We start from the raw sequence: 144,179 nt of genomic DNA on the forward strand, positions 1-144,179 counted from the left end.
AGCTCCAGTGAAAAATTAAGGAAGACCTAAATAACTGGGGAGATATTCTATGTTTATGGATAGATAAATTCAATATTATCAAGGTATCAGTTCTTCCAACTTTATCTATAAATTCAGTGAAATCTTAATCAAAATTCCAACAACTTGTTTTTGGATTATCACAAACTGATCCTAAAGTCCATATGGAAGCAAAAAGCCAGGATACTTAACAGAACACTGAAAAAGAATTAAATTGGCAGACTTACACTATTAGAGTTCAAGATTAACTGTAAAGCTACTGTAACCAAGACAGTGTAGTATAGAAAAAAAAAGTAGACAAATAGATAAATAGAACAGAAGAGAGCAATTCAATAGAGGTGGGATAGTCTTTCTAATAAATGGTTGTGGTATAATTGGACATCGAAAAATGAATCTAAACATGTACAAAAAAATGAATCTAGACACAAGGCTTATACTTTTCCCAAAATTTATGTTAAAATGGATCATAGACCTAAATGCTATACTATACAACTTGTAAAATATAACATTGAAGAAAAACTAGGTGATCGGTTTATCATTGACTTTTTAGGTAAAATATCAAAAACATAATCCATGAAAGCAAAAATTGATAAACTGAGTTTCCTCAAAGTTAAGAACTCCTGCTTTCTGAAAAGCAATGCTAAGAGAATAAAAGACAAATACGCTAGAAGAAAATATTTGCAAAATACACATCTGATAATTGGAATTATACCCAAAATATACAAAGAGCTCTTAAACCTCAATAATAGAAAAAGCAATCCAATTACAAAATGGACAAAAGATCTAAATAGACACCACCAAAGAAGTTATGCAAATGATAAATGGGTGTATTAAAAGATATTCAAAATTATAAGTCATTAGGGAATTGCAAAATAAAACAACAGTGAGATACCAGTGTACATTTTTATAAATGGCTAAGTTCCAGATCATTCATCATCAAATTTGTGCAATGATGTAGAACAACAGGAATTCTGACTTGGTGCTCATGGGAATGAAAAATGGTATAACCACTTTGGGAGACAACCTGTCAGTCTTTTACAAAGTTAAATGTAAGCTTACCATACAAGACAGCAATTGTGCTCCTAGGTATTTACCACAATGAGATGAAAACTCATGTTCATACAACAGCTCCCACATGATAGGGTATAGCAGTATATATACTTATTATATAAGTATATACTTATTTATAAGTACCAGAAAAACAAAATATTTTTAATGGATGGATGGATAAACAAACATACATCTATAGATGAATAAAACTATTTAGAATACTATAATGGTGGATACATAATATTATGTATTTGTCAAAACCCATAAAACTATACAACACAAGAAGTGAATTTAATTCTAACTATGGACTTCAGTTAACAATATATCAATGTTGGTTCATCAGTTGTATTAAATATACCACATTAATGCAAAATGTTAATAATGGGAGAAACCATGTATGTGGAATGGGGAGAGAAAGAATAGAATATGGGAACTCTGTATGGTTCAGTTTCCCTGCAAACTTAAAGCTGCTCTAAAAGTAAAATGTATTAATAAAAAATAGTAATGTATGCACAGAGAATATATGTATTCATTATAAAAAGTTAAAGAATAGAAAAGGTTCTTTGGACCTGTAGTCCTACTTTTAATTATCGAAATGTTCTTGTATTTCCTTGTAGAACATTATCTATTCACTAACATAAGCACATGTGCATGTTTTTATATACATTTATATATGTGTGTATCTATAACTTTTATTTTTACAATTTGACAGTGGTTTTATTGATAATATAACTTGGAAATCTTTGCATCAGCACATAGAGGCTATCATAGTTTTTAAAAAAATTGAGTAACATTTGTCCTATGTTGATGAATATTTTTTCATTGTTGTCATTTTCTTTTTTTCCATTGTAAGCAATTTTCTATAAGAATCTTTGTCCAGATCTTTTGACATGCTTTTGTTAGTGTATCCACAGAAGATTCCTGGCTGTGGAATTGTTTGGTCAAAGGGCATGTGCATTTTAAATTTCAATAGGCATTACCAAATTCCTCTCTACATTTTTGTGGCAATTTATGACATCTACTTCCCCAAATCCATTTTCACCTATCTAATAGGTGAAAATTGGTATCTTATTTAATTTTTATATAATAATTAATTTATTAAATAATCATAGAAGTTTATTTTACAATTTTTAAAATTTGAGTATAGGGGACGCACAATGTTTCATTAGTTTCAAGTCAAGTGTACAACATAGTGAATCAACTTCTTTATACTTTATACTATGATCACTACAATTGTAGCTACTGTCTGTCACTGTATAATGCTATTACAGTATCAATGACTATATTCCCTATGCTGTGCCTTTTATCCTAGTGACTTATTCATTTCATAGCTGAAAGCCTGTATCTCCCACTCTCCTTCACCCATTTTGTCCATTCCCCCCACACTCTTTCCCTGTGTCAACCATCAGTTTGTTCTTCGTGATTTTTAGGTCTGATTCTGCATTCTATGTTAAAATTCATTTCTTTTGTTTTTTTGATTCCACATATGAGTGAAATCATAATTGTCTTTCTCAGTCTTACTGATTTCACTTAGCATAATACCCTCTAGCTCCATCCATGCAAATGGCATGGTCTTATTTCCATTTGTATTTATGTAATTATAAGTTAGATTGACTATTGTTTCAGATTTATTAAATTTTTGTACTTTTTTTGGTAAAGAATCATTTTATTTTTAAAAAGATTTTATTTTTATTTATCCATAAGAGACACAGAGATTGAGAGAGAGAGAGAGAGAGGCAGAGGGAGAAGCAGGCTCCATGCAGGGAGACCAACGTGGGACTCCATCCGGAGTCTCCCAGGATCACATCCTGGGCTGAAGGCAGCGCTAAACCGCAGAGCTACCCAGGCCACCCAAGAATCATTTTATATTTTACTTTAGAAGCTTGTGGAGTTAGACTCCTTCATTGTTTTTTAAATAGTTTCTTGACTCTTTCAATACCTTTTTTCCAGATGAACTTGACAATAATAGGCACATTAAAACACAGTTTTTCCTATTACTAACATTTTGCACTAATGTGGAATATTTGTTACAGTTGATTAATAATTAGAATATTACTGAGTATTGTATTTACAAAATAATTTAAAGAACAGTAATATCTTTATATATTGTCTTTCCTTTCATAAATGTAGTGTCAGTTCTCACTTGATTCTGTTCTTAGAAGATTTTGAAAATTCTCTCAATTTAAGTCATGTGTATAACACACATATGTTAATCTTATTTCTAGAAATATTATCTCTCATGGTCTTTTAAATAGTAACAATTCAATTCTGTGAAAATATGCCTTGAGATAATCTAAGGAACATACTTAAAAGTTTTTTTAACTTAAAATTTTTTTTAACTTCCTATCAGTAATTATTTTCGTAGGAACTGTTCAGAAGATTGTGTTAAGTTAATGGCAATCCTAAAAACTCTTCATGATTAAGTTAACCTAAAACTATTAATATGCAGTGAAAATTTACCACTATTCTATTCTTTCCCCACACCCTTATAATATCCAAAAACATTTGAACTTTTAGCCTTTCCTTATGAGATATAATTTACGAAGTCATGTTTATAGAAGTAACTGGCTTCTCTATAATTCCAGGTTTGACTGTTATCATAGATATTACCTAAAGAAGGAGGATCAATTTCTGGATCAGATGGGATGAGGTAAGGTGGGGCTTGAGGATAAGGTATTTGAGTAGGAACATAAATTTAAAAAAAGAACAAAAATTTTAAAAATTTAAAGGACTTACTTTATCCAAAATTGATTGGTTTCTGTATTTTGGGGGCAAACAAACAAATGAAAATCGTGACAAAAATTATGAAGGTGGAGAAAACCATATCTGGGGGCATCACAATGCCAGATTTCAGGTTGTACTACAAAGCTGTGGTCATCACGACAGTGTGGTACTGGCACAAAAACAGACACATAGATCAATGGAACAGAATAGAGACCCAGAAGTGGACCCTGAACTTTATGGTCAACTAATATTCGACAAAGGAGGAAAGACTATCCACTGGAAGAAAGACAGTCTCTTCAATAAATGGTGCTGGGAAAATTGGACATCCACATGCAGAAGAATGAAACTAGACCACTAGTTTGCACCATACACAAAGATAAACTCAAAATGGATGAAAGATCTAAATGTGAGACAAAATTCCATCAAAATCCTAGAGGAGAACACAGGCAACACCCTTTTTGAACTCGGCCACAGTAACTTCTTGCAAGATACATCCACGAAGGCAAAAAAAACAAAAGCAAAAATGAACTATTGGGACTTCATCAAGATAAGAAGCTTTTGCACAGCAAAGGATACAGTCAACAAAACTAAAAGACAACCTACAGAATGGGAGAAGATATTTGCAAATGACACATCAGATAAAGGGCTAGTTTCCAAGATCTATAAAGAACTTATTAAACTCAACACCAAAGAAACAAACAATCCAATCATGAAATGGGCAAAAGACATGAACAGAAATCTCACAGAGGAAGACATAGACATGCATATGAGAAAATGCTCTGCATCACTTGCCATCAGGGAAATACAAATCAAAACCACAATGAGATACCACCTCACACCAGTGAGAATGGGGAAAATTAACAAGGCAGGAAACCACAAATGTTGGAGAGGATGCGGAAAAAAGGGAACCCTCTTACACTGTTGGTGGGAATGTGAACTGGTGCAGCCACTCTGGAAAACTGTGTGGAGGTTCCTCAAACAGTTAAAAATAGACCTGCCCTACGACCCAGCAATTGCACTGTTGGGGATTTACCCCAAAGATACAGATGCAATGAAACGCCAGGACACCTGCACCCTGATGTTTATAGCAGCAATGGCAACAATAGCCAAACTGTGGAAGGAGCCTCGGTGTCCATCGAAAGATGAATGGATAAAGAAGATGTGGTCTATGTATACAATGGAATATTCCTCAGCCATTAGAAATGACAAATACCCACCATTTGCTTCAACGTGGATGGAACTGGAGGGTATTATGCTGAGTGAAGTAAGTCAGTCGGAGAAGGACAAACATTATATGTTCTCATTCATGTGGGGAATATAAATAATAGTGAAAGGGAATATAAGGGAAGGGAGAAGAAATGTGTGGGAAATATCAGAAAGGGAGACAGAACGTAAAGACTGCTAACTCTGGGAAACGAACTAGGGGTGGTAGAAGGGGAGGAGGTCGGGGGGTGGGAGTGAATGGGTGATGGGCACTGGGGGTTATTCTGTATGTTGGTAAATTGAACACCAATAAAAAATAAATAAAAAAATTTATGAAGGTGGGCATGAGAACTAACATTGTGTACCTTTCTGTGCTGCAACTAACATATACATCAGATTAGCAGCATTTGTTATTTTACAGATCAGAAAACATAAGCCCAAGAATGCTAGAATCAATTTCCCAAGGTGAAAATTGCAGATTAGTGATTAAGCCTGAGAGCTTGAATTTAGGGTGACACCCAACTCTAAAGCCCACGCTTTTCGTAAGACCATTGTGCCACTAGGAAACCAGTATCTACAAGTGGGAAGAATATTAGGTAAAGGACTGCAGGTAATAAACCATAATAACAAATAAAACATGAATAATATGCCCAAATAAAATGTAAAATAACATGACATCTTTTCTATTATATCCTATAGGCAATTATGCAAAGCATATCACATTCCATGGTACAAATAGTGTAAGCACCACTGCTTCTACATTATATACAAGCCCAATCATGCTGGCTCCCTAGGCCATGTACTGCATGTTCTTTTTTTTTTTTTTTCTGTGAAAGGTTTTTATTAGCAAGGTAATTAAAAAACTTAATTTCTGTTTATAAAATAAGGACTCAATATTGGTCATTTAGTAGGTTCTACCCACTTCCCTTTCCTATTCCTCTTCCACTCATTTTTCTTTGTTCCAGGCACTATAACCTTCCCATGTACACACTTATACATTTGTGAGTCTGTAAAGATTAACTTCTAGAAAATAAGGAATAGAGAAATTTAGAATTGAGAAGGCCCATAGAGGTGATCTGGACCGACCATTTTTCATAATGCCTAGGAGATATGGAGCCAAGAGCAAAGGCTGAAATTGCACACAGAACTGACCTTAGGAAGACTTCTCTACAGATACCGTGACTTTTCCTGCTGACAATTCCTAGTGCATGACTTAACTGCGATGCCTCAAGAAATTAAATCTACAGCCTCTGATCTTATCCTTGCAGAGTGTGTTCTAAGTATTCCCTCAGCTTTGCATTCCTGGTTCCCAAACTAAACTCAACTGCAGGTGCATCTGATTAGATCCTAGCTTTAACCCAGCAACATAGCTTCAAAGGTTTGAGCAAGCAGGTATCTGATGTCTTTGGTGGAGGAAAAAATATCAAACATTCACTGCATTTGTCAAGGTCCCTATTACAAAAGGGCTCCCTAAACTGAACGCATCATTCCAGATGGCTTATGACCAATGCAGTATGCAATGCAATTAACAACCTTCATCTGGATAAAATACATGATGATATTAAAGCACATACTAAGATTATGTGAACATTTTTCAGATCCACATCAAAGTTTTGGTTCATGATTAAGCTTGCAGTTAACTATAACCCTAAAACTTGTTCACCTTTCACTGCTGTTTAGCCATGTGTTCTCCATCTTATATTTGTGTTTCAGTTTTTTTAAACCCAAACACGGAAATTTATTTAGCCCTGTTAAATTTCACTTTGTTAATTTTGGGTCATCTTTCCAACTTTTGGCAGTCCTCTTGAATACTGCTTCTGTCATTCAATACAGTAACTATCATTCCACACCTTTGTGTTATACACAAATTGGATAAATATGCTTTTAATGTTCATCCAAATCTCTGATAAAAAATGTTGAAAAGAGTAGAAAACATTGTAGAATACCACAGAATATTTTCATCGAGGGTGGCATCTAACCATTGATTAATATGTTACGCCATATTGACTAAACTGAGTTTATGTAGAATTACATTAAACACATGTTTATTCTTTAGCTTACATGATGATGATGATGATGATGATGATAATGGTGAAAAGAAATAGATGAAAAGTCCAAAGGAAAAACTTTTATAGTGTGAGCATTATACAGAAAGTGAGATGTGATTAAGAATTAAGGATAGGGATCCCTGGGTGGCGCAGCGGTTTAGCGCCTGCCTTTGGCCCAGGGCGCGATCCTAGAGACCCGGGATCGAGTCCCACGTCGGGCTCCCGGTGCATGGAGCCTGTTTCTCCCTCTGCCTATGTCTCTGCCTCTCTCTCTCTCTCTCTCTCTCTCTGTGTGTGACTATCATAAATAAATAAAAATTTTTAAAAAATTATAAAAAGAATTAAGGATAAAACATTCTTCAATGGGTGGATCCATAGATTCCTCCAAAAAGTAAAATTAAAGAAATTCAGATCACTATCACTTGTATATTAAAGATCAATCTTAACATTGCATGCCTTTAAATCCCAGAGTATATTAGAGCAGGGGCCAGCAACAGTCTCTGTGAAAGACCAAAAAATAAATATTTTAGACTTTGTAAGTCCTACAATCTCCACTGCAATGATGTTACTTTGCCCTTGTAGCACAAAGTCAGCCATAGACAACACATAAATTGGCATGACTAAAAAATAAAAATTTATAAATAAAATTATTTATATAAATTATAAATTTTATTTATAAAAACAGCCAGATTTGGTCCATCTATATATAAGATGGTTTTTCTAAGGGCAGTAAGTAGACATGTGCATTTGTACTTGGATGAATATATTAGAATCTTACCAATCATAAGATATATTTCTTATTTTAGAAATTTAGTGCAGTGGGTCCTCAAGAGTAAAAATTTTCCTATTCCCTTTTGAACTTCAGTACCTAAGTATATATTTATACTTGGTAGTTGCTTCATAATTATTTTTTTCTAAGATCATGAATAAAAACCATTAAGGGTTCTGTTAAATCCCAGATTCATTATTTTTATGATCAACTAATCATAATACTTATAGGCATTAATGTGCTATTGAAAATGGAGTCAGCATTCATAGGGGTGGTGGTTGAAAGATCTTTCAAGAATTATGGACTTATTACCTCAAATGCTAAGAGTCTGCTGGCAGACAGCCCTCCACTGAATCCTTTCTGAAGATTACTTAGGTGAAAGAGAACCACCTCTCTAAAGACCATGCCTCCTTTCCATCATGCTCTGTATCCAGTGATTGGTCAGCATGGAAGTAGAAGGCCTAGCCCTTCATCCTAACAAAGGACAACCCTGAAAGTAATCTCAGCTTTACAGTTCCTAGCTGTGACTTTTATTGAGATTACATTTCAGCTAATCTCTCTTCTCAATCTTTCTTCTTCCCTTCCTCAAGTGTTGATCCCAGACTACTCCTTAATAACCCTTCTGTACTCTAATCTCTATCACAGAATCTGCTTTCTAATTAATGCAACTCGAAACATTAAGAATAATATATTTTTCTCTAATTATGGCAACAATAGTCATATTAATGATATCCATTCAAGTTGATCTTCAGCTGATCTTATACATGGCCTAACCTATGAGATATGGTATTGAGTGCTGGTCCACTTTTTAGAAGTCCATGTGCTCTTGGTCTTTCCAAATTAATGAAGCTCACCTATGACAGTAGATCTTAAATAACCATACCAATTGCTTACCACTTATATCACTTCATGGTTCTGAAATTCTCATAATTACTAGAGCAGGCACTGTCTGCTTACTGGCACAGAGAGGCACTAAAACCTTGCCCTTACAGTCTTGAAAGTTTTAAATCTCCACCAGAAAAGACAATAAATGAATCTTCAACAAGTTTATGCTTTCAAAAGAGGCTTTGTGGAACACTGTTAAATATAATAAGTGAATATAAGATCACATTCATAGGCCACATGAATTTAAAACTCAGTATTAGAGATGAGGAAAATGAAAAGGAAACTAATGCTTCCTTAAAAATGGGAAGTGCCCAGCAGACGGTGAGGAAAGCTCAGAGGAGGTAGCTAACAGTGTGGTATATGATGATCTTGGAAGAAGTCAATGAACTGCATTTAAAGAAAATGCCGATTTTTTTTCAAATTACTTTCTCCCAAATAATCTCAAAGTCATACATAAAATTCCTGTAGGCATGGTTGAAATAAAGAGAGAGGATAAAAAGGAGAGAATAAAGAGAAGGGAAAAGAATTAACTTTTATTGAGCATTTTCTGTTTTCTATTGCTAGTGATCCTGTAAAATGTTTTACTTTTGTTGATTGTTTAATCATTAAATCTCTGCAAAGTAAATTTGGCTGATAACCATCTTATAGTAAGGCAATTGAAGTTCAGAGAGGTTAAATATGTAGAGACATACACTATTCAATAGCGGACTGAGAATCTAATCTAATTTATTCTGACCGTAAACTCTTTTTTATTCTTTATACTACCTTGAAAACATACATAAAACCTGCAGATTGGCCTAACAGGGCAGTGACTTTTATACTTTGTTTTAATTGCAACCAAGCTAAGATGCTTTATCATATTTTCTTCAGAGGAAGAAACTGATAAACCAAGTTCTAAATATCTTCAAAGCTTGCACTGGTAACGATGTGTTATTTGCATGTGGACTAGGATAGCTGTGAATATTCTGAACTCTGTCCAAGGAAGGTTTATTGGCCTCCACCAATTTATACCATTTACATTTTGGAACGAGAATACCTCCCATAATTATGGTATTTCTAGAAAAATAGTGAAATACATTCTTCAGAATTAGAAATTTCTAAACTTCAAGTGTTTTGTATTTTTGATACTTCTTTCCTAAATGTTGTTGCTGTATTCAAACAGATACTGTCATTACAACATGGAAGTATGAATAGAATGTGGATTGAGAAAGGAGAGGGTTGGGAAGAGAATTGGTAATGAGGCCGTGCCAAATGTATATAAACAGATATTAAATTGGAAGTTTCAGTTTAGGCACTAGATGCAATCAAGGCTGATTTCTGAAAACAGGTTATGAAAGACTAATCAAAAACTGTTAACACACCTTAAAAACTTCATACACATTAAGACAGTTGAAGAATGGAGAGGCTGGTGAAGAGTTTTCTTTAGAGAGAACTGTGTTTTGAATACTACTCTCTAAATTTGTAAAGTGAAAGGTAATTCCCCATTTCATGTTATGACAAAAGAGAGGGCTTTTAGTGTTACCACTCAGGGAGATTCCTGGGTCTCCTGAAGCTACCTGATGCCTGCCAGGAAAATCTAATGCAGAGAAGCCCTCCCAGTCACTTGATAGCAGTGTTTGGAATGTGCTTACGATGTTGTGATTGGACTGTGCTTTGAGAGTTTGTACAGGTGAAGAATGCTTGAGTGCTTCCTGAGGACCAGATGCAGTGCATAATTATAGGCCATCTTAGAGCTTGTCCAATAGGGCCACCTAGAGGGGAAGCTGAAGGTGGCTGAATGAGTTCTGAGAGGTTGAGTTTCATTATGGATCAAATGGTCAAGAAGCCTGTTGTTGAGATCACCAGTGATGGGCAGGAGTCTTTGTAGGACCCATGAAAGTGTGTCATGAGAGAAGAGATCTGTTTTAAATATTCTTCAGGTCATGCCTCAATCCCAGCCCAGAATGGGTCTGAAATAGCAGTTAGGAGTGGGAAAATGTACAAAAAGGGAATGGAACAAGAAGCCAATTACAGTTCCCAATCCCCAACCCTTCTGTTGCATACAACTAGGTAGCAGGAAGGCGTAATTGAGAGAAGGCAAAGAAGTCTTAGGTTTGCATGGAGATTGAGTGTGGATTAATGTGTTCTGATATTCACACTACTGAATTTGTACTGTTCAAAGGTATAAAAGTGACTACACAACTATAGGACGACCTAGGTTTTCATCAAAGGTGGCCACCATGGAAGAAACTTTCAAAGATCACTGGAAACAAAAAATAAAGATGTTTTAAAATGAATCTTCATTTGTCAGTGTATCAGGTACATATATTTATATGATAAAGATAATTCCAGTGATCTCAGAAGATGGAGTTTGGTAGAAAAGTTGATAGGACGAGAAATTAGTTAAGTAGAGGATCATGAATGTCAGGCTAAGGCAGCTGGACTTTATTATATAGAAACTGGGAAATCATTGAATATTGGTGCATAATAGGTAACATGGTTATTTTAACAAGTGACATTATTTTTAGTGGTGGCATGTACTGATTCCAGTTGGAAGATTGGTAATGCAAGAGGCAGTAAAAATCTCTGGAACTGTTAAGTACATGAGTAAATAGAAGTAGCCTTTTATTTGTTTAAATCAACAACAATAATATTTGATGAGGTTTAAGTATGCATGAAATTAAAATATATGACAATAATAACACAAAAGAAATAAAGCACTGAAATATTGTAAGTGTTTAATTTTGCTCTGAAAAATATTTACAGTAAAAATTAAGAGAGACTTTAATAATTCCAAGATATGTGTTGAAATCTCTAGAGTAACTAGAAAGTTTTAAAAATTCAATAATGTACTAAAACCTAATAAAGAAGGTATTGGAAGAATAAAAATATTATTTATTCTACAAGAAGGCAGGAAAAGAGATAAAAAGGAAATACAAGCAATGAGGAAAATAGAAAGTAAATATTGAAATGCATGTTCAAGCTCATATACATCAGTAATTACATTAAATATAAATGGACTAAACACTTCAATTAAAACAAATATTTTTCTGTTGGGAATAAAAAACATACCTTGCTGCTTTTAAGAATCATGCAATAAATATACAGACATAAAAACATGTATAATAAAATAAATAAACAAGAGACAATTGGTGTAGCTCTTCTGATAACAGATTAAACAGAGTTTAAGGGCAGAAACAGTATCAGAATTAAAAAGCATCATTATATCATAATAAATGAGACCACAAGAGGAAGATATACGAATTCTCTATTAGTATGCACCTAAAAAATATTTTAAAAAATGAACAGAGGCAAAAGGAGAAAGAGACAAATTTGAAACTATAGTTGAAAAATTTAACACATTGCTATTAGAAACCAGTAAAATAAGCTTTTTAGAAATCAATAAGGCTATCTATAGACAATTTTAACATGGCTAACAAAATTTCCCTAGTTGAAGTATATACAACATTGCATTCAAGAGTTGCCAAAAACACATTTTTAAAATATGCATGTGGATCATTTACCAACCTCTGGAGCAAACTTAAACAAAATTCAAAGAGTAGAATTTAAGCACAATATATTCTCTGACTATAGTGGAATTAAACTACAAAGCAACTACAAAAATGTAATTAGGAAATGTCAGTGAGGGTGACAGAACATGAGAGACTCCTAACTCTGGGAAACGAACAAGGGGTAGTGGAAAGGGAGGTGGGCGGGGTCTTAAAGTGACTGGGTGACAGGCACTAAGGGGGGCACTTGAAGGGATGAGCACTGGGTGATATATGTTGACAAATTGAACTCCAATAAAAAAAAGAAAATTCATCAGTGTTTTAAAATTAAATATAAAACATTAGCAACACATAAGACAAATAAGAAACCACATTGGAAATTAGAAAACAATTTGAACTCTTGATAATGAAAATATGACATATCAAATGTGTGAGGTATAGCAAAATTTGTAATTAGAACAGCAGTTCCCACTTGGGGGATATTTTTTCCCCTAGGGAACCTATGATAATGTCTGTAGATAGTTTCGGTTGTCACAACTGAAGTATGGAGGTGTTAGGGCTCCCAGCAGGCAGAGGCTAAGGTTATTTCTAAACATACTCCAATATACAAGGCAGTACTCCACAAGAAAGAATTACCAATAGTGCCATGGTTGTGCAGTCCTAGATTAGAGAGAAATCCATTGCCCTAAGTGTAAATATTAGAAAAAAATGAATATCAATTATCTAATTATACATCTGAAAAAGCAAGGAAAAAATAATACATTATAACCAAAGAAACTAGGAAAACAAAATTGAAAAAGGTAAGAGCAAAAATTAATGAAGTAGAAAATTAACCTATTATTAAGAGAAGCAATACAACCGAAATGTTATTGAGAAGAATAATAAAATAGACACACCTTTAGCAATAGTAATCAAGAAAAAAAGAAGGCACAAATGACTGATACTAGGAATAAAAAATGGGACTTCATTTTCACACCTTCAGGTACTAAGAAGATTATGAGACTATTATAAACAACGTTACATCAATAAATTTGAAAATTAAAATAAAATCGATAACTTGAAAACGACAACTTACCATACTGACATCAGAAGCAAAAAATATGAATAGACCTGTATGTGCCAAATAAATCAAATGTAGTTCAAATTTTCTTTCTTTCCTAGAGATTAAAAAAGGGAGAAATTTTCTAGTATGTTTTACTGAGGTAGCAAAACACTGATACCATAATCTGACATGGGCACTATATATCTCCCCCAACCCCACCCACACTCATACAAAATTACAGTGTGAATCTCTCTAGAACATACATACACATAAAATATTATGAAATATTAACAAATATAATTCAGTATTCTAGAAAAGGAAATCACAACCAATCAGGGTTTACTCTAAAAATGTAAGGTTAATCTAACATATTAAAAATTAATTACTTTATGTAGCAAACCATATTAACAGTAAAGGGAGAATAACAATATGAGCCCCACTTAAAAAAGATCAGAAGCAGCATTTGATAAAATCCAACACCCATTTGTGATTTTAAGAAAAGCTCTAAGAAAACTAGATTTAACTTCCTTAATGAGGTAAAGGGTATCCACAGAAACATGCAGCAAGCATTTTGCTTTATGATAAATTATTTAAATTTCAACTCTGATATTGGGAATGAGGCAAGGATATTTATTAAAATTATATCTATCCAATACATTTGCTAAAGGTCTTTCCAAGTATTATAATGGCAAGAAAAGAAGTTAAAATTTAAAGGAAGATAAAGATTATATTTATAGATAATTGAAAAAATACAGATAAGATACAAATATTAGAAATAATAATTGCATTTTGCATGGTCACTTCCTTCAAGGTGGGTATAAATAAGAAATTATAATTATTTTACTGTATACTATTATAATATACTTGAAAATAAGATTTTGTAAGTAATACTATTTAGATTAAAAATATCAATTCCTAGGAATAAATATAAGAAAAGATATATAAAACCTCCATACAGTAATAGTACAGTAAGCTGTACTATTGAAAGGAATTTTAAAAGACTTAATAAAGGAAGGAATTGTCCATTTGCACTGTTTGTGAGACTGAATTCTAATTAGTTGACTCTCACCAAAATGATTGATAAGGTCAATGAACATTCACTCAAACATCAATAGGATATTTCATGGAAATAGACCATCTGATTTCAAATTTTATATGGAAATGCAAAAGACCAAGAATAAAAAAGATAATATTAAGAAGAGTAAAATTGGTGGCATTTCAATAACTGATATAATTATTTGTGATAAAGTTAGTAAAATTAAACAATGTGGTATTAGTATAAGGATGGTCAAATAAATCAAATAGAGAAACTCAAAAATTATTTATACATAGAGAATCCTCTGACTTTTTCCTTGAGGCAACTACAAAGCAGTATGTAAAGAATAATCTTCAAAATAAGTGGCCTGGGTCAATTCGATGTCTATATGGAATTTTAAAAATGAACCTTTCTCCCAGTGTCACATAATACACGACTATCAAATTTAGATGAAGCATGGGCCTGTAATTAAAAGTAGAGTGACTAAAATTAAAAGAAGATATCAAAGGACAATATCCCTGTGGTCTTGGGGTACCCCAATTTATCTTTTACTGGACATCAGGTGCACTAAACATAACAGAAGAATTGGGTGAGTTGGACTAATTAAAAATTGGATCTCTTATTTATCAAAAATTACCAGTTAAAGATTGAAAAGAGAGGAGATGATATTCACTATGTATGTGTCCAACAAAGAATTCATATCCAGAATATAAAAGGATTTCTACAAGTCAATAAGAGAAATACTTAAAACTATGCAAATGATTTGCATAGTCATTTCATAAATATCCAAATGACTGATAAACATACAAAGTTTCTCAATCTCATTATATATTTGGGATATGCAAATTAAAAGTGAAGTGCAGTGTTATAATAAACCTTCCAGCGTTGCTCCCTAATTTTTTTTTAATATTACAAAGGATCTTCAAGGACAGAGACTAAATGAAACTCATACATTGTTGGTGAGACTGTAAATGAAACTGGCAATATCTTTTAAGCTGAACTTTTACGTACGCTGTGACCCAGTGATTTAATCACTAGATATACATTTACTAGAAATACATACAAATGTACATCAAAGAAATATACATGTTCAATAATGTTCCCAAAGTGAAGTTTGTAATATGCAATACCTAAAAGCCCTTTGAATCTGACTTAACAGGAGTACTTATACTCCTGTTAAAAATCACGTTTAATTACTCAGTGAAATTCAATATGACAGTGAAAGAAAAATCTACATAAAAGAACAGGAATAATTCTCATAATCCTAATTTTGAGTGAAAGAAGACAAAAATAACAGAAATTTCATAATTCTGTCTCTATAAAACTAAAAATAAGCAAAACAAATCTTTGCCGATACGGCCTGGAGCAGAGTTTGCTCACTAGATGGTCAGGGGGTTGGTCTGGAGTTGGTCATGTTGAAAACAACTGGTCTGTAGATTGCGTTGACAAACTTTTTCTATAAATCGTCACATACTGAAATTTCACAGCTTTATGCACCATACAGTCTCTGTTGTGACTACTCAACACTGTTGTTGTAAGGATGAGGGCAGCCATGGACAGTATGTAAGCAAATGTGACTGTGTTCCAGTAACACTTTACTTACAAATATAGGAGACAGGTAGGCCATGTCTTTCCCAAGGCCCCCAGTGCTCTGATGCTTGCAGTAGATAGAAGATCACTGTACTTTTCACTCAGTGTTGCTCCCTGCAGATCATTTTATCCATGACTTTCTGCTATTTTATAAGCTTTGGCTTACACCAGTAGTAGTTTCAGACATTCCTTAAATTTAAGGTTCCATTTTATTGTTCTATTTTAAATTTCAGTTCATTGTGTAGTTTGGCAATATAAAAACAGAATCTGTGCAACTAAATTTGCATAACATGAATTCTAAAGAAAGAATTGAAAATAAATCTAATCTCGCATTAAAGAGAATCATCATTTCCTACTTAATTGTTGCAAATGTGATCTACAATACCAAAAAAAGTGCACTTCACTGTTTATAGACTTACTGCTAATAAACATAAGCCCTCTATTCCCAATCCTTCCATCTGTATTGTGAACATGGATCAAGTACAGAATTACCTAGAGAAATTAAAATAAAATAGAAGAACTTTGGGTCATGGCAATATCATACTTCCTTGCCCCAAGAGAAGGTAAGGAATGACTTCTTAAATTTAGATTGGCTAAGGTGGGAATTCACTCCAACTTTTATACTCCTATGATCCTTTGGCACAAGATTTTTAACATTGTATTAACTTTATCTCTAGAGTTAAAAAAATAAATCCCAAAGGTTAATTATAAGCAGAGTTGTCCTTGGTAGGAAATATCTTTCATTCCAGTCATGAAGAAAGTGCACAATAGTGTAATAAAGCTGTTTGGGAAACAGATAATGGTCAGGTGCTTTTCCCTATACTCTTGGGAGAGAATATGACTCTCTGTTGGAAAGCAGGCGTGGGAGCTAAGATGCCTCTTCCCCCTCATCTTACCATGACTGCTTAGTATGCTCCTGTGAAATTAATTTAACCTTTTCCATCTAAGGTGATGAGTTTGCAAGAGCACTGCCTTTTACTCAGAGGTTCCAAGAGGCATTATTAACTCTTTTTTTTTAAAGGAGTTCTTTGTGCATCTTTTTTTTTAAAGCATCTTTAAAAAAAAATGTCTATGTGATTTTTCTTCCCTCTCAAGGTTTTGATTGGCCTTTCCAAGTATTAAGTAGAAAAAAATATACAGTTTTCATTTCATGAAATATTTATTCTGTGCCACAATGAGAAAATGAACAACTGAATAATAGTTAATTTTGAGGCTAGATGGATTTTCTTTTGGCTGCAAATGATTGCTCTTTATGGGTTCACAGTTTCTAGGGAATTTGGCTGCAGTTTAAGTTTTGTTTCTTGAAACTATTCATATAGTCTTGATGTACACATGTGTGAAACATTATAAGAAGACTTCTCCTTTTGGGATTGGGAACAAAGAAAAATTATGAGGACACTAGATAAGGAAACTGGGGGCTCCCACTGGTGAGGTCTGAACTGTGTAACCAACCTATTCTGTTTTTCAGGCATCTGGGCATTTTTAGGAGACCTCTCATCCTTACTGACCCAACACAACCATTCCTAATTTAATTATAGCTCCAAGAGTCACGTCTATAAATGGAAAAAATTTGAATACAGATACCAATTTATATACCATATCTGATAGTTCCCTAAACCCAGAGACTGGTTGTGGTTCTCTTATTGATGTTTGAAAAATAGTAAATTTGGAGCATTTCTCTTTTATCCAACTTAGTTTTGTAAAAAACCACTCAAAATATATGACAAATATTAGGAAATGGAGGCAGAGGTTAAGTATTCTCAGCATTCTAAGAAAAAGAGCTATATAAATGCAAAGCATTCATATTATCATTATGGAAGCACATTTCCTCCTTAACCTCCATTTCCATGCCAACAAATATTCTTCAAAAGGCTCATTTTATCTTTGACCATTTTACATGCAGACCTTGGCAGTCACCTAGTAAAACCCTTGGTGCTGTGCCTACTGCTTGCAAATATTTCATTATGAATCAAGCCTTTCAGTTGGTAAACACAGAAAATTAAGCATGAAATAAACCAACACTCCAAACCAAGAAATAGCTAAAGCAAAAGTGAAAAATCTTAGGCCAGACCTCACAAACCAAATAAGGGTTTAAATCCCCTGTTCCATAATAAAACCCAATTTAGTGGAAAGGGGCAGCCTAGTTTTAATTCAAACATGATCATTTATTTAAAACACATAATATCCCTAGAACTATGAAGAGAAAGGCAGTAGAGAAAGAGACAATTTTACTTTTATTCTCACTCAAATATAAAGAATACTTACCAGATAATTCATACCCAGCTATTTACAGTTAGCCTATTTGTAAGATTTGACTATAAGATATGATGTTCCATTAGTTGGTACAGCATAGGGAACTTAGAGATTCATATAGCTACTTGGTCTTAATTCTCATAGTAAATTAGAGAGTTCCTTTATACCTCTTCAAGACATATTAAATAAATGAGTTGACATGTCACTGAGATTATTAACATAACCTCTTCAGAAATAGGTTAACTTTTTAAATGATTCTGAAGGACTAGTTATAAGCAAATTTTGAGGGTGGAAGGCAATACTCTATTAACTTAAATGAAAAAATAAAAACATCAGCAAAAATAGACTAGCTTTTATACATATTTTCTTTAATTTTCAATAATTGCTGTATTTAAGGTGATATTTAGCTCTAAGCAGTTGATTATTTTAATCTAGCTCTTCATTTTTGTTCTTGAGTTCTGTAACTCATTCTCAAACATTCTGTCAAGTATCATCATTTTAAGATTAATATATATTAAGTCCAAAGGAAGTTTATTTAATTTATATTATGACAAAAAATATGGAACTGATGCATATTTTACAGTATTATTTTTTGTTGGGAAAAATTGTAAGTTTAAGATGGAGTTATAGAATAAAAATGTTATCATTACCTCATTCACTCATTCATCACATATTTAACACTTACCATATATGGGAAATATACTACAAACATTCCCTGTGTTCAGAAGCTTTGACTAGTGCCTATGGAAAATCATTCAATTCTCTTTTCTTTTTTAAAAGATTCATTTGTTTGAGAGAGAGCACAAATGAGCAAGGAAAGGAGTAGAGGGAAAGAATCTCAAGCAGACTCCTTGATGAGAGTGGAGCCCGACGAAGGGCTCAATCCCATGACCCATGAGATTATGACCTGAGCCAAAACCAAGAGTTGGGTACTCAACTGACTGAGCCACCCCAGCACCCCTCAATTCTTTTTTATAAGTATTATAGGAAGAGATGATTCTCTAGTGTTCATTGGTCTGAGACTGAATCTGTATAATTCATCTCAGAAATTTTTTACCAAAATGATCTTGTTGGGCTTGATGTTTCAAAAAGGGAGCACTTTTGGGGTGCCTGGGTGGCTCAATATGTTAAGCATGCAACTCTTGGTTTCTACTCAGGTCATGATCTCAGAGGCCTGAGATCCAGCCAGCTTCAAGCTCTGTGCTCAGCAAGGAGTCTGCTTGGGATTCTCTCTCTCCCTCTCTCACTCTCTTCCTCTGCACCTCCTCGTGCTTGTGAGTGCTCTCTCGCTCTCTCCCTCCCTCTCAAATTAATTAATTAATTAATTAATTAAATCTTAAAAAGAAAAAAGAAAAGGGGCACTTTCTATTCTTGTTTCCATGTGTTGTGTGTGTGTGTGTGTGGGGTGTATATGTGTGACACCCTGGCAGCTTATACACCTGTATCTGAGATGTTCTGACTCCCTTATCTGATCTTATACTTACAGTTAGTTTTTTTTTTTTTTTTTTACTAGAAGCAGCAAAATGTGATAATTAACATAGAATTCTTAACACATACTACCGTGGCTTAATTGACTCTTGTTTTCTATGAGTATTTTATATATATCAAAGACTATAGCGTTACAAGCAAATTGCTTGCATTCTGAAATGAAAAGCCAGCTAAATATAAAGGAAGCCAAAACATCTAAGTATGCATTCATGCCAGGGTAACCATATAATTTAATCTATCTGAAGGTGTTAGGGAGTGAAAAAAGATACTTATGATAATTATGTCAGGAAAAGGTTAAGTAGGACCTTGGCAAACTGGAATATGTCGTTATCTCTCATATTACATATATGTTGAGCTTTATAAAGTCACATATATATGTAGGTATAGAAGTGATGTGCTGCATAGTAAAATCCAATTGCTTTGAATAGGACAGCATTTCAGTTTAGTGAGTATGCTGAGAAATTATTTAAAAGTAAATGTTATTGTTAACATATACATGTACTATTAATGTCTTTGAGGATTAAGGAGTACATTTTGCACAATATGAGGTCATTTATAACAACTATTAAAGTCTAGGCAAGTGAAGATAATTTTTTAAACTGGTTAAATGAATAGAACTATTTGCCTCATGCCTCCTCTGTAGCTGCTATTGCTGATGTGCATATGAAAAGCTATATCCACCTTCTTTTGGAAGTTGGCATCTTTACTGAGCACTCCAGCCTCTACTGCCATAACACCTGTGATTTTTTCCCTTGGTTTAGGCAGCATCATAATAGAGGCCAGGTAAAATTAATAGTGCCATTTTAATTCTTAGCCTAGCCAAGCATATTTTGACAGTTATAAAGAAAATATTTGTATAAGTCTCCTTCAGGATTAAACTTTAAGTTAACCTTAAATTGAGTATACTTGAAGAGAACGGATTTGCACTGTTAATTGCGGGAAGTCACGTACTAGCACTCAAACCTTATAGGGAATACTTAAATATTTAAATATTCTTTCTTTATAGCCATTCTAAGATCTTCAAAAAGTCAGAATATATATTATACATACATATATGTAATATTTCCTAGTTTTCTGTTGTATGCATGAAGAGAATTTTCACTCATAATTTTAAAGGTTCAAAATATTTCATATCCTGGGATCTCCCAACGTGATAGTCTTCAAACTTCACAGCAAACTCAAGAAAATGGATCCTTCTATTACTAATGATGCATTTCTCCGATTTTTAACTGAAAAAGCTTTCCTTGAGCATACGTGTCACAGACCCCCATGTTTGGTACAGTTTCCTTTAGTTTATATTATTACTTTGTAAAATTACTTTAAAATGCTACCTTTATAAATTATCTTGTTGACAGCATTTGAAGATTCAGGACCAAAAGTATTGTACGCCTGATTTGTACATTGAGTGGGGAAAGTAGATGATAGAATCCCATTACAGGAAAACAAGTAAACTGGATTGTCACTTTAAGAGATTTCTTATGGAGGATTTATTCTTTAGCTTGTTATGATTTCTTTTTTATAGAAGCAGCTGTACTTGTTATCACAGTCTGCCACATCATCAGTCATCTAGCTACTGCAGAGAATTCCCCTCGGCAGAACAGGACATTCATGAGTTTATATTACTGCCATAAATTCTTTGGCTGTAAGTTTTTATACAAATAATCCCATGTCTCTTGTATACATTGCACCAATTGGTTAATAACATGATCTCTACCAGGGGATTTCTGGAATGTTCTATCTGTTAAGAATAATGGCCAGAGTACATTTTTACATACACTAAAAATATTCTAAATGAGATTGGGCAATCTGAGGACATCTATATGATGAGAAGATGTTTTTCCTTCATTTTCCAGTTTAGCCCGGCGAGCTTTCTTTTAGCTAAAAGACATGAAAACAAGTATTTACAAAAGGGGTATGATAAGGTTAGTTATGTTTTAAAAAAAATATATGGAGTATCTTTTCAAATGAGAGTGAGGAGTTCCTGGCTGTGAAACTCTTTTTGCAGTTTGTGCATCACTTTTCAGAATTGAGGAATCTCCATAAAGAAGCCCAGCATTTTCATCATGCCAACCACTAAGTAGTTGCCAGATTTTCTGCCCATTGACAAATTCTCCTCACAATAAAAGTGAAAAGAATGCTTAAGCACACCAGTTGGTCCATTGACTAATTTCTAATGGTACTGATACAATTTCCTTTTACCTCCTTTTCTTTCCTTACAAATATATTAATAAGATCTCAGATATTTCCCACAACTCTGAAAGATGAAAATATCATTCCCTGGGTCTTCTTTCATCAGTGACACCATCTCCCATGTTTTTGTGACTCCATTTCTGGTTGTAGTAAACCATTGACCGAGTCTCCGATTTAGTGATGGAAGTTAGTATTATCTGAAGAACCAATGGAAGTTTTTCAAAAGGGAACACAGATACAACATGAAATACCTCAATTTAGACTTGGGGAAGAGATTGAGATTAGTGTTTATGAAGTAAAGTGATCTTTTTCAACATCATTATTCCAAATCCAGTCACAATATTCTAATATGGAAAGTATGATCAACTAAATTGAAACTTCTAATTGCTCTTATACTACCTTCAGTATGTTCTTCTAATACAAACATCTTTAACAGCTTACATTTAGCTGCAGTGAAATTAGAGTTTAAAATGTGCTTGCTATTGAAATACAAAATGAGGTCACTGCAATAAAGATGTCCTCAAAGTAGAGATAAGTAGATAATCAAGTTATAGATTCATATATATAGTAAGATCCCATTTGTAGGGAAATACTGTACACATAGTTTGCTTATGATTATGATATTTAAATATACCTTCAAAAATATTAATTGTGGCTATAGACTGGAGATTTGGGAAGTGATAATAGCATAAGCTGTAATATTGACTTTATTTGTACTTTTGAGTTTTAGAAGAATCAACTTTGAATGAAAAAAATTAAAGACATTAAAAAAAAACAGAAAAAAAATCAAGAAAGGTACATTTATTTTCATTCTGAGATATAAAAATAATGTGTTTGATTCTAGAATAAAAATGAGTTAAATAAACATTTTAAGATTGTGTTAAGAAAAGCAAATAAAAGTTATGGTGAACCATATATGGATCATTTCATTTGTGCAGTATTTCAATAGCATAAATTATCTAGTTTAGTAACTTACCTTAAAATAAAGAATAATATTTTAGCTGTGTATAAATTCTCCTTTAAAATATGGTGGGGTTTTTTTTTGTTTTCTTTTTTCTGGTAATCACAAGTATGCCAAATAAACATGATCTCTATGAGTGGAATGATAATTGTTTTTAAAGCTGAAAGAATCTGTCTTTTTAGATTTCAAACTCCATAAGGTTTATGCTACATATATAAAACATCTGTTAGAAGGAGTGATAAAAATCAAGAGAAAATACATATGAACTGTAACCAACTACTGCTGTCTAGGTCTATGCTTAGTCTCAGGGATGATAGAATTACTTACTATATTTTGGGATAAGCATGATAAAGATAATTGTAAGTGATGCCATTTGAGAGTTATAATTAATAGAATTTTCTGTCCAACATTTTCTGTCCAACATTTCAGGGAGTTGTTGAGTTTTGTAGTTTGGAACAAAGTGGGAAGTATAGATGGCACAGGTCTATATTATGCCACCCCTCAATTAATGAACACTCAAACTCAGTGGACTTGATCACACTTTTGTTATCTAAGTGCTGTAAAGGTTCTTTTCTGGAATATTCTGTTTCTGGTTTTCAGGCATGAATAATTTAGATCAGAAGTTTAATCAAAGCATATTTGCTATGGGACAAATACAGAAAATGAAGGAGAAAAAAAAATTGAACAGGAGGTCCAGATTCTAGTTCTGGCCAGATTTTGAAATCTGGAGGCAGATTTCAGTTTTGCCTCCATGTGAAATTTTGGCTTAATTTCTTAATCTTTCTGGGCCTCAAAATATGAGCTTGTAAGTTATATTCTTTAACAAATAAGTTCTAAGGCCCTTTCTAGTTTCCATAATCTCTGATTCCAAAGTACTTGAAAGTCTTCAATCATAGTGTGTGGGATATTAGATACCATATCCCTCCTCCAGCAGGCATCTTCTGCCTTTCCCTAGAAATCCAAGTGCTTCCTTTTTTTTCTTTCTTTTTTCTTTATTTTAGTTTGCCCAATGAGTATGACTGGATAATAATCAATTTTTTAAAAGTAAGGATGGTACTAACAGTGATCCTCTGACTTACCTAAAGGAAGAAGTGATTAATCTAAAACATTACATAATGGAAAATTAATTTATCTCAGCCAGTAAGCATAATGTTTTAGACATGCATGATGTTATGTGTATATTTGATGGGGTGAGAACTCACTTTGAACAGAATAATAAAGCCATATTGTGAAGATCTAACATAGGAGGAACTGGAAAGGAGCCTACTTCTACAATCTAATTTCAAGCTCAATCTTGTTCTATAATTGTCTCCAGGAAGAAAATAGAGCAAGTTCTCTCCTCTCTTAACTATTCTCTGTAATATAACACGTATCCAGTTGTTTTGGAATCTCTGTGCTAAGAGAAAATAGGAGGTCATATATCAAGAGAGCAAATATTTCACTGATGTGCTTTTGGATTTTCACACAAGATAACTCCATGACAGAGATAACCTACCTTCCCATAGATGTGTGGGAATTTACTATTAATCAAAGAAAAATAATTTTTAATAAACTCATGTGTTCATTTATTTGTTAATTTATTCAACAGACGTTTACTAGTCAGCATTAGTACCACTTTTGCTTTGTGCTAGAGTGTCAGTATGATAATGAAGAGCATACAACTGCTGAGCATGAGCATACAATTGGGAAGAGAAGATAAATTATGTCTACACGTGACAGTTATTGAAATCATTATGTGATGTAAATCCAGAAGCTAAATTATGTTGAAAAATTTTTACCTTGGCCGTGATGATATAAGTCTTACTGGGAAAAGTTCCTTTTTTGTTGTGTAAAGTTCCATTTCGGTGATTTATTCTATGTTTCCCACAATAACAGTATTTACTGTTATTTGTGATCTTCTAAGTTAATGGTTACATGTTTATTATTTAGGAACATATATTATTATCTCACCTTTATATGTAAATCTAGGAATACTGGACAGTAGGCGTGGTAGTGGAGATGGCAGAAGAGATTTCATATATTTCCAAATCACCACATAAAAGGTGATGCAGAACAACTAAACTGCAGCCCCCAAATCCATGTACATTTACAACAAAAGAAGAAACAAAGTGTGGAATAATGCTGAGAAGAGGAGAATCATATAAGAACCAAACTCAGGGATTTCTTGATGTGCTTGAATCTGAGTGAAAAAAATTTACAAATTGTGATTTCATATTGGAGAAGAGTGTGCTGAAGTTGGGTCAAGAACTAAATGATCATTTTTCCATGTTAGGAGAATCAAATTAGAGTGAATATGAAAAAAAATACATAGCAACATTATGTGATTTAAAACTATAGAAATAAATGCTGGCTCAAAGAGTTGAAAGCAGCAACCAGGAGGATAAACAATGGGGAAGGAGGCTTCTATTTTCTCCTATGGCCTCTGTAATACTATTTGATTGTTTGAACCATGTATATATGTAACTTTGAAGAAAAAAATGTCTGTATTAATAATATTGGCAAGAAAGTAAAATATATTTCAATGATCTAAGTGAAAACTGAGTATAAACTTTTGAGACTAACATTTGACTGCATTTTAATGTTAATATAAAAATATAGGAAAACATCAGGGAGAATTTCAGTTAAATCTCAACTCCATCCAGAGAAAACAACACATGCTGCCTTCACCCCGAGCAATTCTGGCTCCAACATATGTTCTGAAAATTGTAGTATTCTCTTCTTTCCTCAACCAACACTGAATTTATTTTGATGAAGATTTCTGCCTGTGGAATATTTCCAAAATATATGGGAATTTAAAAAATTAATTAGTAAAGTAATCAGGGTAATGATAAATATCAGTTCACAAAGAGATGTCAAATTCATTTCTTGTTAGATCATCAAAAAATATTGAGAAACCTGTCTTCATATGATCAACAAATAATTTCTCATACAATTAAAGAAACAGTCAAGCCTCAATTCCAAGTGTTTTGACACAAGACTGAGTGATACTAGAGTTTCTCCAAAAGAGAATTCTAAGAATCAACATAAGTGATAAAACTTGCTTAACTAAAAAAACAAAACAAAACAAAACAAAAACAAAAAAAACTTACTTAACTAGAACATTGGTTAATAGTCTTTAACCCAATTTATATTAATAATCTTCCTTGATTTTTTTCTTAAATGATTAAAGTTGAAATAGAAAAAATGTTTCATAAACCTTTCTATCTTTCAACACATGTAATATTTTGTCCTTCCCTTCCATAATGACTTACTGATCTGTCAGTACTTCAATCCTGAAACTTTCAAATTGCTATTAGAGATTGATTGATAATTTTGTGGGGGAGTAAGAATAACTTCAAAAATAAAGTATACATAAAATATAAAGTTTTTATAGAGGTACCACATAATTACAGAATATAACAATGTAGAAGTCCTCAGTGAAGTGAATCCTAGTACAGTGAACCCAGCCACTTTACCAGCACTCTGATGAAGAAAGAGAGTATTATTGTACTCCAGAAGCTCTCATTCACAATATGTTATTTTTATCTGGCTTTGAACTTTATAGAAATGAAATAATATAATTTGTATTCTGATGTCTGCCTGGCTTCTTTTGTCTGACATTATGTTTGTGGGATATACAGTTATTGCAGGTGTTTTGAGATTTTGGAGTGTTAAGAATAATGCTGCTAAAAATTTTCTTTTGCATATTCTTTGGTGACAGATGGGTACCTATCTGTTAGATATACACAAAGGGTAAATTTCAGGGTTGTGAAGTATGCATGTGAACTGATTTGGTAGATACATCAAAGAGTTTTCCATACTCTACCAAGGAAAGAACACTAACACCAACAATGGATGAGTTCCAATTTCTGTACAAACTTGTCAACACCTAGTATTTTCAATATTTAATTTGGCCATTTTAAAAGATGCATTAGCATCTTTCTCATCACTACTAAACAATGCATGCCTTTTTGTGTATTCATCAGTCATTTGAATATGATCTTTTGTTGTTGACATACGTAAATCATGTTGATATGTTTAAATCTCAGGATATCTTTCTTTTGAATTTCCTTTTTTCATTGATTTGTATGAATTTTTTTAATATTTTGGACATAATAGATTTTTCTTTAGCTAATTTTATTTATTTGTTTTTAATTTTTGGAAGTTTTGATGTATTGGCAGTGGATATTTATTAATATTAATATTAATATTAATATTAATATTAATATTATTAGATTATCCTCTTTGAGATTCACTCCACTTCTTAAATCTAGAGTTTTCTGTCTTTCATTAAATTTGGTATTTATTGACATTTTGATATCTGATATATTTTCAGCTCCATACTGTTTCACCTTTTGGGATTCTGATGGCATAGAACTAAGATTTTTTTAAAATTGTGCTACACATCCCTGAGAGTCTATTCATTTATTTTAATCTATCTTCTCTCTGTTGTTCAGACTGTATAGTTTTTATTGATGTATCTTCAAATTTACTAATTTTTTTCCTCTACTCTTGATTCCTCCCAATGAATTCTAAAAAAAAATTGTGGTTATAGTATTTTTAGTTCTTAAATTTTTTATTTTCTTGCTCTTCATATCTTTTCTCTCTTTTGTGAGATTTTCTACTTTTCATATTTCAAGAGTGTTCATAAATTCTCATTGAATTATTTTTCTGATAGTATTTAAAAATCCTTGTCAGATAATTCAAATATTTTTGCCATCTTAATGTTAATGTCTATTTATTGTTCTTTTTTATTATTTTATTTATTTACTTGAGAGAGAGAGTGCACACAAGTGGAGGCAGGGACACTGGGAGAAGGAGAAGAAGAAAATCTCAGGTAGACTCCATGCTTAGCACAAAGTTGAACCTGTGATTATGACCGGAGCCAAAACCAAGGATTGGTTGCCCAACCAAATGAGCCACCCAGGCACTCTGATTATCCTTTATTTGAGTTGGTGTTTGATATATGATGAGTTATTTTCTTTTTATTGTATAATGGTCATCTTCAGTATTATTAAATGACATTCAGGTTTCTATTTAAAGCTCATCACTGACAAACCAGGATGGTAATTTGGGCTGTGTTCACACAATCTCTGCAGGTATCCCCCTGCCAGGAGGAGAGCTGTATCCTTACTATTTGTATATGATTGTAGGTCAGGAGCTGCCCTTACAGCCTCTGTGCCTGCCCACCGGTTGAAAAGAAAACTCTCCTTACTGCCATTTTGGAATGGTAGTAAGTCTGCTTATGCACAAATCCTCTATAAATGCCTACTAACCAGGAGACAGATCTACCTTCACTGTAGAAGTGGAGTGAAAATCAGAGTTCTGCTCACTTCAGCTTGAGTAGAGCTAGTATAGTCAAAACATTTTTGTCCTTCCAGGGCAGAGCCTCTAACAGCCTTGTAGGTAGAACTTAAAAAAAATTAAAAAATAGAAAATAATAAAAATAATTTTAAAAGCATAGCTTGCTTTAGTCTCTGTGTGTGTGTGTGTTTGTATGTTTTTGGTTAATGCCTATGGTATATCCAGGCTACAAAAACTTCTTTATCAAGTAAAATAGGATATATGTAGGAAGAAAAAAATCAAGAAATCAACAATGACAAATCAACACCAAACAGGAAACTCAATCCTGAATCCCAGGGTCTCCAGAGAGCCCAGTCTTCTTTTTCACCATATTTCAAAGTCCTCTTTGTTTGTTTCATGTATTTTTCCAAGGTTTACTTGTATACTAAAGCAGGATAAGATACAGTGAAGTACATCTATTCTATTCTTTCCAGAACTAGAAGCAAAATGGTGTCATTTCTAAGTTTTATTTTCAAATTGTTTGTTGCTAGTAAATAGAAAACATTTGACTTTCACTGGTATTTTCTAAGTTTTGTTATAAATTCTAATGCTCAGTATTCCTTTTTTGGATTTTTTACATTAAAAAATATGCTACCCATGAATAATTGATTCTTTTTCTTTTTGAATATTTTTAACTTAATTACTATAGCGTGCACATTTTAGTAAAAGCTTTATGCTTAGATTTGTTGGAAAAGTTTTAATATGTAATTATTAAGCATAATATTTACTCAAAGTAAAAAAAAAACATTTGAATTCCCTGGTTTGTTATGCATTTTTATTATGAAAGAGCAATTTCGTCAAATGTTTATTCTATAATGAATAAAACAATTATTTGTCTTTTTTGTACATGTTGTAGTGAAGCTGGTGAGTTTTCTTGATAACTTTTCATACATTAAAGTAAAAAAGCTAACTTTATCATGATTTCTTATCCTGTTTTTATATTTTCTTGGGGTCTCTTTGCTAAAATTTATTTAGGATTCCTCATATTTATTCAGGAAAGATCTTAGCCTTTAGTATTCATTTCTTATAGTACCCTTGTCATTTTTTTTTGTTGTGGTTGTTTACGTTTAAGTTGGCTTCATAAACATGTTAGGAAATGTTTCCTTTATTTCTATTTTTGTATGATTGATTTTAGTCTTCTTAAATGTTTGAAAGAATTCACCAAAGGTCATTGCTTTGTAGGAAAGTTTTTAATTACAAATTTAATTTTGAAAATACATATGACTCTTCAGATTTTCTATTTCTTCTTGTGTTAGTTCTGGTAATTATATTATCTATAAATTTATTCATTTTAACTTAGAGCACAGCAAGATTGAAAAGTGGTAGATACAAGCCTTTTTGCCCTTTCCCCAAAAGACAGCACATATATAATATATATAGTGGAATATTATGGAGCCCTAAAATAATAAGAAAATCCTGCTATTTGTGGCAATGTAGATAAACCAATAGGATATTATGCTAAGTGAAATAAGTCAGCACAGAGAGATAAATGCTGCATAATCTTTCTTATATATGAATCTAAAAGTAAGAAAATCAAACTCTTAGTAACAGAGAAGCATGGTGGTTAACAGGGGCTATGAAATAGGGAAAAGAGATGTTGGTCAGAGTGTACAAACTTACAGTATAAGATAAATAAATTCTGGAAACCTAATGTACAGCATTATATATATTTAATAATATATTGTATACCTGAAATTTTCTAAGAAAATAGATCTCAAAAGTTCTCATCATAAAAAATAAAAAAGTAACTATGTGAGTTGGTGGTTATGTTAATTAGTTTGGATGTGGTAAGCATTTCACAATATGTATATATCTATATACATTACACCACATTGTACAACCCAAATATATACAATTTTTATTTCTTAATCCTAGCACAATAAGACTGGAAAGCAACTACTTTAACATCAGAAAAAAAAAGTGAACATTTTTAATTTTTATTAACATTTTTATATTTATTTTAGTAACTTTACATTGTTTAATATTTATTTTGAGAAAGCTATTCATAATAATTCCTATAATTTTTCACACTTTTAGAATCTATAGTGATGCCTTCATTATGTATAATGATTTTGATATTGAAGATAATTTCTTTTATTTTTTCTTTTTGCTACAATAACATTTTTGATATTGAAGATAATTTATTTTTCTTTTTGCTACAGGTCTTACCAATTTTATCATTTCATTAAAGAACCAATGTTTAGCTTTTTCCCCTTCCTCTGTTCTTTGATTCCGTTTCATTAATACCTCTACTTGTTTTTAATCAGAGTTTTTCTTCTGCTTTCCCTGTTTTATTTTTGTAACTACCTGAGATAGATACTTTGGATGAGATGGAGATGGATCACTGATTTTCTGCCATTTTTTCACTAATATAAATTTAAGATGTAGATTTTTTTAAGCTTAGGTTTAGTGCATTCCATAAATTTTGACAGGTCATATTTTTATAATTTAGTTCAAATTTTAATATAATATCCACGGTGACTTCTCCTTTAACCTTTGAATTACTAAAATGTATTTCTAAAACCCAGTGAAGTTTCTGGTAACATTCTTTTGCTTGATTTAGGTGCTAGTCGCATGTGTATTCCTTTAAAAAAACACTTCTTAATTATGTTGTACATTTTGATTTGTATACTTTTCATTATAAAGGTATTCTACTTCATCCAAATTAGATTAGAGAATGTTTTTTAAGATTAAAAAATTAGAAGATATATTTTTAAATTTCCAAATATTTTGGCAATAATTAAATTACTGGGTTTTTTGTTTTGTTTTGTTTTGGTTTTCTTTTTTTGGTTTGAGCTCATCGAAATACCTTGAATTCTTTCAATCCTTTGTTGACACTTGTTGGAAGTGTAATGTGATAGTTATTTTTTTAAGAAATAAGTTTTTAAGATATTTTGTGGATGTAGTGTTATATATGTCAACCAGTCCAGGATTGCTAATCATGTTGTTCAGTTATTTAGGAGGATACATTTTTTTCCACTTGAATTATAGATTTGTTGGTCTCCCTTTAGTTTTGCCAAATTTTAACATGCATTTTGGAGTTATTTTATTAGATATAAATTTATAATTATTAATTGTTACTAGTGTATTGCCTCTTTGATATTTATAAATCCCTTTTTATAGATGTGCTAGAACTTCCTACTTTAAAGTCTACATTTCTGATGATAGTATAGGTGTATAGGCTTTATTGTAGCTAGTGGATACATATTTTTTTATGTGTGTTTACCTTTGAGTTTTTTATATTCTCACATTCAAGGTGAGTCTTTTTAAAATAGCATAGAGTTTGTTTTTTGATTCAATCTAAGAATTGTTATCTTATGGGACGCCTGGGTGGCTCAGCAGTTGATCATCTGCCTTGGGCTCAGGGCGTGATCCTGGAGTCCCAGGATTGAGTCCCACATCGGGCTCCCTGCATGGAGCCTGATTCTCCCTCTGCCTGTGTCTCTGCCTCTCTCTCTGTGTGTGTCTCTCATGAATAAATAAATAAAATCTTTTTTAAAAATAAGAATTGTTATCTTTTAAGAAAAATAACTGCATTAATGCAACTTCAAATATGTTTGGGTGTATATTTACTATCTTACTATTTCTCCTACCTATTAAATTATTAGACACCCATTCTTGTTCTACTCTTTAGTGATTACTATAGAGATTTTAAAAATGAATCCTCATATAAAACATAATTGGTATTATTATTAACCTTCTCGACAATGCTAAAGTCTTAGTCATTTAATTCAGTTTATTCTCTTCTTGTCTTTTATGTGATCATTGTCATGCACTTACACATATGTACACACATATGATACAACACAAGAAGACTTTGTTATATTTTCACCTACACTTTTACTTCAATTGCTCTTTATTCCCTCCTGTGTTACTTTATTTCTTACTGATTATTTACCTCTACCCCAAGAATTCTCTTCAGTATTTCTTATACTATAGTTCAGCTAATAAGAAAATTCTTTACTTTTTGTTCTCTGGAGATATATTCCTCATTTTAGAGGAAATTATCACTGGATATAGTATTTTGATCTGAAAATTAATTCCTTTTTACATTTTCAAGATGTTATTCCATTGTCTTTTAGTTTTCAACACAAAAGTTTACTAAAAATCTAATTGTTGCTTCTCTGCAAATGATATCTTTTTTTAATCTGGCTAATTTCAGGATTTTCTATTTCAGGATTTTGTATTTCTATTTCAATTGTAGTGTAATATACCTAAGTATGATATTCTTTGTATTTCTTTTGCTTGGCGTTTCTTTTTCTTTTCTTTTCTTTTTCTTTTTTTTTTTTAAGGTTTATTTATTTACTTGAGTGAGAGAGAGAGAGAGAGAGAGAGAGAGAAAGAGTACTGAGGGAGGAGAAGCAAACTTCCTGCTGAGCAGAGAGCCCCACGTGAGGTTTGATCCCAAACCCATCCTAGGACCCTGAGGTCATGACCTGAGCCAAGGCAGACAGTAACTAATTGAGCCATCCAGGTGCCCCTGCTTGGTGTTTCCAATACCTACTGAATCATTGCTTGTCATTGTTTTGTTTAGGGAAATCAGCTAGGGCAGCCCAGGTGGCTCAGTGGTTTAGCACCGCCTTCAGCCCAGGGTGTGATTCCGGAGACCTGGGATAGAGTCCCAAGTCAGGCACCCTTCATGGAGCCTGCTTCTCCCTCTACCTATGCCTCTGCCTGTCTCTCTCTCTGTGTGTCTCTCATTAATAAATAAATTAAAAACCTTAAAAAAAGAAAAATCAGCTAATATCTCCTAATTTTTTGTCCTATTCTATAGAGTAACAAATTTCCACATATATCAGCTATTTTAGTTGTGTTACATATTTTCTTAGAAGATTTTCTCCATTTTCCAATCTCCTTTCTCTCCTCACTTCAGCCTGGATATTTTCCACTGATCTCTCGCTATATGCGTTGTGCTGTTAAATCCACCTAAATTTGGTACTTACTATCAATATTTTATTTTAGTTCTATAATTCTCATTTGTTTCATTTTAAAAATTCTAGCTCTCTGGAGAAATTTTCATTATTATTATTATTATTATTATTATTATTATTATCCATTTTAAGTCTAAGGTCTAGGTCTGAAAACTTCATTAACTAGTGATTTGTGTGTTTATTTCTGTTATCTTGTTCCATTATGTCTTGGGATTATTTATTTTTCTACTCAGTAGATATCAATCGAATGCTGCATATTTTGTATGAAACATTATAGAAGATTGATTCTGGTTTACATATCTTCAAAGACAGTTCAGTCTTTTCTCTGATAATCAATTACAATTCGTTCAATGTATGGACTTTGTAGTACTTGATCTACCTCTGTTCCAGCCCCTCCCTGTTAGGCTTCTTCTGCTAGTGATCCACCTCCTTTTAGGGTACTGAGCTCCTGTTTTGAATCTTCTCATTAACACTGTGAGATACTTCACCCTACACTCTGTATTTATTAAATTTCTGGTAGGCTTCGCAGCCTTTCACCCTGTGTAGCTGGGGAGTTTGATTGGTGTGTTAAGGGGAAGTTCACTAGTGTTTTATTTGAATCTTGACTACTTTTCTGAGGTCATGGTCCCACGATTACTGACTGCCTTGACAGACACAAAATCTATTTTTTTCCTCCTAGCTTTGTAGGACTTCCAAAGCCTGATGGATTCTCTTTATTTTAGTAATGATTATCTGCCTCAATTTGTAGTGTCTCCCACCACCACCAATCAGCAAATACTCCAGGAGTAAAGTTAGGTAAAGAGTCTGCTCATGTCTCCCTTCTGTCAGTTCTTTGCTTTATAGTTATATGACTTTGGGCAATTTAATTATGTTCTTCCTGTCTTAGTTGCTTTATATGTTATAAATGTAAAAACCCTTAGCCTCATGATTTTGTTCTGAGGATTAAATTGTATATTACAAAACCCCAAAACCCAGTCTATATTAACGAGCCAATAAATGCTATTTCTTTTTTTTAAAGATTTTATTTACTTATTCATGAGAGACACAGAGGGAAGCAGAGACATAGGCAGAGGGAGAAGCAGGCTTGGGGAGCCTGATGCGAGACTTGATCCCAGGACTCTGGGATCACCCCCTGAACTGAAGGCAGACACCCAACCAACTGAGCCACCCAGGTATCCTGCTATTTCATTTTTTACCATTATCCTGTCCTCTGCTAATGATATCAAGTAACAAGGGATAACCAAATGATGAGTAATAGGAGAAGACAGTAAGGAAGCTGCAGATAATGTGAGTAATTGAGCTTTGACATTCAGTGCCAATATATATTTAATTATATAATTCCAATATATAATTATGGAATTAAGTTAAATTATTTATTCCCACTTATATAAAATTGTGAGAATGGAGTGAGGGGAGGGCAGTGGAAAAGCAAACAGAACAATATATATCTTTCTATCATCAAGCATATAGTAGGCTCTAAATACATACTTCTAAAGAAAGTTATGAATCTGTTACTTTCATAAAAGAGATATACTGCCCATTGTTTATTAAATTGTTAGCTTCATCTAATTGGAAATATCACTTGATAAATTGTCTTTGGTGAAATATTTGTGGTAAGCTCATCTGCCATATCAGAAAATTTTAAGCCATATCTGAATTTTTCTTCATCAACCAATCACATTGCTATTGCCACTAAAGCAATATATACAGTATGCTAAAGCACAGGGTCTGGCTCCCTTTAACTTAAATTATACCTTTATGAAAGATGCCAAATGTAAAAACTTTTGAAGTCCTTTTATTTTAAGCATTGAGTCAATGACTTCAATTACATTTTAAAATCTGTAAGATGTTCCAAAGGAAAGAAACAAAGGTGGTAAAAGCATAATAGGAAATTGTGTCCTCAAAGGAAAAATAAAAGACATGAAAGTGATTTAGCCAAGAAAATAATTGATTACCTGATGGTCACTTATAAAATGCTTTTATACTTTAAAAATTCTGTTGCCTACCCTGATCAGTTTGGTTGGAAAAAAAAAAGACATGGGTTTGAATTAGAAGAAACAAAAATATCCTCTTAAAACTATGTTTCACCAAAGAAAACTGAAGGGTGTTATTTTCCAGTGATGTTCCGAGAAAGCAAGCAAAGGTTTAAAAATGTAGACTTCACTGTCATGCTCTTGACTATGCATGTATCTTGTTCTCTGGGAAGTGATATTGAGCAAACTTTTTTTTAGATTATTATTATTTTGTTGTTGGGTATCTGCTAGTCTCTACAAGATTCAGGGAAAATACATATGGATAAGAATGCAAGATGAGATGAAGAACAAATACAGGTGAGTTCAATGAAGATATTGAGACTTCTGTAGAAGAAAGGGATAAGGAATGTTGATAAGACTTAATTTCCAAAATCTTCTGTGAAATTACTACAGGAGTGAACTTCCCATGCTTTGGATTTCTCCATTTTTCCGTCCCTTTTTTTTTTTAACTAACTGTTCTCATTTATACAAAAATGTTTTCAATCAGTGCAGATTACCAAATCAAGCATGATTTATATTTACAACTTCAGAGGTGAACTTGACTGTTTCATGGAGTGGGTCAAACCAAACATTTTTTAGAGTCATCCAGCCTATTTAATTTGAAAAGTAGCTGACAATGGCATGTTTTTGTGTAAGTTAATGATGTGAGAAATATGCGTTGCATCCTGGGCTATTTCAACATGCAGAAAGGTTCTCCACTGGCAGAATTTCTAATACGTTTCTTTTATTTCTTTCATGACACATTAATTTAGTTCTCCCAAATAACTCAAGTTCAATTATGTGCTGGTCAAGTGCCTGGATTTTTCAAATAAGACTTTCTTAAAGAGTTACTTTGCAACCATGGATGGTTGAACAAATGGAGAAAACTCTTGTCAGTAGAAGCCCGAATTTTTTCCTTACTCATTAGTTATGTACAACAGGAAAGCAAGATGGCCTCTGGGCAATGTTCTAGAAACTGTGACCTGTCAAGGGCTTTAGTGTTCCAGTTTATTTTGTCCCTTTCTCTGTTACTCCCTCATCTACTTGTTGGGCCAGTAATTCTAAGGTTCTGGTAGAGAAGGCAGTCTTTGAGAATCTGCTGCCATAAATGTGTTTGTATTTGTTGTGGCTTCTATTTTGCAGAGATAAGAGAAGAAGGAGTACATTAAAAAGTGATGGAAAAGTAGGAGGTGGCACTAATATTTGTATGCCTCATTGTCTCTCTATGTAGCATTTATCATCAAGAAGTACTGTCTGCCTATGTGAGTAGAGATGGAGTAGAATAAAAAGTCCATTGCTTTGGGAACCCAGAAAACTGGGTCCTGATCTCCATGTAGCCACTAACACTATAATCTTTTTATTACTACCCTTGTGGGTTTCCTCAGCTATAAAATGGATAGTGTTAGCACATCTAAGATTCTTATTTTACATATCTTTGTTGACTGAAATATGACAAAGCCAGAAGCTTATGAATCCCAAATGTTATCTGGTCATATTTTCTAATGAATGCTTACTCTAAATGTTTCCTCAGTGATCTCATTTAAGCTTCAGTGAGCCTAAAGCTGTTCCAACTACTGGTCATGGGTTTTGCCTGGCAACTCTGAGTGAGTATTTGTAGATAATACAAGAATTTGGTAAGGAACAGGAGGAAGGGCTGCCTTTGCCTGCTGTGGCTCCTTATTTGCAAGAAGATAAGAGTAGAGGAGCACTTATTAAGAGTATGGAAAATGAAGTGAGAAGAATAAAAATGCCTGAAATACATCAATTCAAGTGTGGACCAAAAAAGTCTTCACATTAAAATTATCTAAGAATAGATTAACAGTCTATATCTATGGTTGTATAAGATCTTTTTACTTTAGAAATTTTACTTATTTCTCAAGCCATGTTCACTAAACTATCATTTTGGCAGGCATATGGACAAGGTACAAGAAGCGATGGAGGAGATAATGTACTATCTGTCAGATGCAGTGCAAGCATTATATATTTATAATTTCATTTAATGCTCACAGCTATTTTATAATATCTAATATAAAATTTTTAAAAGGGAGATCATAAAGATCAATTAAGCAGTGTAAGATCACATAGCTGTTTAAGTGTTGGAGCCTGGATTGGAGCCCAGGTCTTCTTCATGCCAGTACTCTTCATTTAGGCCATGCAGCCTCTATCAGCACAACAAGGGCATTATCATTAAGATCTACTCATTCTAGACACTGATGAATCCTTGATTTTATTCTACTTACCAGCTAATAAGTTAGCTGGTTACTGTCTCATAGATACTGGCAGAAGACATGAAGCTTCTGGGTCAGGAACAAAATAATTGTTACAGCATAGCAAGCAACATGACTTTCAGATTTGCTTCATTCAGTTCTTGCATTAGATCCCTTGTACCAATGTAAAAACTTGCTGCAAAATAAGCAGCTTAAAACAATATTTCTTTATCATCTCACAATTCTGTAGAGTGAAATCCAGTAGACTTGTTTGGTTGTCTGCTTCAGGGCTCACAAGGCCAAAATCAAGGTTTCATTGGTTCTGGGATCTTCCTTGGAAACTCTGGGAGAGAATCTGCTTCCAGGCATGCTTAGAATTCTGTTAGCAGAATTTAGTTAAGATCCATGTGATTAGATGACTCTGGCTCTTGTTTCTTTGCTGACTCTTGGCCAGGGTTTATTCTGATTTTCTTAAGCTTACCTGTGTCATTGGCTTATGGGCTCCACTGTTTTCAAAGCGAGGAATGACACATCAGGTATTTCTTTTTCTCTGAATCTCCTTGACACTCTCCTCACCTGTATCTCACTGACTGTCTCTTCTGCCTCTGCCAATGATGACACAAACACATGGATGTGTATACTCTGATATCAATACCTTGAGCTCACTGATAATCCAGTGTAATGTCCCTATTTTAAATTAAACGACTTAGTAACCTTGATTACCTCTGAAAATTTCTTTTTTTGTGTGTAAGACAACATGTCCACAATTATCGTATCTCATGATAGTAATAGTCCCAGGGATTAGGGGTAGAATATTCTTAGATCATAATTCCTCCTGCCACAGGTCTTGCTGCCCAGGTCCCTTGAGGACAATAAATATGGTCCAGATGGACGCTTACATGGAGTGAGATGGCATCCAGCATGAGAAATTCTAAACTTGAGTAATCCACCACTTTTATAGCAAGCAGTGAGAGAGACTACTCTTTGTTTAGTAGAGAGACACTTTTTCATCTTTCAAAGTTATATCCCTCTTTTGCACAAATACAACCCTGAGAAACTGCTATTGTAAAGAATGGCCAGGACACTACATTCTTGGCAAGACTGGCAAGAATTGTAGAAGGCAAAAGACCCATAAAGGACAATCTATTTTAACAGACTCCTAAAATTCTTGAGGAGCCCAAATGACAAATTAACCTTAAATCTCCAGATACACAGGTCATTCCCAATGAGGTAAAAAAGATCTCTTTCAGATCAGACTTTCAGTCGCAGTGAAAAATGTGCTTCTTGAATTTCAATTAAGAGGGAAGGGAGTAGAAATAAGGCTGACTATCAAAATATATGTAATTTTTGTGAGTAGGGCATAGTCTCTACCATTTATATATCAGAGACGAATCAAAATCTATGAAAAAGCTCAGGATGGCAGATTGAAAAGAACTATAATGGAAACACCTTTGGTTACATTATCACAAGGCCCCAGGTTTGCACCTTACCTCTACAGATACATGATTTTTGGACAAGTTACTTAATCTCTCTGAGCCTCTGTTTCCCAGTCTATTTGATGAGAGTAATAATACATGTCTTAAAGATTTATTGAAAGATAAAAACAGGATAATTTCTGTAAAGCCAGTAGCACTATGCTTATAATACAGTAGGTTTCCCACAAATGTTTCTTTAGCAGCTCCCTCCCCAATTCTACATATATCCAAATATGAACTAGTATGGCATGAACCTACCTTTGATATGATAGAATGCCACAGTTTCCATCCTGCAAAAAATGTCTGCTAAAAAACAATAGGTAACATTTGTATGAATATCTCTTTCAAAATTAGTTTCAAATTTAGCATGACTATATATGTATGTGATAAAAGAATACAAGATTCTTTAGAGAGCTTTCAAAGAAAAGTTTTGAGTATCATATGTTCAGAATTTTTAATTCACAATGAAAATGTTATTAAGAGTATAGAAAAACCCTCCCAAGCTTTGGTAGATGTGGCCCTTTCTCTGAGATAAATACTCACCTGTAAGAGACATTGGGAAAATTATGGTGGTTCCATTGCTCTGCAGTGGTTTCCACAGATGACTTAGGCAGGGCATAAGGCCCTGTGGACCACCTACCCAAGTATATTCATTTCTTTGATATCACAAAGCCCTCAATACTATTTTGTGGTGTTTTTGCTTGGCTCTGTAATCATAATTGTGGTTAGATTTTTTTTAAAGTTCATTTTCATGCTTTCCAGCAGAGGCTCAGATCTGCCGTGGAAAATACATTTATAAAAATGTGTTGTTGTCTGTGTGACTTGCATTTTGAGCTTGTCCCAGACCACCTGGAACACCTTCATGGGTTCCAGTTATCCAGGAGCCACATCGTGAAGATCAGTGGATGTTTCATTAGGTTACTACTGGCTGTGCTTTGAGATCCCCAAGTAAAAACCAGAAGCTGTTTTTTTTTTTTTTTTAATTATTCTCTATTTGCTGCAAATAAAGTGTACCTTTTGCACATGTTAGTGTCTTGGCTGATATTTGAAATGTGCAGCATTTAAAAAAAGAATAAAAAATATTGGCCTTTAACTTAAGGCAGAGGTAAATTTACAAAATGACTGTAACGTTCTGAGACTCTGCTGCCTGTTTTTCTAACCCGGGCACTGGAGTCTGCAAAGTACAGACCACACCCTCAGAGCCTACCTCGGCTTTATAGAAGGCCTAGTGTGTGGTCAAGACCTCTAGACTGCAGTTACAAGTTCATACCAGGGATGGGCTCGATGACACTGATGGCTTTTTATGATTAGATTGAACCCTTCTCTGGCCGAAGTCCCAAGCAATCAGTCTCTCAAGCATATACCACCAGGGTAAGGCATCTAAGCTCCACACATTTTTTCAATGCTCAAGGATTCTGATTTTTAAATAAATATTAATGCTCCAATTTCTATGCTATGGAAAGAATAAGGAAAAGGCTTAGGAATCCAGCCCACAAATTTCATGGTTAGAGAGACCTAACTACCTGACCGGCCCATAGAGAAGTCCAAAGGCACACCAAACCACACAGCAAAAACTTGGTTTGCCAAAACTGTGGCTGAGTTGAAGTGGATTTGGCCCTAAGTATATTAATTCCAGGCACCCGGTGGTCTGAGACAAAAAAGGCAAAAGTAAGCAAACTAATTGGTAAGAGGATAAGCTTTTTCCCTCCTCATCCCTTTTTTGTAACAATTTCTCTCTCACATGTACCTCTGGCTTTCCCATACAGCAGTGGAAGGAAAAGAGAGGACAGCAGGTGACAGTGCGGTTCTGGGATGTTGATGCTAGGGCCAGAGACCTCGTTTGGCAAAAGTGTTCTAAAGTTCCAGGTGTTCTCCAGCCACATGAAGAGTGACCTTGTATTTCTAAAACGAGAGGGCTGGGGCACTAAGTTGGTTCAGTGGGTTAAACATCGGATCCTTGATCTCCCTTCAGGTCTTGATCTCAGGATTGTGGGTTCAAGCCTAGCGCTGGGCTCCATGCTGGATGTGGAGCCTATTAAAAAAAAAAAAAAAAGATTTAACGTGAGAAGTCTGATCTCCTTCCACTTTCCCTCTTTCATGAGAGACACTGAGAGAGAGAGGAAGAAACATAGAGGGCAAAGCAGGCTCCTCCTTAGAGAACCCAATGCAGGATGTGATTCCCGGACCTAGGATCACGCCCTGAGCTGAAAGCAGACACTCAACCACTGAGCCATCCAGGCATCCCATCACTTTCCCTCTTTTTAAAACAAAACTATGAACTCCTGATAACAAGTTATTTAGGTTTGCATAAACTGGCAAATTCTAGACAATAAATCTGAGGTACTGACTACATTGGAACTTGTCTGCTTACTCCTTAAAAATGTTAAACTTTCTCTGCTTTCTTTATGGAAAGGAGAAAACCAAAGAACACAAATGTTAAATCAAATACCAGCTACCCATTGTACTTGCATATTATTGCCTTTATTTAAAAATAAAGTGATTTTTTTTAACCTTAGATTTATTTCTTCTCTTGATAATTGTTTCTGAGACAAAAGGGCTCCCTCTAGCCACCAACTTAAATAACACACACTCTGTGAACCAGAATAAAATTTTTCCTTAAGTGTGGGCTTATGTTTATATAGTAATAAAACTGTATTCTGAATATCAGTGACAAGACTTCTGCAGAGCTATTAAAGTTCCAATTTATTGGATTGGATTTTTTTACTGTGTTTTTTTTTTTGTATTATTGTTAGGAAAATATTTCTGTAGAAGACAAATCATGGGGGATAGCCACGGGTAGTAGGAATTATCTTTCAAAGCAATAAACTGGAAATGTGTTATAGTATTTAAGGTAATGCTACTCTTTATACTCTTTACAAATATTGAGGGGAAATCCAATTCCAAAAATAGTTGGATCTTAAGGTCAAATTATGTGAGAATTAACCCATAAAACTTGCTGTAGAATGTGAAATCCTTTAGGTTTGTGTGAATTTGTCTAAAAAGACAAAGTTAGGAAGTATTTAGACATCATGCTTCTATTTTGAACCTGCTTGTGCTGTTATTTTACCAAGAATTATACTTCCCTCATGTAGCTGCGCCTGTATACTTATGACATACATAATATGGGCATACATAATATGCCTACCTTTAAATGTTAAAACTGAAGATCACAAACAATCCAAGTCTAAATTATTTCAAATTATGTTTTAACTGTGCCAAATCAGTAGGTTTAAAATTTTCATCTATCAAGCACGCATCCCCCAGGCAAACCAGCAGCCATATTCCACACAACGTGGTGATGGCTATCTCCTCATTGCCTCTGCCGGGCAGTCTTCTGAGAGCTGGGTAGAAAAGCAGGACTAAAGAAGAAACTTGAAAGGAATGGTACACAGAATAAACTAAAATTATGATAGAATGTTCTAAAATAAAAAAATTACAGTAGTGATAAAAGTTAATTTTTAAAGTTCTTAAAATGAAGAAAAGGAATTATCTTGAGTTAAATTTATTATAACAGTTACTAGCATCTGATGGGAATTGGAGCCTTGGTAGTAAAACTTGTATTGTTTTGTTTTGTTTTGTTTTGTTTTGGGGTGGAGGAGAAGTGGAAGTATATATACATAGCTCAAACTTTCAATTGTTCTGAGAGGACCCAAAGAGCACCCAGAAACCTTAGTTCTCAAATCTCCTGCTGGAAACACCTAGAACTTGGCTCATGTTCACCCAGAGCTCCTTAGTACTTCACCATTTTTATTTTGCGTGCACATATCTTGCATGTGGGAATGATTATGGCATTCCCTGAAGCACAGTGGCTTTGAGATGATATATATTTTCCCCTCCCACCTCCTTGAACAAAGATTTCTATTTTTGTATCACGTCTTTATGAATGGCAATATACCACTTCTTGGCATGATGTCCAAATTTTGTGGATACTCTAGATTCCAAAAACCAATTGAACATTACCTGTGTGCTTTCCTGAAACTAGCTGTGTTTATTAGAACATTATGGGGTTCAAACCATTTGTAAGCCTTTGCTTTGATAATAAATATGTATTATAATCATGTAGCAAAAAATTTAGAGATTAAAAAACAATCTCATTAACTTTTAGGGTGAAAGGCAGGAAGTACCACTGCTTCCTTCCTGTCCTCTCTTATTGAATCCTGTATATTGGATGCTGATCCCACATACTGCCCAATGTGCATGATGCATCAATATTTATCTGTTGATGCTTATGTTTCCAACTGCTAAGTATAAAGAACAGGAAAATATCTAAAATGCCAGAAGAAAAAAATTAATTATTTTTGATAAGTTTTTAAAGAACATATATTTCTACTTTTTCAAAATAATGACAAAAAAATATCTAGTGGGGAGATAAATTTGGTTTCCCCTGCAAAACAAAAACAAAAACAAAAACAACAGCAACAACAACAAAAAAAATACATATCTATTTATTTTCCAGGTTTCCTTTTGAAAGTGCTTCCTATATACAACTTTGTAAAGTTCTGGGTCTCCTCTCTTTGCTTTCATCTTTCATGGAATTATCTGTTTCAATGCTTCATCTGTTGCTTCTGAGCAAACAGATTTAAGTGCAACAAAAGCGGCTAGTAGCATCATAGTTTCTGGCTATAACCTGGAAGTTTTAATAGTATTAAAAGATTTTTCATTTTTACAATGTAACTTAACCTATAATCTTCTTCTAGCATGACTGCTTCCTAGTTTCTATGTTGCTTATTGAAAACTTTATTATTAAACTAATAATTGTTAAGTATCTCTGTGTACTAGGCACTGTTTTAGAGGCTGCAATACAGCTGTGTCTTACTTGGTGAAATTTTAATGCTTGTGATGATTAGATTACAAAATAATTACATTTTTTTTCAGTGGTGATAAATTCCAGTAAGTAGAGAGATGCATAGGATGATTCAAAGGATAAGAAACACAGATTTGGTCCAATCAGGAGGTCTAGAGAAAGGTTCCTGAGGAAAATAACTTTTGTATGGAACATTCTTGCCAAATTTCTAATCAAGTATTCAAGTATTTTATTATACATGATTTGGCCTTACTCTCTGAATTCTGTTGGTGGGGAAACTATTTTTATTTTAGTTAGTTGCCAGTAGTAGGCACATACAACTACACCAAATTTTCTGTTCTGTTCTGGAGAAGACAACCTATTTGTGCTTATTTTTCTGCATATGAAAAACAGGATAATTCTAACTTCTTTAAATTCACAGCCCCTAGGGACTGAAACTGGCTCAGAACCAAAGGGTTCTGTTTCTTGTCTACAGCCTGGACAATTGTTCATAAAACATCACAGTGTTTAATTTCTTAATCTGTCAATTTATGACATATTTTTGGAGAAGAAAAATCACAATTCTTAATCTTTTGGGGTTATCCTTTTGAGATTCAGAGAAGCTGCACATTCCTGACTCAAAACAATAGCAAACCATATCTAAGCTCACACAGCTCTCTTTGAGAGGTATGATTATGTTTAGATCAGGTAACGCCAGATTTCTTCAGGATCTTATAGTTATTCTCAAATTGGTAAGAACAGCTCTCTTTTTCATTTAGCTAATTTTAAATTGTCAGCTTTAAAAAAAGGTCATATGTTTAGTTTGTATTTGAAATTACTTTAAAATAATTGTATATTTGACATAGAAGACACTTAATTTGGAATTCTCTCTCACTTTTCATCCAGCCAAACCTAACATAATAAATTTTTAAATATGACAGAAAAGATTTCAAACGGATTGGGGTTTTGACTTTCCATTCATTAATAACCAGCCAAAAATACTTCAAAAATTTTTAAACTAATTGTTTTATTTGAGTGTGGTTGACACACAGTGTTGCATTAGTTCCAGTCAAATATACTTTGCTTAGAACACACGTATCAGAGTCAACTGAATCTGTACTTTTGGAACTTGGAAACAATTAAATACATATTGAAATGGTGGCCTGTAGCAAGGAAAACTAGACTTAGAATGCTTGAAAACTATTTTATCCCTCTTTAAAATGGATAATTTTGCAATTTATTAATCACTATTTGTGACAATATAAGTGTTTTTATTTATATGACTTAAAGATTATTTTCTACTTATATGTCTAATAGTTCCAAAAAATAAACTTAAGCAAATTCTATCATAGCATGGATAGAAAGCTATCACTAAATTAAGTAAAATTGCATATTTTCACAATTATTTTCAAGAAAGCTTGGAAACTCAATGCAATGGTAATTGTTTTATTAGTATTATTGTCATTATCATTGTTAGAAGCAGGATCTACCAATGTGGAAAATTTGGGCAACTGTTAATTTTTCTAAATTCTAAAACAAAATCATACCATTTTGCCTAAAGTGGAAAAATACCAAACATTACCTTGGGCTGCATGGAAGAGATAACCCAGGGACAATATAATTTTAAAATGAGGGTGTGTGGGGTTGGTGGTAGGTAGGGAGATGCAGTGCCAAAGTACAGCAGACAAAGCCAGGAGGGTAACATTTGCACATTTCCTTTCCAGATTAGAACAAGCAACAAACAGCTAAGATACTTGAATGAACAGCATAATGTATGTGTGGTGCTGTGCATAGACACAGAACCCTGTTGTAAGTGACTGCTATGTAATGAGAGCACTAGAATGGAAACAGAAACCCAGAACATGGGGCATATGATGAGTCCATTTTCCAACACATTTTAATAGGATTGGACTTAGTGTTTGCAGTAGAAAAGTTTAAAATTAATTATAACAAATTCTAGCAGACATTTAGTTTAGACTGTGTAGGATTCTTTGTGATAGACGCATTTCCCTAGTTTAGGGCTAGCTAGTTTAATATCTTAATCTCCCTTGTTATCAGTTGCCAGTTATATCTGTCTTGGTCAATGATCAAATCAGTCAATGGCACATCTCAGAATGCTCTAGCAAATATTTATTTTTAGAAAGAGAGAAGCCACAAGTGGGGAGAGATGGTATCAGCTAGGCTGAGGCCTAACAAGACCATGACCTAGTGAAATGGAAATAGAAGTCATGAAAAGTACATGATGGGGCAAAAAATCAATCAAATATACATTTAACTGTGATCCCATCATATTAGAAGGCAAAGGCTTGCCTCTTGGTGACAGCAGCCTGTGATAGAGTTTATAAAGAAAATAGAAAAGCTCAAAAATTGTTCTGAGCCAGGTTAAAGTGTGGAAATCAGATGAGAAATGATTAGAGAGTGGAAATCTTTTTTAAGAAAATGGGCTATTTTGTAGCAACATAAGAGACATCTCTTGAATTATGAAGTTTGGACAAACATCCTAGTCTGTAGTCTATCCCTATGGGAACAATTCAACTACAGTTTGGGGAAATCTAATTAATATAAAAAAAAGATAAGAGAAAGGAATACATTCAACATCCTACTAAGATACTATATAAGAAAAGGAGAAAATAATCAACATAAATTTCCTACAAGTAATCAAAAGTCATCAGGAATATATGCCATTAAATGGATAAAAATCGTAACCCAGCATTCCATTTGGGATTTAATCAGAACATCAGAGCTACTATGAGTAACATAAAATAAAGGCTTTTGTTCAGGGGTTACATCTTATGCAGTTTTGAGAATTGCCTCCATATCTAGTGTTGATCCTGAAATGTCTCTAAGTCAGCCAGAATGACATTTGAAGAGTCCAAGAGAGTAAGAATAACATGCAACATGCATCTGTCTTTGACCATCTCCATATTTGAATGTGTTGGTTCTTACTATTTGATCAATGACTTGAGCATCTTCTTTCCTAAATCAGACAATAATTTTTGAATAAAAGAATATATCATTTCCCCATTTTCTTGTGCTATTTACAGTGTAAAAGCTTTAGGCACAACACAATTTTAAACTTAGTTTGTGTTATTAATGTTATTCATCATTCTCTAAATCCAGATAATCAGCAAAACAATAAAGTGCTGATTTTAGCATTTGCCCATTTCTGTGGTGCAGATGCTCCCTCCTTGGTCAATTTCAGGGTACCAACATGCCATCACGAAACAGAAAATTGGAAAGAGATAGAACACATATGTAGTATTTCCACCATACACTTAAATTAGACATAAATAACTTCAAAAGCATAATAGTTGTATACAGTAAAAAGGGGAAAGAGATTGGAATATTTATTTTTTGTGATTAATATTATATGTATAATTATAAGTTTACATAATTTAAAGAATACCTGTATTTAACAAATGGCTCATAAAATTCCTGAAAATTAGTAATCAGCTTTTATCAGCCAGTATGAGCCACCTCCAGTAAATTGTACACGTAGGACTTGTGTGTACTTCACTGTGTGTAATTTAAACCTCAAAATTAAGTCTTACTAGTTAGTCAATTTGCTTTTAAGAATGCTGTGGGTTAGAAGTTTTGAAATTAATTATTGTGTATTCTGAGCTTGAGGAATATGTGTAAATATATTGATGAAAGTGGGAGGCAGTTTTCTCACTCTTGAAGAAGGAAGTTAAAAAACATCAAAATGAGAGAAACTAGACTACATCCCGTGCTGTTGGATTGGAGTAGGAGGTACTTACTAATTAGATACATATACACAAGTAAATATACACATATATGTTTATAAGTGAAATTATACATTTATATATATAAAGATATAGGTAAATATGTCTGTATATCTAATATATGTATATACATAGGTGTGTGTGCATGTGTATGTATATACATATATATGTACATGGCTAAATATTTACATATATTTATCTCTGTTGGGACAGCCTAGAATCAAAGGTATGCTAGTCAGTCTGAGTATATCTATTGTCCATGAGTGCTTGTTTCTTTCTTTTTTGTTTTTAAAGAATTACTTATTTATTTATTCATGAGAAATACAGAGAGAGAGAGGCAGAGACACAGGAAGAAGGAGAAACAGGCTCCATGCAAGGAGCCTGATGTGGGACTCGATCCCGAGTCTCCAAGATCACACCCTGGGCTGCAGGCGGCGCTAAACCGCTGCGCCACAGGGGCTGCCCTGAGTGCTTGTTTCTAAATGTCATTTTTCCTTAAAAGGAATCAAGGCTCCATGGAAAAATGTCTGATTCCAGAAGTGGGGAAGGAAAAGAGCAGGATGAACCCGAGAAAACATTTTACATCACAAATTAAGGAAATGAACAAAGAATCAAGAGCACATAGTAAAAGAACACAGGAGCTAAATAACCCATTGAATAGGATTTGAACCTATAAATTCATTCTGATAATAAATGAATACAGTAGAAAGGAAAGTTTGTTCATTCTGTATAATCCTATCTAATTAATATAGAAGGAATAATGGAGTTAGAAATTCAAAAGTGGATGATAAAAATAATCAACTAAATTTGATAATGAATAGGAAATTTATATATGTTCAAGATCCATCACCCAAGTTACTTATTAATTAAATAAAAAGCACTATCTTTATAATGGGTAGGTGTGGTAAACTTTACCTTAACCAAGTAATCAATGTTAATCTCACTAAAAGAAAGTAAAAGCATGTGTATTCTAATTTTATATACTGAGAAGTAACACCATTTTATCAATAGTATTCCTGTCAAAACTACATACCCTGAATCTATTCATCAGGAAATATTAGAAACTATACACAAGATTTCTAAAAAATCTCAAGTAGATAGGATTTCTACAAAACAATGTTTGTCTTTGTCAAGACTGTCAAGATAAGGAAAAACAAAGAATTTCAGAATAACTCTTCCTGATTAAAGGAGATTAAAAAAAACATTGGATGACTAAGTGGAATTTATCCCAGGAATGCAAGGACATTTCAATATTAAAAATTCAATCAATTTGGTTCACCAAAACAATAAACTAAAAAAGAAGACCTGTATCATTAATAAGTGCAGATAAAATAGTTTTGAAAATTCAATGTCTATATCTATTCATGATGAAAACTCTCAAGTAACTGAAGGGATTTTATTGAACTTGATGAAGAGAATTAAAAAAAAACCTCACAGCCAATATGTACTTAATGGTGAAAGACAATGCTTTCTTCTAAGATCAAGAACAAGGGAAGGTGTTTGATCTTGTCACCTAATCATCATTATACATGAGATTTCAGCCAGTGCAATAAGGAAAGAAAAGTAAATAAGAAAATAAAAATAAGTAAGAAATATACAAATTGGAAAGGAAGAAATAAAAATATTTCTGTTCACAGATGACAAGACTGTCTATGTAGAAATTCATATCATCTACAAAAGAGCTCCCAGAACTAATAAGTGAACTTTTCAAGGTGAAAAGATTAGTCAGTATACTAAAATCAGTTGTATTTATGTATACTACAAATGAAAATTTGGAACTTTCTGTAGAGAGAAACAATACCATTATAATACCATAAAACATGAAATGCTGGTGGATAAGTATACCAAAATATATTCAATGTTTACATGCTATAAACCACAAAAGAACCTCTAAGCAAAGAGAGATTTATATCATGTTCATAGAATGTCAAATAAACACATAAAAGATGCTCAAAGTCATTAGTCAACAAGAAGGTGAAAATTAAAGCCATGATGAGATACCACAAATCTACTGAGATGGCTATAAATGATAATTCTAAGAACAACAATACAACATACAGGCAAGGTTGTGGTGCCACTGTAGTGCTCACACATTACTTGTGGGAATGAAAAAAAAAAAAAAACAACTACTTTGGAGGACTCTTTGACAGTTTCATATGAAGATAAACATATACTGACCACATTATCCACAGATTTCATGCCTAAGTATTTAGAAAAGAGAAATGAAAACATATATCCACCTAAAGAATTCTTCATAACAGCCACAAATTAGAAACAAACCAAATGTCCTCCATTTGGTGAATGAGAAAAACCAAGTGAGGCATATCTATACAACAGAATACTACTCTGAAAAAAAAAGGAATGAAATATTGATGCGTTACAACAATATGGAAGAATCTCAAATGCCCTGAATTAAGTTGTAGAAGTCAAGCACAAAAAATTACATAATGGATAGTTCAATTGATATGGGATTCAAGAAATGACAGAACCATAGAGACAGGAATCAATCAGTGATAGTGGAGGGCTGGAGTTGGGGAAGAAATTGTATACATAATGGTGGAGGAAGCATATTGGCATGCCATAAATGTGTGTCTTGATTTTGGTGGCTGTTAAGCAACTGTCTATTTGTCAAAATTCATAAATCTGGATATCTGAAATGGGTCCATTTTACATTAATAAACTTTACTTTAAATTAAAACATGTGACAACTAAAGGCAAGATACTGGATTCTGGACAAGGGAAAATGATGTATGAAAGACGTTATCAGGACAATTGACAAAATCTGAATATGCTCTACTGGTTAGATAATGTTATCATAATTATACTAAACGCTCCTAATGTTGACGGTAGTATTACCGTCGTCATGTAAGAAAATGTCCTTGTTCTCAAGAATTGTGTACTAAAGTATTTGTTCTAAAGGGACCTAGCATTTCCAACCATACATAGTACATAGGTTATATATGTATATATCCATAAATGTGTGTCCCTATACATGTGTACATGCATATCTGTGTACACACACACACATATGATAGAGAATGAAGAGGAGAAGAAAGGAAAAGGAGGTGAAGAGATGAATAGTAAAAGTAATTGGGGTAAAATGTAACCCTTTGTGATTAGGGTAAAGGGCATACTGGACTTTCTTATGCTATTCTTGCAACTTTTAGGTATTTCAAATACAAATAGAATTTTTTAAAAAGAAGTTAAATGCATAATATTTTGTGAAAGAACTAAAACTGACATTATTCATAAACTACTTGATATTTTTTACATCAAATTCCAAACACATGTACAGAAAAGGTATAAGTATTAATGAATTAATTTATCAAGTTTAAGGTATATTATTGTAATACTACAAAGTCAATGTTAGAAGCATATAAAAAATTTAAAAAATTTAAAATGATGCAATGTAAAAATGATCTAAAAAGCATCAAATACCTTGGAATACATTTGAAGAAATATGTGCAAGGTCTAAACTGAAGACTATAAAATATTATTAAGGCAAATTAATACAAAAACAAATGAAGAGTATAGCATATCATGGATTAGAAGATTTAGCATTGTAAAGATTTTCACCAATTTTTCCTCAAATCCATAAGTTCAAAGGTATCCCATACAATTTCAGTAAGATTTTCTTTTAATGGGTGGACAGAGAGGGTTATTTTCCGAAATGTTCATAGAAATTGAAAAATTAAGACGTATGAGACAATGTTATACAAGAAAAACAAGTAGAAAACTTACATTAACATTTATAATAATATGTATTATAAGTCTGCTGTAATCATGGCAACACTCACCTGGCAAAAGATACACAAATAGATGATTAGAACAGAATACAGAGTCCATATACAGACTCACCTATACATGAATACTTAGAAAAATCAAATTTCATAATTGTACTGTAGTCACACAGTGGACTGCTATGTAGCAATGAGAATGAATAATCTAGCATACCTAGGAAGTATGTGGAATCTCCCAAGCAGGGAAAGCAAATGAAGTGACTGCAAAAGAAAAAGAGAGAGAGAGAGACCTGAAAGACGTATGTCTTAATGACTCCATTAACAAAGAGTAAAACATTTGTTGAAGCAGAACTATTCTGTCCTGATAGGATTGTGGAAAGTGGATACTCCACAGTGTGCTGTGACAGAAAGGGGACAAAAAAGGGCTTTGGTCTCCTGAAAATGTTTATTAGCCTAGATGCTGGTTATAATAATGTGTACGGTTGATAAAAATGTATCAAAAATATATTTGTGATAAAAGCATTTATCTTCCTATGTGCCATAGTTCAATAAATTTTAAGTTAAAAATATATAAAGTTTGAAAAGATAAAATTAGAGTAAGAATTAAAATGAAATAAGATTCTTTTTCTTCCTTAGACAAAGGTTGAGAGAGATGTGAAGTTGGTAGAGGGAAGAGATAAGGAGCTACAATTTGTTAGCCTTTATGCATTTATCTTTTTTTTTTTTTTTTTTTACCCCATACAGGGTAAAGTAATCTAAAATTTAGGAGGTTTGAGTGCCTTGACTTACATGGAAAGATGGTCAGAATTCACTGCTCAAACATTTTCGAGGGATGCCTTTGATAGTCTGTTGTAACTCACAGGACAAACCCTAGTGAAGCGCTTTGAAGGCTAGTAAAAGTTGGGCTCACTGCTGGAACACTTAACTTCTGTGACCTTTACTGAAGGCATGCCAGGAACTCTACAGAGTGCTGTGTTGTTTCCTGAAAGAAACTGTCACATGGGATTAGAAATTCAGTCAGAAATTTGACTTTGCCCATAGGTTCTGGTGTGACTTAATCAAACTAGAGAATTTTCTAGAATAAAAATTCTTACTTGTGATGCTGATGAACTATCTGTGTAAAAACTAAAAATCAAAATATTAAGAGGTCTGTTTTCTAATTTTTTTTCAAAAGAGAGAATTTCAGTTATATAAAATCCTAGATGTTAGTTGCCCATTTAACCTATTTGCAATTGATGTAAACTGCCAATTTACCAAACTATTAACAAACATTTCTTTTTTAAAAAATTTTTATTTATTTATTAATGAGAGGCGCAGAAGAGAGAGAGGCAGAGACACAGGAAGAGGGAGAAGCAGGCTCCATGCAGGGAGCCAGACATGGGACTCGATCCTGGGTCTCCAGGATCACACCCTGGGCTGAAGGCAGCAGTAAACTGCTGAGCCACCCGGGCTGCCCTTAACAAACATTTTGAGGCATTTTCCATACTTAATGTATTTTTAAATATCAGATAGATTAATTAGTTCAAATGAAAATATTTTTAAAACTTAGTAATAAATTTTAAAGGCCTCAACACATCAAAATTTAAGTCTTTTTGCCCTTTAAGTTTAATGTACTTTTAAATGCATTTTAAAATGCATAACATGTCCCCATGCCTGGGTGGCTCAGTGTAGGTGTCAGACTCTTGATTTCGGCTCAGGTCATGATCTCAGAGTCATGATGATTCCTCAATTTCAGGGTCATGAAATTAAGTGCTGCGTGGGCTCTGTGCTGAGCGTGGAGACTACTTAAGGTTCTCTTTTTCTTCCTGTCCCTCCTCCCCATTCATGCTCTCTTGAGTGCTCTCTCTCGCCCCCTCCTGAAAAACAAAAACAAAACAAAACAAAACAAAACTGCATAACATGTCAACTCAGAAAAAATCAAGTTCACATCTCTTCAACTTAGGACAATTATGCAGATAACAGTAATAGTAATAATTGCAGCTAGTATTTTTTGACCTCTCAGATATTAGGTTAAATCCTCTATAGAGTTTAATCTACCCATTACTGAGAAAACACTATAATAACTGAGGGTATTGCTACTAATAAATTACATATATATATTCTCTGTTATAATATACAGTGTAATATAATACAATAAATAACATTACATATACATATATGTATATGTATTCTACATTATAAATAGGTATGTGTCATATATTATAAACATTGTTTACTTTGTTTCAAATCAGAGAATTTTTAAAAGTCTAATTATATTTTGGACCATAGACAATACACCAAAATATATAGGTTTTACAGACCTCTTTATCTGATCAAGAACATTAAATGAATTAAAAATGAAACTGTGAATAACAAGTAGATGCCTCTCAGTCACTTAAAAATCTTTTTTAAAAAAGCATCTCTCTCTTCCATAATTTTTAAGACAAATTACAAACCAGTTGAGTTACATTTTTGGAGATTATAGCATTTCAAGGACATGGGAACTATTAGAAGAGCTCTCACCAGAGTTAAAATCTTAAATATAAATCCTTTTATCTTTAAATAGGAAAAAATGGAAATAAACATTTAACTCAAGTAGATAGGATGGGAACAGCATGACAAACTAGAGCAAGTGGGAAGAGGGTTAATAAAGATAAAATGGAAATTAATTAACTAAAAGTTGCATAACATTGGAACAGCTAATTATTTAGAAGAACCAGGCTAATGAGGTAAAAAAGAGAAAGCAGAGGAATAAAGATAGAATTCAGATTCAAAGAGATTTTTTTAAATATCTGAAAATATCATATAATATGAACACAAATAATGAATTTGGTGATTATGATGCAATGCATTATTTTTTTAAATATGTATTATGAATATTACTTTTAAAAACTATTATAAGCATAGGCAGTTTAATACCACCCCTAACTTTAATAGCATTCTAGAATTTGTAAGTAATGCAGTAAGATGTGTAAAAATAAGAGGCATAAATATTGAAGAAGAGTACACAAAATTATTGTATTAATATGTGATTGCCTACCTGGATAATTTAAGCAAATAAGCTGAAAATCTGTAAAAACCAATAAGAGGGTTATGTAGAAGTCTAATTCAAATAATAAATATTCAGATGGGCCAGGAAAGTTTGTATGGGACTTCTACAAAACCACAAAAGTGCTTCATTCTTTTCACAGCTCCCATGGGGTTAATCTACTCACCAAATATGAATGAGATTCTATTTAATAGGTTAGAATTAAATGGGACCTTGATTCATTTAAGCCATTAAGTGTCCTCTGTCATATAATATGCCCAGGCCTATGGAATGAAGCATATTCTTATGAATAATAATTAGGATATATTTTTCTTCATGTTGTTTCATCTTTGTTTGCATCAAGTGTGAGGATAATAAAATGGCTTAGTAAAAGTAGTAAAATAAGTACAATCACTTAAAAAAAACACTAAATATTCAAGTTATCAACAACCAAAACCTAATTGAAAATATAAAGCTAACAAGATACAACTCAAAATAATAAGAACAGTATAAAATAACAGGAGAAGATTTTTACAAGAAATGTATAGGATCAGTATGAGGAAATTCTAGGAAGACTAGAATGAATGTAAAACAAGATTTGCTGATTGACAAATTTTACCAAGTACAGATCTCACACAGTGTAGGAACAGATACTTAAGGTGCACTGATTTGTTTATGCTACCAACAACTCATCTTGTAACCAACCTTTTTTTTTTTTTAAAGATGTGTTTATTTATTTTAGAGAGAGAGAGAGAGAGAGTATGGTGCGCAGGAGGAAGAGGGAGAAAAATATCAATTCGACTGTCTTCTGAGTGTGGAGCCCCATACCGGTTCAATCTCATGACCCTGAGATAGGGATCTGAGCCGAAACCAAAAGTCGGCCCCTTAACTCACCACACCATGCAGGTGTCCCTCCCCTCCTGTACCAACCTTTAACAAAAGTGTCACTGTTATAGGATAAGTATGGATGTCATTTCACCGAGAGATTTTGAGGCAGCATGGAAAAATATGCTACATGTTCACTGAGTTTGGATTTAAAATGATGGTTTTATTTCTTAGATTTCATACATGAAATAAAAGGAAAGGTAAATTGCATTCATCTACTAATTTTTAAAATGAGGCATTGATCTTAAATGCCTTTAAGGTCAATGTTTTGTCAGAGTCCTTATTAAAACTGGACGTATTGAAAGTCATAGTAGTCCTAATACATGTCTTTAAATGAGAGCACCGCAATTACTCGATTTTTCTTCTAAAAAGATCTGCTAGCAGGAGTAGACATGCCTAAAACTCTTCTCCTTCAAATGTCTCTTAGTGGACATAAAGGGGAGAAAAATCACTTTAATGTGAACAGAGATGCCCTTGGCCTCTACTGTAAATAAATCACACTGAATGCAAATTAATTTTCTAAGAAAAATCTTATTATTTATCAGATATTTAACATTGGGGAATTTCTGAATAATAAAAGAATGCTCAAAATAAGTGAGAGGAATTTCTTTCACTTGATTTTTTTTTCACTTGATTATTAATTGTGGAACCTAACCTTGATTCTTTGGACTCACTGCTGCTTTGCTCAGATTGAGAAGTACAAAGTGAAGACCCTGCTGTGTGGGTAAAGTGATGACTCACTTTTAATATCAGGTTGAGCCAGGAGCTCAAACTCTGCCAAGTGGACTCCACAGGGAGTTCCACTTCAACCCACTCACATTTCCTAATAACAGCACTCTTTTTCAACAGTGCTGAAATGAACTGAGCGTCTCTTTGGCATTTTGATTTGTAAATGAAGGTAGCATGTAAAATAATGCATTGCAGTGATTTCTAGGATAAAGTTTTAAAGCAGCAAGTTAAAAGGACACCTATATTCTGACAATGGCAGGCAAATGTATCCTGAGGAAATTGAGAAAAGACACTCTCAGCATACTTTTGCTTTCGTTTTATTCCACCTGCAGAACCAGAAAAATAATTTTGTTGTTATCTCTATTCCGAAGATGGCAGTAGAGAGGAAGGGCATTTATTAATTTATGCTTATAAAAATAGGGAGTTTGAAAGAGGTTTAATTTATAAACGTGGGGCCAAAGAAGCTTCATGTGATGTAGGCCATGCATTTCTGTGTTTTGACATTGGGATTTAAGCTATCACGCTAGTTAGGATTTTTATGACTCCTTTAGACATGTTTATTTGAAATCTCTCTGGCTCTGCTTGGTGAACTCTAGACATGCAGAAGTACCCTAAGGGCACACACTCACCTCTGGCAGATTTGTTTCCCATTTTTCTCCTTTGAGAACTCTGGCTCTACCACTATTGCCACCCAGATCAAAAGCCTCGTGTTTATTGTCCTGGCCACATGGTAGAAATATATCTCTGGGAGAGCCTGGCATAGGTTTCCTGCCTGAAAAGACAAAATACTTTCTGTTCAGACACAAAAATTGTCCTTAAAGAGGCTTGGGTTTGCAAATGAAGCTGCATTGCCACAGTGATGGCAAATCCAGCAACAGTTTGAAATGGTGACAAATCACTACTTTGGTTTTGTTTCTTTAACGGTAACTTCCCTTTCCTCTCCCCTCCCCTCTCCTCAGAACCGGGGTTCTTTGAAAAAGTTGTTCTCACTCCTTCATTTCAGTGCACAATGTTCTTCCTGAGGTTGAAAGAGCCAGTTGGGTGTGCAAAGGACTAGTAATTTGAAATGCTCTGAGCTTTGAAAGGTGAACCACAGATCAATCACACTCACTAAGTTATGAGTGCGGTGACTTCGTGACACTGCAGGTGTACACACAGGGAATTAAATAAGCAATCCTTTAATTGAACAGGTCCCAGAGCAGTGCCAACACCAAGGGACACAGTCTTACTCAACAGCAGGATTTCAATTACCAAGGTAGAAGCAGACAGATATAGTGATCTATGCAGCCACCTGTAATTATGCTCTATTAGCATACAGAGTGTTAGCTTTCACTTTTTCTTTCTTTTTTTTTCAGTTTTAAATTTTTATTCCAGTATAGTTAACATACAGTGTTATATTAGTTTCAGGTGTACAATATGGGGATTCAACAATTCTAGACAGTACTCAGTGCTCATCATGACAATTATACTCTTTTTTTTCTATCTCTTTTTTTTTAATTTATTTTGTATTGGTGTTCAATTTACTAACATACAGAATAACCCCCAGTGCCCGTCACCCATTCACTCCCACCCCCCGCCCTCCTCCCCTTCTACCACCCCTAGTTCGTTTCCCAGAGTTAGCAGTCTTTACGTTCTGTCTCCCTTTCTGATATTTCCCACACATTTCTTCTCCCTTCCCTTATATTCCCTTTCACTATTATTTATATTCCCCAAATGAATGAGAACATATTATACTCTTTAATCCCAATGGTCCATTTCATGAATCCTGTACCCATCTCCCCTCTGGTAACCATCAGTTTGTTCTCTATAGTTAAGAGTCTATTTCTTGGTTTCTCTCTCTCTCTCTCTCTCTCTTTTTTTCTCTTTGTTCATTTGGTTTGTTTGATAAACTCCACATATGAGTGGAGTTCGTTTGATAAATTCCACAGATGGCATTTGTCTTTTTCTAATTTACTTGTTTTACTTAGCATTATATTCTCTAGCTCAATCCATGTTGCAAATGGCCAGATGTCATTCTTTTTTATAGCTGAATAATATTCATAGATATATGAATATATATATATAATTTTCTTTATGCATTCATCAATCAATGAATACTTGGGCTCCTTCCATAATTTGGCCTTTGTAACTAATGCCGCAATAAATACCAGGTACATGTATCCCTTTGAATTAGTGTTTTTGTATTTTGGGTTATATACCCAACAATGCAATCACTGGATCATAAGGTAGCTCTATTTTTAACTTTTTGAGGAACATCCATACTGTTTTCCACAGTGGCTACACCAGTTCGCATTCCCAACAGTGTAAAGAAGGTCTCCTTTTTTTTTTCACATCCTTGTAGTGTTGGCTTCTCATTGGAAATTTTATTTTGTGCCTTAAATTTTATTTTGTGACTTATAGTCCTCTATTCTGCTTTGTAGAGAAATTTCATTAAAGCAGAAACAAAAGAAGACATATTTAAAAGCAGACAAATACACTAATAAAAGAAAGATTTTGATAGGAGTCCCTCTTACAAAGGCAGATCAAGTGGACAAAAAAAACTTTATTGAAGCTTTGTTATTGACCTAAATAACAGTCAGTAAGATGATTCTGATAAATACAAATACTGAATCTGTTAATAGGGAATACATCTTATTCTCACAAAAACCTCAGCAAAGTAGAAAAAATAGAAATAACACAAGTGGTATTTTCTGATTATAACACAATAAATCTAGAAATTAATACTAGAAGATAAAAAAATAATACTAGAAGATTTTAAATTTTTCCTCACCTAAATATAGAAAGAACACATTGTCAATTCTTTTTTTTTTAATTTTTTTTATTTATGATAGTCACAGAGAGAGAGAGAGGCAGAGACATAGGCAGAGGGAGAAGCAGGCTCCAGGCACCAGGAGCCCGACGTGGGATTCGATCCCGGGTCTCCAGGATCGCGCCCTGGGCCAAAGGCAGGCGCTAAACCGCTGCGCCACCCAGGGATCCCACGTTGTCAATTCTTAAAGAATTTCAAAGTTAAAGTGAATATTTGAAAAACAAAGGTGTTGAAAATATGACATTAAGATTTCAGGAATATAGCTAAAACAGTTGTGAATGAAAATATTATTACTTGAGATAACTATATCAATAAAAATGATGAAAGAAAATGATAAGTTAAACTCCTAATGGGATGCCTGGGTGGCTCAGCGGTTGAACATCTGCCTTGGGCTCAGGGCGTGATCCCACGGTCTCGGGATCAAGTTCCACACGGGGCTCCCTACATAAGGCCTGCTTCTCCCTCTGCCTATGTCTCTGACTGCCTTTCTCTCTGTCTCTCATGAATAAATAAATAAAATCTTAAAAAAAAAAAAACTCCTACTTCGGTATCTAGAAAAATAATAACTGAACCAAAAGAAAGTATAAATATGTAATAATGGTAAAAACAGAAATTAACAAGTTAAAAAATGAAAAGAACAATAGAATAAAAACAAAAACAACAAAATAGAAAACCACTAACTAAACTGAGAAAAGAACCTGAATATACAAAGTTAGCAATCACAAAGGAGACATAATCATCAAAAGTTAATTTATAACACATCTTCCTTATCCATTGGTCTATTGACAGACATTTAGGTTGCTTCCATATCTTGGCTTTTGTAAATAACACTGCAATAAACGTAGGGATGAATATACCTTTTAAAATTAGTGTTTTAGTCTTCCTTGGATAAATACTCAGTAATGGAATTATTGGATCATATGGTACTTCTACTTTTAATTTTTTTCAAGGATCTCTGTACTGTTTTCTTCAGTGGCTATACCAATTTATACTCTCACCAACAGGGGACCAGGGTTCCTTTTTCTCCACATTCTTGCCAACGTTCCTAATTTCTTGTCTTTTTTACTTTAGCCATTCTGACAGATAGTATCTCACACATACATACACAAATAAGAGTATCACACAGCTGTAAAAATGGATGAGATGTGTGGGAAATATCAGAAAGGGAGACATACGTAAAGACTGCTAACTCTGGGAAACGAACTAGGGGTGGTAGAAGGGGAGGAGGGCGGGGGGTGGGAGTGATTGGGTGACGGGCACTGGGGGTTATTCTGTATGTTGGTAAATTGAACACCAATAATAAAAAAAAATGGATGAGATCTTGCCACTTGTGACAAAATGGATGGATCTTGAGGATATTATGCCAACTGGAAGGAGTCAAATGGAGAGATGCAAATACCATGATTTCACTCTTGTGTAATCTAAAAAGCAAAACAGATGAATAAGCAACAACAAAAAACCCCCTCAGAATCAGACCTAAATATACAGAAAACAAACTGATGGTTGCCACAGGGAAGCAGAGTGGGAGAATGGACAGAATGAGTAAAGGGGAGTGAAGATTCAGGTTTCCAGTTACGGAATGAATAAGTCACAGAAATAAAAGCCACAGCATAAGGGCATATAGTGAATGGTACTGCAATAGCGTTGTATTGTGACAGATGGTGAGCATAGCATAACCTATAGAGAAGTTGAATCACTATGCTGAACACCTGAAACTAATATAATATTGTGTGTCAACTATACTGAAATTTAAAAAAATTAAAAAGATAGTTAATTTAAATAAATATTAAGAGACTGCTTTGTATAACTCTATTTAAAAATTTAGGTAAATCAGTATTTTTCAGATATATCAAAACCAATCTCTGTAGAGATAGCTATTCTAAAACACATCAATGAAATAGAAGAAATACAGAACGTATTCAAACAATTTGTGCACATAAAAATCCAAGTCCATGTAGTTTCACTGGAGAATTCTACAAAACATTAAGCCATTAGATACTTTCAATGTTACTAAACAATTTCATTACATAGGAAAAGAAGAAATGCTTTCAAGTTAATTTCATGAAGCAAATATGCCAATCAAAACCTGATCATGAAAAAAAAGGAAACTATATGCCAATATCACCTTTGCATATCAATGCAAATAGCCTTAAATGGTAACCTACGAAGTCTAAGAGCATATAAAAAAAGAGCATATAAAAAAAGTAGTATGTTATGACCAAATAGGATTTATTTTAGAAGTTCACAGGTGTCTCCCTCTTAGAAAATCCATCAATATTAATAATAATACAATCATCACCATATATGAAGAAAATACATTTAAATAATTTTGTCCATTCACATGTTCATGGACACGTTGTTTTCAGCACTTGCATATCATACATAATGATGTAATGAATATGACAGTACAGATTTCTCTTCAAGGTTGGAATCACCCAACTTATTTCATTTCCTTTGGGTATACACTCAGAAATGGGATTCCTGCATCATATGATGGTTCTATTTGTAGTTTTGGGGGGAATCTCCATAGTGGCTGCACATTCCCACCAACAGTGTTTCCAGCAAGGGTTCACTTTTTTCCTCACCCTCGCTAACACTTCTTATCTCTTGCCTTTTGATGATAGTCATCCTAAGAGATGTGAAGAGCTAACTCATTGTGGTTTTTGCTTTGCATTTCCCTAACAATTAGTGAACTTGAGCACTTTTTCATATACCTGTTGGCCATTTGTATGTCTTCTTTGGAAAAATATCTACTCAGGTTCTTTGACCATTTTTAAATCAGTTTATTTGGTATGCTTGTTTGTTTGCTATTGCATCATATGAGTTCTTTATGTATTTTGGGGATTAAACCTTTATCGGATATATGGTTTGCAGATATTTTCTCCCATTCTGTGAGTTGTCTTTTCACTTTGATGATTACTTCCTTTGCTGCACAGAAGCTTTTTAGTTTGATGTAGTCCGATTTATTTATTTTTGTTTTTGTTGACTTTACTTTTGGTGTCATATCCAAAAGATCATTGTCAAAACTCCATGTGAATGAGTTTTCCCCCTATATTTTCTCCTTAGAGTTTTTAATCCATATTGAGTTCATTTGACTTTATAAGGTTCCAATTTAATTTTTCTGCATATGTGTATCCAGTTTTCTCAGCACTATTTATTGAAGAGACTATCCTTTCCCTTTTGTGTATTATTGGTGCCTTTGTAAAAAGTTAGTTGACTATATATGCATGGGTTTAATTTGGGGCTCTCTATTGTGTTGCATTGATGTATGTGCTTTTTTTTAATGACTGTACCATATTGTTCTGATTACTATAACTTTTTAAATGTATTTTGAAATCGGAAAGTGTGATCCCTCCAGCTTTGTTGTTCTTTTCCAAGATTGCTTTGACTATTTGAGGTCTTTTGTGGTTACACATGCATTTTACCATTTGTTTTCTTTCTGTGAAAAAAAAATGTCAGTGCAATTTGAGGAGGGGTTGCGTTGTCTGTAGATTGCTTTGGGTAAGTATGCACATTTAACATTAATCCTTCCAATTCATGAACAAGAGATATTTTTCTATTTGTTTGTATCTTCTTCCATCTTTCATCCATGTCTTATAGTTTTACATATGTAGATTTAGAATATGCTCTAGGGAGCAACACAAATCATAAGGGAAAAGAATGAAGTTTTTAATAAGTCCTGCTAGAATAAGTGAACAGCCATGTAGAGAAAGACAAAAATGGATTTATTCCTTATGTTATACGTCAAGGTCAGTGTGACATGGATCAGAAATTTAAATGGGAGAAACAACCATACAACCACTGGAAAATAAAGTCATGAGTGAATTCCCCTATATTCTGGATGTGGGTAAAATGTTCCTATCACTGAAATTCATCAATATAAGAGGGAAAGTGATATATTGGAATACATAAAAGTTTTTTAAATGTGTCATAGAAAAACAGAGTAAATATAGTAAAATACAAATGTCAAACTTTTAAAAATATTTTCAAATAAAGTTAAATCTCTATTAGTTTCTTATTACTGATATAGCAAATCATCACAAATTTAATGGCTTAAGACAGCATAAATATATCATTTTATGGTTCTGGAGGTCAGAAATCTAAAATGATTTTCACTGCAGGTTTTCATTTCTTTGGGATGCCCTAGGAAGAGAACCCATCCTCTTATCTTTTCCAGATTCTAAAGGCTGCCAGCATTCCATGGTTCATGACCCTTTCCTTCATCTTCAAAGGCATAAGCATAGCCTTTAATTATGCATTTTCAATTTTTAAAACTATGTCTATTACAATAGCTTCTGGGAAGTTTTTAATATAATGACCTATTTTTCTAAATCAACAAAACTTTGAAAGCTCTTAAAGCTTTGTTTCCAAATGAAGCATGATGTTTAGAAATATAGCACAGACTTTTTAGTGGTATGTTCTGCATAAATATTCTACCTGGTATCTATACAGTCTGGATCAGGGCTAGAAATTAAAGGAAAATAAGGCCCTACATTCAATTATAGAATATTTATCTGTCCATTTTATTTCAGTCACAACTGATATTTTGAATTGTTGAAAAGAAATGTACTAGCCAAATCTTATCTTGGGCTTTCTATGGGTAGGAGTTCTGATAATTTTGAATGATGCTACAGTTTTCATAGTTGTAAGCCTATCCTGTGGAATGAACCTTAGACAGTTTATTTCTATAAATTTAAACTTAATTGTATAAAGAACACAGTATATTCCATTTCCTTATTCCCTTGCTTAGTCCCTTCATTTGGTTTGACCAAGGGAAATTTTTCTACTTTGCTTCCTTAGATCCTCTTTTTCTTTCCATCATCCTCATTTTGCGCAATTCAATGATTGTGTTCTGCACCTCAGTCTCTGTTAGAATCATAATTATAATTTTTTATTAGTTACAGAGTAGTCAATTACTTTCTGTACAGTAGAACAAGGTAAGACATGTGTCAACTAAAATCTTTATAATTTGATTGCTTTCACCATTAGTACTGCTTTGAAACTGCTCTTGAAAATGCCCATGCATGCAAGAACTGTCGGGCTCTTGAGTGTATACTATGCAAAGGCCTTTCCTTTCTGAACTTTATCTTTGCACTGAGTAGAAATGCTGAGAAGATTAGTAAAATGGGCTGTCTTGACTTTTACTTCTTACAGAAAAAGTGGATAAAACATTTTGAGTACTTTTAAAAAGATTCCTCCATTGTTCAGAAGTTTTTTTATTCCTTATGGCTTTCATATTCTTCTGTTACTCAACTGCTTAGGGTTTTATATATTAGGCTTTGCACCACCAACCTTGTATAGGTACCAAGGAAATGACTAAAATTATAATTGCATATATACATATTGGAAGCTCTTTTTGCTAGTGAAGTGTTCTTCTAAACCTTAATAACCGACAATAAATGTTTTTGAGGGTTCAAATTTAAAATCAGCACATAACTGATTAAGAGTATAATGTGCAAAATCAAATTAGAAATAGAGTAAAACTTGGCCTCCAAGAATTTGCTGCTGCATAATTTAATATATAAACTTACATTAAGAAGAGTTTCTTTGGTGGGCAGTATGTTTGGATGATAGTTTTTTAGCTATGAACTAAAAAGGAGTAGGCATACAGACAAATGAAAGCTCTTCGAGCCAGAATGTCCATGAGAGAAAGGAGTTTTTGCAAATGGACTTTACGGATTCTATACTCTTTCACAAAGCCAATATGAATGGAGAAGACTATAGACAGTGAATTTTAGAATTCTGTCCTGTTGAGATGAGCGCATTAGCCTATCTTAATCAGGTTCCACTAAAATTTGACCAAGTGTCTTTTTATCTGATTTCATGTATATCAAGAGAACTTCTATTTAATTTGACTTTCCATTTCATTTTTCCAGAGAGATTATATGCTAATCAAACAGACAATTAGCATTCAGATTTCCAGTAAAGTTATATTTCTCATTGCAAATTTAAAATTTCTCATCAGGTAGTATGTAGCTTGACGGCAAAGAAATCTATTCTGATCTTGTAGACTTGATTATTCTTGTTCATGTGACAGTTTTTTCTCTTCCAAATTAATAAAATAATAAAATAAAATAATTTCTCTTTGATATAATTCCCTCTTGAATTCCTGAAGTTGAGTATACCCCCAAGAGGCAGACATACTATACATGTGTTGCTAAAATTGAGACAAAATTTTGTTAAATTGACCATTCAGTCAACAAACATTTATTGAGTGCCTACCATGTATCACATTGTTCTATGCGCTTAGGACATAACAGAAAACAAAACAGACAAAATTCCAACCCCCAGACTTTAGCTCAGACTCTAGCAGTAATACATGGAAGTCTGTGAGATGTCTTCCTGACAGCTTGCTAGTCTTTCTTCTGCCCGGCATGCTCAAACGTAATTAAAATATTCGTCTTTCAAGTGAGTAACATTTATACTAGATAACTCCAGGTGGAAGTATGACATTTCTATCTCATTTTAAGAAATACTTTATTATAAGGCACTTAAAAAACATTCTCTTTCTCACAAAGCTTGCAGTTTTCCCATATTCAGGAAACAATTTTTCTTGGAAATTCAAATTCCCTACCCAAACATTCTGAATCATTATTTCTTTCTAATCAGAGCCATCATATCTCTGTGGGATTAAACGTTCAGCTGTGAAAGCATTGTTGAATTCTTCCTCTCCATCTATTTAAGTGATAAATTGGCTTCTTTATGCAACAATATTGCTCTGAAAACTCATTTTGGATTTTTGTGCAAAGAGAAAGCATAGCTTTCAATGGAAAAAGTAATTAGTTCCTAGATTTTACACTCCTAGGGAACGCTTTCTAAAGCCAAGAATTATTAGATGAATGCATCCATATGATATGTGATGTATCAATCTCTTAAAAGGCATCAAGTCTTTCTATCAAAAGTGTCTCCTGTGCAAATCTCCAGGAGCACAAAATCCTTCCACAAAGTCAGCAACTTGCTAATTATATTACATGATGTTTTAGAACTGAGGCACAATGATTAAACATATTTTAAATAAAGCCTAAAGTTGAGTAATTGACCTCATGTATATCCGTGTATTTATGAAAAAGTTCCAGAAAAAAATGGCAATATGGTTTTATTTTTATGTTTAGTCTCAGCTTTTTGTTTTTCCATGTCCTACACATTTTTCCCCTAAAATCTTTCTGAGGTCTTTTTTGTCTTCTACATCTTTAATATCCTGGTTCACGCTTTTATCAGACTAGAGCATTGCAATAGTCTCCCTAACTCAGTGCTACTCAAATGGCTGACAGAAGGTAAAAGTAAGTACAGAAATTTAGCTTAAGCATTTAGAAGTTAGTATAGCATTTGAATGTTTTTGAGAATTCTAAGTACATGTAATGATCAGATATATCTCACTTGTGGATCATGTAGGGTATTGTTGACTCTTATGGTGAGTGGCATGCAGCACAAGTGAATACTAGTGAAGTGCAATAAGACCATATATTGATCTGCAGTCAATTGAAGATTAAAAACCAAATAAAATGAATAAACAAAAAACTTTTCCAACAAAAATGGGTGGTAAAGAACTAACCTACTTTCTCTCTCTTCCTCTTCAGCTCAAAGAACTTATCAGTGGCTCTCAGTAAAGCGCTAGCCCCTTGTGTATCATGCAAGATCTTCCATTATCTTTTCCTTTCTCCAGGCTACCCATTCATTACTCTTTCACACACACTGTAAGCAACAGAAATGCCAAATTGCCTGTGTGCATTGGGAGGCCATATGCTGTTTACACTTTTATGTCTTTGCTCAAACATGTATCTCCTCTGGTTTGAAACCTTCCCTGAACACTCAAACTGGTTTTATTGTACTCTTCTAGTATAATTCTTAATGTGAATGCTCATTATTACACACATCTCACTGGAACAGCACTGTTTGTCTGTCTCCCTCTCAAAAAGGTGAGCTCTTTCGGATAGGTGCTAATGTCCTCTTCCTTATTATTAAGCCCTTGTCTGTCAGAGTAGACATTCAATACCAGACTGTTAGATTAATGAATATTTACTGTGTATTACATAAAAGTTGAGATTCCTGGGTTTGAGCTCTCCATCTGTATCTATTAGGCATAAATGCCTCCTTGGGTAGACTTGCAAGTTTATCTTTCTGTTTAGGAGCATGCTCAAATAATTGGACTTAGTGATTGCTAGTGTCGTGTCAATAAAATTTGAGGCTCTATATTTTGAGAATTCTGTACTATATACACTGCAAACTATAGAAATATTTTATTCTTTATTCTTTCTTCAGACATCCCCTAATCCCTTAGACCTGCTGAACCATTTAGCAAATGGAGAAGTCTTCAATTATTGTTATAGAAGCTTTTCAATCATACTAACTCTACTTTTCAACATCGTTGTTTTCCCCTAAAGAGTACATCTTATATGTACACTTAATTCAAAGTAATAATGAATTATTAATGAAATTCCTTTCCAAATGAACATTGCAGGAATGTGGATAAGCTTGAAAAATATTGGAAATTTTACAATCCTTTTTGTTTTAAAAGCCACACAGGTAGTAAACCTATATTAGACTTTTAATAGAAATTCTAGCAGTTTGAGGAGCAGTGAAATATATACATATAAAATAAAAGGGCTTCCATGCAGATATATAAAGTTATGTAAGTGATAGGCCAATTAAAATTATAAATGTGTTGGGAGCAATGCAGCAGACCACCTCCCTTTTAATGTACACACACTCAGAGACACCCTTCACCTTCTTCCCTACCAATGACCACCCAGACACAGTAATGGTTACCTAAGGGTAATTCAGTAACATGACACATTCAAGTACTCTGGGTCACACACAGTGTGAGATCATTATTCAGTACCCATATACATTAAATTTTTAAAACACTCCTTGGATTTGATCCAAGAATTATCTCATCAACACTTAACACCCCAGCCACAGATAAAGAAGCAGGAGGGTGGAATGTCACACTAAAATATGAAGGAAAGGAAGGACTGAATTGAGACATGGAGACGGGAGGGTTTCATAACCACTCAGTGGCCACATTTAGCCCCTGGTCCACACACTTGGTGAGTCCTCATGTGTTGCAGAAGCCCAGCCAGTGCACATGTGCATGCACCTCCACCAAGTGCTCTCAGCTCCTGATTGGTAGTAGAAATGGAATTTGGAATGGGTGCATGTGAAAGGAGAAGGGAATGAGAGGAAGTGATTAAGAGAACACGTAGAGCTGCTTGAGAGAAAAAAGAGACAGGATGAAGAATGTAGAGCAGGCCTGCTTGTTAGCATAGGTAGCTGTGTTTTCTGAGAAGGAAAATAGAAAAGCTTCTTTCTATGCCTTTCAAGATTTAGAGGTCTACAAAAGCAGGTTTATCTTAGAAGATATTTAGCTATATGAATATTACCTATAGGAGAGAAGCAAAATTTTGGGCATGCTCAAAGCATATATGTTGTTCTTTCTTTAAATAAATATTCTTCTTCTTCAAGGGATATAACTTTTTACTTAAAGCAGTCTAGACTAATGATGGGAAAAATCACTTATAAACTAGAAAGAATTTTGAAAGATGGTCTGTTGTTATGACTGGTATTCTTTTAATTCTTTTATGACTTTCACAGATGTACTACATCTATATGACTTTTAGGACTATTTATTAACTGTTGGTGACTGAGAAACGGGGACAAAATGACAAACTAGATGACTCATTCTGATGTCTTTTATAGTCCACTGAGAAATATAGGCCAAAAAAAATCACAATAAACTGGTAAGTGTTATGATAGCAAGGTAGTAAGTATTGTGAAAGGCATAGCAGGAACTCCTGATCAGTCTAAAGGTGACAGGAAAATTAAAACAAGTGACATTTTTTTTCTAAAATATGAAGGGTGAGTAGGAATCCGCCCAGTGAAAACTGAGATCAAATGTTTCATTTTCATTTGTTCTTCTTTTTGATTCTTAAAAGGAAACTGAGAAGAAGAGGCAAGAAGAAGAGAGAAAGGATGGATGGGAGAGAAAAACACACATGTATGTGAAAGACAGTTATTTTATCATAGCTACAGTATAGATGGCAAGATGGGGAGTAGTGTGATGAGAGCCTTGAAGGCAGAGAAGCTGATCAGGTCAAGGAAGCCTTTACAAGGGACACCTGGGTGGCTCAGTGTTTGAGCATCTGCCTTTGGTTCAGGGCATGATTCTGGGATCGAGTCCCACATCGGGCTCCCTGCAAGGAGCCTGCTTCTCCCTCTGCCTATGTTTCTGCCTCTCTCTCTGCATCTCTCATGAATAAATAAATAAAACCTTTAAAAAAAAAGGTAAGTCCTTATGATAGTGACCATATACTTTATCATGTAAACTGGGATTCTTTTGAGAATGAGAGGAGGCATTATTATAATTATACCAGGACATAGGCATGACTGGAAACATATGGTGATTCTATTGAAAAGATGTAGGAAGAATTTTAAGCAGAAGGATGGCAAGTTGACATTGCATTTTTATTTTTATTCATTTTTTGAGATGAGGGAGGGGCAGAGGGAGAGGGAGAGAATCTTAAGCAGGCTTCATGCCTAGCATGAAGCCCAACAAGAGGCGCAATATCAAAACCCTGAGATCATGACCTGAGAGGAAATCAAGAGTTGGATGCTTATCCCTCTGAGCCACCCAGGCACCCTAATCATGCATTTAAAAAAAATCAACTTAAATGTAGAATGGTTTGGGGAGAAATAATGATGGGCATAGGGAAACCAGCTCAGATGTTTTCAGATTAACTGGGATGATTGATGATCATGATCTGAACTAGGATAGTTTTGGCTATTTGGAGTAGAATAGATACCCCTTGATTTAAAGGAAGTATAATCAACAAGAGTTACTGGAATTGAAGAGGTGAAGGGAGTGGATTGAAGAAGAGGTAGAAGTCCAGGATCCTTTCCAAGTTATGACTTAAGCCACGGAGTGCATGGTGATGACTTTTATTGAGATCAGGAACACTTCTAATTTGAGAAGATGATATTAGAAAGTGTTTAGTTTGTATCCTAGTGAGTTTGAGGGGCCTAGGAAATTTTTAGTTCAAAAACTATTCAGTAGACAGATTTGTACATCGGGAGATATAAAAGCAGGGGTCACTGACAGAGGTAGTAAAGGGAAATGTATAAATTTTTTAAAGAAGAGAATGTAAAAGAGATAAAAAGATCTTGGACCAAGCCTTGTCCTCCAACATTTAATAATTGAGTATAAAAAAGAAAGATTGCTCAAGGAAGCTGAGAAAGAGAAGCCAAAGAGATAGGAGAGTATAAACTTCTGAATGAGATGTCAAAGAAAGTAGTAAGGATTAAAGCTAAAATAAGTATACAGTGAATCCAATCACAAATAGGTCATAGAGGTTGCCATGTGTTTATCGCTTTCTTTTCTTTCTTTTTGCTATATTTTGCCACATAGACTGCTCTGTGGCTTGCTTGTTTGATTTCTTTTGCTTTGATTTTTCAGAAATGTATTTTGATTTTAATTCTATTAATGATAACCCAGGCATTATATACAGATGTACATAACCTCTGTATAATTTAAAAAGATGAAGCAATAATTTTAACCCTATTTTGTAAACAAATGTTATAATTTTTGTTGTTGTTGTTTACCTTTCTTCTTTCCTCATCTTTTCCCCCTTTATTTAACCTAGAATTACAGATCCTATATGCATCTGCTTTCTAAATTATCTGTGAGGGACACCTGGGTGGCTCAACAGTTGAGCATCTGCCTTCGCCTTGGCATGAACCCAGAGTCCAGGGATCAAATCCCACATCGGGCTCCCTGCATGGAGACTGCTTCTCCCCTCTGTCTATGTCTCTGCCTCTCTCTGTGTTTCTTATGAATAAATAAATAAAATCTTTTTAAAAAATCTATTATTAATATTTCTATTTTCTCTTTGCATTCTCTTTTGATGATATGATGACAATTATTCAGACATCAGATCAAACTTTCACAAATAATTATTTCATTTCTGTTTGCCCTCTGACAGATTTGGATATAAATACCAGCTCAAGCTTCTATTAATAGTATGAACTTAAGCTGTTGTCTTTTGGAAATGGAAACTTTCTGGAACAAGTTTGTGTTCAGAATGTGTTTATTTTCTTTCACTTTATTCCTGATTTTTAGCTAGTTTTAATATCCACTGTCTATTCTACTAAGAGTCCTCAGTTTTGGGGTTCTGCTCTTGATTGAGTCATCTGAGCACTTAGAAAACTTTGGTAAGAAAAATGTGCTGTAGTAGTGCATTTTTCAAAACCTTGTAAATTTGAGGATGTCTTTATAATACAATAAAATCATTGGATCATAATCCTTTCCACTATCAAATATTTAAAGATTTTTTTCATTGCCTTATGGAATTTTATTGTCACAAAGCAAAAATATGAGACTGGTTTAATTTTGCTTCTTTGAAAGTAAGCTCTTTTCTTCTTTCTGGATGCTAGCAGAATTCTTTAATCTTGAAATTTAGTATTTTTACAGTTTATGTGTATATGTGTGTACTATTAAATTTAGTATCCTGGTTTTGCTTGAACAGTTTTGCATCTCAAGGGCTCCCAAGTCAGATCTTTTTGTGATTTGGAAAGTTTTCTTTACCCATACAGTGGATTTTTGTTTCTAACCTATTTTCAGTGTTTTTCAAAATCGTCTATATTTTTGTTTAGGTGCCCCCTACCTGAGTCTAAGCCTAGGGTGGGTGATGGTCCAGTGAGACTGAAGAAAAAACCTGGAGACGGTGATCCAAAAATAGGTTTATTGGGTGAAGTTACATACAAAGAGCCTAAGAGTGCCGACTGAATGAAGTGTCCATGTTGGGATCTCTATGTGGCAAGTTTTTGTAGTGTAGCGGCTTAGCCTTGCAAACATGGTGAGACCTGACCCTCTGCACAGTCAGAATGCCAAGGAGATCAAGTTCTGCCATTCGGACACTCTTTACAAGAGAAGCTCCTGGTTGGCCACCCCCAGAGCCACTGACTTTGAATGCTGAAGTGCACCTTCTTCTACACATTCTGTTTGATGGGAATATAAAAGGAGGATAGGATCTCTACCTTCCCAAAACAGTGATTACCAGGGACATTCAGGTTGTGCATGGAAAACTGGCTATCTAACAGGTACCATACAATTTTATAACCTGAATGTTTATGTTTTGCCTTCTATTAGTTCACCTTCCATTATATTTTATTTCTTTATGTAGTTTGTTCTTATTTTGGTAGTCTTTGCAGATTTTGCCTTCTTTATTGGCACTTATTGGAAATATTATGTAATTACTAATATTTCCAAATTTCATTTAATTTTGTCTTCTTTTTAAAATTTCATTGATCTTTATAGTGAAGAAGAGGAGAAAAAATTTATTTTTTCTATGAAGTATGAGACAAGGTATCATTTCATATTCTTTATTGGCACTTATTGGAAATATTATGTAATTACTAATATTTCCAAATTTCATTTAATTTTGCCTTCTTTCTAAAATTTCATTGATGAAGAAGAGGAGAAAAAATATGTTTTTTTTTTTCTATGAAGTATGAGACAAGATATCTACTGATAATGAAGATAGGCATACATAAATAGAAGATTTGAGAAGATTGGAGAAGTAGTGACATAGTTATAGCGGAGAATGGAAAGGAAATTGACCAAGACAAGAAAAAAGAAGATCTAGGCAAACTAGTATATTTGGCTAAAAGTGAGAACCATAAATTTGTGGTTTCTGCCCTCAGGGAACATAAAATCCACTTGGGGAAAATGAGAAGTACTCAAACCGTTACAACCCAAACAATATACACTGCTACATAACGATGAATAAGCAATACAAATAAATTTATGACTCAGACTCCTTTCCTTTTTATGCTAATTAGACATTCCCAAATACACAAGGAGAAACATTTTCTCCTTCTTCCATCAAAAAACCTAAAAAAGAATAACAAGCATGATCACATCTCCTGACTAGCTTATCCACTTTCTGACAAGTTTTCTTATAAACTTATTACTCATATTGAGATGAGAAATATTCAAATTTACTTAATTTCTTATATATTTTAAAGATGTAGACTCTGAATTAGTTTTCCCCTGCATACTGAATACCTTTAGCTTTTAATTTCAAATTTAAGCATAAAAACATAAAATGAAAATGACTTTCTGAATATAAAGTTGTTTCCAAATAAAATTGCATATATTTAAGGCTTGATTGCTATTTAATCTGAACTTATTATTCTGTATTTAGAAAATGTTTCAAGGATAGTTATAGTAAGTGTACATATAAATCTTAAACTGTGGATTATATCATTTATATTGAAATAAAGAAGACAAAAAATTATGCCATAAAATTACCAAATGTGATAATATATAATTAATAATATAATAATTAATTCATATTAATTCAATGCAAAACTAAAGAGCTTACAGATATACTGAGTGCTAGAGAGTAAAAATCTGGGGAATGAAGAAGCAAAAAGGAATGCCACAAACGAGAAATTTTGACAAGATGGAATGACATCATAGATTAAGTCTAAAATTGTAGCTGTGCTGGGGTATACTGGAGTATTTTGATGCACTAAGTAACATGGATAAGTCATGATTCTCACTAGAAATTCCCCCAAACAGTTATTATAATCTTTAAAGAAAATATAGAAAATTCCCTGGATATGTTGTGGTGTGATGGCCTGCACACTTTCTTTATTTTCTGTCTGCACTGCTGTAACAAAATGCCACTGACTGGAGGGCTTTGACAGCAGAAATATAGTTTCTCAAGTTCTGGAGGCTGGAAGTCCTTGATTAAGATGTCAGCAAATTTGGGCAGCCTGGGTGGCTCAGCGGTTTAGCGCCGCCTTCAGTCCAGCTCATGATCCTGCAGACTCGGGATCGAGTCCCACGTCAGGCTCCCTGCATGGGGCCTGCCTCTCTCTCTATATATATAGATAGATAGATAGATAGATAGATAGATAGATAGGGATGCAGTTAGCTTTTGAGCAACATGAGTTCGATTTGTGAGCGTCCACTTATATGTGGATTTTTTTCAATACAGCACTTCCTGTACAGGAATACAGAAATTCCTTGGAATTTTCTGAATAACGTTTTTTCCTCTAGCTTTATTCTAAGAATATAGTCTATAATACACATAACAAACAATGTATCAAGGTGCCTAGGTGGCTCAATTGGTTAAGCACTTCGACTCTTTTTTCTTTTTAAGATTTTATTTATTTATTCATGAAAGACAGACAGAGAGAGAGAGAGAGTGAGACACAGGCAAAAGGAGAAGCAGGCTCCATGCAGGGAGCCTGACATGGGACTTGATCCCGGGACTCCAGGATCAGACCCTGGGCTGAAGGCAATGCTAAGGCACTGAGCCACCCGGGCTGCCCCAGCACTTTGAATATTGATTTTGGCTCAGGTCATGATCTCAGGGTCCTGCGATCAGGCTTCATGTTAAGCGGGCAGTCTGCTTGAGATTCTCTCCTTCTGCCCCTCCCTCCACTCTCTCTCTAAGTAATTAAATAAATAAAACCTTTAAAAACAAGCAAAATAATGTGTTAATTGACTGTTTATGTTATAGATAAGACTTCTGGTCAATAAATGATCAAAAAACTATCTTCTGGATAGGCCAAAAAGCTGCTTGCAGAATCTGAATCCCTTTTCCCAAAAATATCCGTTATATTCGTAGATGGAATATTTCATTTGAAGCATTCTCATCTTCAAATAAGTATCCACCATGTTGTTGGTTTCTTGGAGCATGCAACTACCTCTTTTTTTCCAAGGGTGATCTTGACTAGATTTTACATGCTTAAAATATTTGACTTTCTTATTCCCCTATGCATTTGCTTTCTGAATGCTCTTGTGAATAATCATGCTTCATGTATAAGTAAATGCATATTTCTGTTTCACCTTTACCTGAAATAATTTTAGCAAACCTGCCTTGAACCATGGATCTTGACAATTTTTTAATTTAATCCTTACCAATATTGTTATTAAATATTATCCTAATATTCCAATTATTGCCTAAACCTGATTAACTAATAGCACTCTTTTTTTTTAACTTTCCTAGTTATATTTCTAATAGAGTTTTCTCTTCATGTAGTTTTTTGAGCTGAGGAAGTAATTTACTGGACCGTTTTATGTTTTCATTTATTTAATTCAATTTAAGACAAAACATATTTCTGGAATGGATTATTGCAAAACAATTGTGTCAAAAATAAAGTATCTAATAACCTCTTCACTGCCTATGCAACAGCTCACTATTAAAACATTTGTCCAGGGTATTAAAATGACATACAGATTGATGTTTATTGCTGTGGAGTAAAAAGCCCTGCCTGTTGTTTTTCCAGAAACTCTGTTTCGTCTTAATGCATGCTTGGATTTGCTTTCCAATATGATTTCCATTCCTTGGGCCCAGGCCTCCTAGATATACCATCCATGATCTGCCACTTCTTGTCTTATATACATCAAACAATGCAGGAATCGTTGGAGTATATTATTTTTAAAAACAGGTCTGGTACTTTCTTGGCTCTTTTGTAACTGTTATTATTGGAATTTTTACAATTTTATGGAATTCAATGGGACCCTACAATTTCCATGAGTGTAGGATTTCTTCTTTCCTGTGTTTTTATGCCACAAAACTGAGTTTCAAAGAGAAACACGAGAAACACTCTTCCTTCTGCAAGGACTAAAAGGGCCTCAGCAAATTCCTAATCTAATTAACATCTTTAACAACTCAGACAATAAATTGACTGCAACTGCTCTGGAAGCTCTGTGCCACCTTGTTAAGCTCCTTTCCAAGACTGCTATAAATCAAAGGAGAAATGCTAGGGTCGTTGCACATGTTTGTTGCTTGTTCCAATGTGAAAGGCTGATTGCTTTACCAACTGCTCATTTAGACTGGATATTTTTTTTAGATGTGTTTAGCATTTCAGGTTTGGAAAAGAGGCCCCTCTGAATGCACAGGATTATATGTTGGCTCCAGTTCTTTAGGCCAAAATTGAATAACTTCATTACTTAATATAGATTATGCACATTTTTCAAAAAGAATAATGGGCAAATTAAAACATGAAAAAGGTGAGACACTACCCTCCAGTATTTGATCAGAAGTAATGGCATGCTATTGGACTTCTATAATTCATTTTTTATCATGAATTTCTAGGAGATTTTGTTGTAAAGTCAGTTCACTCTGTGGTTGTGATAATGGTACTTCTCCAAAAGCACTGAGTTATCATTAATATTAAGTCAATGTTTTATTTCAAGCTGAACATTTATACAACTGAGACACAGATAGAAAGGCAAGTATTACTTAATCATTTGAATGTCAATTTAGTCTATCTGAACACATCCCATCTTTCAGTTGAGTATTGTGGTAGACTTAGTTGGATGAGATTTTGCCCCTTGTGCAGTTAGCTGCAGAGTTTCTACAAAGACCACAATATATTCATGACTATCACCCTGGGATTTTAACCAATGTCTTTTTTTTTTAAGCAATGTCTTTTATTAACTGCAAATTACTGAGCCTCTCAAAGATAGATCTTGATCTAGTAAAGACAAAAGAGGATCAACTATTATAATATTTAATTCAAAAAGAGTTTTAATTATTATCACACAGTATTCCAACTGTCAAGTAACTTTGTTGAAATAAAAAAGACTAGAGAATTGTACTGTGCTGTGTCAACAAAATAACAAGAATAGACTTCTGGCCAATTCACAGGAGGGGAATAAAACAGTAAAGAAAAAAAATTAAGAAATATCTTATCTCATTAGGTATTAAGAAAGGATGAATACAATACCCTTGAACAATCATCATTTTACATCTATTTATTATAAAAATATATAAATAATAATACTTAGTAAAGTTGGTACCTTCGTATACTATTCATAGTATTAACAAGGGGCATAATTTTTTGGAAACCAATTTCACAGTATATCTATACAATTAATACTAATTCCAGAAATCCCATAGGTAGTTATCTATCAAAAGGAAATAATAGAGATGTTTGGAGAAGAATTGGTAACTGTTAAAAATTGATAACATGATGACAGGGTCTGATAATAGCCAAATTGTTAATTAAATTATGACACATCAACTACATGTATTTTACTCCACAATTAAAGTTATGGCTATAAATATCATATAATTTATATGGAAAAAAAGCTTATCGTGAGCTTATGTTGGAGGAAAAAAGCGAATAAAAATCTTGTGTGCACTATAATTACAAATATTTATGGATATACCTGTAAAAGATGAGAGTAATACTCTAAAAGAGGAGCAATAATACTCTATAACAATACTCTAAAATAATTATAGATGTTTATAAATATACCTATAAAAAGAGGGGGAATAATACTCTAATACTTTAAAATAATGCTGTTTGAGGGTAGTGTTTTATGGATATTTTTCCTTTCTGCTTTCTAAACTTTTTAGTAATATAATATTATTTTTGATATTTTTTAAAAACCTGGTACATTTTTTAAACCTTTATTTGTAGATGAGTAAACAAAGCCTCAATGCAAACAACAACCTGGGAATTGGCCTCTGCCCAGTTTCACACTATGCAGTAAGTATGCATTTATTTCTGAACTATTGTGAAGTACAGAGAAAATACCAAAGATAAAAGAAGCCAAGCCTACCTGCACTTTAGGAGCTGATAATATGTCATGAGAGTGAGTTGTGAGTAACTGCAGGGGATTTGACATTTGACACACTGACTCAGTGGTTTGTGTCCATATCTTCTGAACGGAGGCTCAAAAATATTTTGTAAAAACATTCTCATGAAATGTCTATAGTATGTCAGTTGAAGCTTGTGGAAAGTCTGATGCTTAAAATGATAGGAAAGTCAGCCAGGAGGCAGGCTGACAAAGACTACGGTACGGCTGAGTTTTTGTTTTTTGTTTATTCCAGGGTAATATCACAAACCTTCCAAATTAGCATTTACTCTTTGGGGTGAGACTTGAGAGATGGAAACTTCAGAGTCTATGTTATCCAGATGAGTGTCTTCTTTTTCGCTAAGTTTTGATGTAGTGTTATGTCCATATTTAAGGTTAGCAGATATCTGCAGTTTGGGGAGAAAGCCTGGGATTTGCTTTCCCAGATGCATCATATCTCTAGGTTGGAGGAATAACTTGGAGAATTTAGCCACTCAAGAGGGAATAAAGGATTAAGCTTGACTCTCTTTATGGAATCAACATCTGGTTGAATATTTGTTGTTTGCATTCATGCATGACTGCCTAAATGAACAAATCAAATACTTGATTGAATCATATTTTTATTCTTCTCCTTATGGGCTCTAATTTAAAAAAAAATTTCTCTCGATGAGTGTGGGGAGGTTTGCAATACGTTTTCATCACATATTTAAGGGCAAGGTGGATGGTCTGACTTCACAATCTGGTTCTTCAAAGTGAGAGGTACTTTATTTCTATACCACACAGGAGATCAATTGAAATGATCTTTTCAATCAAACAGATCAAACCCAAACTAGAGCGTTAATGCTTCTATGAAAGTATTTTTACCTACAGAGTGAGTCTGATCTTTTTAAATCAGAACAACAGATAAACCAGAACAGTTCTTAAATTTCTCAACTCTATAAAAACTATTTAGATCCGAGAGTTTAGAGACAAAGTACCAAGATCCTTAAGAATTGGAGAGGTACTGAGGTCAGCCCCACTCCAGATTGATTTTACCAAAGACCATGGGCAACCAGTAAAAAGGACTTCTCACACTGGGAGGACCTAGGGAATCTGCATCTGAATTACAAGTCACCTGCAAGAAGTGAGTTAGGCCTGAAGGGTTTTTTAGTTTTTAAAGAAAAAGTCTGAAAAAGTTTAGTCTGCTCTATCATAAAAACTACCTCTGTTGAGTAGTGAGTAGAGTTTTTGCTCATGTTTGTCCATAGTTTTTGCCATAAACTACTTTTCTGGTCATTTGGACACAATCAAATGATACTATGCTTCCCTTTTCCTCCTAGTTATCTTCACTACTACAGACAGGTATCATTAGAATCGTGAATTTGTGCAACTCCTTCATTTAATTATTTCCTAACCACTTCGAAGCAGTGGTTGTACTGAAACTCATCTCCACTCTTCTAGTGTGAAGTGTTTGGTTTTGTTCTACCTTACAGTTTGTCAGTTTGGAATTCTTATTTTAATGGTCCTTAATTCCTTGCTTATGCTGGGTTTCCCCTCCAGGGTTTTACATGGTTAAAAAAAAAAAAATCATCTAGTTGCATTAGTCTCACTTGCTTTTCTTCAGGCTATCTTTATTATAATTTGCTGGACCTGCTTAAAACCTTTTATGCCTTTATTAATCAAGCCACTTTTCACCTTGGATTTGTGGTTACTAACTTGTCTGTTTACGTAGGGGATTCAAAATATCCCTGATATCAGCATTTTACCAATAAAAACCTCATGTAAGGCTTTGATTGCTTTTGTGCAAGAAAAATTATAGGAGCAAAAGGCTTTGTTTCTTCTTGCTCTCATTAGTGTGTTTAGTGGTTAACCTCAAAGAAATAGCAAAATATAAAGGAACTAATTAAAGAAAAACTATATGCAATTGAGTCTTTTTACCTATTCACCTTTATTTTTTTCTGCAGCTATCTTATTCATCTACATCTCTAGCACAAAATATTGTGCTTAACACATGGTAGGTACTCAATAAACCTAAATTAGATTGCTATGAAATTAATCAGTCGGTATATTATTAATGTGTAAAAAGAAGCTGTACTAAATTTCATGAAACATAAATCAAGATTTTCAGATTTTCCTTCTCAAATTATATTCAAACATGTGATCTAATGAGATTCTGGGACTGCAGTCAACAATGAATTTGGTTGTAAAATATATAATTCATTGGTCATCACTAAGCAAATTGCTGAGACAGTAAATCATTTTATAAATATACAGAGCGACAACTGTGTTTATCTCTCGTTTCCATGAATTGGTCATGCAAACAAAAGATTTGCCTGGACTGTTTTGTTTCTTAACATAAAAACTTGAAGTCTTGAGCCTTCCAATTATGCCTAATGAGAGTTCTTAAGAGTTATAAGGTCCATGAGTAAATTGTTAAAAAATCTAATTTAGTAAGGACTTAAAATAGCTATGTTTTAAAATATTGGCTTGACCAGACACATACACACACAGAACCCCTCATATTGTACTATTCCATTATACAAATGTCTAGAAAAATCAGAGACACGGAAAGAAGATTAGTGGTTGCCTGGGGCTGTGGGTAGGGACAAGAATTAACTATAAATGGGCATAGAGATCCTATTAGGGCGATGGAAATGTTCTATAACAGAATCATGAAGACAGTTACAGAACTTGGCAAATTTTCTAAAATTTTCACATATATATTTATAAAGAATGTCTTATTAAAATGTTTTCAAATATGGTTATTTCAGTGATTATATAATAAAGCGTTCTCAGTTTAAGCTGCTTATATAATTTATCATTTTCTTTCTACCCATTTAGTATAATAGAAACAAGTTCTGGACATATGCTATGGCTCCCTACATTTGGGGATGCATTCATTTTCTTCCAATTTTAACCACTTTACCAGAGAATTCAGAAAATGGCAGTGACCCAAATATTCTGTGGAAGGAAATGTAAAATCTATGCAGGCACATCATCCATGTTTATCTTTATCACAGTTCTGTATCTCCAGAACCTACTATGGTGTCATGTACATGGTATACCTTTGTAAGTATCTATGGAATGAAATGGAGCACTGCATGAATATAGTTCCATAATAAAATTGTTGATTCTATAGCAGAATATCTTATAAATGTGGGAGGATGTATTAAGTAATACATAACTTGCTATTTGTTTTGGTACTTTACAGTTATTTAAGATTAACACATAACACAAGTTTTTTTTTTTTTTTTTACCAAATATCACTTTATCTGTATGCCACTATTATGAAATATTATTTTCTTTCCCTCTCAACAACTGAATATTTCCCTCATGGGGGGGGGTAAAAATAAGCACAATGTTCCATCAACTTACTAGAATACAATAAAAAGCCATTTTTACAATCACAGAAATCACGGGTAATTGCATGTTCTGGTTTATTCATAAAGCTATGCTGGAAAGACCTACTTGCAATTCAGCTTTTGGCAGTGGACCTTTTTAAGCAACACAATCAATAAAAGTCAGGGTACATTAAGGAATTTATGGATCAAACAAAGGCATTTTGGCATAAAAGAGAAATTAATTTTTTATAACCTGAGTTTGACTTATGATAGTCAATTCTATTGAACTAAAATGATATATTTAACTCGGTCAGAGAGTGCTAATTCCACAGTCCCTTTCTTTCCTCCAGCTGTTCCTGCATAGGTGTTAGAATTAACTGCTGTTTTCCCCAGTAATTCAGAAACTGTAATTCAGAAACTGTAATGAATCAAAACCTTTGTATGAGTGATTGTAGAAAATGGCAACACTTCGCTTATTGTATAGTGCATCTTTGTTCCAGTTGTTTATGTTGAGAGTGTTTACCCTAGAATTTATTATGCATAACTATTAGACAACTGGTTTCTCTCACTAGATACCAACTTTAATCCATTGATGCGCATACACATACATACATCTGTGCACCCTCACATACATACATACAAACATGAATATACATTGACACACCAAAAAGCTATAGAGTATTTATGGTAATTGTAGCTGTGTAGTATGATTGATTAAATCTTCAGTGTTATGTTCAAACTAAGAGCCAGTACTTTTGAACACAGAATTGTTTTTCATTGTTCCATCCTTTAAAAATGGATATCTTTTGGGGTGCCTGAGTGGCTCAGGCAGTTAAGCATTTGCCTTTGGCTCAGGTTGTGATCCCTGGGTCCTGGGATCGATCAAAACATAGGGCTCCCTGCTCAGTGGGGAGTCTACTTCTCCCTCTCCCTCTACCTGCCCCCCCAACTTGTGTGCTCTCTCTCTTTCTAATTAAAAAAAAAAATGGATATCTTGTGAGAGAATTGTGATTCAGATTCGTACATGGCCATAGCGTGGTAATAAGAAAGAATGCATCTTCTCATTTTATGTACAGTGCCAATGGAGAAAATTTAAGTGTCATCATCAGTATCAGTGACTCAGAGATACTCAAACTTATACCTGTCTCCCAACTGAGATCCCTAATAACTGCACCTATTACAATGAATCCATTTGAAAGTTTACTTCTGGAAGTAGTTCCATAATTGGAAGCTCAGTGCTCAGCTCATTAGCATACTGTCTGGGCAGCCTGCTAGGAAACAGTTGGTAGTTGCTTTCTGTACCTTTGATCCTGTGGCAGAGGTAAAGGGTTTCTAAAACCAAGATCCAGCCTCTTATTTGCAATCAAAGCCTGCCCTGGAGGCCAAATGTGTGTAATTCAGCCGCCAGAACCACAGAGGACTTGCCATGTGTTTTTCACCTTGGCAGTTCTATCAGCAGAGTTTCCACTGGATGTTGTGTTTTCATTTAAGAGGTTGATGATAAGGGACTGTACTGTGACCATGACCAAAGTCACCACATACGTAAGCAAGGTTTTCTTATGGCAGAGGTAAGCTAACATGATAGAAATGCCTTCCTCCTTTCTCCTTTCTGTCCTGGATGGACAAAAGTACACCAACAAGAGCATGTCTTGCCTGGAAGACAACTTTTCAGCCTTCTTAGGACCTGGAGGATTCATTAGTTAAATTACTGTATTGAGTAATTCCCTAACACCTTGTTTGATAACGTCTGTCTTTCCTGCTGCACTGGAAGCTCCTATGGATAAGGGCCATATTTTTTTTCTTTTTGTTTGCTGTAGTAAACACAGAGCCTTTAGCATAGTACTTAGTGCATTCCAGGAAATTGATATTTGTTGAAATTAAAAAAAAATGGTAAGATACATTTGTGTGAATAGTCACTTAACTGACATTCAATTACAAACTCACAGCCTGTTATGATTTTTGAAGCCCACTCTTGTAAAAAGAGCCTGATAACTGCTGTGTCACTTTGATGGTATTTTAATTCTCAACAATTACCAACTTTTGTTTTTGGAACTTTCAAAAGAATGTCTCTAGTGAAGACATATTTACAAAACCAGCCTATCTGTTTGCTTCCATGTGAAAGCATTTCTTCTTTCTGAGATCATTGGGGGCAATTAAGAACTGACTTTTTTTTTTTTTTTTCAAAAAAATACTCCTTAGTCCTTAGGCTTTAGATTTACTCATTTTCAATTAGCTAACCATTTGAGACTGATGTCAGCTGTATCTCAGTTTATACTTTCGAGTCAGCACCCCATGCCTGCAGCTTGCAGGAGCCACAACTCTCTGAAGCACCATGCTCACATCGAGTAACAGTCCTTATTTTCCGTAGTGGCCCCTGGCTAAAATGGAAAAACTTATCACAATGTGAGCATCAGGTCTAGGGTGTGCATTCCCTCCCGGGAACAGAATTTCCCCTTGCCTTGATTTCTGCCCAGGTAAATGTCGGCTCTCAACTCCAAGGACGGTTATTCTGAGGATTTATTTGGCACTTGTGAAGTACTGACAGGGTCCCCTGCACTGAATACCAGCAGAGGAGGCAACATGCTTCACTTTCCCACTGGCTTAGCGTTGAGGTAATTATGGTTCTGGGTTTTGTGCATGTTTGGAATTTAAAACTGTTGCTTTGTCAGTGTGTTGATTTTATGGTCAGTCTCAAGAGTAAGTAGATTTCAAAAACATAGCCAGTTAAGAGGAGAGTTGGCTGACTGTTGGATGGAAGTATCTGGATAATAGTAGTATGCGTCCCACAAGATGGTTCTGAAAGGAGGACTGTAATTGACTTAAGCCCGTTTGTGCTGCCTGTTCTTTTAAACATGTGGTTGGAAAGCCTCTTCTGGTCTCTCAGCTCAAATGCTCAAACATATTCTGTAACAGTCATGCAGCCTAGTCCAACACAAAGAAAGTATTGTACTTCATCACTTGCCTAGGTTTTTCTACAAGATCAAAAGTGAAAGCTATTTCCATTTGAATTGGAAATATGCGGTAAACGTTTTCTTGATAGATCTTTTAAGATTTCTCTGCGCATTGTAAGGAAGGAAAAAGTGAAATTGGATTGTATCCCCTTAAGGCAGAAAAAAATGGAATAAGAATTTTTTTTTCTGGCAGTGCCGCAGGCTAATATCAAAAAGACTATCAAACTGTTCAACTGCATAAGGGACAGTACTTAGAGATGGGAAATAGGATTTAGGAATATAGTTAAATCTTATAGACTGAGAGTTTGTGATACTTTCAACAAGGGTTTGCACTAAGTATAACTTAGAGTGATTTATAAAAGAAAGAGTTGAGAATCAACTCTTCAGGTAAAGACATTTACAGAGGGTGTTTATGTGACTTAAGTAGATGTGGCTCCAACATCTCTTAAATGTGTTAGAAGGGCCATTTTCATAACGGCAATTAATATGAAGGAGTCAAATATTCCTAACAAGGAATTTATTAGAGAAGGATTTATTGTATAATTACAGTCTGTGACTAAACAAAAGTAACAGAAACCATTGTTTTACTGCAGAGTATTACGTAACTAATTATTAGCACCAGCACTTTGCATCTTGTGTCTTCCATACCCTCACTTCCCCTGTTGATTTATAGGTCCCAGCAACAGCCCTTGACACAAAGCAGAGTAGGATGAGGGCCATCAACCTGGTGTAGTTATTTCTTTTTTATTACAGTGGGCCCAGCATATAATGATGGACCATTAGGAAAGGAGAGCAGAGACGGAGACATGAGGATTTACAACTGCATCGTTCTGCTGTCTCTCATATGGATTTAGGACAAATTATATGGTGGAATCTGCATCTGGGAAAGAGTCCAGGGAAGTTGACCATGGCTGCTGGAGGTAGGGATCTGGCAAGAGACACAAAGGACACGGCTATGGAAATGAATATGGAGGGCTCAGATCCAAGGAACCATCCAGGTACCTGGAGTCCTCAGTGTGTGTCCCTGGCATGGACAGGAGGGTACAGGATGCAGAGCAGACCCTGAGAGAAAATAGGAATGGGCCTGGAGCTGGTTCTCAGAAAGACAAAGGCTCACAGCATTTGCAAAGGGAAGAACCGAGTGAGCAAGGCACATTTGCAGTTGGGAGAGGCCACAATAGACCCTAAACCTGAACCTATGTCTTTTATCGTATTTTGGCCTAGGAATCCTGTCCATTTTGAATGAAGCCAGAGGCAAAGGCCTTCAGTGTCATGTGCCTGGGCACATTTGGTTAGGTCCAAATAGGATAGAAAGCCAGGGGAAGCTGCCCCCTCCACTAGAACAGGGCAGTTCAGAGCAATAATTTTTCCTCCTGATGTGCAGAGGAGAACCTGTATGCAGGACCTGGCCTGTAATTCTCTGTTCTACTCAGGACACAGTGTTAGGGGCTAGGCTTGATGAAATTGCTCACTTAAAGATCATGCAGTAAAAAAAAAAAAAAAAATCATGCAGTAGAACACAGAAGAGATGTATAAGAAAACATCGGACTCTAGTTGGCCTCATGGCTAGCCTGCTGTAAGTGCTATGAACTCATCAGAATCTGTAGATATGGCACCTGCTCTTCCTTATACCCCTATGCATGAAACCCTTGATAAATGCTTTTGACAGTATAGAATTTATCTCCTTAACATCAAGAAGACCCTCTTGAATGTTTTCCAAAAAGTCCCACTTTTTGTAGGAGATTCCTCATGAATCCAAAGATGAAGGAGTTGGCCTGCAAGGGAGGCACCTTGAAAGACTTCAAGCTGCATTTTTGTGTGATTCTCAGGGACCTGCTTTCCATCGACAGGGCCAAGGCCAGACAATACCACAAGGATGTGAGATGATGAAGTCTTAACCTGACAGAGCAGAGACACAGCCTCCTCCTAGGATTTAATGTTATCATTAAGTGGTGACGGGTCAGGAAACCCCAGCAGGCTAAATGTTATTCAGGTTCCATATATTACTGAAAATAGAGCAGAACAGGTTTTGATGGTATAAGTAGTGTTCTGAAGGACTTGCTCTGATGACTCAGGGACAAAATCCACCCCAGTAAAGGTACTTGGTGCCCATGGCATCACCATAACCACTTTTGCAGAGAGAGAGCTCCCGGGAATAATGAGACAGGCTCTGTTATTCCCTGGGAGGATGACTGAGTTTGGAACAATGTGTTTGAAGAACTCAGCAAAATAACTTAAAGGATGTTGTTAACCAAGGGCCCTCTTTTCCCTTGCTGTCTCCTTTACTTTTACTGTATGAAAAGTTCTAATTTCAGCCTGACTTGTCACTTCCACTATTATTTAAAAATAAGTGACCTTTTGCTAGGAGCTTATTTCTTAAGCATTTGCCTTTGAAAGGATGAACAATTTAGATCATCACTATTTTGAAAATCAGAAGCTAAAATTCTCAACCTTAAGGACAGAACTGGAGAAATACATATACAATGTGAAGTAATCAAGTATTCCAGTCTCAGACCAATACCCATGGCTTATTTGAAATCCAAAACAGAAACCCATTCCCAGAATCAGGAATTTTGTAAAGAAATTTAAAGTGGAAAGGCAGCATATTGCAGGGAGTAAGGGCAGCAGCTCTGAAAACAAAGTACCAGGATTTTAATCCCAGATCCAAAATTTAAAATTGTGGCATCTCTTTCAAGTTAATTGGCCATGCTTTGCCTCAATTGCTCTTTCTATAAGATAAGGATAATAGTTACATCCACTTGCAAAGTTGAAAATGTTATTTGACTTTTTTCACTCTGAGTTCAAGTCCGATTCTAAGAGCCTCGGGCTCTACTTGTGACTCAGACTCCCATGTACATCTACGAGTCTATGTAAAGGCAGAGGGAATAAAGTGAAATACCAGCTTAAGTGACACCAGTGTGTATCCTATTATACCAGGTATTTAAGGAGGCAAGCAGTTCTTCATTTGGGGAGGGTTATTTGGGCCCAATAGGAAGGGTCTAATGTTTAGTCTTCACGGAATCCTAGATTGTCTGGGTTTTCCACCTCCCTTTTGGAATGCTATGCTGTTGTCTATTATTTAACCAAAAGAGTTTTGCCAAACCCAGATCATTTGGAAAATAAAAGCAAAGCTCCAGACAAATATTAAGACAGGAGTTTCCAACTGGTTTTGAAAGGAAGAACTACTTTTCACTTTTCATTTCTCAGAGGACTCAAATAATGCATTTGTGGGGATGGGGGTGAGGTGAGGATGGAGGGTTATGTACTGGGAGAGGAGCTGGTGGGGGAAAATTGTACTAATGAAGTCCCTGAGATGGTAGGAAAGTGGATGTGGGAGGAGATTTAAAACAAGAGGTTCAGAAGAGGTACCATATCATCAACACTGGAAGTCTTGGTAGTTGTTTCAGGAATTGAGTGGGAAATGAAAAGTGGGAAGTGACAGTATCACTTAGGCTGGAATATTGCCATTAGATTTCTGTCTATTGGATGGGCAGCACTCTGTCGAAGGTATGCCAAAGACTCCAAAGTCAGAAGACACAAGACGAAACTAGTTGAATCAGTGTGAATTGAGGCATTTGGTTAGTGGGTAGAAGAATGTCATATGGATTGCCAGTCTGAGGTTTACTCACTTATTTTAAATTTATTGTTTAGTGTTGTATAATTAAATTCTAAGAGCTTCTGAGTGTGGAGAAATAGAGGCATGTAGAATCTAAGCTAGAAGGATGATACATTATTGTTGCATTTCTGTAGTTATAGTTTTATTTTAAATATGGCAAAATAGCTTACTACTTATTTATTTTCCTGACATTTTATAAAGTGAAGACCCTTTTCTAATAATAATGCCAGTGATGCTGGATTCTAATATTATAGGTTTTTATATCAGAGGTTCTTAAAATAACTCTCTAATCTAGTGACTCAATGGTTCTCCAGACTAAAATGACTCTCTATCTAAATAATATATTCATAACCCAAGGCAAAGGATCAATAATAAAAAACAAACACACAAACACCAGAGATCCCAAACTGGCGACCCTGTGAGCACATACAGTTTTATGAAGATTCAAATCAGTTGTAACTTTTTAAGATTTAAGATGTCCTTGAAAATTCATCTCTCAGCTTCTTTTGAAGGTGCTCTAAAGACTGAACACATCCTTCAGTGGCAGGAAGGATTCCTAGCCTTCACTGTAGTACTCCTGACCCACCTGCCTTTCTCATTCACCTTGTCTAGCCCCAGATGGCATTTGAATCTAAGACGTCTAACTTAGACTTATCTTCATAATACTTACCAATAGAATTTTTTAAAAAATTGAAGAGTCAAAAAGAAATGAAGTTACTGATGCATTACAACAAAATGGATGAATCTGGAAAACATTATGTAAGTAAAAGAAGCCATAAAAGACAAGCAAAACAAAACAAAAGTTAATAAAAGAAAATATGTGAAACAAAAGAGAAAAAAAAGTGGCTAAGTGGTTGGCACTATCACGCAGCCTCCACATTTAATCATCAAGACAATCTTCAGAGGCAGCAACCTTTGGGAAATTCTCTCTTTCCTTTAAGCTTTTCAAGCTGTTCTCATCCAGTTAAATATGAAATTTTGAGAAAGGAATTTTGCTGTTGGAGTCAGAACCCCCAAACTCACTAAGACAAGCAGATGAGTAAAAGTACATGAGTAGGTATTTCTTAGAAACTTCCACTGTCCTGTTGATCTGTCTTGTTGCAGCAGGGATTGCTTGCCTGTGGGCAGGGCCAGACTACCAGTGCCTGGCCCCCTGAGGTATTACTCATGCCAGCGGGATTGGGGAAGATTATGTACAGCAGCTTTCAGAGAAACAACCATGTTTGTGCTTTATGTAATCAACTACTTTTTTATGCCATATTTGCTTCCAGAATGTTTAACCTGAAGTTGTGGGATCCAGCTCTTTTTTTTTTAAATTTTTATTTATTTATGATAGTCACACACAGAAAGAGAGAGAAAGAGGCAGAGACACAGGCAGAGGGAGAAGCAGGCTCCATGCACTGGGAGCTCGACGTGAGATTCGATCCCGGGTCTCCAGGACCGCGCCCTGGGCCAAAGGCAGGCGCTAAACCGCTGCACCACCCAGGGATCCCAGGGATCCAGCTCTTTTATGTTAGACAGGTAAGATGACCAAGACCCCAAAGTGGTTAATTGTCCATGGTAATACATCCCAGAAAAAAAAATACTGAATATAAATTCAGATGAATGATTGGTTTGAATGATATGGATTTTGCTTTTGTTTCTCTCCCTCTCTCCCCCAAGCAACCAACCCCCCCCTCCTCCTCTATCTCCCCCCTTCTTCTTTTTCTCTCTCTTTCCCTGGCATTTAATGGATGTTGGTAACCATCTGTCCATACTCTTCCGTCAATGAGAGGGATAGTTAAACTAGCCTAATGATTATCTGGAGATTAATTTTTAATTAAATACTTTTTTAAAAAAGATACAGCCTTTCATACAATCTTAAAACACCATGTCCTTTAAAAAGAAGAAAAGCTTCTGATTAAGGACATGGTCCTTACTATTCTAAGTAACAATCATTTACAAATAATTCATGGGCTAGAGGATTATATAACTTTTGGAAAACCTATATTGTAAATATTGATGATGATAAAAATTTAGTGCAGAAAGAACAAACTTGAAGAATTTAATGGAAAAAAATAGAAACTTATTTCATGCAAATTATTCACAAATTAAAAACATAAAAGATAATTTAGAAAAGAATATGCAGTTTCTTCCTTTTACAAATATGTTATTTTCTGAGTTCTCAATTTTTTACAATGCTTTAGAATTCTTAGACATATCCACATACATTTGACATTTTATTTTTACAACCTTGTCTAAAGGCCAAGAAATTATTGTTCCCATTTTAAAGGTGCAGAAACTGAGTCTGAATCAGGTATGTTTTGAGTCACTTTCTGGAGGTCATACAACCCATTAGCAGCAGAGCCAGCTGTGGAATTCTATTCTGACTTTCAGTCCAGAACTCTTTCCACTGCATTACCCAGGCCCTCAGTTTGCAGTAGAATCTTTTCCAAAGTAGCACAGAAATTAAATGTCTAGTCCCAAAGGTGCTACAATGCTAAAATATGAGATGTGATTTAAATTAATTGTCACGTTCTGTGGTAAAGAAAAGAAAATATTATTCAAGTTTAACCTTTGAGACAAATTCATTTGAACTCAGCCAAATACTTGGAGAGAATTCCACAAAACTACTCGATGGAAGGTGAATCAGTTTTAGCCAAAACCATCTGCAGTGTCCTCCTACTGTTTAAAGTGGAAGCTATTCCCCTGTGGTACTGTTTTGAATGCCATTTCTCAGGATATATTTTTGTATCATCCTGACATGCTGAGAAATTGCTAAGTTCTTTCTAGATATTTCCACTTTTTAATTGCTTGAGCAAATGGATAAAAACAAGTTTTGCAGCAGACTAACAGTCTCCTTGGATTTCCTGGTTCTCATGTCTTTTATGGATTGACTGGTATAAATGAGCAGTGAATATAAAAAAAGTATTGCAACTATTCTATTTTTTTTAAGATCTAAAAACCAATGTTGCCTAGTACAGTGGGTAAGAGTTTGTCCTCAAATCAGACATTTCCCACTTTCCGTTGTTCAGCTATGTGAATAAATTGCTTAAGTTCTTTAAGCCTCATTCATTCATTTATTCATTTCAAAATATTTATTGACTCCATCACATAATCACAAATGCCATAAAATACGTTAGAGGCTAAAGATATGGCAGTAAACAATGAAGACAAAAAATCCTGTTCTCATGGGGCTTCCATGTTCATGACTCAGTTTCACTGAATGTAAAATGGAAATAATTATATTTACTCCAGTAGGATGTTATAAAATTAGCCCTGGCCTAGAAGAGTACTTGTGCGCATTAGATGATCTAATCTTTGCCTTGAGCAGGTTGGAGAATAGATCTGGGGAATAACACTTTTAATTCCATAATACCGGGCAGCCCCGGTGGCTCAGCAGTTTAGCGCCGCCTTCAGCCCGTAATCCTGGAGACCTGGGATCGAGTCCCACGAGAGGCTCCTACATGGAGCCTGCTTCTCCCTCTGCCTGTGTCTCTGCCTCTCTTTGTGTGTGTATGTGTGTGTGTGTGTATGTGTGTGTGTGTGTCTCATAAATTAATAAATAAAATCTAAAAAAAAAAAATCCACAATACTCTCCTATGTAATTAAGCTGTAATCCTTAGTGAAAGCAAAAATAAATGGAAAAAACAAACAAAACAAAAACAAACAAAAAGCAAAGAGGATCCAGTCCAGGGAAACATATCATAAATGAAAGAATGCTAATTTAGCATATGCCTCTCCCCCTCTCTCTATTTTTTACTGTTTTTTAAAAATAATTTCAAACTTCAGAAAATGTTTGAAAATGGTACAGAGAGTTTTAGTATACCCTTTCCCCAGATTCCTCTAAAGTTAATATCTGGAATAACTGTAATACAATTAGCAGAACCAAAAAATTGACACTGATAAAGAGCATTCAATAAACTATCAGTGTAGTATAGACCAGTTTTCTAATGTGTTTTTTGTGGGTTTTTTTGTTGTTGTTGTTTACAAATATCCTTTTGCTCCAGGAGCCTATCGAGGATATCATACTACATTCAGTTCTCATGCTTCCTGACTCTGTGTCAACCTTTCCTTGTGTTCCATGACTCTGACATATTTGAAGAAGCCTTGTCAGGTAGGATGTCCCTGCATTTGGTTTTGTTCAACATTTTCTCATGGTTAGATTGAGGTTGTGTATTTTGGCAACAATAGTACAGAAGTGAGGTAGTCTTCTCAGTGTACCATAAAGGGGATTTAAGATATCTTACTTCTGGTGATGTTAACGTTGGTCCCTTGATTACATTTTCTTCTGCTAGGTTTTATCTTTGTAATTAATAAATATTCTGGGGGAGATACTTTGAGACTATGTGCAGATACCCTGTTTCTCCCCAAGACTTTATCCAGTAATTTTAGCATCCATGGGTAGATTTTGCTTGCAATGATTATTATTGTGGTCTAATGGAGATATTTCTATTTGCTTCATCCCTTCTACATTTATAATTATTATTTTTCCGTAAGGAAGATATATCCCTTCTCTTTCATTTGTTTACTCACCTTTAATGAAATTGTAGATTTTTGTTGTATACCATGGTTATAAACACTAGTCTTTTATTTATTTTTCACTCGAATTTTTCCATTTGTGATCATTACGAAGTTTTTTGACTTAAGTCCTGTGTCTTTTCCACATGTACCTAACCAAGTCTGAATACTTCCTTACTCTCTGGCACAATAAGATGCCTCTCTTTCCTTTAAGGAGAGGCTGTCAGGTCCTTGAGAACATAATCTGTGTGAGGCTTTAATATTTTTTAAATGCTAAAACCAAGAAAAGATTATCCTCCAAGACTTTGTCCAGGAAAGATTAATGTCAATGGATGTCTTTGCTCCAACATTGTACCAAGTACTAAACTGTTTTCAAGCTAAACTAGTCATATTAAAGAATGTGTTTTTCTAGATTCCCCACTTTATTTAAGAGTGATGGCTTAAGTACATCAATGTACCATTGAAATGATTTCTGAATGCACTTCTCTTCCCTGACTTGGTGAGGGTATCACAACATCCAACATGCAGTGATGTGTATTTTGGTACATAAAATGAACAAGGAGAATTTTATTCACTTGACATTACTCACCAACACTCTTTAGTTCTGCTGGATCTGGGAGTGCGGGGTCAAGCCAAATTAAATGCTATTTCCAGAAATCTGTTAGGTGGACTTGTTGGCTCTGTTATACATTTCAAGAGAATGAGAAAAACACACCCACTCTGTAGAAGGGAGGCTTTAGTCTAATTTGTCTGTAGTGTCTACCTTCTTCTAGAATGGAGATTAGCAAACTATGGCCTTTGGACCAAATTGAGTTAGTTGTCTGGGTTTTTTTTATTGTTGTTCTTTTTTTTAAAGATTATTTACTTATTTATTCATGAGAGACACAGAGAGAGAGAGGCAGAGACACAGGCAGAGGTAGAAGCAGGCTCCACCCAGGGAACCCGATGCAGGACTCGATCCCAGGTCCCCAGGATCACACCCTGGGCTAACAGTGGTGCTAAACCACTGAGCCACCCAGGCTGCCCTGCTGTTCTTTTTCTTTAATCACTTGTATGTTGTTTGTTACATTCTCAAAAGACTAGATTTTGTAATTATATAAATCCCAACATACTATCCTCTGTTTTTTCTCTTGGCCCTCAAATCATTCCTGACTTCTTTTCTACAAGTCACGCCTCTTTGCTTTGCTCATGCTTTTCCCTCTGCCTAAAACACTCTTCTCTACTTTGCCCACTTGACTGATGCCTAATTGTCCTTTAAACCTCAACTCCAGGATTCCCTATTCTGCACTCTTTCCCGTACCCTACAAGGTAGAATCAGATATCTGTCTTTGGAATACCTAGGCTGTGAGCCTGTAATCTTAGGGCTTGCCTCCTTTATAATTGAGTGGTATGCTGGAGCCAGATGATAGGACCCAATTATATACATCTTTTCTCAGCTCCACATTCAGTGACATCATACTGGTATCCTGAAATTGACCATGCTAGGATTATTTACACTATGGAAATAGGCAAATTTCACAAGTCAGTAACTTGCTCCTCCCACTGCCCTCTAGTGATCAGGGTATTTAACTCTACTAGCACACCACTGCTTATCACAGTGGTTTTTGTGTGCTTGGTTTTTGATTTGTGTCTTTTTTTCTTTTGTTTTTCTGATTCTGCCAACAGAATCTGAGCCACTTAAGGATTGAGTCTTTCATAGTGCCTTATATACACTAGGCTATATTTGAATTAATGAAAAACTGAGTTAGTGAAAGTTGTATGCAGGGTGAAAACCCTTTTTCTGTAATTATTTCTAAATGTAAGGAATAATAAATTAGTTAACGTAGTGGCCTAAAACTTATGTAAATCAAAGATGTTTGCTTAAAGTAACCATTTTCAGATCCTTAATAAAAAGTAAAGAATGGGAATAGTTAGGGAATAGAAAGAGATTGGATAATAAGATAATAGAATTTCCCAGTTGAAGGCATTCTTTAAAAATCATAAATTCCACAATGCCGGTGGCATTCTGGAATAAGCCTTGAGGCTTTTTGATTCATGTCCCAGGCTGTTTCCACTATACTGGATGCCAGCAATTAGACCAGATTTGTCCAAAGGGAAGCCCCATCTTTTATGTCTGTATTTTCTTTATTCTTAATCACCTCCACTTAGTCTCTCCTCCAATTCTTTAATTTAGGTGAATAGGCTAGAGGAGAGAAAAGTCTATTGCAGAGAGTCTGCAATTATGTAAAAACTAGGAAACTGGATACATTTCTCCCCAACAATTATTGGTGGACAATGAGTGGTAAGAGGAAGCAAGGGAAAGATGACTTTGTCAAAATTAAACATGCAGAAATGTTAATAATCTATATTCACATTCTAGGGCATTGTAACTTCAAAAATCTCACTTCCTGGGCACCTGGGTGGCCTAGTCCATTATGCATCTGCCTTTGGGTCAGGTCATGATCCAGGGTTCTGGGATAGAGCCCCACATCGGGCTTCCTGCTCAGTGGAGAGCCTGCTTCTCCCTCTCCTGCTCCCCCTCTCCCCAGCTGCTTGTGCTTGCTCTCTCTCTCTCTCTCTCTCTGGCAAATAAATGAAAAAAACCTTAAAAAAAATCTCACTTCTCTGACCAGTGTGCCCTTAACTTGGCACAAAAATAACACATACATACCAAGATGCTTTCTCTATTACTCAGGGTGCTAGGTACCATTAGTCCATCTCTATGGCTTCTAATTAGGAAAAATGAACCTATTTCAAAGGGCAAAAATGATTCCCTACATATCCTAGTCAACCTCTTTCTGGGACTCCTGGGGTCCAAGTGGTACATCAGTTCTATGACTATGAATGTAAAATCAATTCTCTAATTTCTTTTTCCTGTTTCTTTCCAATTAAACTAAGAAAATATTTCATGTAAATATTTCAGTAAATATAGTACATTTAACTTTAAAGTAGAGAAAATGAGGTACAGAATTTACACCTTGTTAGAAAACTCACAACTATCTTTATTCATAGAGGCAAACCCAAAGAGAAGAGGCTATTTTTACAAACTAAAGATTCCTGCAAAGGCAGTGGAAGACACTGGAAATCAGTGCTCCTATGTCTAACCTCAATACCTGAACCCTTCAACAGGTTTTGTGGTTTTAACGCACAATTCTTTCTCACTCTACTTTATTCAAGAAAACTTTCCAAAAATTTTGAAATTCTTGTTTCATAAAAACAATAGATCTATCAAATATATATTTTTTCAAAGGACCCACGATCTGCTCCCTAGAAATATGCTCTCTCATTTACCACGCCACCGCTGAGAATCATTGCAAATGATCAATTGGTCTGTAATGAGTAATCACTTTTCATTACCCCACTGTATTCAAAATAATAAAGCTAAATACATGGACTGTCTTTATATTTGCATGACTTACTTGATATTACAGAAGGCAGCTGGAATATGAATTGTTCAGGGTTAAAGGAAATTGCTTTTCAGTTTTAAATACAGAGTTTTTTTCAAAGTCCCAATACTCATAAGTGCTACTAAAACTATTTCACAAGTGCAGTCCCAAAATCTTCAAGCAGTTCAATAGTCCATGCTGTCTCAAAGCAAAAGAGAGAAAGTCCAAGTGATGATGTTGCCAAGGCGAGAGGGTTGTATTTGGCTCCTCTACTTGAAGGACAATCTAGCTACTGTGAAAAGCCTGGGAATTTGACTTCTGTTATAATTGGATCAGATCTTTCCAACAGCTCCTTCAAGGGGATATTAGTTTCATATGGAACCTGTAGTTCTTCCAATTTGAGGCTTTGATCGTACAAATAAATGTTGAAATGCTGATTCTGATCCTGTCATGCTAATAGAATTGGTGACTGGATTTGTATTCAACTGTATAAAAGACACAAGGGAGTGGGCAAATAACTAAATGGGCCATTTACTTAGGAGGCAGTGGTGCTGGTCTAAAGATGATGAAAAGATTGTCTAAGTTTAAGGTTTTCAGGAGATTTGCTTTTATTGCTAAATTAATAACCACCCCTGTATCATCATAAAACCTGAAGTTGCTACTGAGCTATGAACAATCAGGCTACAGATTTCTTGAGGAAAAATTCTGTAGTGTTAACATTTTGGAGATATCTCTGCCATCATTATTCTTAATTCACCATGTGGTTAAGGCTGATGCATCTGAAAAGTATATGGAATCCTCTTTCAAAATGTATTATATTTGATGACTATGCTACTGGATATAAGCGTTCCAACTAAGGATGTATTTGAAATTAAATATGACATTTTGCTTTTTTTGAAAACAAACTTTTTTATTATAAAATAGAATACTTTTGATTTATAGAAAAGTTGCAAAGATAGCAGTTTTTATAAACCTAGATTCTCATATTGTTAACATTTTACTTTAGTGCGATGCTTTTGCTACAGCTAATGAACCAATTCTAATTCATTATCATTAACCAAAGTCTGTACTTCATTCAGAATTTTCTTAGATTTTAGCTAATGTCCTTTTTCTGTCCCAGAGTACCATCCAGGATACCATATTAGTTTTCGTGTCTCAGCCTCCTCTTAGCTCTGACGGTTTCTCAGACTTTCCTTTTTTGATGGACTTGACAGTTTAGAGGAATATTGGTAAGGTATTTTGTAGAATATCCCTCAATTTGAGTTCTTTGTTGTCTTTCATGATCAGACTGGAGTTACAGATTTTAGGGAGGAGGACAGCGAAATTAAATATACCTAGAGGAAGTAGTGTATGTAACATTTCTTCAATGCAAAGTTACTCTTTTTCTTCTCTTTTCATCCTGTACTCTTTGGAAGGAACATCAAATGTAACCTACACATAAGGAGAGGGGAATTATGATCCACCTCTTTAATTGGGAGTATAACATAAAGTATTTGGAATTTTTCTGGACAGGAAATTTGTCTATTCTTTCTCATTCATCTATTGATTAATCACTTATTTCTATCACTATATACCCATGGATATTTACTTTATAATCAATGCAATATTATTTATTTTGTTGCTCAAATTATGTCTGCTTTTGCCATTGAGAATTCTTTTGATTGGCTCCAGTATCCCTTTGACATAACTCTTCTCCTCCCAACCCAACATTTGTTCCAGTGTTTTCTTACACTATAAGATCTTTGGATATAAGCTCATCTTGTATATTCCATGACTTCAGGTCAAGAATCAGCCATTTGGGATTTAAATATCAAATCAAACTTTAGTCAATAATTCAGCAAATCTGTGGCTATCTTTTAATCTTCACTGCTCATCAATGTGAACTGTGTTAGTAATAAATATAGGAGTTTTTGTTTGGTTCCTAGTAGATTATTTTAGAAAAGCAAGTGACTTGGTGGCTTTTAAAATTAAAAGCTTTTAAAAGGTGACTTTTAAAACTAAATTAAATTTACAATTTTAAAATTGTAATAAAAATGTGTTAATCTAATTACTTCTGTTCAAACCCAAAGAACATTAAGTTAAATATTTCTAATTTGACTAATTTGATGAAATATCATCTGATTGAATCATGACCTTAAGAAATATTTTTTGGCTGAAAGAGAAGAGTCAAATTACCCTATGGTATTGTACTCCCGGCACAAAAGGCTAGCTGTTCTGAAAAAGAAGAGTTCAGAAATAACAAGCAAGCAGCTAAGATTGTACCTAGACTATAATTTGAGAACCTGGCAAAAATTTTAAAAAAAGAAAAGAAAGAAAGAAGGAAAGAAAGAAAGAAAGAAAGAAAGAAAGAAAGAAAGAAAGGAAAGAGAGAAAAGAAAGAAAAGAAAGAAAGAAGAAAGAAAGAAAGAAAGAAGAAAGAAAGAAAGAAAGAAAGAAAGAAAGAAAGAAAGAAAGAAAGAAAGAAAGAAAGAAAAGACTTCACTCGAGATTGTCAACTCATTTATTACCTGACTGAAAATACAAAACTAAAACTAAAAAACAATATTGTGGAACTTTACTTGAGAATACATATAGAAGAATCCTACAGAATTCTAAAGAAATAGAAGAGAAAGTTTTGTATCCATTCAAAATTCAACTTAAAAGAACAAACATGTGGGATCCCTGGGTGGCTCGGCGGTTTAGCGCCTGCCTTCAGCCCAGGGCGTGATCCTGGAGTCCCTGGATTGAGTCCCACATTGGGTTCCCTGCATGGAGCCTGCTTCTCCCTCTGCCTGTGTGTCTCTCTCTCTGTCTCTCATGAATAAATAAATAAAATCTTTAAAACAAAAAAGAACAAACACGTTTCCTTTAAAATTATGATACATTACTCTTTTGGGATGGCAGGCAGGAAGAGGGAATGTTGGAGAAGAAGCCATAAGCAGCAAATCCCTTTTACTCACTTCTTTTCAATGTAATCCTGTGGGTTTTTTCCAGAACATTAGGTACTTGTCATTAATTTCTGCTAGTAGTCTCATGTTCGTGAATCATCTCTTGAGAACACACTTGTCATGGTTTAAAAGAAGGTATTTGGTGCTTGTTAAGATTCTTTAACTTTCTTCCTGTTTTGGTGGTTTTCTTTTAAAGGTCAACTTCCTTTATACCTCTAAAATTTTGTTATGCTAGACTCTGTTTTGTCATAGCAGTAGCACTTATGTTTTCATTTGAAGGGCTGAATCAGCAGCATCATTATAAAAAAAACTACTGGTTTTTCCCCCTCTTTATTTTGAGTATTTTGAAGGAACAGTAAGTAAACTAAATCAATTTTTTTTTATTTTTCAATGAAATCTGTTCCTTTTCTTTAGTTATTAAAATAAGTTTGTTATTCATCATGTGTGTGTGTGTTTAATGCTGATTTCCTCTCATGTAACAGCTAGAGCCAAAGAGAACACTTTATTTTTTTAAAATGTTTCAGTATTTTATAAAGTGAGAAGAATTGACCAGCTAGAGACCATCTGTGGAATACTATCCCAAATCTACTGATAACATTTATTTTTAATTTATCTATTCTTCCATTCCTCTACCCATTCATTCATTTATCTACCTGCTGTCTCTCAGCAATGCTGTGTGAAACACTACACTAATAGAATTCTGAGTAGTACAACTGTTATGGAATTCCTGTATAAACAAGACAAGAAGCTTACTTTCTAATGGAAGGCTACATAAGGATTTTTCCAAAAGGTAGAAGATATTATAGGTCAGATGAGTGATATAAAAAATAAATACTATAGACAGGCAAAATTATAGAGTTTTTCTTGACATTGGGTCAATCTTATCAGGTCAGACATAAAAGCATAAAATGACATTTGAGCTGATCAAATATCATTGATCAAAAAGATGGGTTGGATGAGAAAGAAGAATGGATTCAGGAATGAATGCATTCCCTCACCCATTTACTTAGAAAAGTGTTCAATAAATATTTGAGCACAAGGTACTTTGCTAGTTCTGAATCACAGAATAAGAGCACTGATGAGGAAAAGCTGACGATCTATCTTCTAGAAAGAATCATATTTGTGTTACAGTGAAGACTGTGACTAGAATTAGAAGTCAGAGACTGGTCTTGTAAGAACTTGAATGCTGGGATCAAGAGAAATCTAAACATTAATTAGTGGATACTAACTGATTTGAACAAGAGGTGATAGCAGGTCCTACACTTCAAAGACAAATAAAGAAATAGGTGATATTATGGGTTTGGTTTATAAAACCATTTATGAGTTGCTGTAGAAAATAGGAAATTAATAAGAGATGAATAGAGATTCCTTAGCATTTACTTGAGAACTGGTAATATCCACTATTATTAGAAATGAGGAATCCAGTTTTATTCATTACTAGCCATACAAGGGAAGCAGAGAAAATATAAGGTGAAAGTGGCTTAGAGTAGAAGAGTATCTTATTAGTCATAGAAAAAGATGAAAGGATCAGCTTTCAAAATTCAACAAGGTAATTATGGAAAGAAAAAAGTGGGTGGGCTCAAAGAACTTTTGATTTTATTACTGTGGTTTTTGAGACAGAGAGATTTATAGATATGTATGGTATGTGTATGGTGTATGGTATGTGTGATGGTTAATTTTATGTGTCAACTTCACTAGGTTACGGTGCCCAGATGTTTGGTCAAACACTAGTCTAGATGTAGTGTACAGATATTTTTAGATGAGATTAAAATTTAAGTCAATAAACTGAGTAAAGCAGGTTACCCTCTATATTGTGGATGGGCCTCATCTAATTAGTTGAAAGCCTTAAGGCAAAATAACTAAGATCCCCTGAGGAAGAAGATACTCTGCCTCCAGACTACCTTAAGACTTGAGCTGCAATATCTACTCTTCTCTGGACCCCCACTCTGCTGCCCTCTGTAGAATTTGACTTGGCAGCACGACAGTTGGGAGGACCAATTCCTTATATTTTTCTTTCTCGCTTTTTTTCTGTCTCTTTCTGTGTATCTTTCTGTGTATAAATACACACACACACACATGCACACACACACAGAGGAACACAAAATATACACACATGTATATTAGTATATCCCGTTGGTTTTGTTTCCCTGGAGAACCCTGACATATATATGTATATATGCGTGTGTTTTTTCTCAGCTCTGACTATGGAGGAGATCTAAAAGCAAGGACATCCTGTGGGGATGAGCATAGTTAGCACTTACATCTTGGTTTCTAATTATTCTCCAGTGAAAGGTACTGAGTCCTTGGAAAAATGGCTGATTCCAGGATTGAAGCATGGAAAATATGAGATGAGCCTGGAAAATCTTGCAATGCTGGAGTATGAGTGATCTAAAAATAGAATGGGGGTGGGGATGTTGAAAAGACACATGAACAACTTGAAAGAATCTACCATGGCCAGATTTGAGATAATTTGAACAACAAATTAAATAAAATTCATAGACAAAAATAGATATCCATGAGTCTATACTGATATAAATAAATCAATAAATGAATAAAGAAATGAGGAGAGAGACAGCTCTTCCATTCTGTAGAGTTCCAACTAATAAATGCAGAAGGAAAGATGGAAATACAAAGTCACAATTGGCATAGCAATAATTTTTACAGGCAAGAATCATCAATGGTTGCTAAAATAATGAGTAAAAGTGTAATAAAAACAGAATATTTGAATAGTCTCAGACTTTCTCCTACAAGATACTTACCAATTACAAATGGAAAAAAATGAAAATGTTATAATTTTCAGGTGAAACTTTGCAGTTGTAGGTGAAACAGAAAAACTCATGAAAGTTAACATCACCAATAATGATACATTGAGTCTTCAGATGTTTCCTGATATGATCCGCCAAGAAAGTATGATGTCATTTCTGGGATATTTTTAACAATAATGCTTATAGATTTTTATCAGATGAATTGAGATATAATTTTCACAAATCACTTATATGAGTCTTTAAGTGTATACATATTTGTGTTTTTTTAAACTTACATGCTGTGCAGTTATCATCTTAATCCAATTTTAGGACATTTCTATTACCACAAAAAATTACCTCATGAGAAGCTGTAGTTAATCCCTGCTCCGACCCCAGCTCCAGGCAACAACTGATCTGCTTTGTCTCTGTATAGTTTTGCCTTTTCTAGTAATGTTATATATGTAGAATCATATATTATGGCTCCTATATCTGGTTTCTTTCACCTAGAATTACAGTTTTAGATTTTCTGTGTCTTTTGTAGTTTGTTTCTTTGTATTGCCAAATAGCTTATTATTATGTGGATATACCATATTTTCTTATTCATTCACCAACTGAAGGACATTTTGTTTGGATCATTATTATGAATAATGTCCCTGAGACATTCATATGCAAGTATTTGGGAGAAAATAGGTTACATTTTCCTTGGGGAAATACCTAGAAGTGGAATTGCTGGGTCATATGGTAAATGTATGTTTGTAAGAAACTGCCAGTCTGTGGGGAGAGGAGAGGTAACTGGGTGACAGACATTAAGGAGGGCATGTGATGAGCCCTGGGTGTTATACAACTGATGAATTACTGAGCTCTACATCTGAAACTATACGTTGACTAATTGAATTGAAAGAAAGAAAGAAAGAAAGAAAGAAAGAAAGAAAGAAAGAAAGAAAGGAGAGAGAGAGAAACTGCCAAACCGTCTTCCAAAGTTGCTGTCATTTTGAATTCCCACCAGCAATTTCTAAGATTTCCAGTTCCTCCACATCCTTACCGGTACATGGTATTGCCAGTATTTTTTTTTTTTTAATTAAGACATTCTAGTTGATGTATAGCAGTATCTCATTTTGGAATTAGTTTGCATTTATCTAATAATTAATGATGCGTAGTGTCTTTTCAGGTACTTACTTGCTATTTATATACCCTCATTGGGGAAGTATCTATTAAAATATTTTCCCAAATTTTTATTGGTTTAGTTTCTTTTTTATTATTTTTTTGTTTAGCTTCTTATTATTGAGTTATAGGATTTCTTCATATATTCTAGATAGAAATCCTTCATCATATATATATTTTTAATATTATCTCCTACCATAGGGATTACTTTTTCATTTTCTTAACAGTTTTTTGAAGAACAAAAATGTGCAATTTTGATGGAGTCCAATTATAAACTCTTTCTTCTTTATTGCCTTATGTTCTTTTTTGTCCTAAGAAATATTTGTTGAATCATTTTCAGAGATTTTCTATTTTCTTCTAGAAATTGTATCATTTTAGCTTTTATCTCAGATCTATGATCCATTTCAAGTTTGTCTCTGTGTATGATGTCAGTTAATGATAGAAGATTATTTATCCATATACAGATATTCAATTCTTTCATCCTCATTTATTTAAAAAATGACTCTTATTGAATTACCTTGGCACTTTGTATAAAAATGATATTCTTTTCTCCCTTAAATGCTTGATAAGATTCTACATCAACATCTTCTGGGCCTTGTATTTTGTTTTACAATTCTGAGGGTTGTTGGGGTTTAAAATAATAATATAATAATAATAATAATAATAATAATTAGACTCCATTTTGAGTACTATTTTAGATTTACAGAAAAATTGAGCAGGTAGTACAGAGTTTCACATACCAGCCCCTAGTCCTCACACCACACCTCCCCACACAGAGTTTTCCCTCTAACTGAATCTTGTATTCATGTAGTCCATTTGTTATAATTAACAAACCAATACTGACATTATTAACTGAAGTCTGTAGTTGACATTAAGATCACTCTGTGTGTTGTAAAGACACAAATACATAATAATAAGTTTGACAAATGCATAATAATATAGATTTGCATTTGAGTTTTATATAGGATAATTTAACCAGCCTAAAAATCACCTGTTTTCTCCCTGTTTACCTCTTACCTCACTCCCTGTTAACTGCTGACTACCACTGTTCTAAAAAGATCTATAAAACTGATCAGGTGGGCAGCCCCAGTGGCTCAGCAGTTTAGCGCTGCCTTCAGCCCAGGGCGTGATCCTGGAGACGTGGGATCCAGTCCCACATCGGGTTCCCTGCATGGAGCCTGCTTCCCCCTCTGCTTAGCTCTCTGCCTCTCTCTCTCCGTGTCTCTCAGTGTGGTACTGGCACAAAAACAGACACATAGATCAATGGAACAGAATAGAGAATCTAGAAGTGGACCCTCAACTTTATGGTCAACTAATATTCGACAAAGGAGGAAAGACTATCCACTGGAAAAAAAGACAGTCTCTTCAATAAATGGTGCTGGGAAAATTGGACATCCACATGCAGAAGAATGAAACTAGACCACTCTCTTGCACCATACACAAAGATAAACCCAAAATGGATGAAAGATCTAAATGTGAGATAAGATTCCATCAAAATCCTAGAGGAGAACACAGGCAACACCCTTTTTGAACTCGGCCACAGTAACTTCTTGCAAGATACATCCATGAAGGCAAGAGAAACAAAAACAAAAATGAACTATTGGGACTTCATCAAGATAAGAAGCTTTTGCACAGCAAAAGATACAGTCAACAAAACGAAAAGACAATCTACAGAATGGGAGAAGATAGTTGCAAATGACGTATCAGATAAAGGGCTAGTTTCCAAAATCTATAAAGAACTTATCAAACTCAACAGCCAAGAAACAATCCAATCATGAAATGGGCAGAAGACATGAAGAAAAATCTCACAGAGGAAGACATAGACATGGTCAACACGCACATGAGAAAATGCTCCATATCACTTGCCATCAGGGAAATACAAATCAAAACCACAATGAGATCCCACCTCACACCAGTGAGAAAGGGGAAAATTAATAAGGTAGGAAACAACAAGTGTTGGAGAGGATGTGGAGAAAGGGGAACCCTCCTGCACTTTTGGTGGGAATGTGAACTGGTGCAGCCACTCTGGAAAACTGTGTGGAGGTTGCTCAAAGAGTTAAAAATAGATCTGCCCTAGGACCCAGCAATTGCACTGCTGGGATTTACCCCAAAGATACAGATGCAGGGAAACGCCAGGACACCTGCACCCCGATGTTTCTAGCAGCAATGTCCACAATAGCCAAACTGTGGAAGGAGCCTCGGTATCCATCGAAAGATGAATGGATAAAGAACATGTGGTTTATGTATACAATGGAATATTACTCAGCCATTAGAAATGACAAATACCCACCATTTGCTTCAACATGGTTGGAACTGGAGGGTATTATGCTGAGTGAAGTAAGTCAGTCGGAGAAGGACAAACATTATATGGTCTCATTCATTTGGGGAATATAAAAAAATAGTGAAAGGGAATAAAGGGGAAAGGAGAAAAAATTAGTGGTAAATATCAGAAAAGGAGACAGAACATGAGAGACTCATAACTCTGGGAAACGAACGGGGTGGTGGAAGGGGAGGTGGGCGGGGGCGTGGGGGTGAATGGGTAAGGAGCACTGAAGGGGGCACTTGATGGGATGAGCACTGGGTGTTATTCTATATGTTGGCAAATTGAACACCAATAAAAAATAAATTTATAAAAAAAATAAAGTTCAGCTTATTTCTTGAAAATAAATAAGTAAATAAATAAATAAATAAAACCTTTAGAAAAAAATGATCAGGTTTTTTTTAAAGATTTTATTTATTTATTCATAAGAGAAACAGAGAGAGATAGGCAGAGAGAGAAGCAGGCTCCATGCAGGAGCCTGACATGGGACTCGATCCCAGGTCACCAGGATCACGCCCTGGGCTGAAGGCAGGCACCAAACCACTGAGCCGCCTAGGGATCCCCCTGATCAGGTGTTTTTTAGAAAGGAGAGTAAAAAATTGTCTCTGTAATTCTGTGTTTTCCAAAATGCCATGTAATTAAAATCATACAACTTTTAGCATTTTTAGATTGGCTTCTTTCAGCAAGGTACATTTAAATTTCTTATATATCTTTTTATGGCTTGATAGCTCATTTCTTTTTATTGCTAAACAATATTCCATTTTATGAATACACTGTGGTTTATCCATTCACCTATTGTAGAACATCTTGGTTGCTTTCGCTTTTAGCCACTAGGAATAAAACTGCTATAAACTTTTGAGTGCAGAGTTTTGTGTGGACAGAAATTTTTAACTCAACTGGATAAACACCTAGGAGCATGGTTGTTGGATCATATGGCAAGACTATGCCTATCTTTGAAAGAAACTATTAACTGTCTTCCAAAGTATTGTACCATTTTGCATTCCCACCAGTAATGAATGAGTATTCCTGTTGCTCAGCATACTCACAAGCATTTGTTATTATTATTGGATTTTAGTTATTCCAATAGATGTGTAGAAGCATCTCATTATTATTTTAATTTGCAGTTTCTTCATGACATGTGATGTGGAATATCTTTTCATGTGCTTATATGCCATCTTTGCTGAGGTTCTTCAGATATTTTATTCTTTTGTAATTGTGTTGGTTTAAATATTATTGGATTTTAAGAGTTCTTGTATATTTTGATACAACTCCTTTATCTAATATATATTTTGCAAATGCTCTCACCAGTTCTGTGACTTATTTTTTCATCATCTTAACAGTGAACAAAAATATTAACTTTAAGAAAACCCAAGTTTAAGAAAATCCATATCAAAAATTTCTTCCACAGATGATGTTGTTTGTATTATATCTAAAAACTCATCACCGGGCAGCCCTGGTGGCCCAGCGGTTTAGTGTCGCCTTCAGCCCAGGGCGTGATTCTGGAGACCCGGGATTGAGTCCCACGTCGGGCTCCCTGCATGGAGCCTACTTCTCCCTCTGCCTGTGTCTCTGCCTCTCTCTGTCTCTGTGTGTCTCTCATGAATAAATAAATTTTTTTAAACAAAAAATAAAAATAAATAAAAATAAAAACTTATCACCAAACCCATGGTCAGTTAGATTTTGCCCTATTATCTTCCAGAAGCTTATAGTTTTGCATTTTATACTTTGATGTTAAATCCATTAGGGTTAATTTTTTCAAAATATATTAGGTCTATATGCAATTCTTTTCATATGAATGTCCAACTAGCTGTTCCAGCACCATTTGTTTAAAAGACTATTATTTATGGAATTGCCTTTGTTCCTTTGTCTTTTTTTATGTATCTATTTCTGAGCTTTCTATTCTATCCCATTGATCTATTTGTCTAGTCTTTCATAAATACCACACTTCCTTGATTATTGTAACTTTATAGTAATTCTTGAAGTGAGTAGTGTCTGTCCTCTGACTTTGTTTTTCTGCAATGTTATGTTAACTGTCTTGGGTCTGTTTCCTTTCTATATAAACTTTAGAATGAGTTTGTTGATAACCAAAGAATAAATTGGAATTTTTATTGGGATTCCCTTAAATCTGTTGGGATCAGGTTGGGAAGAATAAGGTTCTTAACATTTCTATCCATAACATTTCTAGACTATTTCTTTAAATCCTTGATTTCTTTCATTTCTTTCTTTAAATTCCCTACTTTTTCTCACATAGATTTTACACATAATTCATTAGATGTATATATAAGTATTTCATATTTTTTGGCGATAATGTAAACGGATTTTAGTTTTTATTTCAAATTCCAATTGTTTGCTTTTAGTTATGGGGGGAGCCATCGACTTTTCTATAGTAACCATTTATACCCTCCTCTTGAATGGGTCCACCAAAGTTGCCAATAAAGTGTTCTGATATTTGCCATCGACTTTGAACAGTTCTCATCCACCATTCATAAAGCTGCGGTTGTTGTGGCCTGAACTAGAGTGGTGGAGTGAGATGGGGTTGGAAGCATCCCCATACAAGACAGCCACAGAATTGCCATTGGTTTTTCCCAATCTGGTAGCATTCTTTTAGGAGTAAACACATTGCATTTGGTTGTGTCTTTGGTCACTTTGAAGCACCTGAAATACTTCATTGTTTCTTTTTCTATTTTATTCAGTTTTATACTTGCTTTGAGAATTGCTTGATCTCCTCAATAGTTATTATTGAAAGTCCACAACCTGAATTTAATTATAAGGAAACATCAGACCTGTCCAAATATCATCCCTCCTGCCTTAAATACACTTGATACCCAAGAATGATGTTAGCTGACTTCTTCCAAAATAAAGAACCAGTCTAATACCTCCATATGAAGCAGAAATGTTAAAAGAAAATATGTTTCTTATGATACTTATATTCAATGATATTTCTTGCATGAACAGAGAAGAACCGATGGCATTACAGACTTAGAACCAGATAAGATGCTGGGAAATTTGACACAAACTAATCTAGTCCATAGAATTATCAGATATATGATGGCAGTATTTTCCATGATTTAATAAATAAGCACTAAGTGCCCTAAGAGAGAAATGAAGTAGTATGTAGATCTTTATAATCTGATTCTGATAAAGTTTTAATGATTGTAGGAAATGTAGCTTTATCCAAACTTACCCATTATGCTTTCTATCTAGTTTTGAGTAAGTTATAAGATCTATTTGGTCTCTGTTTGAAGAATGGAAGTCATTAGAATTAGCCGTGTCACTTAGGAAATTGACTTAGGGAAAGGCCTTGTATAATGAAATGTTGAAGCCATAAAAATAAAAACCTTAATTCTTTCTGCCAAACAAGCACTGGAATAGGAAAGCATGATAATTTCCTATAGAACTTTCTTGGAAATGGAGGATAAGGAATTCTGATTAAATCCACATTTGATACAGCTGGCTAGAGGTTGCATGCAAATCCCACAAAGCTTCCAAAGCAACAGAAGCTGTCCTCAAACATTTCAATTACTCACTAAATTAAGTCTACCTATGAGAATCAAAGGACTAAATAATATCAGCAGAGAATCATTCACAAATTCAAAGATTACAAGCTATTTATACTTAATGACTATTTCTGTAAGAAGTTTTTATTAAGTCCACTAGTTACAAATAATAAATAAAAATGATCTTGAACTTTGCAAGTATATTTGATTTTTTACTTGCATTTCCTATTAATGTCTGGGCTCACCAATTTGAATACTGATATCAACAACAACTAGGTATATATGTTTATTTGTATGCACATTTTTAATGCTAATCTTTGGTAATGGCCTTACATGCATTAGTGATTTCTGAGTCTTACAAATAGGTATGTTGTTGATATTTTGATTCCTCTTTACTTCCTTCCTTATGCCACTTGGATTCCACAGCTCATTATTATAGACCTTCATTGGCAAATTTCTTCTATTCACTGTCTTTTTCTCCTCCATATACTTGACTGTCTGCAATCCAATCTTAAATGGACCCAAACATCCATCTTCTGCTTTACTGAATGTGTACATCTCAGCAATGATGGAAATGATCACACATCTGGCGGGTTGTTGTCAGATTCCTGGCTACACCCTCAAATGGGTATACAACCATGATGTTTTTAAGTAAACTCACTCTTTTACTGTACTACCATGCAAATATTGCACCTTTCCTTCTATTCTCCTACTTTTCTCATATATAGCTGGTATCTTTAACCCATATTAATGATCCTTCCTTGAAAGTTTTGTTCCATTCAAAGCATGCTCATCTATTTGATGGCCACTCCTTGTCATTTTTATCAGGCTAATAGCTCTGGAGTCAACCTTGCCTCCCCTTCTTTTTTCACCTTCCATCCCTGGTCCATCAGCAGGTTCTCTTTATAGTCAAAAGAGTTTCAGAATCTAAGCACTTCTCACCTTCTCCACTGTTGCCGTATGTTCTGATCTACAATCTTGATATTGCAGTATCTTCCCAGGAGATCATGAACCTTGGTTTAATTATCTTGGCTCTAATGACCATCATTTAAAATAATGCCGGCCACGTAGTAGATATTCAGTAAATATTTGATAAATTAAGACAATTTGATTGAATGATGCATCAGCATTCAAGTATAGCTTAAAATCTCCATTAAAAATAACTTAGTCTTGGGACACTTGGGTGGCTCAGCAGTTGAGCATTTGCCTTTGGCTCAGGGCGTGATCCCAGGATCCGGGATCGAGTCCTGCAGCGGGCTCCCTGGATGGAGCCTGCTTCTCCCTCTGCCTATGTCTCTGCCTCGGTGTGTGTGTATGTGTGTGTGCCGCTCATGAATAAATAAATAAATCTTAAAAAAATAAAATAAAAATAACTCAGTCTTTTCAACAAATGGTGCTAGGACTTACTGTAAAGATGGTAGTACCTTCCAAAGTTATCAATAGATCAAAGCAGTCTGAATCAAAATCCCAGTGAGAGGGAGGGGCAAGACGGCGGAAGAGTAGGGTCCCCACGTCACCCGTCCCCACCAAATTACCTAGATAACCTTCAAACCATCCTGAAAATCTACGAATTCAGCCTGGGATTTAAAGAGAGACCAGCTGGAATGCTACAGTGAGAAGAATTCGCGCTTCTACCAAGGTAGGAAGACGGGGAAAAAGAAATAAAGAAACAAAAGGCCTCCAAGGGGGAGTGGCCCACGAGGAGCCGGGCTGAGGCGGGGGCGAGTGTCCCCAGGACAGGAGAGCCCCGTCCCGGAGGAGCAGGAGCTGCACCGACCTTCCCGGGCGGAAAGGGGCTCGCGGAGAGTTGGAGCAGGATCCAGGAGGGCGGGGATGCCCTCGGGCTCCCGGGGACACTAACAGACACCTGCGCCCCGGGAGAGCCCCACACCCCGCGGCCGAGCTCCCTAAGGGCTGCAGCGCGCACGGTGGGACCCGGAGCAGCTCGGAGGGGCTCGGGCGGCAGCTCCGGGAGCAGCTGGCGGAGGGGGGGGGCTTGGGCGGCGGCTCCGCAGAGGGGGCTGCGGGGCGGGAGCAGCTCGGGGGGCTCGGGGGCGGCTCCACGGAGGGGGCTGCGGGGCGGGAGCAGCTCGCAGGGGCTCGGGCAGAGGAAGAGGCTCCGCACAGAGGGGGCTGCGCGGCTCTGGGAGCAGCTCGGCGGAGTGGGGGGGAGCTCGGGCGGCGGCTCCGCCGAGGGGGCTGCCCGGCCAGGAGCGCAAATCCACCAGCGCAGGCCGCAGAGCACAGGGCGCCGGGGACACGGCCCAGGATCCGAGCTCCTCCCGGGATAGGCAGAGGCTGGGAGGGCCCAGGACAGCGAGGACGCCCCTGCCCCAGCTGAGCAGATCAGCGGCCCCGCCCGGAGCCTCCAGGCCCTGCAGACGGAGTTCCTGCCGGAGCTGAATCCAGGTTTCCAGAGCTGCCCCGCCACTGGGGCTGTTGCTCCTGCGGCCTCACGGGGTAAACAACCCCCACTGAGCCCTGCACCAGGAAGGGGCACAGCAGCTCCCCCAAGTGCTAACACCTGAAAATCAGCACAACAGGTCCCTCCCCAGAAGACCAGCTAGACGGACAAGTTCCAGGGAAGTCAAGGGACTTAAAGTACACAGAATCAGAAGATACTCCCCCTTGTTTTTTTGTTTTTTTTTGTTTTGTTTTGTTTTTGCTTTCTGATTTCTGTTTGCTTCCCCAACCTTTTTTCTTCTCTCTTTTTTCTTTTTTTCTTCCTTCTTTCTTTTTCTCTTTTTCTCTTTTCTTTCCTTCTCTCTCTCTTTCTCCTTTTCCCAATACAACTTGTTTTTGGCCACTCTGCACTGAGCAAAATGACTAGAAGGAAAACCTCACCTCAAAAGAAAGAATCAGAAACAGTCCTCTCTCCCACAGAGTTACAAAATTTGGATTACAATTCAGTGTCAGAAAGCCAATTCAGAAGCACTATTATACAGCTACTGGTGGCTCTAGAAAAAAGCATAAAGGACTCAAGAGACTTCATGACAGCATAACTTAGATCTAATCAGGCAGAAATTAAAAACCAATTGAATGAGATGCAATCCAAACTAGAAGTCCTAACGACGAGGGTTAACGAGGTAGAAGAACGAGTGAGTGACATAGAAGACAAGTTGATAGGCAAAGAGGGAAACTGAGGAAAAAAGAGACAAACAAAAGACCATGAGGATAGATTAAGAGAAATAAATGACAGCCTGAGGAAGAAAAACCTACGTTTAATTGGGGTTCCCGAGGGCGCCGAAAGGGCCAGAGGGCCAGAATATGTATTTGAACAAATCATAGCTGAAAACTTTCCTAATCTGGGAAGGGAAACAGGCATTCAGATCCAGGAAATAGAGAGATCCCCCCCTAAAATCAATAAAAACCGTTCAACACCTCGACATTTAATAGTGAAGCTTGCAAATTCCAAAGATAAAGAGAAGATCCTTAAAGCAGCAAGAGACAAGAAATCCCTGACTTTTATGGGGAGGAGTATTAGGGTAACAGCAGACCTCTCCACAGAGACCTGGCAGGCCAGAAAGGGCTGGCAGGATATATTCAGGGTCCTAAATGAGAAAAACATGCAACCAAGAATACTTTATCCAGCAAGGCTCTCATTCAGAATGGAAGGAGAGATAAAGAGCTTCCAAGACAGGCAGGAACTGAAAGAATATGTGACCTCCAAGCCAGCTCTGCAAGAAATTTTAAGGCGGACTCTTAAAATTCCCCTTTAAGAAGAAGTCCAGTGGAATAATCCACAAAAACAAGGACTGAATAGATATAATGATGACACTAAACTCATATCTTTCAATAGTAACTCTGAACGTGAACGGGCTTAATGACCCCATCAAAAGGCGCAGGGTTTCAGACTGGATAAAAAAGCAGGACCCATCTATTTGCTGTCTACAAGAGACTCATTTTAGACAGAAGGACACCTACAGCCTGAAAATAAAAGGTTGGAGAACCATTTACCATTCGAATGGTCCTCAAAAGAAAGCAGGGGTAGCCATCCTTATATCAGATAAACTAAAATTTACCCCGAAGACTGTAGTGAGAGATGAAAAGGGACACTATATCATACTTAAAGGATCTATTCAACAAGAGGACTTAACAATCCTCAATATATATGCCCCGAATGTGGGAGCTGCCAAATATATCAATCAATTAATAACCGAAGTTAAGACATACTTAGATAATAATACACGTATACTTGGTGACTTCAATCTAGTGCTTTCTACACTCGATAGGTCTTCCAAACACAATATTTCCAAAGAAACGAGAGCTTTAAATGATACACTGGACCAGATGGATTTCACAGATATCTACAGAACTTTACATCCAAACTCAACTGAATACACATTCTTCCCAAGTGCACATGGAACTTTCTCCAGAATAGACCACATACTGGGTCACAAATTGATACCAAAAGATTGGAATCGTCCCCTGCATATTCTCAGACCATAATGCCTTGAAATTAGAACTAAATCACAACAAGAAGTTTGGAAGGACTTCAAACACGTGGAGGTTAAGGATCATCCTGCTAAAAGATGAAAGGGTCAACCAGGAAATTAAGGAAGAATTAAAAAGATTCATGGAAACTAATGAGAATGAAGATACAACCATTCAAAATCTTTGGGATGCAGCAAAAGCAGTCCTGAGGGGAAAATACATCGCAATACAAGCATCCATTCAAAAACTGGAAAGAACTCAAATACAAAAGCTAACCTTACACCTAAAGGATCTAGAGAAAAAACAGCAAATAGATCCTACACCCAGCAGAAGAAGAGAGTTAATAAAGATTCGAGCAGAACTCAACGAAATCAAGACCAGAAGAACTGTGGAACACATCAACAAAACCAGGAGTTGGTTCTTTGAAAGAATTAATAAGATAGATAAACCATTAGCCAGCCTTATTAAAAAGAAGACTCAAATTAATAAAATCATGAATGAAAAAGGAGAGATCACTACCAACACCAAGGAAATACAAACGATTTTAAAAACATATTAAACAGCTATACGCCAATAAATTAGGCAATCTAGAAGAAATGGACTGCATTCCTGGAAAGCCACAAACTACCACAACTGGAACAGGAAGAAATAGAAAACCTTAACAGGCCAATAACCAGGGAGGAAATTGAAGCAGTCATCAAAAACCTCCCAAGACACAAAAGTCCAGGGCCAGATGGCTTCCCTGGGGAATTCTATCAAACGTTTAAAGAAGGAACCATACCTATTCTACTAAAGCTGTTTGGAAAGATAGAAAGAGATGGAGTACTTCCAAATTCGTTCTATGATGCCAGCATCACCTTAATTCCAAAACCAGACAAAGACCCCACCAAAAAGGAGAATTACAGACCAATATCCCTGATGAACATGGATGCAAAAATTCTCAACAAGACACTAGCCAATCGGATCCAACAGTACATTAAGAAAATTATTCACCATGACCAAGTAGGATTTATTCCCGGGACACAAGACTGGTTCAACACTCATAAAACAATCAATGTGATTCATCATATCAGCAAGAGAAAAACCAAGAACCATATGATCCTCTCATTAGATGCAGAGAAAGCATTTGACAAAATACAGCATCCATTTCTGATCAAAACTCTTCAGAGTGTAGGGCTAGAGGGAACATTCTTCGACATCTTAAAAGCCATCTACAAAAAGCCCACAGCAAATATCATTCTCAATGGGGAAGCACTGGGAGCCTTTCCCCTAAGATCAGGAACAAGACAGGGATGTCCACTCTCACCACTGCTGTTCAACATAGTACTGGAAGTCCTAGCCTCAGCAATCAGACAACAAAAAGACATTAAAGGCATTCAAATTGGCAAAGAAGAAGTCAAACTCTCCCTCTTCGCCGATAACATGATACTCTACATAGAAAACCCAAAAGCCTCCACCCCAAGATTGCTAGAACTCATACAGCAATTTGGCAGCGTGGCAGGATACAAAATCAATGCCCAGAAGTCAGTGGCATTTCTATACACTAACAATGAGACTGAAGAAAGAGAAATTAAGGAGTCAATCCCATTTACAATTGCACCCAAAAGCATAAGATACCTAGGAATAAACCTAACCAAATAGGTAAAGGATCTATACCCGAAAAACTATAGAACACTTCTGAAAGAAATTGAGGAAGACACAAAGAGATGGAAAAATATTCCATGCTCATGGATTGGCAGAATTAATATTGTGAAAATGTCAATGTTACCCAGGGCAATTATACACGTTTAATGCAATCCCTATCAAAATACCATGGACTTTCTTCAGAGAGTTAGAACAAATTATTTTAAGATTTGTGTGGAATCAGAAAAGACCCAAATAGCCAGGGGGAATTCTAAAAAAGAAAACCATAGCTGGGGGCATCACAATGCCAGATTTCAGGTTGTACTACAAAGCAGTGGTCATCAAGACAGTGTGGTACTGGCACAAAAACAGACACATAGATCAATGGAACAGAATAGAGAATCCAGAAGTGGACCCTCAACTTTATGGTCAACTAATATTCGACAAAGGAGGAAAGACTATCCACTGGAAGAAAGACAGTCTCTTCAATAAATGGTGCTGGGAAAATTGGACATCCACATGCAGAAGAATGAAACTAGACCACTCTCTTGCACCATACACAAAGATAAACTCAAAATGGATGAAAGATCTAAATGTGAGACAAGATTCCATCAAAATCCTAGAGGAGAACACAGGCAACACCCTTTTTGAACTCGGCCACAGTAACTTCTTGCAAGATACATCCACGAAGGCAAAAGAAACAAAAGCAAAAATGATCTATTGGGACTTCATGAAGATAAGAAGCTTTTGCACAGCAAAGGATACAGTCAACAAAACTCAAAGACAACCTACAGAATGGGAGAAGACAGTTGCAAATGACGTATCAGATAAAGGGCTAGTTTCCAAGATCTGTAAGGAACTTATTAAACTCAACACCAAAGAAACAAACAATCCAATCATGAAATGGGCAGAAGACATGAAGAGAAATCTTACAGAGGAAGACATAGACATGGCCAACATGCACATGAGAAAGTGCTCTGCATCACTTGCCATCAGGGAAATACAAATCAAAACCACAATGAGATCCCACCTCACACCAGTGAGAATGGGGAAAATTAACAAGGCAGGAAACAACAAGTGTTGGAGAGGATGTGGAGAAAGGGGAACCCTCCTGCACTTTTGGTGGGAATGTGAACTGGTGCAGCCACTCTGGAAAACTGTGTGGAGGTTGCTCAAAGAGTTAAAAATAGATCTGCCCTAGGACCCAGCAATTGCACTGCTGGGGATTTACCCCAAAGATTCAGATGCAATGAAACGCCGGGACACCTGCACCCCTATGTTTCTAGCAGCAATGGCCACAATAACCAAACTGTGGAAGGAGCCTCGGTGTCCATCGAAAGATGAGTGGATAAAGAAGATGTGGTCTATGTATACAATGGAATATTCCTCAGCCATTAGAAATGACAAATACCCACCATTTGCTTCAACGTGGATGGAACTGGAGGGTATTATGCTGAGTAAAATAAGTCAATCGGAGAAGGACAAACATTATTTGTCTCATTCATTTGGGGAATATAAAAAATAGTGAAAGGGAATAAAGGGGAAAGGAGAAAAATGAGTGGGAAATATCAGAAAAGGAGACAGAACATGAGAGACTCCTAACTCTGGGAAATGAACTGGGGGTGGTGGAAGGGGAGGTGGGCGGGGGATTGGGGTGAATGGGTGTCGGGCACTGAGGGGGGGCACGTGACAGGATGAGCACTGAGTGTTATTCTGTATGTTGGCAAATTGAACACCAATAAAAAATAAATTTATTATTAAAAAAAACAAAAACAAAATCCCAGTGACATTTTTGGAAGAAATTTTAAAATCCATCCTAAAATGCTTATGCAATCACAAGCACCCCAAACAATCAAAGCAATCTTGAAAAAGAACAAAGTTGGAAAACTAAACTCATTGATCATCTCGTATTTCCACATCCTCTTCCAGTTAATGCTTCATTTTCTACCACCACCACCTCCAACCTCCTCATGCCCAGCAAACACAAGTGTTCCTTCCTTCTGATTGTGTCTACTTGCTCACTTGGCACTTGCCTGTCTTCTGCCTGTGGATTCTGCTTTCACGTCTCCCACCACTCCATGTTCAAATTCAAACAGACACAATCTACCCTTATCTTATATGATCCCTTAGCAGGATTTGACATGCTTTTATTTTCTTTATCATCAGGTCTACAAATTTTTCTCATACCACTCTGTGTTCCCATTACTTTTCTACTTTGCAACTTATTTCTCTAACCAGACTTCAACTGTCAGAAACCATCAAGATTCAGGACGAGGTCCCTTGTCTTTTCTCTCCATATTCTCTTGTCTTTCCCTCCAATATCCCCAGCCCCTATTCCTTATGACAGATTCCTTCTCATCCCTCAAGTATCAGTTTAAATGTCATTCAAAGAAGGCTTCTGTTAATGACCCTCAGCCTCCCTGTCCTCCTTTCATTTTGTGATTATTCTGCTTATCTCCCCATTTTATTCATTTCACCTTTCATTATTTTCTCTGAAGTCACAATTTGAATCATTTTTGAAGATTAGGTCACGTATTTGTATAACCTCTTAAATTATCTCATAATTTGTTAAAAATTGCTATGGTGTAGTAGAACATAGCTGTAATTATTTAGGAACTTCTCTCTGAAAGTATGGACAATATTCATTTACATTTTTACGTACACCGAAAAAGTTGCCAATGACAGAGGAAAAGAAATGTTATTTTTAAAAGTGTGTGTTTTTCTTACTTCCCACTTATTCTGAATATTATATCTTACCAAAGCCCTTTAAAAATATTTATTCATAGAAATCTCAAAGTAAAAAAAAAAAAAAAAAGAAATCTCAAAGTAAATATAAACATATATACTGCTGTTACCAACTACTATTATTTTCATGACACAGATTAAATACAATATACATAATAACTAATTGTTCTACCTTTTTTTGGAAGGTATGTGACAAACTTGCCATCTCTTGTGTATTTCCTCCATTTATCCCATACAGCACCATCACAAACCCTTTAGAACCATGGAATAAAGAAAAATAATCTGCCTCTAGAGGTTCTCCAGGATTCCAAACCAGATTTGTAGCTCATGGCCAGTTTGGTAGAATACGGCTGAGCCATAGTTCATAGAATACGGCTGTAAGCTTGATTGCAATAATAGTCTGTGTATACTAAAGAGAGACACAGGAGGTGGCTTGGGCAATTTGGGGAACTATCACTTTATCTTTGTTTTCTTTAAACCTGATGAACTCCTCATTGAAATTATGCAAACGATAAAAAGGAAGGAAGCATAAATGAAAGTCACTAATTATGAATAAGAGATAAAGAACACCTAAAATAGGAAGAGAGACTAAGTTTATCACAGAAAATAGTTTGGAAGGGTACCTATTCTAACTATATATGAGACTCCAGGTTATTCATATTCTTGCAATTCAGCACTAACTTGGTGCAATATATTCAGTTATCAGTATATATTTTACTCAAATGCATTATCAAATTAAGCTAAGTGATCAGAATAATAGCTAAAAGCATTTTTTTTTACTGGGTCCATGTGACAGGCTTCAAATATTTTTAATGTAAAAGGTTTTTTTAATTAAATGATTTTTTAAAATCCTACCAAACTAAATCCATAAAATAGAAAGAACATGGGCTTGCAAACAGCCAAATCTAACCCATTATAACATTATACTAGCTATTCAAGGTACTATTAATTTTCTCAATATCTTTTGTCTTAATTTATCTATTAAAATATGGGAATAACAAAGTTTTGGCCATAGAACTACTGCAAAAAACAAACTATATGACATATAAGGACTTGCTAAGAAGCAATTTTTAAAAGAAATTTTACTAATTGAAGTACATTGATGTTAAAGTCTGTCATATGCCTCAATTTCTGGATTATTCAGCTAAAATACAATTTCTCTATTGTCTGAAACATGAATACAATGATGTGTGTTAAACTTCCTCTCCCATTTTAGAGATTTGTAAATGTTAGCAATTAAGGTGACTGACGGTGATCCAATGTTCCATTATTCCTATCTTCTCAGTTCTCTGGAAGATGCGTTTGAATCCTTGTAAAAATCTCAATGATGTGATACTTTATTTTAAAAGATATGTGAGGTCCTCTGATGTCCATAATTGATACTTTTTAATTGCTGTGCAAAGCTTGAGGTAAACTAAGGAGGAAAGAAAGTGTAAAGGGGATAAGAATTGATTCAACTCTTCAGTTAAAGAAAAAATTCTGTTTAGTTTGCAAAACAGCAGTACTGAAGCCACCATTACTGACACCATTACTGGGTAGTCGAGCAGCATTTTAAAAAAGTGTATAGTACTGATAAATTATTGAACACTGTATTTGAAAATAATGATGCACTATATGTTGGCTAATTGAATTTAAGTAAAAAAATGCATACAGTAAAATCAGTATTGATTCTTAGGAGTAAAAGTGCTAATTGAGACAGTAAGATCTTTTAAGAATTAAGAACTACAATAAATTACTATTTAATAACCAGGGGAAAAAGTGTATAGTGATTTAGACCGATGGTTTTCAAAGTTCAGTGTGCATATATAGCATCTGAGAGTTTGTTACAATGCAGATTCCAAATAAGTAGATCTGTACTGGGAACTGAGAATCTGCATTTCTAAGCTCCTGAGTGATGCCCATAGTGTGGGGCTTCAAACTACTCTCATTTGCAAGGATTTGGAGGCCTTTACTTGGGTAAAGAAATCTGAGCAAAAAAAGGAAATTATTCAATTGAACTTCATTTATCACTTAAAAAAGATTTGGACCATGCAAAAAAATCATCTCCAAGAAGTTTTTATATTTTTAGAAGGCAAAGTGAAGAATGAATAAATGCATATGGAATAAACTCATCCAGTATATTGGAAATAGTGTAAGATTTGATGCCAGATCTGGCTTTAAATTCATCTGGGCCACTCACTAATTGTGTGATCATGGCCAAAACTACTTAAATAACTGTGGTCCTCAGTTATTCATAAAATAAGTTCATAATCTAAGATTAGTATGAGCATTACATGAGAAAACATCAGCATGATGAAAAATAAAAGTATTTGTTTCTCTTTTTCAGCATACAGAGCTTTATTTTTAGATATTGTCTATATTTTATACTGATTGTTACACTTCAAACTAGCACTATGTACAGTATGAATACTTTTTCCTATTTTAAATAATTATGTAAATGTTAATCATGTCATAGCAAATATTAAGTAATATATATCATTTTTAATGGTGAGTCTTTGATAGGAGTCAAAAGTTGTAATTATATAATTATTACCATGCTAATAGACAAGTATCTTTTTATAACCCAATGAATGAAACACTCTCAAAAAATTAAAAATTGTTTGCACACATGTACACAAAATCAGAAGAATTCTGAATTCAAAGCTCAGCTCTGCTATTAATTTATGTTTCCTTGGGAAAGCCACTTAATTTCTGTGGATCTTGGTTTCCTACTCTGGAAAATCATATTGGATTACAACTAAAATCTCTTCCTCTATAAGATTCTAATCTCCACCCTATTAAGATTCTTGCAGCTTCATTGGCTGCAAGTTTAACCACATGTATGTATATACCATAGTACAATAGCGAGACTATTCTTTAAACAGCCGAGTATGAAATCAGCTATGTAAATTCAACACTTGCCACATGAATATATTTACATTCAGTTAATATTTGATGTTGATAAAAATCACTTATCTGAATCTAAAATAACTAAATATTGTTGAGCATTTGTTAGCTACTCCTCCAGGCCTTTTTTTTTTAAACAAAACTTAACTTGTTAAATCCTCATTATAACTCTGTGAGGTAGGTGCTATTATTATATTTATTTTACAGTCGAGGAAACTAAGACATGAGAAGATTAACTTGCTTATGGTCATTCAAGGCTTTGATCCTCATGACTTGGCTTTGGAGGTCACATTCTTAACCACTGTGATAAGCAATCTGTGTCACCATAATCATAAATGCTTCTTAATTCATAATTTATTTAGTTTGTCAGGTAGGAGCATTGAATTGACTTTTTATTAGTCAATTTATGTATACGAGGCTCCCATAAAATCACTCTGTCAATCCCGTTAAAGATTGGCCTCACAAACATTTTGACCAAACATATTATTTTGTCATGGTATCCTGTGCAGTCACATGCTTGACAGATTTTTGATATGTGCTTTTCACCCTGCCATCCCCTGCTCTCACTGCACCATTCTTCCCTCAGATAAGAGAAAAGCATGCTTAAGGGACCAAGAAATTAAAATTCTTAGGAAGTAACTCATTCTTTTTTTTTTTTTTTTGTTAGCACATTTTAAGCTGTTAAAGGAGAGGGATTTTCTTCTGAGTAGTTTGCAACACATTGTGCAGTTTCTAGGGAAAATAGTTCCTTGATTTTTTTTGGTAATGAGTCAAGTACATATAAATTCAAGTTCAGGTTAAGTAGTTATGCTTTTTGAAGATTTTATATCTGGTGTGGTCTGCTCAGTGTCACCAGGTTTCCACAGCAATATAGCTGTAACATTCCTTCTGAGAGAACTTGCATTGGGCACACTGGAGCAGATTTATGTCATCGACCCCCACAAGGTATTAATCATTCTTTGAGGTCATTTTCAGCTATCAAAGTAAGTGCATTTGAAAAAATTGTTAAAACTCCTTTCAAGCCAGGTCTCGTGGCTAGTTTTCATGGTGGAAAAACAAAGGTTGAAAATTCACAAAACAAATTTCTTGGCAGAAGGACTATGAAGATTGAGATTCAGATGAGGGTGTTGCCATTCATTAGCACACTTACAAAATGTCTGTATTATGAAAACCAGGGCACACTTAGAGGAAAATAAACAGATTTATCAGCCTGTTTACAATTTTATGTGGTACAATGTTGAAAAGTTTCCACTGTCTGTGTGAAATCCTGACAAGATAATTCAGACATGGCTGGACTGATGTGACTTTTCTGTCTGGTGCTAGAAAATGTATTAACATCCAGATACACTTCTCATTTGAGACTAGGCCAGCTTCTAAAGAACTGTTTATATTTTCAAGATTTTATCTTTGTGGAAGTCAGACAACCATCTTTGGTACATGAATGGGAGCTGGTTATTACCTAACTAAATGTCTATAGTCAAACTGAGGGGAATGAGAGTGCTGACATTTAGTCAGGACTATTTCATTGTCAAGTGCCTCAGAACTTGGCTGACAGAGGAATTTCATCTCCATGGAAAAGCCCAGAGACCTAAAGCATACCTGAATCTGGGCTTGCAGTATGGAGATGAAGCAGATATTTAAAGGTGGTCTAAGATGTATAAAGATTACAATGATTTCCATGGAAAACAGACTCATAAAGAGTCTTTTATTTGAAATTTCTATCTGTATGTACATATGAGTATTTTATACTTGTATGCATGTACTTTCAATAGAAATGAAATAGAATTTTAAAAGGAAACACTAACTGAAAGCATCTTTTCCGAACTATTCTTTCCCATCACTTTTCTCCCCAGCCCTAAGTGGGATCTTATAGCTTGAGGATTCTTTATGCACAGTTGATTTCAAAGTCCACATCTAAGAGGGAGAGTGCTGGCATCCTTGGTGAAGCTTTCACTTTGGGTCAATACTTCCTGGTTTCTACAAGCATTTAAGATGGTTAGGGTTGCAATTCAACTATTTCCAAGCACTTGTGTTCTTAATGTTTCTCATTTTCCAACTGCAGTAGTTTGAACAATAGGCTTTTTTCTACTCTAAAAGTATTTAAGGGTAGTTTATTCCACATTTTCTTGAAACGCTTACCAATGTCTTAAAGTCTTATCCAAATTCATATGTATTTTAAAGAGATTTTGCCCAACTTTTTGAGGCTTACCCAATTTATAAGCACAGTGTGAAATATCTAAAAAAATATTCAGGCTGTAATAGAAGGAGTTTAATGTTTTTAAGAATTGTAATTCCTTTTTCGTAGCAACAAATATTTACGAGATTTTGTAGGGTGAGGAGTGATTTAATGAATAATTTCCCAAGGCTGCTTGGGAGTTTACATGTCTTCCTGGCCTTGACCAACCCCTTATCCCACAGAACTTCTGTCCAAGATTCCTGTATCTCACCTCATACTGTTTAGAAATAAGTATGCTTTATTTGTCCATCTTTTCCCATGTATGTGAATATAAAACATACAACTTTAAACCAACAAATATATAAATATATTTTTGTTAGAATCAGTCCATATTAGGTACTGTACCAGGCACACCTTAGGTCAGATAAGAAATAATGAATCCTTTAAGTATAGACTTGATTACTTCAGTGTGACAGTGGTGGAATTATATGGAGTAGAGCAAAAATTCCAGACAGGAAGATAACTTCAAGCTGCTATTTACCACTGACTTACCTAGCCATTGTGACTATTTCAGCATACCTTAAGTATTCTCTACAACTGCCTTCATATCAATGTAGAAGGGAAACATTTGGGATGAAAGAATACAGCCTAGTTTGAAGATGTCTGCCTCTTTAGACTTAGCCTATTTGTTGTCCAAAATGCTAATTTGGCTTCTCACTGGCTGCTGAATGTTCATGCCCCTCCAGAATTCTTATATTAAATCCTGATACCTAATGTGAGAGTATTAAGAGGTGGGATTAGGAGCATTAGGAGAGTATTAGGAGGTGGATGCTCTAATCACTTTGGGACGTGATTAGAGCATAACGATAGAAGATAGAGCCCTCATGAATGGGATAGATGCACTAATAAAAGAGGCTCCAGAGCGCTGTCTTGCCCCCTTTTTATCATGTGAGATTACAGTGACAAGGCAGCCAGTCATGAGCCCGGAAGCTGGCCCTCACCAGATAGCAAATCTGCCAGGGCCTTGATCTTAGACTTTCAGGCCTCCAGAAGTATGAGAAATCAATTTCTCTTGTTACTAAGCTACCCTGTCTGTGGTATTTTGTTATCAATCCAAATGGACTAACACTCTGGCTTATGGCCAACTTTTATAATCCAAAGTGTTAGGTAGTAATTTTCTTTGATGTTTGAAGAAGGTGATACAGTACTTACTTCATAATTGTTTGTATGTGTATGTGCGTGTGTATGATATGTCTTCCCAATCTCTAATCATAAATAGTTACCATTTTATTTTCACAGTCTTTTTTTTATTATAGATATGAGAAGCAGAGTGATAAAATCCATAGAAAATTAGACAATATCATTTTATGGAAAATAATGTACTTTTCCAAATCTAAGATGAAAAGGCATAAAAAATTCATGAAAAGGCATTATTGATTTCCTAACATCTTTTTAAAAAGTCTACTTTTAAAAAGCCCACTACGAAGGGAGGCAGGGGGTTGGAGTGACTGGGTGATGGGCACTGAGGGGAGCACTTGACAGAATGAGCACTGGGTGTTATGCTATATGTTGGCAAATTGAACTCCAATAAAAAAATATACAAAAAAATTAAAAATGAAATTGTTTAATTATCATAAAATAAATAAAAATTAAAAGTCCACTACAAAGGTATGCATCAATTATAAAAACTGCATACTAATTTAGAAATATTAAAATGTGAATATACATATTGCTTATAAATATGGAAATACAATAGTTTTTCTCTTCTTAATTATGTATCAAATTATTTTACCAGACATATTATTAAATTATATTGATTCATAAGTACTTGAATGCCACCCATTTATGCTATAACAATACCTTATTATACTGGGTGGTCAGCCATACAAAAACTTAGAGAATAGAATTCTAAAATGGAAAATAATTGTGCTCTCCCTCTATCTAAACTTGTTCTTGGAACAATTTTGCTTTGAGAACTGTAATAATGGTAAGGTTCACGAACCTTCTCTGTCTCCTCAGAAACTTATCCAGATCAGCATTTCCCCATCTTTGATGGAATAAAAGGTGGGGATGTGGTCAGTTTTTCTGAGACATGTTGCCAAAACTTTAAGGTTATATCAACAATAGAGTGGATATAAGAATGAACCATCCTTTCTATTGAGATGGGAGGAAAAGAGACCCAATTTCATTTAGAGGTTTGCTTTGAACATTTTCTGTGTTCTGAAGTGACCTGAAGTTGCTTCTACTACCACACCCAATCCCACAAGGATTTTAATTGGCATGCTTGATAATATTGTTTTAAATTTAGTAGGGAAGGCCTCCCACCACTAACTGTTTCTATAGAGTATTATTGAACTCTTGGGGAATTTTTCCTCCAAAGAAAGCATGGAATTCCTCTCTGAAATATTTATTTCTCTAGGACTCCAAGTGGAAGTGTCTGGAATAAAAAAGAGAGTGAGAATAAGAGAGTGAGAGAGAAAAGAGAGATGGGGAGTGAGGGAAGGAGGAGGGAGAAAGAGATTCTTGGCAAATAACTCTTTTTGGATTTTTGCACATTTGCATTCATCTGAGAATATATTTGACTTTTGCCAAGTAAGATTTGGAAGATGCTAACAAAATCTTCAGAAGTGTGAATGAAAATCTACTGATCATTTTCCCCTATCTTTGGAAATATGCTTATTTTCAAATTACCCAATAGGAAGAAAGGGAATGAATATTTATTTGCTGTTTGTTGTCTAATAAGCAGATATCATTGAATCTAAAATCATCTTTTTCTTAAACATTTAGGTTGCATCTAAACTCCAGGCTGCAATAATAGATAACTCACCATTTTGGGTCCTGCCAAGACTTTTTTTCTGGCAATAATTTTCCAGTAGTACACCCAAATTAAATTCCAAGATGTCCAGAATATTTATGTCATGTCAAGATGAGATGTCCTCTGCTCTGCCCTCTAGATAGATGGCATACTACCTATAAGTCTACTCCATCAAAAGAAACTAATCTACATTTCTTTCTCTTTTTTTAAGTCTACCTTTCTTTTAATTTGCTTGTTCTAGTGTAAAACTTCACTATTGGATATATAAACCATGTTTAATTTCTTTCTTATTATATCCATCAGATGGTCTCAAATGACCCACATCCTTTCTTATGCATCCTACAGAGATAATCACCAAAGAGTGGATTTTGGCTGATAGACACTGATGCCCAGAAGACCGATCAAAATGAAGAGCCAGAGTCAAGATCCTGATTCCTTTACTGCCATCACTTCCAAAGTAGCCTTTTTCATGCATCCAGGTAATGCTTGGACTCTCAATCCAAGATTAAAAACATCTGCTAGAGGACTTGTCAAACAGTCTTGGAACACTTAGTCGAATTCACAGGAACTCCATCTGGGACTGGTGATACTTATTTCTTTCATATCTTTAATTGTTTCTAGCACCTCCATAGATCAAAGTTCTCTCCATAATCCTTTCTTTCCATCATGGCATATTTACCCATTTTATATCAAAATATATAATCTTTACCATCTGGTTTCATAGAGGAATATAAATCTTTATCAAAGTAGATTAACATTAAGTAACTTTTTTTTTTTCCGGCTCTGTATGCCTGTATTTCTTTCTTGTGTGCAAATTTAAGAAAATCATCCTCTCTTCCATGTTCGACTTTAAATGTAGAAACAGGATTCCTGGGCTTTTCTAACTTTGGAGTATTTTTACACGTTGCCCTGTGCTTAAATTTTGAAGTTCAAAGGAAGTCAGTGTTTCGTTATCCTTCATCTTCTGTACTAGAATGATATATATTGCTTTTACAGTGCATATCACATGATCTTAATTATAGTTTTGCACATTTGCAAATCTGTGTCATGTCACAAAACTATAAACATCAAAAAGACATGATTAGTTTCTAACAGTTTTTTAGTACTTGGTCCAGGAACTAGTTCATAGTAGGTACTCAGTAAATTATTATATTAATAATACAATAGATTATTATGTTATTATGTAATCATAATACTTATGTTAAATTGTAGATTTTCATGTTAAAATGAAAATTGTAAATCACCTAAATGTTGTAAAGCCTTAAGTAATAGAAAGCTAAAAGTATTACACATACATAGAAATATATAATGATCTGATTCATAGTTATGAATGTATCAATCGAGTTGTTATAACTCATAAGTCCCTATAAAACATTATTCCTACAAAACTTCATGTTTTTTCTACTATTGCACATCTAATGTACTCTTTTGTCTTGCACACAATGCAGTGTATTGCTTCTATTCACCCCACATTTTCTATCATGCACACAATCTGGGTTTTTAATATAAACAGCACATTATATACAAGAAAGTAGATATTTAAATCTTAAAATGTTTGTTGTTAATTTCTCTTCTATAGCTAAATATTATTTTTAATATTAGCCACTGGGTGGTTCAGTGGTTGAGCATCTATCTGCGTTTGGCTCAGGTGGTGATCCTGGGGTCCTGCTATGGAGGCCCATATCAGGCTCCCCACAGGGAGCATGCATATGTCTCTGCCTATGTCTGCCTTTCTCTCTGTGTCTCTCATGAATAGATAAATAAAAACTTAAAAATAAATAAATACTATTTTTTTATTTCAAATTTCTGATTGGGTGTCACTCTTGAAAACAGAATCCTTATTAATTATTATCAGTGAGATAAATTCACATTCTCTCTCATTCCCAACACTGAAAAGTAGGCATGAACTGAAGAGACACTTTTAAGAGAGGAAATATTAATATAAAAAGTGTTTTGGAATTTGGTAGACTTAGCCTTTTTATCCTTTTGGATAGGATAGTTACCAATTCTCTAATCCTAGTGTTAAGAGTAACACCTCAATCATGTTCCTCTTATCCAGGACTAAAATGTTTCTTTCTAAGGCAAAGACCTCTTCCAGGGAGCACACCATAAATTCTAAATATATCTCATATTCTTCCATTACCACTGAAAACTATGAAAAATGAACTATTTTTAAGGCAAAGCTTTGAAAAGATAGCATTTCTCATAGGAGCGTCTATCCTATCGAACTTCAAAGAGTGAAGTATTTTAGGAGCAAACGTCAAGGCTGTGTTGGGGAAATCTGTAGAGAGAAAAAAAAAGAAATATCTAAGGTCATATGACTACACCAATTTTTACTGAAATTATAGCTCGAGAAACTTTAGGGTTTTGATGTAATGTCATATTTACTTGATAAAGTGAAATATTTGTGTTTGGACCATTAAATTTACAAATACATAGTTATCTAAAAATCAAAATAATTTTTAAATATTTACAATGATACCCTTTTATCTCCTGAACTAACTGTAGCTGTATAAAGCACCTTGGAAAGGAGAAAGAGCCTTGAATTTGGAATTCAAAGACATATTTTAATTCAATATCTGATAGTAAGTAGATAATATGATCATAGGCAAAATATAAAATTTCTCTGGCCCCTTATATAAAATTAAAGGAGTGAACTATATAATTTTTAAAGTTCCTTTAAACATTGAAGTTGTATGATCATACAGAAAACATTTAGATTATAATCACTCTACTCAAGCCAGATGTTACACAAAACCCTGCAGTGTCATTTGAGCCCTTACCAGTAAAAGCTGAGTAAGAAGCTTAAAATTCACCTTCATGAGGTTGTAATAAGGCACTGCAACACCCCCCTAACTGGTGATGTCAGGGAAAGCCGAGTAGAGAGCTGGGACTTTCATCCTTACTGGCCAGTGATAAGCCCTCATTCTAACCCCTCAGTGTCAGTGGAGCCCAACTAAGGATCCTGGACTTCCATTTCCACCCAGGAGTAATACGATATCCATCCCTTCACCTGTTTCCTGGGTGGTGTTGGAGAAGCCCTGGTGGAAAGTCAAGACTTTCACTGTAGCTAAGCCCACTCAGCAGTAATGAGGATTTTTCCTTCTTGTGTCAGTGGAGGACAGGTGGGAAGTTGGACTTTAACCATCTAACAATAATGAAGATCTGTCCCACCTCCCTGCCAGAACAGTGTCAAAGAAAGCTAGCTAAAACAGAAGATTTAAATAAGATCCAGGTTCTCAAAAGGTAATGCAAAAATGTCCTGGTTATAATAGAAAATCATTTATCATACCAAGAAGCAGGAAGATGCAAAGAAATAATTAAAATATAGCAACAATATAGCATCAAGATGACCTAGATGTTAGAATTATTTGACAAGTATTTTAAAAGAGCCATTGTAAAAATACTTCATTGAGCAACTTAAAAACATACTTGAAACAAATGAAAATTTAGAAAGCATTTGCAAATAATTGATGATATAAAGAAGAACCAAATGGAAATTTTATGACTGAAAAACACAATGACCAAAGTTGAAAGGCTCAATGACAGAGTAAGGGACAAAGGAGAGGAGAACGACAATTGAAATTACTCAATTTGAACAACAGAAATTGAGGAAACTAAACATAAATGAACAGAGCCTTAGGGACCTTAGAGATTAAAATAAAATTTCTAATATTAGTGTCATAGGAGAAGGAGGGCAAGGCTGAAAAAATACTCAAAGAAATAATGGCTGAAAACTTCTCAAATTCAGAAAGACATATAGACCTACAGATTTAGGATACTGAATGAGCCCCACAGAAATTAATGTGAAAGCACATCAAAATTAAAACAACTGAAAATTAAGGATAAACAAATCTTGAAAGTAGTCAGAAAAATACAACACTTTATATATGGAGAAAAACAATTAGAATGACAGACTTCTTATAAGAATGCACGGAAACAAGGAAGGGGCACAATATTTATTTTTCAGATGCTGTAGGAAAGAACCATCAACTCAATCTTACATCTAGTGAATATCTCTCAGGAATGAATGGGAAATCAAGAGCAAGGAAAACTAAGGGAGTTTGTCCCAGGAGACCTACCCTAAAAAAATGGCTAAAGGAATTTCTTTAAACAGGAAGGAAAATAATATGAGAAGGAACATTGGAATATCAAGAACAAGGAACATAATAAGCAAAAACATGAGTAAATACAATTGGTTTTTATTTTCCTCTTGATTTTTAAAAATTACGTACAATGGTTCAAGCAAAAATTATAAAAAAGTCAAATGTGGTTCTAAATATATGTAGAGGAAATATTTAAGACAATGATATAGTGAATGGGTGATGGTAATAAGAAGCAAGGGAAGCTAAGGTTTCTACACCTTACTTGAACTGGTAAAGTGAGGATAACAATAAACTATGGTGTATATGTAATGTAATACTTAGAGCAACCACTTAGAAATCTATAGAAAGACCTATACTCAAAATATTATAAATATATCAAAATAAAATTCTAAAAAATGTTCAAGTAACCCACAAGATGGCATGAAAAATAAAACAGAGAAATGTAAAAACAGAAGGAGCAAACAAAAACAAAATGGCAAACTAAAGCCGTAGATATATCAATAACAATCTAAATGTAAAAAAAAAATCTAAATATGCCAATTAGAAAATAGAGATTCAGCAGATTGAATTAAAAAATATGACCCTACCATATGCTATTGACAATAAAATCACTTCAAATAGAATGAAAAAGGTAGATAGAAAGTAAAGGTATGGACAAAGATATATCATCTAAATATTAATCTAAGGAAAACAGGAGTAGCTATACTAATATAAGACTTCAAGACAAAGAAAATAATTACCAGAGACAGAGAGAGTATATAATTATAAAAGGACCAATCCACAAAGACATAACAATCTTAAAGATGTATGCACTAGATAATAGAGAAAATCCAGTAGGAAAAAACTCACAGAACTGGAAGGAGAAAGAGACAAATCCACAATTATAGTGAATCTAGGTTTGACAATGAATTCTTAGACTTGACACAAAAAGCACAATCCATAAAAAGAAACACTAATAAATTGGGCTTAATCAAAAATTTAAAATTTCTTCTTCAAAAGATCCTGTTTAAAACATGAAAAGATAAGCTACAGGCTGTAAGTCCAAGATCAGGGTGCCAGAATTGTTGGTTTCTGATGAAGATTCTCTTCCTGGCTGGAGATGGGTGCCTTCTCATTGTTTCCTCACACTGCAGAGTTGGGGGTGGGATTGGGAAAGATTTCTTCTTTTTCTTATAAGGGCACTAATCTCATTACGAGGGCCCTAGCTTTATGAACTCCTGTAACCCCAGTTACCCCCCCAAAGACCCCATCTCCAAATACCATCACTAGGTGTTGGGGCTTCAATGTGTGAATTTGGGAGGAGGGACACAAACATTTAGTTCATAACAAAGGAGAAATATTTAAAAATCTCTAAATTAGAAAATACAGAGTTGAATACTTAGGTATGCATAAAATATCATATCAACCCCCAGAATCGATAAAGAGACCTGGATATTTTAGAGTTCAGTTGGAATTGGGAAGGAGTTTAAAAGAATTGCAGTAAGCCCTTTGGTGTTTTCCTTGAGGATAATCAACAGCATTGTTTGATTGTTTATATAGATAAGTATATTTGTTTATGGATAATGTTAGATTTTCTTGAATGAACGTCTTTTATGTAAATAGATCTGAAATTCATACTATTCAAAACTGTCTCTTGGCTTAGATTATTTTACACTACAGTATTTGTACTGTAACATAGTACAAATAACTGATACTGAAACATAGTGCCTCTGCATATGTGCATTCTCAGGCCCACACTAGATAAACTAGTTTCCAGTGAAACTATCTAGGGAATTGGGCTCTAGATAAACAGAAAAATATTAGATAAGATGTTGAGATAGAATATACACAACTTGATGTTAATGGAAATACAATTGCTGTTTTTTAGGATTAATTCTCTTGTACAATTTTTTCTTTTAAAAAAAGAACTTAAAATAACTGTAGCATGGTGCCAGCTGCACATTGGATACAGATGGGAATTCCCAAGTAACTTGCACTATAACTACAAAAACTTACAGACAATACACGTTTAAAAATTTTAAAGGGAATCTTTAAATTACTCAAAGAATTTTGGGTTTGAAATAATTCCATAGTGAACAAAGTTTACAATGAGCAGTCAGAAATGATCCTGGTGAATGAAACTATAGACATTCAGAAAGGAAGTGAAGAGAAGAAAAAAAAATAATGAGGAAACGAAGAATACTTTTTAAATAAATAGACATGAAGAATTTGTACTAAACGTTTTAGAATTGTGAGAGCTGGGAAAATGCCTAGTGATCGATATAAATATTGACCAAGAGTTGGTAATTAGCGAGAAATAGGTGATGAATGTGTTCTTAAATTCACTATCTGCTATTTTACAGATATGCAAATACTTTATATGATATCTCTTTCTCCTAATAACACTGGAGCTAGGATTTAACGTAAAAATTTTGGAGAGATACAAACATTCCATCAGGATGTCAAAAATGTCAATAGAGGTTTTGATAGTAGTAGTGTTTTGTTTTCAAGCACAAATATAGATAAAAGAAATAAGGAAATATGCATGCATAATTACAGCTTTTTTTTCTTACACAAAAGGTAGAGTGTAATAGAAAATTTTTGTTCCTTGCTTTTTTTTTTTTAAATCTAACAGTGATATCCTCAAAATCCTTCAATATCAGTTAATAGAGATATTCACTCTTTGTAGCTTGATGGTCTTCCGTCGTATGAAAGTACCATAGTTTATTCAACCACTCTTATATTATGGGCATTAGGTCATTTCTAAAATTCTGATACTGCAAATAATGCTGCAATGAAAACCCTTAAGCATATATATATATATATATATGCTTAAGGGTTATATATATATATATAAACAAGGTTTATATATATATATAATTTTGAGGGATGTATCTTAGGTTAAATTATTAAAAGTGCATTGCTGGACAAAAATTAAATATGAGCATATTTCTGTATGTTAAAGGTGATTTGTATATCTTTCCCTGTAAATTGTCTACTCATATTCCTTGCACATTTTTCTAATTGATTTTGGCCTTCTTTTTTTAAGAGTTCTTTATTACTGGTGGTGGTTCTAAGAGTAAGTTTGCTACATACTGGTGTGTTGTAATGAATGCCCAAGCAACATAATACTGAAAATTAAGAACTAAAATTTGCAGATGATTTCCTTCCTTTAAAAAAAGAAAAGCAAATATAAGGTCATCCCTAGAATAATACTCTTGGTCCATTGCTTTCCATTCTAGCTTGTTGCATAGAAGGAAAAAAAAAAAAAAAAAAAAAAAAAACAAGAGTTCACCAGCCCTCAGGGAACTGTATCTAACTCAGGTAAGCCTACTAGAACATGTTCTACATTTGAATGTCATCTTTCTTGTATGATGAGAAACATACAAATAGCTCTCTTCAAAATAATCCATACAGAATTGATAAATATATCCATTCTTACTTGGTTTAAATAGAGTACAGTTCTGTACATATTGTTACATATAAATTTGATTATCATTGTTAAAGCAGTCCTCTGTGTCCACTGACCAGAACACTGCTTTCATAGAAACTTTTGGTGTACCTCATTACAGTACAAATTGCCTTTGTTTCCATATCATTCTTCAGAGCAAACCCCTCTCATTTTCCCACTTTATGTAATACATATACCTTGAGGATCTTTATTATTACTAGCCTATCAGTCTGGCTTATAATTATCCGGATCATAACACAATGGATTCCCTAAATATTTATTTTTACATATTATTTTTAGTAACATCAGCCAACTTCCTTCCTGCCTTCCTCTGCACCTCTTTCCCTCTCTCCTTCCCCTCTTGTTCTCTCCTTTCTCCTTCCCTCTTGACTTTTTTTGTTCCTTTTCTGCAACACAATCATATGTCTTCTCAGACCCAGTTTATACCACGTAAGGCCTCTCTCCATTATAACTTCATCATTTTCAGAGTTGTTTCAGCATGGATATGTAGACCACGCACTTCGGATTACAGAATAAACAAAAGTGCCTAAAACTTGATGATCAGGTGCTCCTGATTCTGTTAGACTCTACTACATATTTGCATTCTTTGTTACCACATGTTTAGAGATTCAGGTGAAAGGCTGAATTTTTATGGCAATGTTTTGTGTATTTTTCTCTTCATTTTGGAATTGGCTGGTGGAAGATTTGCTGGTGAGAACACCAACTTAGATAAAATAAACATCAACTCAACATGGCCATGTATCACGTGTTTACAAACTGAATGTTCACACTTTTGCAGTTTATTACCCCTGCCTAAGTACTTTTACACTATTTTGAAACCTTTTATTCATTATTTCTCTATTTTCTTTTTGCTACTATTCAGATTCATCCCCATTCAGATTAAAAATAAAGTAAGTTGCTTCTTGACATACATAACTACTCACTCTGCAACCTGAATTTCTTTCAAAAGCAATCAGATTTATCTCAACTAATGAGTCATTAAGTTTCATGTCTATTGCCAAGTACACATTATCTTTTATTCAATATGATGTGCTGAATCCAGAAACTTCCCTGAATGCCAAAATATCATTTCTCTCTCTCCACACTCTTTCTCCAGGGATCCACACATTTGTTCACTCACCTCAGCTCTGATCCACATGCCTGCTATTTCCATCACAGCCATCACCATGAGCTGCCAATCATACTGTATTTGGCCAGAAGGCTTAGGCCTTTTGAGTTTGTTCAGCCAAATATCCCGAGACTGGGCTCACTCCATCCAACACTTTCGGATTTTGGTTTCAGCATTGTTTTTCACACAGACTTCCAGGAATGAAAAGTGGCTTTACCAAATCCCCATGCCACCTGGCTCTTTCCACTTATATTTTGTGTTTTCCCAGCTACAATGCAGCAGCCAACCTAAGAGTAGGTAGCAAAAGACTCGTGGAGGTACGTTGAGTTTCACAATGAGTGGATGCTGCCTGACTGTTGGTTAGGGGGCTTAATTACTGAAAATTTTACAATTTTGACTTTCTTTCTAAGCCATCTCAGCAAGAGCTTTTGACTTTCAGTGGTGGAAGATGATAGAATGATGACAGGCTGGCATGATGTAGGTTTTGCCAGTTAAATAAAAAGAAGCTTAAAGACTTTGGAGAAATTATCTAGGAATGGCCAGACATCATTTCCTTTGAGAACTCTGAGTAGTTCAGTTGAGTAACTATAAACTATTAAAGGTAGCCTATTTGCTCCTCACAGTGACATTCTGTTTTCTTCTCAAAATTTGGGGTGAAAGAATTTGGAATTAGCAAAATTAACAAATTACTGTTTTTCATTACCTCACATTTGATGATCTTATTGTTAGGATATGCAAATATCAGCCCATCTGACCAAGGAGATTTTTAAAAAGTACCTTATCAAAAAAATAAAAATAAAAATAAAAAATAAAAATAAAAAGTACCTTATTATAATTTGTTGCTTGTGTCTCGTGAATTTAAAATAATAATAATAATTTCATTTCTCAATTCCAAGCCCCTAAAATGGAGGACCTATTATTAGTAAAAACTGTTAACCTTCAAGTAGAGGGTACTTTTGCTGCCTTTTTTTAAAGAAAATGTTTTAAGCATCACAGATACCAAATGGAGATGGCCTTGTAACATCTTCCCCCGACAAGCTGAGAAATCAGAATTATAGGATACTCTTAGTGGTACTCATTTGACACAATTTCTCATCTGCATCTAGACCAAAATATATCCTGCATTGTTCTCTTGTGGATACAGGAAGCTAAAGCTGCAGGCCATATCACAATGACATCCGTGAAGGTTTTTGAGTATCAGTGGAGTTATCATAGTGGCCTAATATTTGGCTCTCAGCTTTTAGTATCCAGAATTCAGGATATCAGTTCTATATTGAGATCTTGAAAGTTGTGAGTCTGATTATATATGTACCAGAAATACATTTATAAGGCAATTTTCAGATATATGTATTTATCTTGGAACACATCTTTCCAATGATCAAAATGATCATTTATACTATACAAGATACCACCCCTCCTTCTGAGGACAGGAAATGTTACTTGAATCTTCCATACACAATCAATCTCCCTCACACACTCGCTAATTCTGTTACTCTCTTGCTCCTTCTCTTTTTTTTTTTTTTTTTTGTTCCTTTCTAAAATTGTCCTGATAACCAGGGACACATTTTTTTTTCTGACAAGCTCTCTTTGTTTCATATTCCATTATAACTACCTTTCATTTTCATTGCAATAGCACCTTTCTTCATTTCAGTATACTTTCATACTATGTTACAACTCACAAGGGTATAGATTTTTTTAAATGGCCCAGAAGAATTACTATTTCCTAGTTTTTAAAAGATTACTGCTATTGATAAAATTTCCAAATATGTTTTTTTCCCTTAAATAATTTTGGACAAAGAATCCTGTCTATCCATGCTATACACATTTTACTTAGCTTTCCTCAGAGTTGCTGAAATTTCCTTTGGGAGTCTGTCTTTTAGGACTTTAAACTTTATACATCTAGACATATCTCTCCAAATGGCTCTTTTACAAGAGTCATGGAAAGTAGAAGTGCCATCTTCAGTGAAATTGCATGGGAGAACAAACTGCCTTTGGCTCCCTGAGCCATAACCAACAATTTTTTCAAAGAAGAAATAGATTAGAGAGACAGTATTGTATGCAGTTCGGAAATAGTCTCTTTTGCCAGAGATTTGGATTTGAACTACAGCTCCACTGTTACCTCAGCTGTGGAACTATAGGTCAGTTCCTTCTCTTAGCTTTAGTTTTCATTATCTATAAAAGGTGGAAACTAAAGCTCTCTTTCCCTGCTGCTCCCTCTACCCCACACCAACTCTATGGTTATGGTAAGGCTTTATTGAGAAAACATGTAATACTAAGGACAGTGACTGGTAGAAGCTAGTCATCAGCCAGTGTCGGCCAGCATGTTAACATCTGAATCAGGGTAAGGATTATGGGATGAATTGTTTGCTGCCAGCTCAGCATCATAACTACACCTTTCTAAGGTCTGAGAAGTTGCATTCCCCAAACTCCCCTTTCTTATTTCATCTTAGGTAAGATTTTCCCCTTTCCGTTTGAGAGGACGTTGTCTGAGGTTTGGACAGCAGAAGAGAAGTTAAACATATTGTCTGGATATGGTGGCAGCCAGACTTGTAGGCAGGCATGAGAATCATAGCAGCGTTTTAGTGAGCACATGAGAACTACGCATGTCATGCCTTCAGATGGTAGAGGTAACCTGACCTCCAGGCCATCTTCCCAGACTTCCTAGCTTCAGTGCCCTTGATTTTCCATGGCAACTCTCTGATCTTCCCTTTCCAGATCTTCCAACATCTATATAAAGCCGAATTTCTAACTGAAGCCTTTTGTTCTTGGAAGAATTATACTAGTGAGTCTGTTTTCCTGACTGATCCTAGCCTGATGGCGCTGGCTGGGGTCAGGTTCCGGGAGATGCTAGAAAGTAGAACTCACCTGAAACAGGGCAACTGCCCCTGTCCTCCACTGAGGAGGCTTATTTATAGATTATTTGAATAATATTGTTCTTGTCCATTCGATTGTGGCACCAAGTCTCATGCTTGGCCCATTGTAAGAATTCAGTAAACATTTCTTGAAAGCCAACATGTATATATGACTGCTTCTGTTTGACCTTCCACTCATTCCCCTTCTTCTCAAAATGCATTCTTTCTTCCTCCTCCACCACTGTGTAGTTGAACAAGAGCCACAGTCCTGTGGTCACATTTCACCGTTGCTTGTTCATTGTTCACATCCACATCACATCTGTCTAACAAAATTTTTCCGAAGAGTTTTTCAAGTAGAAACTAATAGAAGAGACTCATAATAACCTAGAAGCTATCAGAAGCCCTTATTTCAACAGTATGATTTGTCTAGGGGAAGGAAGTGGACATGGAAATAGTAGGCAAGTGAAGTTGTGAGAGGATCCTGTCAGTATTCAAATCCCCTCCTTGCCCGGCTGAGGTTGGCATATTCCTCACTGTTACATTTGGTTGTGAAAGATGATGCATCACCTTTCTTGACTGAGCAAGTGTGAATTGAGTTTCTGTCATTTTGCCAAAAGATATATCTGCTTACATCCCAATAGTTTTATCATACACCCACTCCTGCCTTCACCTTTGGCTATACCCTTAGGATCCACTTTTGGGAGGAGAGAAATGATAGAGACAAAAGTTAGACTTGAGTTACAAAAAAAAAAAAAATCTGGACATCTGTAAAAGGAAGGCAGGAAGAGTATTACTGAGGTCTTCAAAGACTAAGCTGTGAGAGAGCAAAATTAAAATTAATATTTTTAAGTTTATAAATAAATGCACTCTCTTCTGGCAAAAATAACCTAACTAAAAGCTAGCTTTAGGACCACCATTCAGCTTCCCATGGTGTTAATTACTTCATTCTTCGGATCCATGCTAACTTAATAACTCCATTGGGTCCCACGCTCAAAACTGTTATACCATAGTTTTTCTACCTATTAGCCATTTTACTTAACTAATTTATAATCTCCAGCAAAGCAGATATCATATTTTATTTATCTGCTCATTTCCAACATCTAGCATACTGCTTACCCCATAGTTGGTGATCAGTAATTTTATGTTGAATTAATGAAATGAATTTACATAAAGTGTATATAAGAAAGTAATATCTTTGTGTTGACACATTTTTTAAAAAAGATCAAGAGGCACATTCATTCAGAGAAACATAGTTTAATAAGAAATTTGGACAGTTTTTTGACATGTTGATTATATAGGAAAAAATATATATATATGATGTAAATATATATAATTTCCATACACTACTTTAAAATGTTTTCTAGAATTCAGACTGAAAATATTTGGAAATACTATGAAGTAATTCTTTGGTGTCTCTTCCATATCTTTTTCCCTCCCTTTCTTATTTCTGAGTAGTAAGTCATATGCTACAGGAGCTATAGACAGCAAGATGTACAAGCTTTTGGTCCTTCCTTAAAACAGATGCTGTAGTCTAATGGCAGAGTAGAGATACATATACTGGTATCTATCTATCTATCTATCTATCTATCTATCTATCTATCATCTATCTATTTATCATCTATCTATTCTCTAACATGCATAAGGTTACTAGAGACAAGTATTATTTTATTATCAAATGACCAGGAAAGGACCCAATAGCAATGGTGAGTTTGTGTCTTAAAGAAAAAACTAATTTCTCAGCCCTCAAAATATGGAAAGGTGCTATAAAAATTTAACAACTTAATAGAAGTGGAAAAGAATACTTAGTGAATACTGTGGAGTAAGAATAATGATAACAGTAATGTCTAATATTTATAGTGCTAAGTACCATGAACTCTGATAAATAAATTACATATAATATCTATATTACTCTATACCTACAATAGCCACATGAGGTAGATATAAATTATTATATATTTTGCAAATAAAAAAATTATACTAAAAGATGTTAAGTAGCTTTTCCAAGATCATGTGGCTAACATGTGATATGGCCAACATTCAAACCCAAAGGTATCTATCTGCAGACCTAACATTCTTTTGTAAAACAGAGAGGCAATGTTCAAAAATACATTTGACGAAGAGAAAAGTCACACTGTTATAATTGATAATATGGAGTGTGGACCCATAGAAGCTGTGTGGAATAGGGTTTAGTAGAAGCCTCATAATGGAAACCATGCATTTAGGAGGGTTAGGAAGGAAGTTTAAATATATTAGAAAAGATTATAGCAGTTAAGACCCAAGGTTCATCCTCCTGCACTGTTGGTGGGAATGTGAACTGGTGCAGCCACTCTGGAAAACTGTGTGGAGGTTCCTCAAAGAGTTAAAAATAGACCTGCCCTACGACCCAGCAATTGCACTGCTGGGGATTTACCCCAAAGATACAGATGCAGGGAAATGGTAGGACACCTGCACCCTAATGTTCACAGCAGCAATGTCCACAATTGCCAAACTGTGGAAGGAGCCACGATGTCCTTCGACAGATGAATGGATAAAGAAAATGTGGTTTATATAGACAATAGGATGTTACTCAGCCATCAGAAAGGATGAACACCCACCATTTGCTTCAACGTGGATGGAACTGGAGGGTATTATGCTGAGTGAAGTAAGCCAATCGGAGAAGGACAATCATTATATGGTTTCACTCATACGGGGAGTATAAGAAATAGTGAAAGAGATTATAAGGGAAAAGAAGGAAACTGAGTGGGAAAAATTAGAGAAGGAGACAAACCATGAGAGACTCCTAACTCTGGGAAACAAACAAGGGATAGTGGAAGGGGAGGCAGGTGGGGGGGGTGGAGGTGATGGGTGACGGGCCCTGAGTGGGGTACTTGATGGGATGAGCAGTGGGTGTGATACTACATGTTGGCAAATCGAACTTCAATAATTAATTAATTAATTAATTAATTTTTAAATCTGCTTTTTCAGCCACTTGGACTTTCCCCTGAAACTTTGGGCAGACAAAGTCCCCATGCAGACTTTAGACTGTGACCTCTGGGTCTTCAGCCTCATGTAAATGGGGAGGTGGGTGGGGGGTGGGGGTGACTGGGTGGCGGGCACTGAGGTGGGCACTTGACGGGATGAGCACTGGGTGTTATTCTGTATGTTGGCAAATTGAACACCAATAAAAAATAAATTTATAATTTTTTTTAAAAGACGCAAGGAAAAAAAAAAGACGCAAGGTTCACAATGTCAGAGGTGGATTGGTGGAAAACAGTCTTCAATAAATATTTAACTAAATTATGGCATAAATATGCTACTATAGAAAGGATGATGATCTTCATTAAGTCAACGCAGACTTTTCAAAAGTTAGATAAAAAAAGATTCTTTTATCCACTTTAAAATGTTTATTCTACAAATATATAAGATAAATAAATTAGAAATACACAGATCAGCAAGAAGGTTACTTCTAGACAGAGAGGCTCCATTTAAGCTACAAGGACTGAGAGTCTGGAAGAGATAGTTCATTGAGGAAAAGTAGAGTTTTCTCATCAAAGAAAGTGATACTGGGCAGGAAAAATAAAAGCAGATATTTGCTTCATGTAGCATTTGAAATACGTGTCTGGATTTTGTCTAGAATATGTAGGTAGAATTTCAAGGGCCTTGACTCTACTACTTTTTTTTCTTTCTACCTTTGGCTTTACATGTCTTGTCACTACTGGCTGTAGCCTCAGCCATCATAAAAGAGGTCAGATGTTATGGTAGAAAGAGTATCAGATTGAGAATCATCCATTCCAGGCAGGATTCTGTATATTCTTTGATTTGTCTACACCTCATCAAATATCAACTGAATTTGTTCTAAATCAAAAGAAAGAGGTGACTCTAGGACAGATTCAGTGTTAAAATTCTGTTATTCTTCACTGGTACTCATTCCTTAGGTTGTAAAATTCCTTTCCTATAAGCACTCCTCCTACAACCATCCTGAGTTGGTACTTCCTTTTCCTATACGTATTGGCATATGAACTTGCGGTCTGTGCTGAATAACTTTTTGTTAAGGTTAAAACATTTATTTATTTGAATTTTGTGGTCAACCCAGCTCTGAATTATTTTTTAAAGTGCTATGAACATTGTACACTGTGACAAAAAAAGTAATGTCTCTAAGAATTGTTTTTATCATGAGAGATTAGTTAGTGCAGTTTTATTTTACAAAGGAGCAAATTGAAATGAGGATTAGATGAGATTCTTGTCTAGGTCATACCTGAAGTCCTCTGATTCTAAATCTAATTTTCTTCCATCTATATCACATAACCATTTTCTATAAAATGTATGTTTGAAATTAGCAGTCCCACGAGCTGATTCTTCTTCCAAATGTCTATCCATTTATTCAACCATCATGGGTTTTGTACCTACTGTCTGTCAGGTCCTATGCTAGGCACAAACAGAAGAAAAAAAAAAAAAAAGGAAGCCAGTAATTGCTCTAAATTGGCATTGGCTTATGAGGTGGTGATCGGGTGCATGCGGGAAACAAAATGGCACTAACAATATAGTGTGAGGAGTAGAATGATGAGTCAGGATATAATGTAGGAAATATAATCAGAAGCATTTAATCAAGACCAAGTGGATGGAACAAGAAAAATTTTGGGGTTTGTTTGTTTTTGTTTTGCGGTAATGATAAAGCTGAGTCTTACAGGGCGTAGAAGTCAGCCAGGCACAGAAGGAAAGAATGGACATCTTAGACTAACAAAGCAGCATACACAAAAGCAAAAAGAGATGAAGGTGCCTCACCCCTCTGGAGAAAAGCAAATGGCTCAGCCTGGCTGGGCCAGAGGCAAGGAAAAGACTCTTCATAAGAATTCTTCTTTTGTAAAATAACAAATAGATTTATATTATGCTTAAAAGAAACACGCAATTAATCACAAAGTTAAAAGTTTTTAAAAAGTTTTAAAAGTTAAAAGTTTTAAAAGTTTAACTTTTAAAAAAAAAAGTTAAAAGATAAAGGAGGTGTGACAATAATATAAGGCCTGAAAGAACAGGATCAATCCCAGAAGGAAAGAAAATGAGAGAGAGAAGCATGAAACTATCTTGACCTTTGGTTGCTGGGAAGCAGAGGAAGGTCTCTCTGTGGTCCCCCCCAGCACAAATCAGTCAGCCAAGGTGAAAGTCACCTGAAGAAACAGACATAAGTCACTGTGTGCGTTTATTTTCCCTACCACAATCCAGAAGGAGGACCAAATCAATTCAGAATCTGTGGCTTTGCCTGCATGAGTGATAGCAGGTCGTTTTCAGTGGGCCAAGTCCAGCACTGTATTTATTCAGCGCTGAAATGTAGTGAGGGAACAGGGAGTTGGTTGACTTCCAGAATTATGAAATAAAACATTTGGCCACAAAATTAACCAAATGAACAAACGTCTTTTGAGGTTTGTTGTGGTAGCTGCATTTTGCATCAAGCCTACTTTGGAATGTATAGGATTTTCCTCTTATACTACATCAATTGGCCTTAGCCAATGAAAATCATTAATGTCAGAATATATACAATATTGTGTATTATGAAGTCCTCAGTCTTTTCCCTGAGCTCCAACAGAAATCAATACCTCGGTCACTTTTATAAAGGAATTTTGCTTTCAACACTAGTCATCTCACCAAGGAGGTAAATCTTTAATTTTTTTTTTTAATTCTAGAAAGCCAATATTAACAAACACCCTGAAGTTCTATTTGCTTAAATCTGTCAGTTTCCTTTGTAAGATGCGGTTGAAATTGGCTACACAACTAGACTTAATTAAGTTGTATTCTCTTAGCTCTGTATTTTATTACTACTCAATAAATGCCTGATAAAATAGGATAGGCCCACCCACTCTATCAAAATCTTCAAGTTGGGAAGGAATATAATTAAATAATTTTCAGTATTCTTTGTATTCTGTTGTGAGTTCTAAAACATAATTCTAAAAGAATTTTTACTAAGAGCAATAAATTACTATTTTATAATAATAAAAGCGACTTCTTTTAGTAGAGTAGAAATATCATTGTGCTTAGGATCAGAAGACCTATTTTTTTTCTCCTAGATCTGGAGCCAAATGCACTCTTTATATTGGACAAGTCAAACCTTCATGGTCTTCAAATTCTTCTGTTTAAAATAAGGTATACAGACTAGGTAGCCTCTTTGATTCCCTCCTATGATTCCCTGAATATTTAAACAAATGTAGTTCATTCAAGACTTCTATTAAAAGAAATCTGGAGACAAAACATTTCTTACCATGACATCATAGCATCGAATCATTTTTGAATGGGTTTCATAGTCATTCTAATAATGAGAGCCACTACTATAATGATATAGCATTTATCAAATGTCTACATGCTCACGTCACCATGCTAGACACCAAGATATTTCAGATAAACTAAACAGATGCGGTCCTGGCTGGGCTCCTAGGAGCACAATAGATAAAAAGAGAAAATGGTTTCCCACATGAAACTACTCCCTCAAAGGAACCATTCTTCAGGCTTTTCCTTCAACATGATTCATGATGTGTAGTATTCTGTTCACTTCCAGGTTAAGAAAGAATAACTAAGAGCAGAGCTGACAAATTAAGTCAGTCAGTGCCACCTGCAGTTGGAACATTGACATAAATCCTACCACTTTTTATAGGTAAATTTAATGGAAACTGTTCAGAAGAAAATCAATGAAATTATCAAATATTGGGTCCTTGTTATAGTTTTCAAAGGAAAGGAGATTGGAAGTATAAGATGAAAATCAGTACCTTAATATATTTATTAGGTGAGAAGACAAGATCTTTGATTTACACATTGAAATTCACTCCAGAAATTCATTACCGTTTTTAATAGTAATCGAAGCTTACTTACACCGAAGTACGTATCAGTGAACACAGGATGTAATGATTGACATGAACAGAAAACAATCTTTGAGCTGAACATAGAGTAACTGCTATGATCTTTCAAAGACTCATCTGCATTTAATGTTGTCTTCTTAACACTCTTTCATCAGTGTCTTACAATTTTGGTGTACTGCTCTTTTGCCTGTTGGTTCAATTTATTCCTAAGTATTTTATATTTTTTGGTGCTATTATAAATGAAATTGTTTTCTTAATTTCCTTTTCAGATAGTTAATTGGCAGCATATAGAAATGCAATTAAATTTTGTATATTGATTTTGTCCTATAATATAAATAAATTTGTTTATTACTGCTAGCATTTTGTGACGGAAGTCATTAGGATTTTGCTTATACAATATCATGTCATCTGCAAACAGAGATAATTTTACTTCTTCCTTTCTGATTGCATGACTTTTCTTCCTTTCATAAATAGATAGATGATAGTAGATAGATAGATAGATAGATAGATAGATGATAGATAGATAGATAGATAGATAGATAGATAGATAGATAGATATAGATAGATGATAGATAAATAGTGTTTTTTTTTTTTTCCCAACTACTCTAGCAGAACTTCCAGGGCTATCTTGAATAAAAGTAATGAGAGTAGGCACCCTTGTCTTGTTCCTGATGTTAGAGAAAAACCTTTCAGCATTTAATCATTGAGTATGATTGTAGCTGTGGGTTTGTCATATATGTGCTTAATTAATGTTAAGGCATGTTTTCTCTTACCCAATTTATTAAGTGTTTTCAATTATGAAAGGATGTTGAATTTTTACATTGGTCTTTGCAATAATTTATTGGATGTGATACTAAAAGCATAAGAAACAAAATCAAGAATAGACAAATAGAACAACAACAAACTAAAAAGCTATCTATAGCAAAGGAAATCATCAGCAAAATGAAAAGGCAATCTATGAAATGAGATAAAATAATTTTAAACCATATGTCTGATAAAAGGTTAATATCCAAAATATTCAAGGAACTCATACAACTCAATAACAAGGGGAAAAAAAGCAAAACACAAATAACCCAATTTAAAAATAGGAGAAAAACCTTTACATACATTTTTCCAAAGAAGGCATACAGGTGGTCAATACATATGCGAAAAGGTGCTTAGCATCATTAATCATTATGGAAATGCAAATTAAAACTATGATGAAATATTACCTCACATCTGCCAGGATGGCTATTACCTGGTTCCTCAAGGAATTTAAAATAGAACTACCTTTCACTATTATTTATATTCCCCAAATGAATGAGAACATAAAATGCTTGTCCTTCTCTGACTGACTTACTTCACTCAGCATAATACCCTCCAGTTCCATCCACGTTGAAGCAAATGGTGGGTATTTATCATTTCTAATGGCTGAGTAATATTCCATTGTATACATAAACCACATCTTCTTTATCCATTCATCTTTCGATGGACACCGAGGCTCCTTCCACAGTTTGGCTATTGTGGACATTGCTGCTAGAAACATCAGGGTGCAGGTGTCCCGGGGTTTCATTGCATCTGTATCTTTGGGGTAAATCCCCAGCAGCGCAATTGCTGGGTCGTAGGGCAGGTCTATTTTTAACTCTTTGAGGAACCTCCACACAGTTTTCCAGAGTGGCTGCACCATTTCACATTCCCACCAATAGTGTAAGAGGGTTCCCTTTTCTCCGCATCCTCTCCAACATTTGTGGTTTCCTGCCTTGTTAATTTTCCCCATTCTCACTGGTGTGAGGTGGTAT

Source organism: Canis lupus, chromosome 14 (assembly GCF_003254725.2).
Source record: "Canis lupus dingo isolate Sandy chromosome 14, ASM325472v2, whole genome shotgun sequence".
Lineage (NCBI taxonomy): Eukaryota > Metazoa > Chordata > Mammalia > Carnivora > Canidae > Canis > Canis lupus.